The 122885-nt window shown below is 37.8% G+C and overlaps 8 protein-coding genes, 4 long non-coding RNA genes and 1 pseudogene across 12 annotated transcripts; 7 read left to right on the top strand and 6 right to left on the bottom strand.

Annotated features, from left to right (window-relative positions):
- Positions 1–12197: 12197 nt before the first annotated feature.
- Positions 12198–13578, top strand: LOC104239495 (uncharacterized). The gene is made up of 3 exons (XM_070148215.1): positions 12198–12206; positions 12315–12386; positions 13138–13578. Exons 1-3 carry the CDS (start codon positions 12198–12200, stop codon positions 13576–13578), a joined length of 522 nt encoding a protein of 173 aa, XP_070004316.1.
- Positions 13579–20369: 6791 nt separating this feature from the next.
- LOC138870286 (G-type lectin S-receptor-like serine/threonine-protein kinase SD2-5) lies at positions 20370–27263 on the bottom strand (annotated as a pseudogene).
- A 171-nt stretch (positions 27264–27434) lies between these two features.
- On the top strand, positions 27435–28266 carry LOC104239466 (F-box protein At3g07870-like). Its single transcript, XM_070148214.1, has 2 exons — positions 27435–28208; positions 28258–28266. Exons 1-2 carry the CDS (start codon positions 27435–27437, stop codon positions 28264–28266), a joined length of 783 nt encoding a protein of 260 aa, XP_070004315.1.
- A 54-nt stretch (positions 28267–28320) lies between these two features.
- On the bottom strand, positions 28321–31744 carry LOC138870290 (uncharacterized). Its single transcript, XR_011400428.1, has 3 exons — positions 30631–31744; positions 30249–30368; positions 28321–29984 (listed from the first exon to the last, which is right to left on the bottom strand). It is a non-coding gene; the product is annotated as an uncharacterized lncRNA (long non-coding RNA).
- A 158-nt stretch (positions 31745–31902) lies between these two features.
- Positions 31903–36886, top strand: LOC104239476 (uncharacterized). The gene is made up of 2 exons (XR_714145.2): positions 31903–32907; positions 36018–36886. It is a non-coding gene; the product is annotated as an uncharacterized lncRNA (long non-coding RNA).
- On the bottom strand, positions 34909–36040 carry LOC138870288 (uncharacterized). The gene is made up of 2 exons (XM_070148081.1): positions 35380–36040; positions 34909–35047 (listed from the first exon to the last, which is right to left on the bottom strand). The coding sequence occupies exons 1-2, from the start codon at positions 36038–36040 to the stop codon at positions 35013–35015; spliced, it is 696 nt and encodes a 231-aa protein (XP_070004182.1). The 3' UTR covers positions 34909–35012.
- A 2699-nt stretch (positions 36887–39585) lies between the features above and the next one.
- On the bottom strand, positions 39586–43795 carry LOC138870289 (uncharacterized). Its single transcript, XR_011400427.1, has 2 exons — positions 43570–43795; positions 39586–40258 (listed from the first exon to the last, which is right to left on the bottom strand). It is a non-coding gene; the product is annotated as an uncharacterized lncRNA (long non-coding RNA).
- Positions 43796–49475: 5680 nt separating this feature from the next.
- LOC138870410 (uncharacterized) lies at positions 49476–51242 on the top strand. Its single transcript, XM_070148213.1, has 6 exons — positions 49476–49565; positions 49648–49753; positions 49842–49922; positions 50193–50589; positions 50697–50823; positions 51138–51242. Exons 1-6 carry the CDS (start codon positions 49524–49526, stop codon positions 51240–51242), a joined length of 858 nt encoding a protein of 285 aa, XP_070004314.1. The 5' UTR covers positions 49476–49523.
- On the top strand, positions 50461–52362 carry LOC104249159 (uncharacterized). Its single transcript, XM_070148212.1, has 4 exons — positions 50461–50589; positions 50697–50827; positions 51492–52030; positions 52116–52362. Exons 3-4 carry the CDS (start codon positions 51507–51509, stop codon positions 52360–52362), a joined length of 771 nt encoding a protein of 256 aa, XP_070004313.1. The 5' UTR covers positions 50461–50589; positions 50697–50827; positions 51492–51506.
- A 685-nt stretch (positions 52363–53047) lies between these two features.
- On the bottom strand, positions 53048–54917 carry LOC138870409 (protein FAR1-RELATED SEQUENCE 5-like). The gene is made up of 3 exons (XM_070148211.1): positions 54482–54917; positions 53696–54306; positions 53048–53491 (listed from the first exon to the last, which is right to left on the bottom strand). Exons 1-3 carry the CDS (start codon positions 54915–54917, stop codon positions 53048–53050), a joined length of 1491 nt encoding a protein of 496 aa, XP_070004312.1.
- Positions 54918–75744: 20827 nt separating this feature from the next.
- On the top strand, positions 75745–76401 carry LOC104241317 (uncharacterized). The gene has a single exon (XM_009796260.1). The coding sequence runs from the start codon at positions 75745–75747 to the stop codon at positions 76399–76401; it is 657 nt and encodes a 218-aa protein (XP_009794562.1).
- Positions 76402–103382: 26981 nt separating this feature from the next.
- On the top strand, positions 103383–104033 carry LOC104230961 (histone H3.2-like). The gene has a single exon (XM_009783877.2). It carries the CDS (start codon positions 103444–103446, stop codon positions 103852–103854), a length of 411 nt encoding a protein of 136 aa, XP_009782179.1. The 5' UTR covers positions 103383–103443; the 3' UTR covers positions 103855–104033.
- A 13449-nt stretch (positions 104034–117482) lies between these two features.
- LOC138870012 (uncharacterized) lies at positions 117483–122184 on the bottom strand. The gene is made up of 3 exons (XR_011400176.1): positions 121747–122184; positions 118375–121351; positions 117483–118092 (listed from the first exon to the last, which is right to left on the bottom strand). It is a non-coding gene; the product is annotated as an uncharacterized lncRNA (long non-coding RNA).
- Between the last annotated feature and the right edge of the window lie 701 nt (positions 122185–122885).

Here is a 122885-nt window from a genome sequence, read left to right as displayed (position 1 = left end):
ACATCAACTTGGAGCAAAGATTGAAAGAGTTTTTCTAAACCTTCTCTTAGTATTTACGTATATTATGTTTAAAGATTTTTATTGTTGTTATTTGTATAATTATGAGTAGATAAAAACTCTAGTATTCTTGGGTCATGGATGTTAGATGATCTTGTTGTTTGAAGCTTAGATTGAAGATCTTGAATCTATCGTTATGGGTTATTTATTTGATTCTACTTTTAAATATTTTACTGCGTAGCTAACAGTGAAATATTATTTACGAATCTTGAGTTAAACTTGAAAAAGGAAATTCTTGATTGCATATAGAATCAAATAGAGCAAGATCCGGATCCTGGGCATCGGGTGAAAGATTTGCAATTAAGATAGACATATACTTAATTGTCTTGTTTGGTTGAAAAATAGGAGTTGTAAATGCATTCTTGCTAATATTAATACCATAGACATATAGGTATTAGTTTAACTTGAATAGATGCATAAGAACTCGAAAGATTCTTATGAATATTATTAACCCTATAATCAATAACCCGGATAATTCAATAAATCAATCTTAAGCTAAAATAGTAGCATGATCTCTAGCAAGTCCATGACCCTGGAATATCTTTACCAAAATTGTTATCAAAATATTGTGTAATTGGTGTAGTAATTTTGTGTTGAATTATTGTGTAATTATTAAGTAAGTTGCAAATTGGTTCTTTATATATTTTGTGATAATTTAGCTTGAATTGATAATTGTTTGAGTCTACATCAGTCGATAAGTTGATCACAATTTCTCGTGGGAACGATACTCTACTTACTACTATTACTTGTCGATCGCGTGCACTTGCGTGAGTGTTTTGGTCGCAACAAAGTAAAAGAAAGATCTCTTCTAGTACAATGATGATTTATGCAATACATTTAATTCGCTGTTAATTAATAGCAGCTATCTAGGAATATGGTGTTATAACACATACAACTAAAAATAGTTAATTAAACGTACCTCCTGTTTATTTGCAGGGATAGTCTGACAAGGGGTTGGTTTCGATCTATTAAGGTGACCAAAGAGATTGTGCCCATGCATAAGCATGGATACCTGAGCCTTCCATAGTGAGAAGTTATGGCTACCAGTAAGTTTGATGGGAAGTTGAGCAACTTGATTGAACTGGACAAAAGTCTTTGAACCGGAGGTGTTATCGCCTTATCGGCATTGACAAAAGTTAGAGAACTTGAAATCATTTGTGTGTGCGGTGGGTGGGTTAGGAAAAAAGAAATTAGAATCAAGGTCGTTGAAGCAGTAGAGCTCTTGATATCATAAAGAGTGTTAAACGTAGAAGAAAAACTTGTATTGTATTGATTATATGGTTGGCTTTATATAGCCAAGTGTAGTATATAAAAGTTGAGAAATATATAATAAATCAGAGAAAATTCATGATACGGAGAAACCTATGTGAATAACCATCCTAAACAAAAGGAATTAAATGATCACCAAAAGAGACATTATAAAACTGAATAACAAAGAGTCATATACAGAAGGAGATAACTTGCTACTGTCATTATTAGAATGTACGATGACCTTACCCCTAGGGGTTTCAATGGATATTTAAAAACTAATTAAATCAACCGAATCGTATCGTACCGAACCAATTTTTTAGGTTTCTTTTAATAAAACTATAAGTTTTTATATAAATCTATAACTGTACCGATAATTATGGTAGGTTTTTTATTTTATGAAAATAAATCGAAAAAATACCGAACCGTACCGAATAACTATACATGTGAAAAAAATATTTATATAATTTAAAAATAATAAAGCATTAATTTTTTCCGTGGGTCTTAGAATTATGAATATAGTTACAAGTCAACAAGTAAATAAACTCAAAATCCTAATTCCCAACCTATTATGCTACTCATATTAAAACTAAATTATTTCCAGTATATTCACTAGCAAGACACAAGGTATTCTAGCGATTATGAGTAGCAAACTACAATGTATTGATTGATTTAGATTTATCTTTTTGAATATTTAATCTTCTATAGACTTTATTCTTGCGTCTCAGCTTGGTCAATATCTTTTCACTCGTGTGAATTATATTTTCTTTGTCTTTGCTTAGTTTGTTTTACGCTGTTGTAGAATAGTTAATGGATCTACACTCTAACCATATTTCTTGTTCTTAATTCATCGCTCTTTAAATAGTAAAAATATATGGAGAGTTTTGCCAAGTCTTATAAAAGTACATATTTTATTGCATTCTACTTCTACTAGTGACTTTTACATGACATTTTAAAAAATACCAAAAAATTAACCGAACCGTATACCGATACCGAAGATAAACTGACATGATTGAGACGGTTTTGAAAAGTCTAACTTTGGTTATACATAATAGAATATAGAGATACAATTTAAGCAATTATTAAACACAATCATAACGGAATACTCTCCACATATTGAACATAAGGACCTAAGAACCCTCGAGCATATTTCCCACAAATAAGTCCGAGCACATACTCATCACCTCCCATGCACGGACTACAATTAGCATAGAAGACTCAATTCCTAAGGGGAAGTCCTCCACACAAGGTTAGGCAAGATACTTATCCCAAAGAGAAAAACCGATACTCTAAAATGCACTTCTCGGGTGAAAAGACCTTCGGACGGCTCAAATCTAACAAAATTAACTTCAAAGCACAAATAAAACACATAAGAAACTATTCCGGATCATAAAGTCTCAATCTTTAACAAAATCCAAAAATTGGTCCAAAGGTTGACCCTCGGGCCCGCGCCTCAGAACCCGACAAATTTTACAAAATCCGCAAACGCATTCCAATATGAGTTCAACCATACAAAATTTATTAAATTCTGATACCATTTGGCCCCTCAAATTACGATTTTTCATTTTATGAATTTTCTTCAAAAACCAACATTTTACTGAACCCAAATCACAAATAAAATGATAAAAATAAAGACAATTTCATGGAATATAATCAATTCTAGGTGAAGAACACTTACCGAGCTCTAGAACTCCAAAAATGGTGAAAATAAAAAACCCTCGGAATAGAGTACTATTTATTCTTCCCAGGTCTTAAAGCATCGCGAACGCGGAGGAAGTATCGCGGTCACGAAGAAGAAAAATGAAGGCTGCCCAGTTGTGCTTCGCGAACGCGACAGCACGCATGCGAACGCGAAGAAGGAAAATATTATGGCCCAGAGACAGCTCTTCGCGAACGCGAAGAGTGGAACAACATAACTACACGAACGCGTGAGGGGGACGGGAAACCGATGAGGGATAATGTAGAGCTTCGCGAACGCGAGGCTCTAAACGTGAACGCGAAGAAGGATTTCTAGGTGGTCGGCAACAAAGCTTCGCGAACGCGAAAGGCTGTTCGCGATCGCGAAAAAGGATACCAGAAGCAGAAAACAACAGTTCAAAAACAAGGGAAAATGACCCGTAGCCCACCCGGAACACACCCGAGGTCCCCGGGACCCCGTCCAAACACACAAACAAGTCATATAAACTTGCAGGGACTCGCTCGAGGTCTCAAATCATATCAAACAACGCTGAAACATCGAATCACACCAAGAATCTAACTTAGGAACTTTCAAACCTTCTAACTTTCAAAACTCGTGCCAAAACCTATCAATTCAACCCGGAATGACGCCAAATTTTGCAAACAAGTCCAAAATGACATAACGGAGTTGTTCCAACTTTTGGAATCGCATTCCGACCCCGATATCACAAAAGTCAACTATGGGTCAAACTTCTCCATTTTCCAAACTTCAACTTTTCCAACTTTCGTCGAAACGCCTCAAATTACCCTACGGACCTCCAAATCCGAATCCGGACGCGCGCCTAAGTCCAAAATCACCATACAAAGCTGTTGGGATCACCCACGACCTATTTCGGGGCCGTTTACTCAAAATTCCAATTTCGGTTAAATTTTCATTGTTTAAACTTCCAAAACTAGGTTCCTTCTTCCAGTTCAACTCTCATTCATCCGAAAACTGAATCCAACGATGCACACAAGTCGATATACATAATGTGAAGCTGCTCGAGGCCTCAAACTACCGAATCGGGCACAATTGCTCAAAACGACCAGTCAGGTCGTTACATCCTCCTCCACTTAAACATACATTTGTCCTCGAACGTGCCCGGAGTCGTTCCAAAGCCATCGAACCACTGCATGAGCTCACCATACATACACCCGGGGGTGATTCCCCATCACCCAACCTAAGCAGAACTAGCAATGCAACTTAACTGAAGATCTCATCTCCTTCTTAACCCATAACCTTATAATAGAACCCAAACCTCAACATCTGAAATTCATCATCGGATCTGAATTCCACGTCATCACACTGCATGAGCCTTAACAAACTGAATCAAGCCAAATTCCAATCCAGAGTACAATCGCACGCTGCTCCACACAACTTAAATGCCCGAAGCAATAACATCTTACCACCATAGTTGCTCAAATAACATCCTGGATGCCGGCAATATACTTCACATTGAATACAACCTTGTTCCAGATCTCCACATCACTGCTCATGATAAAGAAATATGCGGGAACTCATAGCCGCCCATGAAGACAACAAGTCAAGAAGCTCTCTCGCCCACCAAGGGCCATCACCCAAATCTTAGCAGAAACACCCTCATACTTCCAAACATTCCTCACCCCCAATACCATAGTATTAATCTCAGGTCTAAGAACCCCATATCAGCCAATACAAGCAGCACAACTGACAGCTCATCACAGGACCACACGGATTCTCACATTATAAGAAAATCAGGTTATAAGAATTATCTAACGAGCACAACATGTGTGACAACAAAAGTGTAGTTCTTCATCAAATCATCTCATAGAGTGAAAACACAACACCAAATGAATACAAGGAAAGGGTATCTCACATAACATCCGTTGCGGCGTGCAGCCCGCTCCCAAATACTCATCAAGCCAAAATGCTTGAGCTCACAGAACATAAGAATACTGATATCAAGTACAACAGAGTGCACAAATAAAACTGTGGGAAAATAAATGAAAGTGCTAAAACATGAAAGAAGCAAGCACGACTAATGTGCAATAAGCAAATCAACATCACGAGGGCTATCTTGCCCGCATCGCCATAAGGCCTAAACAGAATTACTACATACGGGGGAAATAATCATACAACCTCACCGCCTAACACAGCATACAAGAGTAGCACATATCATAGGCTAGGGGCACATATAATATCCCCCCTACTTGATCACATAACCAAAGTGATAATCTCACAGAGGCAGACAAATTTGCTCTAACACGACATACATATTCTCGTTGATCCCCCAAATAGCCCACAACCAAATCTTGATTACCTCTAAATAGGTAAATATCCTTTCCAAAAATCCACAGCGGCCTATCAATCATGCATGCTATTAACTATCTCATCCTCAACGTTCCTCCACAATCTGCAAACAGGAAATAATTCACATATGAGGGCATCTAGCCCCAAAACCTCAAGAATACCAAAATTTCCATACTCTAACTCCACTACACAATCAAATGGCCGATATATATATCACTTACACCCTATCATTCTGCTGAAGCACTCATATAGAGTTTTTGACTGCGTAAAAAAATATGAACCTCGAAAGCCTCAAAACCCAGTAATCACCCTGCTACCAGCCACGCACTGCAAACCAAAACTCAAGGTCCTTTCCAAAAATTTACACTTTTCACATATAATAGCCAACAATGACAACGCTCTATTAATTTCAGATACCAATTCAGGAGAAACCGCAATGTACCACATATTCCTTATGCCCATAGTAGACACCCAACTCAAGCCGTAGTCAAACCATCTAGAATCCTCCGAGATCTGCCCGCGCGCAACCAAACCCTCAGTATTGCACCTCTCCAAATCAACCGAGTCACACAAACTGCCCAATCCAAGACTGCTGCCACAAATGCCAGTAGAGAATTCCCATTCAAAAGGACCATTTACTTCCATGGCTATACTAACCCAACACTACTAAACTGACTCATTTCTTCGGATAGTCGATATACAATAACTCCCATCAAAGCCCCACATGCAGATCACTCTAGCATGAACCACGTAGCAAGAAATTCATAAACCACCGCATTACCTCTGAAGCACCCCGTTCTGCCGCAACCACGATACCCACGCTGAATAGACCTCCTATGAATTTGAAGTTATTCCTTCGACTCCCCTTGATGCTGATATGTAGATCCATTATTGACGCAGAAATACTATAAGCCCCAACATCATCCCGTGCGAGATCTCAGACCCTGGTCATACCCCAAATCCGGGAATCTACCAATACCACATATACACATACCTCAGGCTAAAATTGATACAAATCTGACTTTGCAATCTGAATGCCGCTATTGGACTCCTCCACTTGGTGCAAAGCCACAGAAAACAAAGCCTGATGATCTACAAAACTAACCTTCAAAGCTCGTACAACACAAATCACAAGGTACTCCAATACCACCAACTATTCACAATCAACACCCACTTCGTGGCCTTGCCACAATCGCGACGACTAGTCGACCAATTAAATCTTCCCAAGCTCGCACTCATCAATCAAGTGCAAAAAATCGTTGTGCCTCCATACAAACAACTAAATAGTCTCTCAATGTCTGAGCCTCCCTGACTCCATTGTAGCATGTTTGTAGCATCAAGAACCACTGGCGCATAGCGAACACTAAGAGCGTAATATTATACACGAGTGGATGTAGAGGGACATAAGTCATATACTTCGAGCCGAATCAATATCGCACGATAGGGAATGAAAGAAGTGGAATTTATTAACAGTTCTGTAGCCTCTCGAAGATAAGTACAAACATCTCCGTACCGATCCGCAAGACTCTACTAAACCTGCTTATGACTCGTAGCACCCATGAACCTAGAGCTCTCATACCAACTTGTCACGACCCAAAATACCTCCGAAGTAGTCGTTATGGCACCTAGTCTCTAAACTAAGTAAGCCTAACATTTACAAAAATAACATTAATATTTACTAACTTCAACCTAAATAACTCTCAATAAATCACAATTTCCAAAATCGATGGTACAAGTCATAAGCCTTTCTAAGAGTAATTATACAAAATAAATACAACACTGTTCTAGAACGAGAAGGAATCAATGGAATGTAAATACAAATGAAGGGGACTCTGAGGCCTGCGACCGCAGCAACAGGTTACTGTGAGTCTTCGTCGCGACGACCCACATAGCTACTATCGATTAATACTTAGATCTGTACACAAAAATGTATAGAAGTGTAGTATGAGCACACCACGGCGGTGCCTAGTAAGTATCAAGACTAACCTCGGTGGGGTAGTGACGAGGAACAATCAAGACACCTACTGGTCAAATGAAATGAACAGGATATGATAATAAAATATCACGATAAAGATAACGAGGTAATATCAACAGCAGAAAGAAATCAAAATACAACCAGTAAGAACAATAAAGGAGAACGCATGTAGTAAATCAGATAACCAAGTAAATCAGATAACCAAGTAAATCAACACTGACATAACAGGAACAGAGACAAGCAAGAATGTATTCAATTAAAGAAGGAAATGCCCACTCAATCAATCACATCATGTCTAATACACAATCCCGACCATCTCAATCATCAGTTTCTCATATCATAATCTTAACTTTCGAATCTTCCGCACATGTGGCACCTTGTGCCCCTATCTTTTCCATTTCACTTTTAACAACAGAATCCACATGCTATACAATACATAATGTCCGTACAATGTACTCAATATGTCCAAGAGGTCTCACTTACCTAATATAAGTAAAAATATAATTTCTAAACTAATTGGGAAAGCCAACGAGAAAAGGTGAAATTATTTCTTTTGAAATTATTTGAGTAAAAAAAGTACCCCTTTTAATTTAAAAATACAACATTGAATGAATTATTACTTTTAACATGAGATTTAATAACTTAAAACTTAGAAGAAATTCCTTTTTAAGTAAAATACAACCCCAGACGGTTTAAGGGGGTATAATTGAGAAACTAATTAAATTACGGTTGTAACAATTATTGAAGTTTGAAGTATTAGAGTATGTATATATATATATATATACACACATATAAATACGGTAAGGTATTGAAAACATTGTACGTTCTAACACAAAGAATCACAGCAATAAAGGAATTTAAACAGTTTAAACACTTGAATTGATAACAAGAAATAAACACAGCAGCAGAGAGTGCACGACACCATCCTTCGTTCTTTTACTCTCGTTCTCACCATAAGAGTCAATATTCACTTTTATTCTTTCTTGTTGTGGCATGCAACCCGATCCCAATCATATAGTACTGTTGCGGCGTGCAACCTGATCCAAATCATATAATATTGTTACGGCATGCAACTTGATCCAAATCATATAATGATGTTGCGGCGTGCAACCCGATCCATCTAATATTGTTGCGGCGTGCAACCCGATACATCTAATATTGTTGCGGCGTGCAACCCGATCCATATAATATTGTTGCGGCATGCAACCCGATCCCAATATACAAATCAACACTAATCACAATAGAATCCTGGCAAGGGAACAATAAGGAAACAACCATATCCTAGCAAGGGAGTCAACAACAAGAATAAACACATCTCGACAAGGGAACCAACAGTAAGGATTAAATATGTCCCGACAAGCAAATCAGCTATAACCAAACTTGTGCCGATAATTAACTTCACAATGAAACCTCAACTAAACAACAAGACATAACAAGCATGTGATAACTACACCGGTAACCACAACAATTGGACATGTAACCTATTTGTACAAAGTCATAGAGGAACTCACAATCAAGAAGTATCAAAACAATAAGGAAGGAGATCACTTCAATTAAGGCAATTAAGAGTCAATGCAACACGTAGGAATTCGAGGAAAGCTAGCAACATCATATGGAGCATATAGAGACAATTTAAGCAATTATTAAACCCAATCATAACGGAATACTCTCCACATATTGAACATAAGGACCTAAGAACCCTCGAGCATATTTCCCACAAATAAGTCCGAGCACACACTCGTCACCTCGCATGCACGGACTACAATTAGCATAGAAGATTCAATTCCTAAGGAGAAGTCCCCACACAAGGTTAGGCAAGATACTTACCTCAAAGACGACAAATCGATACTCTAAAATGCACTTCTCGGGTGGAAAGACCTCTGGACGGCTCAAATCTAACCAAATTAACTTCAAAGCACAAATAAAACACATAAAAAACTATTCTGCATCATAAAGTCTCAATCTTTAACAAAATCCAAAAATTGGTCCAAAAGTTGACCCCTAGGCCCGCGCCTCGGAACCCGACAAATTTTACAAAATCCGAATACTCATTCCAATATGATTTCAACCATACAAAATTTATTAAATTCCGATACCATTTGGCCCCTCAAATCACGATTTTTCATTTAAGGAATTTCTTCAAAAACCAACATTTTACTCAACCCAAATCACAAATTAAATGATAAAAACAAAGACAATTTCATAGAATATAGTCAATTCTAGGTGAAGAATACTTACCCAATCGTGTTGCTTGAAAACCCCACAAAGAATCGTCCAAAATCGAGCTCTAGAACTCCAAAAATGGTGAAAATGGCAAACCCTCGGAATAGAGTACTATTTATTCTGCCCAGGTCTTAAAGCATCGCGAACGCAGAGGAAGTATCGTTTTCGCGAAGAAAAAAAATGAAGGCTGCCCAGTTGTGCTTCGCGAACGCAACAGCACACATGCGAATGCGAAGAAGGAAAATATTATGACCCAGAGATTGCTCTTTGCGAACGCGTGACCTAGTACGCGAACGCGAAGAGTGGAACAACATAACTACGCGAACGCATGAGGGGACGCGAACGCATGAGGGGACGCGAACGTGATGAGGGATAAAGCAGAGCTTCGCGAATGCGAGGCTCTAAATGCGAAGAAGGATTTCCCGTTGGTTAGCAACAAATCATCGCGAACGCGAAAGGCTGTTCGCAATCGCGAAAGAGGATACCAGAAGCAGAAAACAACAGTTCAAAAACAAGGGAAAATGACCCGTAGCCCACCCGAACACACACCCGAGGCCCCCGGGACCCCGTCCAAACACACAAACAAGTAATATAACCTAGCACGGACTCGCTCGAGGTCTCAAATCATATCAAACAACGTCGAAACATTGAATCACACCAAGAATCGAACTTAGGAACTTTCAAACATTCTAACTTCCAAAACTCGTGCCAAAACCTATCAATTCAACCCGGAATGACGCCAAATTTTGCAGATAAGTCCAAAATGACCTAATGGAGTTGTTCCAACTCTTGGAATCGCATTCCGACCCCGATATCACCAAAGTCAACTATGGGTCAAACTTCTCCATTTTCTAAATTTCAACTTTTTCAATTTTCCCCGAAACACCTCAAATTATCCTACGGACCTCCAAATCTGAATCCAGACACACGCCTAAGTCCAAAATCACCATACAAAGCTGTTGGGATCACCCACGACCCATTCCGGGGCCGTTTACTCAAAAGTCCAATTCCGGTCCAATTTTCACTGTTTAAACTTCCAAAACTAGGTTCCTTCTTCCAGTTCAACTCTGATTCATCCGGAAACTGATTCCAATCATGCACACAAGTTGATATACATAATGTGAAGCTGCTCGAGGACTCAAACTACCGAATCGGGCGCAATTGCTCAAAACGACCAGTCGGGTCGTTACAAGCCCAAAGGACCTAGGTGCATTGGACCATAAGAAGATGACATTTTGGGAGCAGGAAATTACACTTAATAACCTTAATAATTGATGGTCTTAATTTTTTTGATCCCCACTAGACCCATGGGCAAACCTTTATAGCCAAAAGTTAAAAAATGGTAAAAATAGCACTGTCTTGCCAGTTTTTGGACTGGTCATTCAAAAATAGTCAGCGTTTTCCAAGTCATTGAAAAATAGACACTTTTTTGCTGCAACAGAGACCGGTCCAGCATAATATACTGGAGTTCGGTGCACCTGTGTATGAACTTCCAGCATATTTTGCTGGACCGGTATACTTTGCTGGCTCCAGTATAATATACTGGAGAGTAGAGCACCGATGCTCCAAACTCCGATATATTATGCTGGACCGGTATATTATGCTGGAACTCCATATATTGGAACTCTAGTATATTATGCTGGAGTATTTTTCCGAATTTTGAACAGTGTTTTCGTTCAAATTTATCTTTACATGAAAAGTGGCTAAATTTTCATTACCTTTGAAAATATGACTATTTTTGAATGATCACTTGTAGATCTAGCTATTTTTTAATTTTTCCCCAAAAAGTGTTGCCCATCGGATAAGCGAGGGGCAACACTTGTTAACTTAGAAGTTTTACTCATGAGACAAGTGAGGTCAAAAAATCAGCACATAAATGTGCTATTTGTGCAGATCACCCTTTTGGGACCGTTTAAGTTGTGACCCGTTAAGATAAGATTTGCAAGCAGGTTGCAGCCAGCATTAAGTAAAGATTTCAAATTGATGAGCAAAACTTCCCTTGTCACAAAAATCGTCAGAACCTGGCCAAATTCTAACAATGCAATTTTGCCACGGATTCAAATTGATTGACAAAACTTCCCTTGTCACAAGTCATCATAATTTTTTTTTCTAAAGATATATCTTTCCAAATTGTTAATAGAGAATGGGACAGCTCTCTGCAAAAAGGGGTCCTACTGCATATTCGATTGTGCAATTCTGCAATTGAATTTTATATATTCAAAATTTACTGGTACTGTCACTAATGAACTGGTTGAATGAGCATTTTTTATTACCCATGATCTTCAGGAAGCACGAGTTATGTTTTCAAATTGTAACGTCCGGGTTTTGTGGTTATTTATTCATTTCTTGTAATTCTTCTCGTGAAAGTTCATATTAATTTCCAAATCTTCCCTTATTGTTCTAATGGTGGAGTGTTAATTAAATGAGACGTTTAAAGAGAGATAAATGATAGCACCATAAAGCACCATCGTTTAGGTCTAATTAGTCATTTATAGATATCTTTTGTTATATTACGTGTTATAGATACCTTTTATGTTTTTATACAATGTATTTTATGTATTTAAGTTGTTGTATTCATTAATACAATAGAAAATATAGGCATTAAAAAGGGAATTTCAGCTAAGTTTGATATGTATTTAACTGTATTCAAGCGGCATTAATGTGAATACAGTAACGTATTTGCGCAAAATGTGGAAGGTTAAACTAGTTAAAAACGGAAGGAAATCAAATCACATGATATTCTCCTAATTTAACTCAACGAACAAAATCTGCCATATTTTTACAGTAGAGCTTGGTACTGCACAGGTTTCTACAGTTGAGCTTGGTACTGCACGGGTCAACAAGGAGAGTTCTGACATCAAGGAACTAAAAGAACAGGTTTCAAAATTGCCATATTTTTTGTTTATCAGTGAACTTATAGGCATGAACTGCTTTTCCCTTCTACAATGTAGATAACAAAAAGACAATTCTTTTCTTCAAAAGATGTAGTCCAGAAGAATTGCATTTGGATTTTAAGTTCTAGTACAAATTGCCGGTCTTAAGGCAGCCTTAGCAAGGAAGGAAGAAGAGCAAGGGCGCCGCCCAACTTCCAGATCAAGTACTCCAGAAAGAGTCAGAATAGGATCGTGCGGATCTTCTCTTTCTTCTAGTTGCCAGAGTATGGTAGACCTTTCAAGCCATCATAGCCAGAGCATGAATACAACTGAATACAATCATTTTTTAAATACAATTACCATTAATACATAGGAATACAACTAAATTCAAACACATACAAGACATATTTTTCCGAAGATCTGATATGAATGCAACTGAATATAACTAAAAACATGCTGCAAAAACTATTCGTATACATCAGAATACAACTAACAAAGTTGTATTATATGTAATTTTAATATGTATTGTCATGACGTATCCTTCTAATGTTTTTGTTAGCCTCCTGTAGCATAAAGTACAGCAGACTTTTGATAAGTTCTGCACTAATTACAGTTGATATTCTGCTGGTCTAAATATATGATGTATTCATCTATATGCTAATAGTTCAGTTGTATGTAAGTTAGTAATTCAGCATTATACATTTGGTAATTCAGTTATATGTGCTCAAAACTTATATTTCTATTTTTAAATATAGGTAGTACCATCAACTGAATACTTACATACGGTCAACAATGGTGGGAGGAATTACACAGTCTGCCTGTTAGAGAAAAAATGTGTTTGTGGGAGGTTCCAAGTTGATGAATTGTCATGCCTACATGCTTGGACTGTATTGAAGAGCAAGTTTCTAATGCCAGAAGAATATTTCTCTAACTATTACAAACCAAATACAATTGTAATGACATACGATGTGTCAATGTACCCGCTACCGAACAGAAATGACTGGAATATACCAGAACATGTTGCAGAAGAGGTTGTACTACCATCCAAATGGAAAATACCTCCTGGAAGGCCAAAGAAGAAGCGCGATAAAACTTTAACTGAATTGTTGCAGCAGAAAAATCAACATTCATGTAGCATACGTGGGCAGGGAGGATATAACAAGCGAACGTGTAGAAATGCTCCACATAATAAATAGTTAACACTCTGACATGTATTGGTGCTTCAACGATTTGTCAATACTTATGATGACATTGTCAAGTAATAAATTCTCATTGTCAAGAAATATATTCTGAAATGACTTTCGTGAATAGATTATGAATACATATAGTTGCCTTAATGTGTTGGATACAATCGAATATAACCTTGTCCACATATACTTTGACAGTTTATTATAGACAGTGCCGGAGTTATATACATAACTAGTCAGAATTCATCGGAATATATCTATATACTCAGCTGTAATATAACAATTTTATTAAGTCTGGATTTATATTCTCTAACTAGAGAATAACCTGTTTAATACATCTGAATTTATATTCTTTTTCAAGTATTAACTGAATTTGAAAGATACATATTAAATTCAGTATAGGTGAATACATAGAAATGACAACTGAATACCTATACAGTTGAGTAGAACTGAGTATAGATGAATACTAAAAAATACAACTGAATATAGCTGAAGTATTTTTATGAATAATACAGTTGAGTAGACTGAATGTAGATGAATATAACAAAATACAAATGAATACAGATGAATAATACACTTGAATACAACTAACTACTGCTGAATAAAACAGTTGAATACAACTGACTACAGTTGAATACAACTGAATACGTATAACATGTTTAATACATCTGAATTTGTATTTTTTAATATGTATTAACTGAACTTGAAAGATACATATAAATGAATGCTGCTGAATACAACTGAATGCAGCTGAATAATACAGTTAAATACAACTGAATACACCTGAATTCAGAAAAATACATCTGAATTCTTTAATATAACCTACCATTAGAATACATAAAGTTTCTGACTTTGATATTTACATGTTCAATACCTAAAACCTGTTCAAGCAAAGTTACTTGGTATTGATACATACTTGAATCCTATAAGATAAATATGAATACAAACTGAAGAATAAGCATGAATACTGTTACGCAACGCCTTCCTGATGATCTTTGGAAGGGCAACGTAAGGCTAAGCAACCGATGTCAGTGCGGTTGCTGTCCGCCAATGAGGTCCTCGCCGCACGCTAGACTAGATTGTCAGTGCCGTGCGGGAAAACCAATGTCGTGGGCAATTGCGGAAGCTTGAGAGAGAATTGGGTTTTGAATGCTGATGATGATTTTATTGATGACTGAAAATGATGATTACAATGATGTGGTGTCGAGGGGGAGAGACACCAGAAAATGCTGATTGAAATGTTTGATTGTTTGGTCCCCCTTAATAATGCTTAAAAAAAATAAACCAACATTACAAGACTAGTCCTAATAAAGCTGTAGAAGCACACTGAAATGAAAATGATGAAAACTAGTCTATGATTACAATGAAAAGGACTTAGATTATTACAAGGAAAAACTAAGTCCGATGGCAGCATCCTTGTCTTGCGGGTCAGGGTCTGCGCGCGCGTTGCTGTGGGCGCGCGCGACACTTGATGTGCTGGCCTGAGGCTGGGCACTGGTGCTTGGCATCAGGGTCTGTGCGCGAGGCGCTGTTGGAATGGGCCTGCAGCTGGGCGCTGGCGAGGCATCAGGATCTGCGCGCGCGGCATTGTCAGGGCGCGCGGCGCTGTTGTCATTGGCCAGCCCTTGGGCGCTGGCGAGAGGCATCGGTGGGGCGACAGAGGCACATGCGCGCTTGTCGCTTGGCGCAGCCAAGACCACGGGGCCGACCATGGCGCTAGGCATTGTGAGGCTTGCTAGGCCGCCATGGGGCGCGGCCAAGGGGTCATGGGGCATGTCTGGAAAGCAGCCCATGACATTCTCCCCCACCTGAGTTGGCGCCGTCCTCGGAGCCTTATGATGATGATGATGATGATGATGATTCTGATGGTTGTTGGATGGGAGGTCTGCGCCCCTCTGTTCTTTGAGCTTGCTGTTGTAGCGAAGCAATGATTGCATGCGGCTGACATGGAAGACTGGATGGATCTTCCACCAGGATGGAGTTTTGACCTGGTATGTGGACTTCCCAATGCGTTTTGCAATGGGCAGGGGCCCAATGTATTTTTGTTGCAGGCGAGGGTCATGGGTCCTTTCTGCAAACAAGTACCGCTTTGGGATGCATAGCATTACTTTGTCCCCTGGTTGATGTTGGGCAAAGCAAAGATTTTGTTCGGTGAACCTTTTTGCCCGCTCTTGGGCCCTGATGAGATAGCTCCGCACTATCTCCATGTTGCGCTCCCATTCGCTCGAGAAGTTGGCAGCTCGAGGAGATTTCGGCATGGTTGAGGCATTCACCGTTTGCGGGAGAAGCGGTTGCTGTCCGGTAACAATTTCAAAAGGGCTCTTGTTTGTATGATGGCTCTTTTGAGAATTGAAACACAGTTGAGCAGCATCCAGGAGCTTCACCCAATGCTTCTGTGATCCGGTTGCGAAGTTGCGGAGATATTCCTCCAGCATGTCATCGAACCGGTCTGTCTGGCCATCCGATGGTGGATGGATGGATGTGTTGTGACTCAATGTTGACCCAAAGCACCTGAAGAGGTGGGTCCAAAAGTTGCTAGTGAAGCGTGAGTCGCGCCTACTAACAATGTTCTTGGGCAGGCCCCAATGTTTGACAATGTGCGAGAAGAAGAGTCGAGCTGTATCTTCTGCTGAGATGTTTTGCGGGGCTGCTATGAAAGTTGCATAGTCTGAGAATTGATCTATGACAACCATGATGGATGCAAGATTGCCGACTTGGGGCAATCCCGTGATGAATCTGAGGGAAACACTTTCCCATGGTCTCTGAGGGACATGTAATGGCTGCGAGGGTCCCGGCTGTGATGAGTGATCCGACTTGTCCTTGTGGCATGGCTGACAAGTCTTCACACGATGATGAGCGTCACCAGTCTTTTGAGGCCGATGACATGATGGCTGATTGTTGCTGCGAAGGGTAGCCTGAACCTGAGGTTCATGTCTGTTGACTACCTTCTCCAACTGCATGGCCGAGATGTTTTCAGCGGCCATCATTATAGGAAAGCATGGTATGGTGCAGGGCTTGGCCCCGTTTTCTCCCATCATCAGGAGCATGTTGGCAAATGGTACTGGAATGGTGTTGGTTTGCCTCATGAACTCCAAACCCACTATGATGTCGAAGTCATCTATGATTGCGATGCGCAGGTCGATGCTTCCTTTGTATGGGCCAAGTTTCACTGGGACATTTGTAGCTGTTCCACCCAATGTCTGAGGTGGTGAGTTGATAGCCTTGACGCGGCCTTTGCTCTTTTGTACCACAAGACCTAGGCGCTCTACTTGCGTTGATGACAAGTAGTTATGGGTGGCACCCGTGTCTATCAATGCGTGAAGGGGCTTGCCGTTCACTTTCAATTCGACGAACATTAGGGTCCTCGCTTGCTTAGGAGGTCCTTCGTCCATCTTTTCTTTCCCTTTCCTGGTGATCGGGACTGATGTTTTCTTAGGAGGACATGCACTGGTCCCCGCTAAGGCATGAGGGATAGAGCCAACAATTGCATTGAAGGCGCCTACCTGGTTGTCTTCAGATGTGTCTGATGCATCTGTCTCATCCTCGACAGTCTGATGAGCATTGACCTTGATGTTTGGGCATTCATTGTTCCAATGTGCCCCGCCGCAATGACGGCATTCTGAGGGAGGCTTTCTCCCCTGATTGTTGTTGATGGATGCAGCACTGTTGCTGTTGGAGGGAGGAGTCTTAGTTTTGGATGCACTCCGATCTCCCCCACTTTTGCTTGGGCCACCATTGCTGGGATGGTGCCCGTTGAATCCCCCTCGGACAGACGGCTGGGGCCTGTCGTTCTGAGTTCCCAAATGATAGTCGCCAAGGCATTCTGCAGCTTGAATGGCCTTGGGCAGGGTGTCTACCCGTTGTCGCTGTAGTTCCATACGGGCATGAGGTTTCAAACCTTCTATGAATGCGAAGAGTTTGTCTTTGTCCCCCATGTCGCGTATGTTTAGCATGAGTGCGGAGAATTCGCGCACGTACTCCCTCACTGATCTGGTGTGGCGGAGGTCCCGTAGCTTTCTCCTTGCATTGTATTCCACGTTTTCGGGAAAGAATTGCAGGCGTATGGCTACCTTCAATTCGTCCCATGTCTGGAGAGTATCTTCACCGGCCTTGATGGCTTCGTATTTGACCCGCCACCAAAGTTTGGCATCGCCCTGAAGATACATGGCAGCAGTCGCTACCTTTTTGGATTCCTCCAAATGGCCCACGGCATCGAAGTATTGTTCGATGTCGAAGATGAAGTTTTCCACTTCTTTAGCATCCCGGGATCCGTCGTATGGCTTTGGCTCCGGTATCTTAAGCTTTTGTGGAATGGGGGTGAGGTTTGCTGCACCCCTGATGTGATGGTCGCCTTCTCGAAGTAGGCTCTGTAAGGCAGCATTGACAACGTTGAGCTTGTCTGTCAAGTCGTTTATGGTTTGCTGCATGGCAGTTAGTCTGTCTGCCTCATGTTGCTGATGGGCTAAATCGTCGGCACGCTCCTGTTGGAGGTCCTCAAATTTGCCATGAATATTGGCAGTTTCGATGGCTGCCGTTTGTCGGTCCTCGTCGGAGTCACGACTGATGTTTGCAATGTCATTTTCGGCCTGCCGCATTCGGCGGTCCAGGTCGTCCAACCTTTGCACTAGGTTGTTGCTTTGATCAGGCACCGTTTCTACGATGGGTCGTAATCGGTCAACCGTCTCTTCTAGGGATGCTAGACGCTCCCCATGATTCACCATGGTCAGAAATGGTGATGATGGCAAATGTTTTCCCTCGTCCGATGTCGAGCCTAGGCTCTGATACCAACTGTTACGCAACGCCTTCCTGATGATCTTTGGAAGGGCAACGTAAGGCTAAGCAACCGATGTCAGTGCGGTTGCTGTCCGCCAATGAGGTCCTCGCCGCACGCTAGACTAGATTGTCAGTGCCGTGCGGGAAAACCAATGTCGTGGGCAATTGCGGAAGCTTGAGAGAGAATTGGGTTTTGAATGCTGATGATGATTTTATTGATGACTGAAAATGATGATTACAATGATGTGGTGTCGAGGGGGAGAGACACCAGAAAATGCTGATTGAAATGTTTGATTGTTTGGTCCCCCTTAATAATGCTTAAAAAAAATAAACCAACATTACAAGACTAGTCCTAATAAAGCTGTAGAAGCACACTGAAATGAAAATGATGAAAACTAGTCTATGATTACAATGAAAAGGACTTAGATTATTACAAGGAAAAACTAAGTCCGATGGCAGCATCCTTGTCTTGCGGGTCAGGGTCTGCGCGCGCGTTGCTGTGGGCGCGCGCGACACTTGATGTGCTGGCCTGAGGCTGGGCACTGGTGCTTGGCATCAGGGTCTGTGCGCGAGGCGCTGTTGGAATGGGCCTGCAGCTGGGCGCTGGCGAGGCATCAGGATCTGCGCGCGCGGCATTGTCAGGGCGCGCGGCGCTGTTGTCATTGGCCAGCCCTTGGGCGCTGGCGAGAGGCATCGGTGGGGCGACAGAGGCACATGCGCGCTTGTCGCTTGGCGCAGCCAAGACCACGGGGCCGACCATGGCGCTAGGCATTGTGAGGCTTGCTAGGCCGCCATGGGGCGCGGCCAAGGGGTCATGGGGCATGTCTGGAAAGCAGCCCATGACAATACTTATGAACACCAGTGAAACAACGATTGAAAAGTTGCAATCGTCATACACGAACACTGTTGATAAAGTGATAAGTTTTTCAAATTAACTACCATCTTCACCAAAATTCATACTCAAAACAGTATTCTTCTTCAAACTACATTCCAAAACTACATTAACCTAAAGCTACTCTAACACTATCTGCATCTTTGAATCTGACTCCGTGATTTGGCTAGCAATCTTTGAAGTTGCTTCATTCTCGCTTATGGCATCAGCGTCTATCTTCCGCATAGCATAGTCCCAGAGGAGAGCACCATATCTTTGACGGAGTAGATTGAAATCAAATGCTGTTTGTGGAATCTCACCAAGAGTGCTCAGAAACTCTGCGTATGCTGAAACATGCACCCCACAATCCCTAAAAAATAATTGATTGAAACAATTAAATCTAATTCATACAATTAGATTTGTATATAACATACAAGAATGATGATTGAATACTTACATGCTCCCAGCTTTCTGTTGAGGCAGATATGATATGAAAAAAACTTCAAAGGGATCATACAGAGAAATACATATGAATAATACAGTTGAATACAACTGTCTATAGGTGAATAAAACAGCCGACTACAACTGACTACAGAATAAAATAGTTGAATACAAGTGACTACATCTGATTAAAACAGTTGAATACAACTGAATAAAGCTGAATACAGCTGAATAATATTGAATAATACAACTGACTACAGGTGATTAAAATAGTTGAATATGACTGTCTACAGCTGAATAAAGCTCAATAAAGCTGTTGAATACAGTTGACTATAGCTGTATTCACCACAGTTGAATTCAACTGACTATAGCTAAATACAGAGAAATACATATGAATAATACAGTTGAGAACAACTGAATACAGCTAAAAGCAAGAAAAATACAGCAGAATACAGCTGAATAGTACAACAGAATACAGCTGAATAATACAACAGTGATGGGAACCTTGAAAATCCTTAAAAATACAACTATAAAAATACATCAAAATACATATACATACGTATAAATACAACTGAATACATTAATACCAAAATAGTACAAAAATGTGAATTTGAATACATCTAAATAGATTTAAATACAACATATAATATTCAAGTAAGCACAACTCAGTTATTGACAAATGGGAATGTGTAAATGAGTTCTGGATTGTTTTAATACTTATGAATACAACCAGATACATACGAATACAATATCATACATATAAAATAACTTGAATAATTATGAATACATATAAGTTTCTTTGAATGCATATTGATACAATATCAATTATCTTTTTGTGTCGTGTATCTGATGTTTTTTTTGCATCAACTTCCTTAAGATTGACACATGAAGAATCATTCATAGGTTTTTTCCTCTTTGAAGCAACTGGATTTTTTGTTCCTTTTGAAGATTTCTCAACTTGGACTTCTTTCGATTTGTCATTGTGTAGTTTAGTTCTTCTCTCTGAAACTATAGTTGCTGATAAACCTGCAAAATTCGACTCCGCTTGAGTTATTTGCAACGAGAAAGAGGGCCCATCAAAATTGAGAATTTTGGTGGGTATACCTCTGGTTATCATCTTGTGTGGCGTTGAATCCGACATTGGAGAGAAAAACCAAAGCTTCCTGGTGAGTAAACAATACCAATAGTTATTGTTTCAGAAACAAAGTAAAATCTGTATCAAAATTAGAGAAACAAAATAATGATATCAAAATCTAAGAATTAAACCTACCAGGAGCACTTGTATCGGCTCTAAAACAATGATTTTAGAGAGATGCGAAATGGGGAGTGATAATGGCGGAGGCCTAGAGAATTTGGGTGGGAGAAGAGTTATGAATCGTGGGTTTGTGGGAGAAGAGAGTAAAGTGTATGCAAAAAGAGAGAGAGAGAACGTGGTTAGAGCAGATATACGGTGATTATGTGAGAAAAAAGACTAAAAAGGAGAGAGAAAAATATTATTTAGAATATATGGTGCCTTAAATGTAGGATGTAACTATAATTAGATATTTTGCTATAAAGGATAAAAGGTATCTATAGGATGTAATATTTTAAAATGATATTTATTTAAAATAAATAGGGTACTAAGCTTTTCTACAGGGTGTAAAATTTCCTTTAAAGTTACAAATACATTTATGATTAAACTATTTAATGTCCTTGCATTGGAGCTCATAAAGCTTAGGTTTTATATATACATCAATATATAAAAAAGGCAATCCGGTGCACGAAGCATCCCACATTTACGCAGGGTTCCGGGAAGGGCCGCACCCCAAGGGGGTGTGATGTAGGAAGCCTACCCTGATGCAAGCATCACTGACTGATTCCACGGTTCGAACCCATGACTTATAGGTCACACTGGAAACAAATTTACCTGTGACATATATATACACGTCAATATATGTGTTAATATAAAGCTTAGATCTTTCTTCCTCACCACTTTCATGACACTTGATGCATATTGAATAAATTTACATGACTTATGCAAAGAAAACAAACTAGTACAACTTTGTGATAACAGTGAAGAAATTTAAACAGCAGCCAGCATGCTGCATTTTATAGTACAGCTAGAAATTAGCTATGTTTAAGAAGAAATTTCCACTCACCTAGGGCCTGATAGGATTGAGGGAAATAATGGAGCAGAATCTACTATATTGATATCTGATACGTTTTGTGGCATAAGAAAGTTATAGTCCGGACTCTTTTCAACATCCACCGCGCCCTCGATGACCATGACAACTATTGACATTGATGGTCTCTTGGTATAAACGCGTTGTAGACACCACGCTGCAACTTGCATTGTATCTACTACTACTTCCTTATAAAGCTGCATATCTTCACTGCGCTTATCGATCAGATCCACTAGTCGCCCTTCCTCTGCCTTTCTCTTGAGAAGACTAAACAATAGCCTTTGCTCCTCGGGCTCAGACGGCTCGAAATTTTTTCTTCCACGCAAGATCTCCAAGAGTACAACGCCAAAGCTATAGACATCTACCTTTTCTGTTATAACTGCACTAAGCCATTCAGGAGCTAGATAGCCAGGAGTACCTCTCATGGTAGTCACAACTTTGCTCTGAGTCCGATCAATTAGCTTGGAAAGTCCGAAATCAGAGAGCTTAGCATCATACTTCTCATCTAATAGAATGTTTTGAGGCTTAATATCCAAATGTAGAATTTTTTGCCTGCATTCGTCGTGGAGGTAGGCTAATCCTTTGGCTATGTCATGAATAATCTTCTTCCTGCATTTCCAATCTAGAACGATTTCTTGATTGCCAGAGTAGATCCATTTGTCTAGCGATCCATTGCTCATAAACTCATATACTAGAAGTCTGTGAGATTTCTCAGCACAGAAGCCAATTAATTGGACCAAGCTGAGATGATGTATGCTGCCAATGGTTTCAACCTCAGCTAGGAATGATTTCTTGGCTTTGCCTATTCCATCAAGGCATTTCACTGCTATCTTTGTGTCGTCTTTTAAGGTCCCTCCGAACACTGATCCAAATCCTCCTTCACCAAGCTTTTTGCTAAAGTTCTCAGCTGCAGACTTTAGATCGTCGTAAGAAAATCTAACAGGCATTCCTGGCATGTTATCTAGATAATGCTCTTCCACTTCATCTTCCTTTCTCTTCCTCGAGAATATGAAAATTATGCATCCGATTACGATACCAAGAGCAGAAATTCCTGTAACAGATCCCACTATAGCACCATTCATGCGCCTCTTCCTTCTTGCAACAGCTGGTTGAGTTTCGTTCTGTACTTTCACATTCTGTACTTTCACAAATGCAGAGGAATTATACCTTGTCTTGTCCTTCTCATTATTCATCAACGAAAAGATCTCGGACGGAAGGTAGCACTCCCCACTAGAAGAATTTGAACCGTAATGAAAAATAGCAGCTTTACAAGAACAATTCCTCAAACATGCATTTTTACAGGTATTCATGTCTGTGTCAATAATATCTGCACCAAACGCGAAACAATTCACATCATTGAGCTCCAAATATCTGTGGTTATTTGAGTCATTACAAGTCATTTTTGTGATCTCAGAACAACCAAGATTAGGCTGCCTATCATTTATCTGTCTAAAATAGTTTGTTGAATCAGAACTTGATTTGGGACAACTACACTGTCCATTTGAGCAAATGCCATATCTTCCACATACCATTGGATAACCACACTCACCATAAAAGCCTGTAAAAAGGTCATTGACCTCTTTCCACTGGTCTTGTCACTCATACACTTTCAAGTGCCCATCAAATTCCAGTTTCATAAATTGAGCTGAAGATACAGGAGCAACAGAAACCAGTATAGTTGGATTCTTGGAGTCATTGGAATTTGTGATTAAAGCTAAGCTTCCATTCAAATACATGACATAGTTGGATGCTTTACTATCCGTTAGTCCATCTATAGAACTCTCAAAATATGTTTGTGGTGGACTCGACTCAATGAAAGCAATCAAACCATTATTTGTGGCAGAGAAAGAAAACAAACCTCCCTCAGTCCAGTTTGTTGCTGAGACACTTGCTGTTAGCTTCTTTCCCGATACTAACTTCTGTCCTGGTACCAGAGAATCAGTTGGATGATCAAATGATTGCCAAACAGTAACATTGTTGACATCAAAGAGAACAAGATTTCCCAAATGAGTCAACTTTAAGCCAGCAACAGATTTCTCAGTAGTATTTGTTGACCAAACCAAAGTACCATCAGCATCTCTAAGTACCAAGTTTCCTCCTAATGTGAGCTGCAAAGTTGCATTGATCCTAACTGGATTATTCCCATTAGCAGACCAAACAACTTGTGGGAATCCTACATTAACAGCTGTAATAGAGGAAATACTATTTGTGTACACAATGAAAATGGCAAAGATGTAAGTTTCACAATTGCCATTACAGTAGAATCCACAAGCATATCTTGGACCAAAGCTTCCTTTAACAAGTATAGCCCTTACTATAGAGCCATCAGTGAAGTTCACTGAATGCGGTGCTGAATAATTGTTGATCCAAGTAGTTGAAAGATTTGCAGTTGGATAATCAAAAGGTTGGCTGGTTAATGAATGAAAATAACAAAAAAGAGTGAACAAGAAAGGGAAAATCCAGCTTACAGCCATAAAGAAGAAATTTGTATGATATCTGTAAGATGGTGAAGTGGCCTAAGTAAACCTCATTTTAATTTAAAATAGATGCATGGACTTGGACACTTAGAAAGAATCAACCCCAGAGCATTGACCTATCATTTACTTCTTGACTTACTTTGTTGGTCAACCACTACTATTTTATTTTCAACTTACATTATGGTTTGGAGGGAAAAAAGGGACCTGCTTAAATTAGTGGAAACTTGGAAAAACTAATTAAGTGGACTGCAAAAGGAGTCAAATAGAAAACATTGACCTTCCTATTTCATCCAACTTCCCCGCTTTTTCCTAAAAGGCAGCCTAGTGCAACAAGTTTCGCTGTGCGCGGGATGCGGAGAAGGGTTGGATCACATTAGTTTTATGTATGCAGCCTTACTTTGCATTTGCAAGAGGTTATTTCTTCAAGTTGAACCTGTAACCTCTTGATTACAGGATGGTAACTTTTACCTTTGTGCCAAGACTTTCCTTCAGCTTCTTCCTCAAATTCTTTTTTATTTATTTTTTGTTTGGATGTACTGAAATTGAATGACTACTTCTAAAAGTTTAAACTTTTAGAGAGATGCAACTTTTTATTTTTTTTTTATTTATCTTGCGTTTTCACACATCTTCATATAGAGAGTTGATTCTTTCTCTTGGATCATACGCATACATATTTACTTACTTTTCCTTTAATTTGCAGCTTTTTTCCCAGTAAAATGAACAAAAGAATGAAAAAATGTGAAAAGGAAGTACGAGAAAAAATGACGTGTCTAATTGACAACAGATTAAAGGCAAAAGAAGAAGGCAATGGCAAGGCCCTCAATAATGACCTATTGGGTATATTATTAGAGTCAAATTCTAGAGAAGTTGAAGAGCATGGTAGCAAGAAGTTTGGAATGAGTAAACTGAAGTAATTGAAGAGGGCAAATTATTCTATTTTGCTGGGCAAGAGACTACATCAGTGTTGCTAGTGTGGACATGCGTGTCCCTCAATCACATTAATATGTTATGCACGCTAGATAAAAATATTCCACGAGATTTTTTAGAAAACGTTTTTTAGAATATTCTTTTAGCCCATTATCTTTCCTCTCACAAACACCTTCACCATCTCACGCCTTTCTTCTCCTCAAAAATAGTCATCCGCCATTTTCTTATCATCTGCAACGCAACACCAAAAGAAATTCTCCATCACAAGTTCTGGACATTGTCATGACAAACCACCAATTCTTCCTCATTTCCATCTTACAGAACACACCAGCAACCATCTTGCAAACACCCAACAACCATCTCCTCTCCATGAAAAAGAGCTTTGAAGTCACTACTCACAACTTCGAAATTTCACAAGTGTGGTCAAAGTTGCTTGAAATTTTGGGGGCCGTGAATTGGCAGTAGAACCGTGAAGTCAAACCCAAATGGGGTTTTTGCAAAGTAAAAACAGCAGTTGTGGCAACACCAAAGTCAGAGGAACGCTACAATAATGAGACGGGACAGCTAACCATGGACAAACAGAGCGACAACGGAAAAAATGCATTATAGAGGCTTGCCAATGAGTATTTCCAGCCAGTCAAATCCAAAGTGATGTGGTGATTTTTGTGGTCTGGAGAGTGGTTTTGTGGAAGAGGAAAGAAAGAACAATGGAAAAGGGTGGTCGGAGATGAGAAAGAGGACACCGGTGAGAGCTCCTAATGAAACTTACATCAAATCATTATTGCAGGCCGCAACTGGGACACATGGGCCAAGCTTATTTTGTCAAATCACATATCCTACTATCAAGAGCTAAATAAATTTATATGTATTTCATCCTTAAAAGTCCAAATTTGCTATGTAATAGCTTATTGACGCATAGGTGTGGGCGTTCGGATAGTTCGGATTGGATATGAAAATTTCAGTTTTAGAATTTTGGTTTTCGGATTGAAAAAATGACAATCCAAATCCAATCCAAATAAGCTCGGATTGAATCGGATTTTTTAAGTTCGGCTTCGGATTAATCGGTTTGGATATTTTTGATTTTCGGTTTTGAGCTTATAAGTTGAGATGTTTCTTCTTTTTATAAAAGTAAATATCCAAACGAAATACTCATGTTAAATTTCTTGAAAAGTTCCTCACTCTCACTGCAATTATCCAAATAAAGTATCAAGTAATGAAATTATTACCAATGAATGCAACAGACATTAATATGGTCAATAAGAAGTAGCAATAGTAAAACCATGTCCAAATAGAAAGTATTCTGAGAGTATTATTATTTCCATATGAATAATGGACTAAATATAAAGTATAAAAATTTCGGATTTTCGGACATCCAAAAATCTGAAGTACCAAATCCAATATCCAATCCGAAATCCAAAAAATTTAAAAAATCAAATCCAAAACCCAATCCGTAATCCCAAAATCCAAAAGATTCGAACTTCGGTTTGGATTTCGAATTTGCCCAAACTATGCCCACCCTTATTGACGCAAGCATGCATCACTATATCAGCCTACTTACCAACTTATAACAAACCTACTTACCATAAGTGAGTCAACTAACAGAAAAATGATAATCGGAAGGTAAATAACTGGATTCTTTCTTTTTTCTTTTAAGAAACTCAATAAAAGTGTGAAACATCAATTATTACCCTACTTCAATTCACAAAACCAAGCTCAAACTAATGATCCCGTTTCTTAGTTCCCTACCTTCCAAATGTGAGAGGAGATCTTAAGCAAGTAATTAAACAATCTTTCTGGATTAGCATGCATTAATTGTTTCTGGTACAAACTCTTGTCTTTGCTCTATTTACCCTGTATAAAATGGTGCTTTCTTTTGCCATCTTGCCATCAACTTGCTTTTGGAGCTCTCTTCACTATTAAACAACTTCAGAAAGCGAGCAGTCTCTCTTTCAAGAACTCCCCCTCCCCCACCCAACATTTCTTCTTAAACAATAGAAAAGAGTAAGAAAGCAAAATCTTCAATTTCATATCCCAAGAAAAATGTCAGACTATTACCCTGAAGAACTGATGGTCCAAATCTTCTCAAGGCTTCCTCCCAAATCTCTCCTCCGATTTAGGTGCATATCAAAATCATGGAACTCACAAATTTCAAGCCCTGAATTCATATCGCTGCACACCCTGCGAATTCTCCTAAAACCCTCTACAGGTACAATCATGAGGTACTTCTCAACAATTGAAAGGAAGGAAAGATATTTAATTGTACGTAGGGATGCATCAGCATATGTTGACCCTGTAATAACATTAGGATCCCCTTTTAGTGGCAGAGTACGATATTACTGTAGGATCGTGGGTGTATGCAATGGTGTGGTCTGTTTGTCAAATGATTTATTTGGATATGATAATCTTTTGGTACTTTGGAACCCTAGAATAAGCAGATGCCTCACCCTCTCTACGCCTGCTCATTGTTGTGACAATGTGTGGACTTATAAGTTTGTCTTTGGGTTTGGCTTTGCAATTAAAATGAGAGATTACAAGGTTGTGAAGATGGCCTATACTCATGGGGATTATCAGGATTTGGCGCCACCTAAGGTTGAGGTATATGCACTTAGTTCGGGAATTTGGAAGGAATTTGATGGTTTTATTCCAGACACTGGTGTTATAGAGTACTTTTGGACACAAGCTGTTGTTTGTGGGAAAGTCCACTGGACTGCATACAAGAGAACTGGGGAGGGAAGAAGGGTGGAGAACTTGATAATGGTGTTTGATCTGAATGATGAGATTTTTCAGGAATTATCATTACCAGAAGTTTTGGTGAACGAAATACCTATGAATCTGAATGCTGCAGAGTGTAGGGAATTACTTGTTGTGTATCAGTATGATATACGTATTTGGAGCAGCAGTTGTTCCATTTGGGTAATGAAACAATATGGAGACACTGAGTCATGGAGCAAGGAATATAACGTTGCACTTGGCCACGAGCATTTAATGGTACTCGGCATTAGTGATAATAGTGAAATATTGTTGACCGAATCAATAGGGATGCTAGCTTTATATAATCCTGAGACGCAAAAAAAGGAGAGCTTTTGTATTCCTCGCACTGAGTACTCTTTTTATTTTGATACTTACCAGGAAAGCCTTGTTTTGCTAGATAAAGGGGTTGTACTGCCTCCACTTGATTTACCATCGGAGAAGACGACGGATGATGATGAAGATGAAGAAAATGATGCTGAGAATGCTCCTCAAAGCTGGATGCATTATCTTATGCATCAGTATCTCACAGCTTTTCTTGGAGCCGGAAATATCTAAGAGCTCGCCTGTATCTTAAATAATGAACAAAGGTTATAAAGTTCAGGCCGACCTTCCGCGGCAGATTATATATCTGCTTTCTGTCAGGCCATCCCAATTTCATTTATCACAGCTATGTACCATGTGCTCGGTGTTATGCTTGTTATTACAACTTTAATCAATTTTGACTGCTACACCATTTGTAGTTATATGTTTGGTTACATTGACCAAATCAAGATGAATATTCAAATCAAATGTGTCAGTCAATGCATTTTACTTTTAGGTGAGGAAAGCCGTAAACTTGAACCTTTTAGCTTTGAGATATTTCAGTAACACATAACTATTTTGAAATTGGTACAGCTGACAAATGAATAAGAATACATAAATCACACCACTAACAAATGGCACAGTTCAGTAATCAAAATTCTATGGTAAACATTATGGGATATCTATTTGTTGATTGGTAATAAATGTCTCAATCAAAGATGAGATAGACCCACTACCAAATTAATGTGTTTTCAACTTTAATCTTCTTAAACATCATTTTAGTTACAAATATCTGCAGCAACAGAACAAGGCAGCAGATTATTAGCTTCATTTGTGTATCTCTTTGATACTGAAGTACACCCAAGTGTTATAGGTGTCACCATAAACCAACAGAAAAAATCAAAGCAATTTCCATAAACCAAAACCAAAAATATTAATTTTATGCTATGACCAAATGATAAAACCAACAACAAAAATATTCATGCAAGTCCATCAGCGGTCAGCTTGTTTAGCTGTGGGCATATAGATAATCAAAGTGATTCAAGATCACAGTAGCTCAGATAAGCTGACTCAAGACTAGGGGTGTCAAATGGGAGGGTTGGGCCGATTTTGGGCGGGACAAAATGGATTAAGTCAATAAATGGACGGGTCAATGACCCGCCCAAAGGTTACTTTGGCTGAGATGAGTTTGGGTCAAGATGGACTAAAATTTGGGTTATAGCCCAACCCGTCCAACTCTTACTAAGCTTTTAATATGTGTTGTTTTCATATGAATTGTATAATTACAAAATAAGATTTTTTTTTTCTTTTGTTATGGTCATATATAACATATCAAACAAAAAAATAATTATTTCTAAGATATTTTGGCAAGGTTACTCATGGATCAATTGGGCTAAAAATCAGCCCAACTTTAGATGAGTTGGGTCAAGATGGATTGAGTTCAATAAATGGATGGGTCATTGGGCTTGGGCCAAATTTCCCTGCTCAAGACTTACCTATAGATGTTTGCGGACAGTTTTCTCCAGCCAATCATCTGGTTCTTCTGTGACAGCAAAAGAAACATGTGTCCTTATGAATTGTGCCTTGGCTTTTGCTCTTGAAACTCCAAGTACCCAAGAATTCCTGAACCTCAACCGCACACATTACCCCAGATTCTTAAAAGGTATCAGTTAAAGCTGCATCTTGTAATGCCTCATCAGTTTCCTAACCATCCTGTAATTTCGTTGCAAAAACAAAAAGAATGTCAATCAAAGGGTTATTAATATGCTTAGAACCCTAGGAAATCAAAATATTGTAAGTGACAATAGATGTTTGTCTGAGGGGATATATAGCCCCAACATCACTTTGGCCTGTAATATGTTAAACTCCGTTTAGTAAGTAATGTATGTAAATCCTTTTACTACTCAAAGAAAAAACAATATTATCCATACTCCAGATAGGGAACCAAAAAGAACAGACAATTGGATGGAACTGTACCTTAGGGAAAATCCATCTTGGACTCTTCTGTGAGCTGATCCATAAAATTTCAAAATCATCAATTTTGGTCCCTGGACTGTAGATGATTGGTTGAGTTTTCTGTATCTTTATGGAATGCATCTACACCATCGGTAAAATTGACAGAGAAGTCAGATCAACCTCTTAATGAACAACAAGTTGATCAAAGAATATCAACCCAACCCCAACACAAAGAATTATGAAGAAAAAAGATTTTACAATCTCCTTTTGAGCCAACCTTTCATCTCAAACAATAGAAAAGTAAGGAAGAAAATAACAAGATCTTCAATTTCATATCCCAAAAAATATTGTCAGACTATATCCCTAAAGAATTGAAAAAATAATAAGATCTTCAATTTCATACCCCAAGAAAAATGTCAGACTATATCCCTGAAGAATTGATGGTTCAAATCTTCTCAAGGTTCCCACCTGAATCTCTACTCCGATTTAGGTGCATATCAAGATCATGCAACTCACTAATCTCAAGCTCGGAATTCATATGGATTCCCACCAAACAAACCATTCTCCAAAAAGCACCAACACATGAAATCATTAGGTACTTCTCAGAAACTCAAAGGAAGGAAATATACTCCATTCAACTAACTAATGCATATGCCGGTAATGAAACTGAATTCAGAATAAAAGCCCTTAAAATGGCATAGTGCGATAGTATTATAGGATAGCGGGCATATGTAATGGCGTATGTTAGTCAGATGATTTATTTGGATATGAAAAATCTTTTGGTACTTCGGAACCCTAGAATAAGCAGATGCCTCACCCTCCCTATGTGTCCTCTTTGCTCCGACGCCATAGGAACTTGTATGTTTGTCTTTGGGTTTGGCTTTGCAATAAAAACAAGAGATTGCAAGGTTGTGACGATGGCTTATGCTCATGGTGATGGTAGGTACTTGGTGCCACCTAAGGTTGAGGTATATGCACTTAGTTCGGGAATTTGGAAGGAATTCGATGGTTTTATTGCAGATGTTGGTGTTATAAAGTACTTTTAGACACAAGCTTGTTTGTGGGGAAGTCCACTGGACCGCATACAAGAGAACTCGGGAGGGGAGAAACTTGATAATGGTGTTTTATCCGATTGATGATATTTTTCAGGAATTATCATTACCAGAAGTTTTGGTTAATGAACCACCTACGAATCTGGATGCTGCAGAGTGTAGGAAATCACTTGCTGTATATCAGAACGATCAACGTATTTGGAGCAGCAGTTTTTCCATTTGGGTAATGAAACAGTATGGAGACACTGAGTCATGGAGCAAGGAATATAATTTTGCACTTGGATGGGCATTCGGGCATGGTACTCGGCATTAGTAATAACAGTGAAATATTGTTGACAGAAATAATAGGGAAACTAACTTCATATAATCCTGAGACTGTAGAAATTAGGAGAGTCTAATTGGAAAATTTTCTGCTTTCTTCATTGATTTTCATTGTACAAGAACGTCTATATATACAGATATTCCTTGCTGAGAGAAAAAGAATGACCAATGAAATACTGTACACTTGTAAGAACTTTACTAGACTAATCATAACAAATAACTAACTATTATTCCCTATACATGTGAATATTTCTATCCGTGTGAGAAGCTTCCAGAATTGTGAAGCTCTTCACTATTCTCAAATGAACGGCCAGGATTTAATCCATCATGAATGTCTTTGTTGCTTGAGATGGTGACACGTGTCTCATTCTTTGACTTTCTTTTGAGATCAGATTGAAGACCATTTGTTTTCTCCGCCAAATATTCTGAACATTTCTTTTCTTCTTCATCTGCTTTCCTCTTCTTCTCTTCTTCTTCATGAGACAAAACAGATTTAGAACTAGAATCAAGAGATCGATTCCCAATATCCCCCCTCAAGTTGGAGGGGAAAGAAGAGAGACCCAACTTGCCAAGGATGGATCGATGTGAAGGCCCAGAAAGGGGTTTGGTAAACAAATCAGCAAGTTGTGATTTTGAAGGCAAAAATGAAAGGGAGATGAGGCCAGATAGAAATTGTTGTCTCACAAAGTGACAGTCAAGTTCCACATGTTTCGTCCGTTCGTGGAAAACGGTGTTCGGTGCAATATGTATGGCTGCCTGACTATCGGAGAAAATAGGAACCGGAATTGGTGGTGGTACGGATAGATCTGTAAGGAGGCGAGTTAGCCAAGTAAGCTCAGCCACTAAACACCGCATGGAACGATACTCATCCTCGGCGGAAGAAAGGGAAATAGAAGCTTGCTTTTTGGATTTCCAAGAGATCTAAGAGCCCCCTAAGCTGATGAAGAACCCACTGATAGACCGGCGAGTATCGCGGCAGGAGGCCCAGTCGGCGTCGCAAAAAACCAAAAGAGAAAGAGATGGTCTTGAATTCAAAAACAACCCATGTCCTGGATTAGTACGAAGGTAATGAAGAACTCGAAGAGCTGCTGTGAAGTGATCAAGACAAGGCTTCTGCATGTATTGACTTAGAGTCAAAACAGCAAAAGAAAGGTCGGGGCGTGTATGTGTCAAGTAATTTAATTTGCCGACAAGACGCCGATAAACTGAAGGATCAGCAAGGAGGGGACTGGAGTCAGCTGTGAGTGCGAAAGAAGGATCAATAGGAGAAGACACCATGGAAAGATGGGAGTAATCAAACTCAGATAGTAAGTCCTCTGTAAATTTAAATTTTTGCTGAGGAATAATAAAACCAGCTTGTTCTCATAAGATTTCCATGCCTAGAAAGTAGTGTATCAATCCAAGATCCTTAATTTTGAATTCTGAATGAAGAAATGCTTTGAGGTCTGTCAATTCAGTAGGATGATTGCCAGTAATTAAGATATCATCAACGTAAACTGCAACAATAGAAATGAAATCCCCTGTCTTTTTAAAAAGTAGAGAATAATCATTAAGAGAAGAAGAGAATCCTTTGAAACTGAGAGCCCTTGCAAGCCTGGCATACCACTGCCTTAAGGCTTGTTTGAGGCCATAAAGCGATTTTTGTAACTTGCAAACATGATGGGGAGTAGGAGGGGTCAGACCTGCAGGGAATTTCATGTATACTTCCTCCTGTAGGTCACCAAGTAAAAACTCATTGTTCACATCAAATTGTGAAACATCCCACCCTTTCTTGACTGCAATAGACAATAGGCATCTGATGGTGATCATTTTGACCACCGGAGAGAAAGTTTCAGTGTAGTCGATGCCCTCTCTTTGAATGTCTACTCTGATAACTAGACGAGCCTTTAGCCTTTCAATACTACCATCAGCATGTTGTTTGACCTTGCAAACCCATTTACAGGGCAAAGCTTTCTTCCCAGGTGGAAGAGGTAGAACCTCACATGTTTGATTTGCTTCTAAGGCAGCCATTTCTGTGTCCATAGCTTGCTACCAACCTGAATGAGAACAAGCTTGGGAGTAGCTTGTAGGTTCAGTAATAGGAGAAATAGAGTGAAAGAGATGTTGGTTATGTGGAGATAGGGCAGTGAAAGAAAGAGTGTGAGGAGAGGATGGTGTGGCAAGACAAGACCTTGTTAAATCAGTGACAAAAACATTGTTACAAATGAAATCCTTTAGATAACTAGGCTGAGTGCCTAGGTTGATTCTGGTAGATCTCCTCAAAGGTATGATAGAAGTAGAAGAAGGAGGAGCAGGGGAAGGCATGGGGTTAGAAGAGGAGGGAGTGACAGAAGGCATAGGAGAATGAGAGAAAGGAGAAGTAGGAGAGACAGGAGATGTATTTGAAGGAAAAAGTATGGTGGGAGGAGAATCAGTAGGTATGTTGGTCATAGAAGGTTCAGAAATGGGAGAGGAAATGGGAAATAGAGAAGGTGAGGTACTGGAATTGACAGAAAAGGGATAAATGCTTTCATGAAATTGGACATCCCTAGATACAAAGACCTTTTTAGTGTCTAAATTCAGGAGCTTATAACCTTTTTGTCCACTGGGTTATCCCAGAAATACACATGCCCTTGTCCTAGGTTCAAATTTATCCATGTGATGAGATAATGTGGAGGCATAACACACACCCAAAACACCTTAGGAACTGATAAGAAGGTTTCTGATTAAAGAGCATTTCAAAAGGAGTCTTTCCTTGTAGAACTCTAGAGGGAAACTTGTTGATAGGTGTCTATGCTTCCTTTCGACAATACCATTCTGTTGAGGAGTACCCACACATGAGGTTTGATGTAAAATACCCTGTGATTTGAGGAAAATGGAAGCTGCTGTCCCTGTGCCCAATTCTAAGGCATTGTAAAACCTTATAATTTTGACTTTAGTACCAAACTGTCTTTCTACCATGCTCAAGAACCATTTCAAAACTGAAAAAGCATTGCTCTTAGTACTGAGTAAATAAGTCCAAGTTGCCCTACTGAAATCATCAACAATTGTTAGAAAGTACTTATATCCATTGTAAGTGGAGGTCTTGTATGGACCCCAGGTATCAATGTGAATCAAGTCAAATATGCCTTTAGTTTTGATGCGACTGAGAGGGAAGGGCAATCTAGACTGTCTAGCCAAAGGACATACATCACAAGAACAATAAAAAGTAGATGGAAATGAAATGGAGCTAATATATTTCATTGCATTGAAAGGCAAATGCCCAAGTCTAACATGCCATAACCATACATCATAATCTGTTTTTGCTAAAATAGATAAAGGTACTGAAACTAAACTAGAAAGACAACTCTTAAAAGATGAAAAAGAAGGCTTGACAGAATGATCCTTAGAGACTGTCCTATGAGGCTCCAAAAGGTAGAGACCTTCCTTAGCTTCACCAAAGACTTGAGGGCTCTTCAGGAGAGGGCCCTGCAAAATGCATCCAAAAGAAGTCAAAATTAAGAAACACTTGAATGCCTGGCAAAGTCTATTTACTGACAAAAGATTATATTTGAAACTAGGAATGTGAAGAACACCTCTGAGTGTAAGACCTGGAAAAATAGAAACACTACCAGTGTGTGTAACTTTTACCCTAGTTGAATTAGGCAGCTTGACCATTATAGGAATGGGAAGGGGTAAAAGAAACAAGAAAGATTGTACATTATAGCACATATGCTGAGAGGCCCCTGAATCTATGATTCAAGAACTAGAGTTAGAGTTAGCAACTGAATAACATGAGGGACAATTTGTAAGGAATATACCAACTGCTGAATTTGCAGTAACTGAATTTGCACTAACTTCTGAAGAACCTGATTGTCCCACTTGAATTTGATTCAGAAGTTGAACTAGCTGAGAAAATTGGTCTGGTGATAGTTTCTGGGCAAATTGAGGTCCCTCAACTGAGTTGCTTTGAATTCCCTCCAGTTGTTCCATTGTTGTGGCAGAATTCCCTTTTGCAGTTCCTTGAAATTTTTTTGGCTTAGTGAATTTAAAATCAGAGAGAAAACCTATAAGCCTATAGCAATTTTCAATGGTGTGATTGGTCATCTTGCAGTAGGAACACATCTGACCATTTTTCTTGCCTTTGGGATTGTTGTTTCCTTTCACTGAGTTGTGTCCAATTTTCTGCTGATAGTTAATGTGATTTCCCTTGTTGATTTGAGTGTTCTGTTGTCCTGCCATGAAAGAAGTTCCATCTCCCAGAAACTGTGAACTCACATGCACTTCTCTTTGATTTTCATCCTGCATCAGTAGTGAGTAAGCATGGTTTACACTAGGCAAAGGGTTGATCATGAGAATATTACTTCTTGCTTGAGCATAAGTCTCATTCAACCTCATTAGGAATTGAATGAGCCTTTCATCATTTTTGAATTGCATCATTTTATGTTTTCCTCCACAGTCACAGATGCAAGAACGCTGCATATTGGTGCTGAGAGTGTCAAGTTCATCCCATAAACACTTTGAGTTTAGTGAAATAGCCTGCAATGTCGGTTGAACCCTGAACTAAGTCAGCTAATTCCTTTTGTAGCTGGTACAATTTTGCACCATTGGGTTGTCCAAACCTGTGCTCCAGATCTGTCCAGAGGTCTTTTGCTGTTTTAGAATACAAAACACTATCAGCGATCCTTTTGGTGAGAGAATTTAGTAACCAAGATGTTACCATATCGTTACACCCATTCCAGATTTTCAGATCTGAGTTGAGTTATGGCTGGGGTAGGACAAGATCCATCAATGAATCCCAGTTTGTTTTTGGCTGAAAGGGATATGAGAATGGACCTACTCCATCCTCGATACCCACGACCATTAAAGGGAGTATTTATCAAAACCATCCCAGGCGTATCAGAAGCATGAAAAAAATAAGGATGGGTTGAATCAACAAGAGTTGAAGATGAGTTGAAGATCCGGTCCCAGGTGAGGTTTGAGTCACACCAGGTGAGGTCTGAGTCAGATCAGTCAAATCTGCAGACATGACGTTATGAAGGAATGAAGAACAGTGAATCAGAAAGAAGAAAGAAGAAATGAAAAGGACGGATCAGTAGAAGAATTTCAACTGCTCTGATACCATGTAGAAATTAGGAGAGTCTAATTGGAAAATTTTCTGCTTTCTTCATTGATTTTCATTGTACAAGAACGTCTATATATACAAATATTCCTTGCTGAGAGAAAAAGAATGACCAATGATATATTGTACACTTGTAAGAATTTTACTAGACTAATCATAACAAATAACTAACTATTATTCCCTATACATGTGAATATTTCTATCCGTGTGAGAAGCTTCCAGAATTGTGAAGCTCTTCACTATTCTCAAATGAAGAGCCAGGATTTAATCCATCATGAATGTCTTTGTTGCTTGAGATGGTGACACGTGTCTCATTCTTTGACTTTCTTTTGAGATCAGATTGAAGATCATTTGTTTTCTCCGCCAAATATTCTGAACATTTCTTTTCTTCTTCATCTGCTTTCCTCTTCTTCTCTTCTTCTTCATGAGACAAAACAGATTTAGAACTAGAATCAAGAGATCGATTCCCAACAGAGACGCAAGAAAGATGGCACCTTGATATTCTTGGCACCAAGTACTCTTTTTGTTTTGGCATTTACAAGGAAAGCCTTGTTTTGCTAGATAAAGGGGAATTACTGTCTCCACTTTATTTATCATCTGATGAGACAGATGATGACAAAGACGAACAAAATGATGCTGAGAAAAAGAAACCTCGAAGGCAGGAACTCTTGTGTCATTATGATATGCATCAGCATCTCACAACTGCTCTTGGAGCCAGAAATATATAAGAGTTTGCCCGTATATTAAATAGTAAACTAGTGTTATAGAGTTCAGGCCAACTTTCTGGGGCAGATTAAATGTCTGCTTTCTGTCAGTCCATTGAAGGGGAGCCCTAGAGCAACGATAAAGTTGTCTTTATGTGACCTATAGGCAACGGGTTCGAGCCGTGGAATCCCCCTTGGGAAGCGTCTCTTCCCCGGACTCTGCATGAATATGGATGCTTCGTGCACCGAGCTACCTTTTTTTTTCTTTTTTCTGTCAGTTCATTCCAATCTCATTTGTCATAGCTATGTATTGTTTGGTCCATCTCAGGTGTTATGCTTGTTATTACAACTTTAATCAATTTGACTGCTCCATTTGTCTGGTTCTATGTTTGGCTCATTGACCAAATCAAGATGGACGTTCAGAATCGAATGTGTTAGTCAATGCGTTTTACTTAGGGTGGGGAAACCCGTAAAACCCATGAACCTTTTAGTTTTGAGATATCACAGTAACACAAAACTATTTTGAAATTGTAACAGTTGACAGATGAATACGAATACATATATCGCACCACTAACAAAAATGGTGCACTTAAAAGAATCAAAAATCTTTGTTAAACGTTACTGGGAAATCTATTTGTTGATCAGTCATAAACTTCCCAATCAAAGATGAGACAGACCCACTATCTAATTCCTGCGCTTTCAACAGCTTCATTCTTAATTCCAAAAATCTGCTGGATTATTAGCTTCTTTCGTGTTTCTCTTTGTACTGAAGTACACAAGTGGTACATGTGTCTCCATAAACTAAAACAAAAATATCAACTTCTTTTTGATAAGTAAAATATCAACTTTATAATATGACCCGATGATAAAACCAGCAACAGAAAAATTTCATGCAAGTCCATCAGCAGCCAGCTCGTTTTAGCTTTGGCATATAGATAATATGAAGTCAAAATTGACTTGCTTTAGCAAAATTCACTAAGTTAATGCCAATAAGGACACTATTTCTCTAAATTTAATAAATACAATGATTCATAATTTAAAAAGTCAAAGATTACAGACTAATATACCTATATCAGCCACAACAATCGAAATAGCGAACAACAGAAAGTTGCAATGATTACTTACAGACTCAGTAAATAACTGCAGCAGCATAAGGGATTTTTATTTGGGAAAGAAAGACTAGACCAAGGGCACTTACTTTGTAGCTTCAGCAACTGCAAGATAAGACATTCTTAAAATCAATTATAGTCATTGGGAAATGGAGTATATGATTACGCACTATAAGAAACCTGAAGTTCAATTTGCCTTCTTCGTGAATTTGAGTTATCGAACTTTGAGAAAAGAAATAGTTTTGCTTTGCCACACAAAAAGTTCTGAAGCATCACCCCCTTCCCAATTAAATGAGCTCTACTACTATTGTTTCCAAGTAGACAAGTCTTCCTTTAGTTTGGGTATGACTATCGCTAAATTGTCATCATAAATTAAAGATCTATCATTCCACTAAAAACTGATCGGTGGATAGTGAGGTTGATTGTTTGGAATAAGGATTGTTGAGTCCCACATCGGTGGGATTTGGGTTTCTTAGTCTCCTTATATGGGCTTGGGCAATCCTCACCTCATGAGCTAGCTTCAGGGTTAAGTTAGGCTCAAGGTCCATTTATTGTGGTATCAGAGCCAGGCCTATCCCAATATATTGTTACCGATATTGGGCCTCCATTTACGTTATACACGCTCCAGTTTGCAGGCCTAGGCGTGAGAGGGGTTGTTGAGTCCAACATCTGTGGGATTTGGGCTTTTTGGTCTCCTTATATGGTCTTAGGCAATCCTCACCTCATGAGCTAGCTTTTGGGGTTGAGGTAGGCCCAAGGTCCATTTATCAAGGATCTTATTTGTAATATAATTGATGACTGTTTGGAATAAGGTTATCTTATTTGAAAAATTTTACGAATCCCAGATATCCATAAGAGTTAGCAATGAAATACAAGACTGATTAGCTCGCCTAAGGGTTGTAGCGGAAGAATCCCTCCTCTGCGAGCTACTACAGATCTATTTTCAGGAAGGAATCAAATGATTTACTTTCCTTTTATAATAATATCTTAATCTACAAATAAGAAATAGGAGCAAACTTGAATGACTTAAGTGAAGACTTCTTTGATGGGGTAAATTGCAGTTTTAGTCCTTGAAATATAACCTCGTTGCGACTTTGAATCTCCATGTTCTTATAATCAACACATAACCTTTAATATTTTGAGACATGGGCCAATTTTGATATTTACTAATGTAATTAACAACATTGAACAAAAGTAATGACTCTAGTGGCTTCCACCACCTTCTGCCTCCTCTTCTGCTAAATCAGCATCAATCCCCCATTACACTACTATTACTATGGATCGCAGGTATCCATAAGAGTAGGGAAGGAAATACAAGACTGATTAGCTCACCTAAGCCTAGTAGCAGAAGAGTAGTTTTAGTCCATGAAATATAACCTTGTGACGACGTTGAATCTACATGCTATTATGATATCCATGTAACCTTTACGATTTTGACATTTAGTAATGCAGTAAACAAAATTGAAAAAAATTAATGGCATTAGGCTTCCACAACCTTCTGCCTCCTCTTCTGCTAAACCAGCATCAATCCCCCATACTGCGACCACTGTTCTTGCTGCTACTTACCCCAAAAAATAGAGAAACAACTTCTAATAAAATGTAGAGATAGATGTTTACTGGTGAAGTATCTCTGCTCATATAAATTAGAAAGACTAAGAAAAAAGAGGAAAAAGGTAAGCTCGCTTGGTGGAAAGTGGCAGCATGCACCGAAAAAAGCAGAACCAAACAGAATACTGTTAGCAGTTAGCACCAGCTGCCTCAATACCTACAGGTGACAAATCACTTAGTTTGCAAGGTCTACAATGGGAAGCTGTTGTGCCAAAGCAAGAGGAAAGAACAGAAGGGAGTATACTAAAGAGGAAAAGGAAAAAGAAACCAGGAAGAAACAAACACACATACAGAGAGAAGGAATCAGAACCAGAAACCATAAAATTTATGTGTATCCCCCACCACTTATCGAAGATTACCATGTTTTTATTGGGCTTGTAGATTGTTTTTTTTTTTAAATTAAGTAAACAAGTAAACATGCTTGGTTTTGGCTTTAACCATAACCTAGATATGCTTTATAGATGATTATATGCTTTGCATACAAGTGCTCATGATTTTTTGAAGCCTATATATTATTTTCGTTCAAGCAAATGAATCCAGTACAACACTACCTATGATAAATTAGATGAACCATGCATAGTCTCCCAGTGTAATTCATATGACCAACGTGGAACAAACAGCATAATGATTCAGCTAATGATGAGCAAGGTTAGTAGAAATAGCAGTGCCTGCGTTATAAGGACATACTGTATATTTAGGGTTTAAATGATAAGATTATTATTTAAGATAAAAATTACCACTTAAGATGTTGTGTTTGTACAATCAAGAACTAGATAGTACTTATTAAGAAGTTCTTCCAAAAGATCATAAATTTAAGTTCTAAATACCAAAAATAGACTTCTTTCATTTGTTTTCAAGGCAAATGGACATTCTCAATATAAAAATACTTTCATATAATTTATACCCCTATAACCAACTTTAAACTACAGACATGCTTGCATTTATTTACAGAAGTATTGTGTTTGAAATCCAACATTAATATTTAATTCTCTGTCTAAAAATTTTCATGTGTCACTTGCTGTTCAAGATCTTATAAATGTGATATCTGCTCATAAGATATTGCAACTTGTTACTACTCCTGGTTAGACTACTTTATCAAATAAAGACATGTTATTTGTAGTACTACTTCGCTTCTTGGAATATTTGATACATAATATTGTCATGGCCATGGTATTCCTTGCTTATTGACATGATATTGTTCAGCCCACTTTCCCAAGGGCACTGACACGTAAAATATGAAAGGGTTTGTCAAACTATCAACCATTGTCTACTTGTCTCTGGTGTGTGGTAGCTGAAGAGCTAGCTACTTTCACTTGAATCAATTTACATGGACTCGTTTACGAGCAGATATTACTCCCATTGTTCTAATTTTTTTTAAATTCTCTTTCCTTTTTAGCCCGTTTCAAAAAGATAGGCACATCTCTATTCGGAAGCTATATACTTCTAACTTTCGTATTTTACGTTTAATGATATACTCTTAATAGAAATGACAAGGCATCTACATACATTTAGCTTAAGTCACCAAAGTCTTACTATCTTTCTAAACTCTGTGTCTAGTCGAATGCAGTGTTATCAAAGGCGAAAAGCGCAAAAACCTATAAGGTCCGTTGGGGCTTTAAGCGCAAAGCGCAAATAAAGTGTGGGATTTAATGAAAAAAGGCACAACGGGAGAAAAAGTAACAATATGCATAGTAGTCCAAGACTAATCATTACACTCATTGGCAAGGAAAAGTATGTGTTGGAGCTTTGATGCGACACTAAAGCGCCCACAAAGCGAGGCGAGCGCACAACGTGTTTTGAGCCTCGCTTTAGGGCTTAATCGTGCTTTAATTGCGCCTTTGACAACACTGGTCGATTGGAGGGTGTTAGTATCCCATATGGGTCCGTGAAGTATTTTTCTAATTAGGTTATTGTATTTATCACCAAGAAACCCACACCTGTGTCATACTCATACCCTTTAGACAGGGGCACGTCAAGGAAGGATCGATGCAACATAGCTTGGATTGTAGGTTTACCATACTCCTGAGGTGTTTTTTCCATATAAATAAAAAAGGCTGTATTAGAAGAAAAATACCCCTAAATGGTCTCACCTGCTTACAACAAAATGTGCAAAAACTTATTGTAGTTGACATTGCATTCTAACTTACAAAGATCACCCTAATCACTTGGTTCACTCTCTTCTTGCACTATCAATTCTCTTGCCTTATCCTCATAAGACTCAGAGAGAAGGCTTAATGCTTACCAAATTCCAGTATGGATCCGATATCAGCTAGTAGCCCTAACTTAACTCTAGGATATTACTCTTGTTTGGAGGATAAAGGCACATTAAGTTTGTTATGGTGCATAAGGAGAAAGTGTGCTTGCTGCTCTCTTATGATAGAGAAGTTGCATTGGTTGTAATCAATATACTTCATTTGAATGTTAATACTTCCTTATTTGTCTATTACGACTCGTATTACTTGCTATAACGATGGAACTCGTAAGATTTTAGAGTACTTATCAAAGGAAGCATGAAAACTTCTAAAATTGCATGTACATACCTACCAGACTAACCTCGATACCTCATATTACTTTCTTATATAATATACAAATCACATACACATGCAATGATAAAAGTTTCTGCCTTTGGTATAAGAAAGAAACAAGTAGTCACTGGCAACATAGGCCAAATGCTGTGGTTGTAATCAGTATCAGTTACTTGACTGTTATCACTATCTCAAATTTTTCTTGCGAGCTGATAGAGAAGAGCACATGACATGTGTAAGACTTTTGTTATTATTTAGGAGTTTTGGTTGATGTTCCCTCTCAAGGAACTCTATTCTAGGGTATTTTCCTCCTCTGATGAAGTTAAGTTTTATGGATATGATGGAAAAGAAACCCCCATACAATCAGTATACCAAAATTAAAGAATCTTAAAACTTGTCAATTCATGATGAATCCTAGATACTAATGATACAAATGGGACATGCCCACCTAGGCACGTGTTACGATGGTGTGAGTTGAGCTTAAATGAAGAAGTGAGTATTCATATAGCCGAACCCATCAGTTGCTTTTGTTTTTAAAGATGCACCCAACAAAAAAGGTACTAAAATCAAAATTAGCACAAGCAAACATATTAAAACCTTAAAAGAAAAGGAAAAACTTTCTTTTTTCTGTTTTATTAACCTTTAAAAATTGACATAAACAGAAATAGACAACTTGATAGATTTTCTAAGTTCATAACATGTGCAACCTTTTACTTTTTGAAATGCGTATTTAATTGCACCTGCTTAGTGCCAGTTTATCTAAACGATTACCTTACTTTGTCAGAATAAAGCCTTTAAACATTCAAATAACTGGACAAATATGAATACAGAAACTTATTTGCAACTAAAGCAGATTCACTTTCCAATTTTGCGATCAAACATGTAATGATGCTTGTAGAACAAAGGCTACGAGAATGGAGAGATTTAAAAGCAAAGGGCGTACCAATCGACGATTCGGCGATAAAAATTGGAGAAGTCGGGAAAAGGAGAATTTCTGAGAAGATCGACAATGATTTCTGAGAAGACATTTTTAGTTGGAGTGGTGAAACTATCTCTTGAGAACAGGAAATTCTGCAGCTGTTCATTGCTTTCCTTGCTTTTGTTTGGACAAAATGACAAAAATAGTCCTTACGTTTGGGATAGGTTTAAAATAGTCCCTTAGGTATGTTTCTGAGCCGTTTTGATTTTTTAAGTTTGTAACAATGAATATTTTTTATCCCTATCAAATATTTAACGGATTCTAAGAGTTAGATTTAAAAAAAAATGTAAAAATAAAAGACTTAATGGGAACTCGCATTTGAGAGTGTAATTTTTATTTTTTCTATTTATTTCTAGTGTTTGGTTTTTTTTTACTATTTTTTGTATTTTTATTGTTTGGTATAATTGGTGTTTGCGCAAAGTTACTGTCATGTGACCAGGAAGTCACGGGTTCGAGCCGTGGAAACAACCTCTTGTAGAAATACAGGTTAAGGCTGCGTACAAAAGACCCTTATGGTCCAGCCCTTTCCCGAACTCCCTGCATAGTGGGAGCTTAGTGCACCGGGCTGCCCTTTTATAGTTGATGTTTGTAATTTTTAGAATTAAACAAATTTTTCCTAGAATTTCTGGCTAAATCTATTTTTCACATCTAATTAAATTTAATAGTCAAGATTTATTAAGTATTTAAAAGGTTTTCACTTTTAGCAAATTTAAAGGATCAAAATTTTGCAAAAGCATAGTAAGGGATTATTTAAAATTTATCTCAAACATAAGGGACCGTTTTTATTGTTTCCTTTTGTTTGACATAGGCTCAAATAGAAAGAAAGAAAGAAACCCCGACTATTGGACGATGAAAATCTATATATAATAAAAGAAGAGGCAAAAATATCATTTTAAGCCAAGTGACAACATAATAAAGAGTCACTTTGCAATTTTAGCACAAAGTTAGTTAGATTAGGTAATTAATTTTTTAATATAAATTTTAGAAAACTTAAATTATGCATTATGTATGTTAATAATTAGTTACTTTTTTGAATTTAAATTTAAACATAGAAAAAAAGTCTAATTTGAATTTGAAATAATTACAACAACATAGTAAAATATACTATTTGTAAAGGAAGAATACATAAAAAAAAAAAATCAATCGACGGCTTAAAAATGTATATACTAATTAAATTTCTCATGTAGGAAGTTATATTAAAAGATAAATAGTATAAAAATATTAAGCCAATTGACAAGTTAATAAAAAGTCATATTATTAAATGTATAGTACTAGATTACTTGTTAATTTAACAAAGAATAAATAAGAAACAAACAATTTATTTGATTACTATATGATGTGTATCCTTCGATTTTGTATAGATTTTTATATTTCTGTACACTATATTAAATAGTAAAATAACAACTAAGATTTATTTTAAAAAATTAATATATTAGATCATAATTTTATAAGATTAATATTCTATCAAATTATGCGCGCACAAGGCGGGTTCTTACACTAGTAAAGAGAATGGGAATGTCTCAGTATTTTACTATTCCTCCGTCCCATTTGAATTGTCCTTCTAGCTCAAAAAAGTTATCCAAAAATAATTACTACTGTAAGATTTTCAAGACTAAATTTATTAATTATTTTTAATTATACCCCTAATATTAAAAAAGTTTTTTTTAATATTTGTTCAATTCTCAAACGGCATTTAATAAGGATAACTTAATAAACTATACCTTATATTTATGATTTTTGTTAAGAAACTAGCAGTTATGTCCATTTATAAGTAACTTATTACAAAAATATGTTAATTCATAAAATAATACTTGTATTAGCCAAATATTACCAATATTAGCCAATTAGCTATTTGTAGTCAAAAAAGTTAATTTTTTATTTTCTTTTGAGTGGGTGTTATTAAAATAGATTCGTACATCTTAAGGAGCTTGGATCTCAGTTTTGGAATGATTTTATGGAGTTTTGAGGTGGTTTAAATTTAAAATTCAAAGTAGAAGATGAACATGAAAAAGAATGTTATATGTATCACACTCTGTATCATTTATGTATCACATATATACAATATTTGTATCAAATGTGTATCACATGAATATCCATGTATACCTGTGTGTGAGATGCATGATACATGTGTCACAAGAGAATTTTTTTTACTTGATTTTAACTATGAATTTTGATATCAAATCAGTGCAAATCACTTCTAATCTTCCTCAGATTTTGTATATTGGTTCATCTATATATGTTCAATGAACTTCAACCATACCCATTGAAAAATATCTTTTGCTAAGATTTTTGGAATCTTGTATATATATATATATATATATATATATATATATATATATATATATATGCGTGTGTGTGTATTCCATCACCATATTTGCTAGCTCATCCATGAGATTTCATTTCCGTCTTGCATCTAATGTTGTTGATCATTCTTAAAAGTATAGAAGGAGCTCTTTGCGAGTGATTCTTGGAGAGAAAAAATCTTATTTATTTGGGTTCCAATTTTTATATGTGATTGACTAATTTTGGTAAGTCCATAATTAATGACTAGTAATTTAAAAATTAAAACTTATTTAAGACAAATGAGACATTTAAGATTCCCTATTGTTAATGGACGTAAAAAAAAAAAAAGGAACCGGCAGTTAAAATGAGACGGAAGTAGTATTAAACAAGGCTGTGACTGCGACGTTAAAAGAAAAGTTTCTAACATCATATGCCGACAATTATTTTTGACATATGCCACCTGTGACTGCGACATTTTTTTTATTTCTTAAGACTGTGACTTAATCAATTATTATCTCACAACACTTATCTTCATATCCTGATATTAGATCATTTGTGTAAAACATGCCATGTGAATCATGTGTCCAATGTATGTGGCCCTTTCATCATCTCTATAATCAAGGATTTTTACCTATATATATCATATATCAAACCTTATTACCTTCATTGTTTAAGGATTGTGTTAATTACATTTAAGCATACCAAATTACCTTTTATATATCATAATTTAAATTAAGGGTATAATTATTCCTTCATTTATTGTAGGCGTGATTTTAGGACTGTATTTTCACGTTATTTGGTTTACCCGCCTCTCTCTCCTCCCACCCCCCCTACGATACCCCCTACGATTTACCTTCAGTTAATTCCCCTCACCCACACGATTTACCTTCAGTTTTTCCTCCATTCTCGTACAATCTCTTCTCACCCACAATTACCATCACTTTCTTCTCCACTTAATTACCTTCAGTTGTATCCTCCACGATTTGAATTCACTTCCATCTTTGTCTTCAACTCCTAAATCATGAAAAAAACCAACACTCCCAAAAAAAAATCATCAAAAGCTATATTAGCTGATATTCCAACCTTTGATTTTGGTGTTTTAACACCAAAATCACCACCCAAAAACCCACAATCGACGCATGCAAGTGAACAAACTACTGGTATTTCATCTCCTAGATAAATTCGTGCAGAAATGAGAAGCAAGCATTTGCACGATGTTGATGTTGGTGGAGTTGATAAACTAGTCGAGAATCAACTCAAACGCAAGGGGAAAGAGTTGAGTTTAGATGACGATTTTGTAGATGATTCTCCCAAAGTTCCATTTGTGAAACACAAGGTCGCTCCTTCTTCATCAAAACCAAAGAAGAAGAAACCCTAAAAAAAAGTACCAAAATTGGTTAAGGAAAAAATTTCAATAAAGGTAAACACTATTTATGTTTCCTCACTGTTTTGTAGTTTGATTTTGGTTGTAAAAATCTGTTGTTCAAGTGTTAATTTAGTGTTCAAGTATTTTTTGGCCAAATGTGGTATTGTCCTAATTTTGTAGATTATTTGTCGCAATTTTGTAGGTTTAATGGAACTGTGATTATTAGACAGTGTATAACTGTAGTTAGTTTGTAGTTGATTTGTAGTCTGATCGTTAAATTGTAGAGATGGTATTTTTCATTGCAACCTGTATTGCTGCTACATTTAACTTCATTCTAAATACAATTAATCTACATTTTGTGAGTTACTTGAAGTAACTGTTACATTCTGTAGATAATGTTTACACGTGCATTGTTCTTCTTTGATTGTTCAAGTGTATTTTGGTAAAATGTGGTGTTGTCCTAATTTTGTAGATTCTTTGTCTCAATTTTGTAGTTTAATTGGAACTGTGACTCTTAGACAGTGTATAAATGTAGTTAGTTTGTAGTTGATGTGTAGTCTGATGGTTAAATTGTAGATATGTTATTTTTTATTGTAGCCTGTATAGCTCATATATTTAAACTTCATTCTAACTACAGTTAATCTACATTTATGTGAGATACTTGAAGTAACTGTTACATCCTGTAGATAATGTTTACACGTGCATTGTTCTTCTGTTATTGTTTTGTAGTTATAGGTGTGGGTAGGCTATTCTTCTTCTAGTTATATTTTGTATTTGTCATGTAGTTATATGTAGATTACTGCTTCCTTTTTATGCAAACTACTAATGTTCATTAATTTTATATTTTCTACAGAATGGACCTTACTTTGCACAACAAAATGTTGATTATGGTGTGCTTAGATTCCACAGTTTGTGTGATCCTAGCATACCTAGCCAGATACAAGCTTTACTCTCTCTGAATGCTTTAAGGGTTTTCAGAAAAACTTGTTTTGGTTACTTATTAGGTCTCCCCACAATCTGTATGCAAAACCAATCACTTCATCTTCTGATGAAGTATGAATTGACAAAGTCTACTGACTCATATTTTTCAGTACTATTTAAGGGTGAAAAATTGAATTTTTCCTTGAGAGAATTTGGGTTGATAACTGGTCTTAATTGTGTGAATAAGTTTTCAGACTATGGTTACACTTCCACCTATGTTAGCCCTTTAATGAATACATATTTTCCGAACAAAGAAAGGGTTGAGAAATGGCATTTGAAAAATGTAGTGACTAATAAAGCATGGGCAAACGATGTGGATGCGGTGAAGTTGTGCATTCTTTATATGTTGGAATTTTTTGTTTGTCCTTCTGATAAAGACCATGTGACTTTCATAGACAAGTTTATGTTCTTTCTAACAGAGTCTGGTAATTTTGAGTCATACCCATGGGGTATCAAATCCTTCAAGCAGGTTATTGAATCTGTCTGACATCGTCTTAATCCCCATGTACATTCTTATCTGATACGGGGATGCTCATTAGCCTTGCAAGTGTGGCTATATGAGTGTTGCTCGTCCGTCAACACCGAGCTTGCTACGAGATGTTCTGAATCTATACCTCGCATTTTAAGATGGTCAGCTATAAAGGGGCAGATTTGGTTAACTGCAATTGAAGAGAAGATGATCAAGCCTGAGTGGATCAAGGTATTTTTTTCCACTTTTGTATGATGCTACAATTACATTCATAATAACTACATTGAATCTACATTTTTTTTGTCACTTGAATTAACTGTTATTTTCATCATTCAGTTCACAAACATGATTGAATCTGGAGAAGAGCTTGGAGTGCTTAATCTGCCAGACAAGATTCAATATGAAGATGAACATGGTGCTCAACCATCACATGTTCCAACTGCTGCTTCTCCATCATTTGAACCCAAATATACAGATTGTCAAGAGGACATTGAATCTGTCAGTAGCAAGCTCATGAAGTTGGAAAAGGGGATTGTGCAGGTATTATGAATAACTACAATATATTGACATAATTTGCTACATTTTGACTTCATTACATAACAATTATAGTATGTTATACATTGTAGTTAATTTGTGGTATAAATCTATAACAATTATAGTTTGTTGAATTGTAGTGTAACTGTAGCAGTTAGAATAAGATTACCAACTAATTATATATTTAATTTTTAGGTTGATGGAAAGTTAGATGCCTATAGGAAGGCTGTTTTTGAGGAACTCTCAAGCCTTCGAGAGTTCATAGATCAATCTTTGAAGGGTGTTATGAATGTGATAAACAAGAGGTTTGATTTGGACGAGTCAAAGGTAAGAATTTACATATAATTTTGTACTAAGACTAATTAAGACATATGAATAAAGTAGTCTCAAATATTCCCCAAAATTGTAGTTTGCTGGTAGTTCAACAAAAAATAATTACCAACATCAAGGAGAGAACAACCAGCAATTCCAGTTCAATGCTGGTGATCAACTGCATGGAAGCACAAGCAATACAGGTATCTACAAAACTCCTACATACATATCTACAAATTTCAAGACAGCATTATTTAATTATACTAATCATTTTTTTACTATGTGTTGCAGCTACAATTTCTCCAGAACATTTTCAACCACATGTTGACTTATATCCTGACTTCCAAGAAGCAGCTGAGGCATATAAAGCAGGTACAGAACCATTCCTTCATTACAATAAGGTTTTTATGCAAAATTTTAATAATTTACACCTTAACTACATATTCCTACATATATCTACAATTCTCATTCCCAATTATTCATTCAAGCTGAAGTTTCAGCAGAACATCTACAAGGAAATATTGAGGAAGAACCAGTAATTGATGAAGTAGATGAGGCACAACAAGCAGGTAATATATTCTCTATATTCTCTATAACTCCATAATATTGTTCATATCTACATAGATCTACACTTATCTACAGAAGGTGAAGTTCCACAGTCGCCAATTCACGGTGTGACTGTGACTGAAGTTGTTCCTGAAGGCATTGATAAAAAAGTTGTTCCTGAAGGCATTGAAAACAAAGGTTTGACATTGGATGACTTTGAGCTGCCAGAAAACTTATCACAGTTGGTCATGTATGGCGAGCCCATACCAGATGAATCAACCCCTGTTCATCCCGGTAGAACCAGGCAACCGGGAAAACATGCACGATCACCTTTCATATCTTTGTATAGTTCTGGAGGCAGCACATCTGTTGGACCTAAATTTTTTTACCTCAAGCACCCCTTCACAAGTGTCATAGGTGAAAATGTAGATCCTGAATTGACAGAAAGGTTCACCAACTGGTTATACATTCGTAGTGATAAAGTATCTAGGAGGTATGAATGCTTCATTTTACACTGTCTGTTCACCATTTTTATACTTTAAAATTGTAATTCATTTTGTAAATTTTTTGTATTTGATCATCTTTTTTTTGTTATTACAGGAGGAAATATTACTTTTCCAAGAAGGATAACCAAATCAAGCCTTGGTTGGATTTTGGTTGTGAAAAGATTGATAAGAAGGACTGGTTTTATGACCTTGCTCACCCCGGACAAGTCATCAATAACACAGTAAGTATAAAGAACATAATCATTCACAATATCTGTTTTGTCTTCAGCTGTGTAGTGTAATTGTAGTTTATTTTTCAGCTATGATGTGTAATTGTAGTAATATTGTAGACAACATATATATGTTACTATATTTATGTCTCAGCTGTGAAATTTTGCTTTTTATGGACCTTATGTATCATATGTGATGATGATTGTATGTACAAACTGGAATTTTGGTACTTTTGACTGACTTGGAATCTCTGTGTACCACAACTGTAGTTACCTTGTAGTAATATTGTAGAGCTTGTGATTGTGCCTATTAATATTAACTGTAGGTTGAACTTGCTGATTATTGGGACCTTAAGTTAGGTGGTATGTTTCATTTGTTCCTCTGTATAGTGAATAAATGTAGACAGTGCATAAATATAGTTAATGTGTAGTTGTTTTGTAGTCTGATGGGTCAATTGTACATATAGTACTTGTTCACTATGGTTCATACAAACTACAATTAAATTACATTTTGTGAGGTACTTGGACTAACTGTTATATTTCTGTAGTTATAGTGTAGCTAATTTGCAGCAATCTGTTAGAGTTTTTAATAAATTCAAATTGTAGTTAATCTGTAGCTGTCTTGTAGACAAGTGTGGTTACACCGTACCTTATTGTATATGTTTATTCTATTTTGGCAGCACATTGATGTTATTATGTATTATCTGCGAAAAAGAGGCAAATATGGCCCCAACAATAATACTAGGTTCACAACCACGGATTGCTTGTTCAAGACAAAGATTGAAAGAATCTATGACAAGTTCATAAGTTCTCCACCGGAACAAAGGTATTCGGTTGTTAAACCCGAGGATGATGTTGGAGAATATATTCTTGGGTACAGAATTCTTGCTAATGTTGCCTGGGATCTTGTTGACTATGTGCTCATACCTGTGAACCTTGTAGAGAACTTCCATTGGTTGTTGCTAGTTTTTGACATAAAGGACAGACAACTTTATGTTTATGATTCCATGGTGAGAGCAAACCGTCATAAAACAGTTGAGACATTGGTTGACAAGTTTTCAATCATTATCCCTCTGTATTTGTCATGCACTGGTTTCTATGGTAAACGTAAAGACATTAACTTCAAGAGCACAAAGGCATACATCGAGAAACCAGTTACGGACCCTCTCGACATACAATGGATGGTTGCTGAGATTCCACAACAAAAGGAAGGCTCAGTGTAAAAAAATTATCTCCCTTTCTATATGTTTAATTTTTTTATTTTAATCATTTGTTATATAATGAAAAATTCTCATCCTATGCAGCGATTGTGGTGTATTTGTGGCTGCATTTGCGGAGTATGTTAGCCTTGGAGATTTGGCAATCCCAAAGGAAGATCTTTCTGATATTGACCAACACCGTAGACGCTATGGAGCTCTACTGTGGGACTATGCAACAAAGAAGCAAGAAGATGGGTCAATCAGTGAGAGTGAGGTTACTGGCAGGCTAGCAAGGAGGAAGGGTGCTCCGGCAAAAAACGAGAGGACTAGAGTGCAACGAAAGAAGAAATAGACTATTGTGTTCCTAGTTTGGTCTGTGAAATTTGGTAGTTGAATTGGAAAACAATGTAGGAAATATGTCGTTTTGGTTTTCTACAACACTTTTTGTTGATTACATTATACTCGAGTACTCTGATTACATTTTTACAGCAACAGCTTTGTCTTACAATTTGACTTTAATCTTCAAGTTATTTTTATAAATACCTTCAAGTGCCAAGTAATATCTGTGTATAACTGTCATTTGTTACACAGCAGAAAGATAAAATAAATACAGGAATCATATAAATAATTTAGCCATCTTTTATCAACAAGGTTTATCAAAAAAATTCAATTTATCTACATTTAAACTACGTCAAACTACATTATAACTACAACTCCTCTACATATGAATAACAAGACTACAGTTCTAACACAGTTAAACTACATATTCACTACAATCTGGATACAATTTACGTTAAATGCATTATTTATTAATATCAGTTTTTTGTATACAGTAAATATTAAAGTTTAACTATTCGATAAAAAAAAGACAACTTTAGATGCTTGACAGAATACATAAAAACATAAATAGTGCAGATACACAAATTGATGCTTATACCTCTTATTCATCTTCAAAAACTTAAACAATTACACAAGAAAATCCGATAATTTGAGCTCACTAACATTTATTTTGAATAACTATTCTAACTACATGATATTCATTTCTTTTTCGGCGCATTCTTGCAAGTTCTTTTGTTATGCCCTTCACCTCCACAATTGCCACATGACACCTTGTATTTCTTTGACTTTATTTCATCAAATGTTTTATATCTTTCCTTGTGAGGTCTCCCTGGCTGCCTTTTATCTCCCGCCGGTGGCTTTACTACCTCATCCAAAATATGTTGTGGCACATCCCATTTGCCTTCATCAGGAAGAGGATTTACTGGCATTTCATAGGTAAGCAGAAGGCTCTTCCTTGTGTAATACGGAGAGCAATAGTTTTCGTATGTTTCATTCCTATGCCTTAATGCTGCCAAAGCATGCGCACATGGAAGTTCATCAAGTTGGAATTGTCCACAGCTACATTTCTTGTTTTCTAGACACACAATGTACCGCTTCACACCATCTAACACAGTATGTATATGATCTGTTGAAGCCCTCACCTACAATTGAAGACCAAACAGAAATAATAATACATCAATCATTAAAATGGATTATCAACAATTTACCTACAAATCAGCAACAAATATATTACAGCTCATCTACAAACTATTATTACCGACAATTTGACTACAGTTTAACTACAATCTGGAAAAACTGCAGCTAGTACTTTTTTGATTCTACTGCACCAAAAAAAAATATCTTACCCTTAGTTTCTGAGATAATGTACTGTTGTCTTCCAATTCTTTGTTGTATTTGTGACCAAGGTATGTGAAAGTACCCTTTGCCTTCGATAACTTTTCTTTTGTCCAACGTTCAAGAAGAGTCCTCATATACTCAAATAGATCAAATATTGGAAGCTCTCTTGCATCTTTTGTTACAGCATTCAACGACTCGGCAATGTTTGACGTCATAGTAAAAGTTCTATTCACCGTTGCATGTACTCTTGACCATCTATGATAGCCAATATCATATAGGTAAGACTTTACACGCAGGTCTACCTCTTCAATCTTCAACATCCTTTCATTAAATTCATCCATAGTGTATGACCGTGCTGTAGCAAAGTACAATTCATGTAATTGTAGATGTCCCTTCTTGAATTTTGACCTTATATTTGTCCATATATGCCACATGCAAGAGTAGTGTGCCAATCCCGGATAGACAACTGATGTTGCCTTCAGTATACTCTCATGCCTATCTGAAACAACACACATTGAAGGTCTTTCACCATATGCCTCCTTGAATTGCTCAAAGAACCACTTCCAAGACGCGTCGTTTTCAGAATCAACCACAGCATATGCCAAGGGAAAAATAGTACCTACATTTTTAAGACATAAAATATGATTAAATAACAACTACAATATATATTGAGAAATATAGACATGTTAACTACATTCTTTTATATAACTACAAAATAACTACAACATAACTACAATTTAACTGCATTTTAAAGACTGTCTACAAAATAAGTACAAAATTATTTCATTATTTACCTGCTGCATCCATGGTGCTTGTTGTCAGCATAATCTCCCTGTAGGCTGACTTTAAGAATGTCCCATCAATCACTGCTACCGGCCTACAATGTTGCCAACCATTTATTGATGTACAAAGAGCAACAAATGCGTATAAGAAGCAATCATCTGCTGCCTTCTTCAATTTAACAACAGAACAAGGATAATTCTTCTCAAGAATATAAAAATATTTGGGTAATTTGTTGTAGGAGTCACACGGATTCCCTCTCAAAAACTGTAAAGCTTTTTCCTTTGCTCTCCATGCTTGCATGTAGCTTAGGTTCAGTCCATGTTCGGATAACATGTCAGTTTGTATGTCATTTGGCGTGTAAATAGTCTTAGGATCACAATACTTTGGAACGACCATGCTACCAAGTACTGCTGCAGTACGTTTGCGCTGTATGAATGTTTCATCCATTAGGCAGCATGTGTGTTGACGGCTGAAACTTCTTATCTTGAACAATGCCGAATCATTAATTGACGTTGCCTTGAAATGTCATTTACAGCTTTCAGCAACACATATAAGCCAGTAGCTACAAAAGAAATACAATATTTACACAAATTTATGAAATAACTACAATTAACTACAAACTGACTACAATTTAACTACAATTTATAAAACCCACCTATCTTCAATCATACACTGATTTTGCTGATATATTATCCACAAATAACTACATACCTTCTATGACTAGATCTTTTTACTCTGAACTGGAACTTGTGCATCACTGAATAATTCTTCATTGCAGCAGCTACTGTTTGTTTGTCCTGATAAACTTGTCCTTCTTCAATATATGTTTGCGTAGATTCAGTTATTATTTCACTTTGATATTCCTCTATAGCTGGTGAGGATGGAAATTCAAGTAAGTTTAGGGATCCAGACGAACCTGCAAACAATAAATTCATAAATGTAGTTTCTATGTAGATAATTTTGAAAGCAACATTGCTTTATCCTTTTCAGTACTATGTGAGCTTTGTAGTTTAATTGTAGGTAATTGTAGTAATATTGTAGATAACATAGTAACACCATAACTCTCTGCAATGTCGAATCAAACATACCTGCACTGGTGCTTTCATTGTTGATTGCCAATTCCATATTGAAATCTCTTACGCTTATACATAAAGGATACGAACCTAAGTTTTTATTCTCCTTTTTGGTTTCCATGTACACACGAACCCCCATATCATTCCTAATCTCCATTGGAGGACAATTCTCGTTCACAATGTATTTGATTTCTATAATTTTATCCGATGTATCAATCGATAATTGTTCTGCAATTGTAGAACTGAGAATTCCGTAGCTTGCATTATCATCTACCACAATGGCATCAACTTCAAAATCTCTAAATCTACCATAGTTATCCCAATTACCATTCGATTTCAGCATTATTGGGATTTTTGACATGATTTCGTGTAGTTGATAGGAAAAAAGACGAAGAACAGATATAGTTTCTACAATTTGAGTACTGATATCGACGAAGAGCAATTTTGTACAATTTGAGACGAAGAACATATATAGTCTCTCTTCAGTAATTGTACAATTTGATTGCGTTTTTTGTTGTAGCTGATATCAACAGAGATCTCTTTCTGTTGAGGAAGGAGAGAATTACGCAACTGGTGCCTTCATCAGGAAGAGAGATCTCCTTCAGTTTCAAAATTCGAATAAAATCCTTGACAGAATCACATCAGATCTGGTGCCTTCATTTTAGGGCTTTTTTAATGGCAAAATCTACCTATTTTTGGATTGGTATATAATTTGTAGTAAAAGTGTGGACTATATGGGTAAATAACAAATTATGAACATTTTTGGTAATAAGATTTGATATATGGTATAGATAGGTAAAAATCCCTATAATCAAACTAGTAAAGAATGGTCCATGCTGAGCATGGGCCCAATCACTATATTGCAGATTTGATTTTTTTTTTTTTGTTATTCATTCAAATTTTTGGTGATCTAAGTTGTATGATATCTTATTGTAACTTTAAAAATACAATATTTATTCCTACTCATTCTAGTTGTAAAGTGTTTTGGACTCTTGCATTTCTTTTAGAGTGGTTTTATCTTTTATTGGTGGCATAATAACAAATTATGGGGTTGTATTTTCGTAATTGAAGAACGTTTTTAGCTTCCATTTTGTCACAAAATTGTCCAACTTGGGTATTCACTTTACTCAATTTATAAAATTAAAAAAATGATTAAATCCTATGTTTCTATTCCGCGTTCCTGCATTATTAATAATAGAATGGGCCATGGTGTCTATTTGAATTCATTTATCGCATAATTTTATAAGTTTGAACAGGTTAATTTGTAAGAAAGCAAGTTTGATATGAAATGAATGGATAGCAAAGAGATCACATTGTTAATTTTTAGTTTGTAAAATAGTTTTGAATTAGGTATCATTATAAATTTTAAAAATATATTAAGATTTTTGAACAGTATTATTTGAAAAAGTACTTTATAGAGTAGAAGTTTGTGTTAGGCTTTAATTAAAAAATATTTTCTTAATATTATAGTAACAATATATGGTTGGCCAAGATTTCAGAAAATTTTATCCCTATTCATTAGAAATAAACAAAGTCCTTTACAATCTAAATTATGTTGTACATTTAAAATATGATTATAATTAAACCAAAAAGAGAAAGAATGGCTGCTTAGCAACTACAATAAGCTAAAAAGGAAAAACGGTCAGACAAAATAATCCAAAACATAATTGAAAGTAACTCATTGGTTATTCTAAAAAAAAAATAGCGATTTGGAAATGAAATTACAATCTCTCTCACAAAACAATTAATTTTTTTGTATAACCTGATATGGTAGCGCCTACCAAGTAAGATCGGCGTCATTCTATACCCATTCGTCGAACCCAAATTAAAAATATATAATAGTAAAATAATGTTTTTCTATCCCAAAAATATACCATCTAGGCAATGCCATAATTGATAAGTCAGGCGTAAATTAATTTATTTTTTCCAAAAATTATATATTTAGATATTATTTAAAAATGTAAAATAATTTCAAAAAATTTCAATTCGGCATAGTTAAGATCTATATAAAATTTATCTCTTAAGCATCTGATGTCATTATTGTTTTTTACCAGAAGCAGTACCATTTTTTGGATAAACTATCTACAATTTTTTAGTGGGAGAAAATAACAAACAATACAAAGTCATAGGAATTGTGAAAGAAGATTTGTGCAGTTACAATGGATCAATTTAATTTTAGCTAACCAATTTACTGCTCCAATTATAAGTGCTACTATTACTGTTAAAACATATTTTGAATGAATTTTTTATTTTCAGGTATATCAATGTCAATTTACTAATACTCAACAACAATAACAACCACCCATTGTAATTTCACAAGTGGAGTCTGGGGATTGTAAGATATACGCAGCTTTACCCCTATTCTGAACGGGCAAAAATACTGTTTCTGATAGACCCTCGGCAAAGATACTTTTACTAATGCTTTAGAGATCTATAAAATTAATGAAAAGCTCTATAAAATAAAATAAATCAGTAAAATAATGTGTAAAGGTCTAGTAAGGATCCAATACAATTAATTCAGAGAGGAAAGATGGGTTACAATGTTTTCATAATTAGAACATAAAAAGGCTGGCACTGAATAATTAAATTAAATAAAAATTAACATGCTTAATAATCGTAGAATACATATTTAATATTTAAATTAGATAAATTTTAGCTTAAGGAAAGTCTGTTGTTACTTCTATTTTACCGGGAAATAGAATTTCACTTTTGGAAGAATTACTGTATAACTTTACACTGTCAAAGGGTCAAACAACCTTGGACAAGCAAAATTGACCGAAGAAAAGTGCAAGTAAAACATTCATGTTTTTTAGCCCAAAAAAAAGAACACAAAAAGAAGGAACGGAAAATGTTGTTGTACGTGTACTTCAACATGAATCAGAACCATGCGCTTTTTGAACAGTCAAATTGTTCTCAAAGTTTGTTATATTTACTCAAATACCAGTGGCAACTGAAGCAATAAAGAGATTATTCAGGGGCATAAGAATTCTTCAAAAAACGGCGCTGCCAAAGTAACTGTGAAATTCCAGAAATATCCTTATGTCAGGCAGACATGTTGACCATGAGCTGCCTGGTTATTCCCACTTATAGTATAGGATTACACAATCAATTAAGTACATATAGAGAAAAATACAAGAACAAAAAAAATCCAAATTTTAATAGTTCTTTAACTTCTTTATCGTTAATCAAGAAAAATTAAAGCGCAAATCTCAACCATTAAAGATGCACGCGAACACGTGACACAAATCTAAAAATTAAAATAACATGGAAAAGTAATCTATTACTCCCTCCGGTCCACAATAAGTAACCAATTTTTTTTTTTATTTTGATCCAAAATAAGTGTCCGTTTATATAAACAAGAAACAATTCAATTTGTTTTTTCAAAGTTACTCTCATGTACGTATTCTTAAAAAGTCTTTTACTCCTCACATTAATTATGCTGAATCATTTAATTAATGATACTTTAGTCATACTAACTACTTTTATTTAGAATTTAGTATTTTCTTAATGGGTGTGCCCAAAGTAAATTGGTCACTTATTGTGGACCAGAGGGAGTAATATCTAAATGAGATAAATCGTAAAAATTGCACGGGGCGCCCTATTTGGTCACCCACATTTAACCTATACCCATTTTTTAAAAAACTTTTAACTTGTACCCACTTTTAAAACAATTTCAGCTCTCTTTCTCCTCTTCCTTCTCCTCCTTCATTTTCTTCTTTCTTCTTCTACAACGATGACTTCAACATTGCTCTTTTTGATTAATGAAGTTAAAGCAAATATACTGAGGACTTCCATTTGGATTATTATAACATTAAAAATCACCTAAACTGACTACTGAAATGGTTCAATTTTCCTGCAAAATACAAGGGAATCAAAAAGGCAAAGAACTGACTTCCTAAAGAGGCTATTAAACAAAATACATTCCATTCTAGACATGATGTCGGAGGTCATGCCGTTGAACTAATAACTGGAGTTCTAAAGCATCAGCAAGAGAAAGTCAAAGGTCAGATAAAATTAACTATCTAAAAAAGTACAAATCAAGGCCCGTTGAAAACATGAGAGCATAAACATGCTGACGTTAATCAAATATAGAACAAAAACTTTAGCTCTAGAGCTGAAGTTCCCCAGTTACAAAGATAAAAACTTCAGCTCTAGAGCTGAAATTCCCGAGTTACAAAAGAAAAACTTCAGCTCTAAAGCTGAAGTTCGTCATTTACAAAAACAAAAATCTCATCTCTAGAGCTGAAGTTCGCCAGTTACAAAACAAAAACTTCAGCTCTAGAGCTGAACTTCAAGCCCGGCTACTAGAATGCTGAAGTTTTGCGTGATTACCTTTGTTACTTCAGCTCCGTATGCTGAAGTTATGCGAAAAAGCGGGTACACTTGTAATTTTTTTTGCAAAGCGAATACAAGTTAAAACGTGATACAAAAAACAGGTATAGATGCAAATGCCCGAGATAAATCTCACACATTGTTATAGGAACTTTGGAAAATGGAAAGAATAGAAAATGAAAAGGAGCCAAATTCCTATATTTTGTCCGCTAACAAAGAAATTTGTCGAATTAAGACTGCTTTGATATGCGTTTAGTTATGGAGTAATTTGAAACATGCACAAAAGTGAGCTTTCAGTTTTTGTTGGTTTTGTATTGGAAAAAATTGTATTTACATATAAAGATGACGTGTCAAGATATGTAGACTGGTCAAAGAGTGACAACTGTCAAAAAGGTACGAGTTGCAACAAATACGAGCAAAGGCAAAAGAAGAGGCATGGGCAGTTATTCAAATAACTTAGTGCCCGTACCTATTTAAGTCATTTATATTCAAGAATCAAAGGAAATGAATTTGACAATATAAAAGAGTGCAGATACGGTATTTAATGGGCATTAAAAGCTGAATACGTTAGAGAATCTGTATTGAATATAATGATTATGTAACGTAACATTCAATATCTTTAATTACTCATAATAGCCTCATTATGATTTAGGCAAAACGCATATCTCCAAGATATCTATAAAAGGGAGATATCTGATCAATTGTAAGGATACGAAATACTATTGGAATATACTTTGGTTTACTTGTTTTTCTCCTAATTTTATTCTTGCTACCCAAATTACTCTCTTTTACATATTCTTTCGATTATCAGTAACCCGTGTTCTTCTACATTCTAGCTTTGACTAAAATTCCATTTTTTGGTTAAACAAATTGGTTCTGTTACCGGGAATCTGATAATCTATTTTCTTTTTGCTTAACTTTCCTTGTTGCATCAACTATGTCGAACAACAATGACAACATTCAAGGAAACCAAGAAAACCAAACAAACCAACAACTTCAGAGAGACCCTCAGGATAATAACCCACTGATTATTTCTCCACCAGGCTCTTCTCGGCGATCTCGTGAAGGAACTCCTGATGGATCTCATACAGATGGACATGCTCAATTCGAAAATGTTGAAGCTATGGATGAGGCTTTGCAAAAACTTATTACCGCACAGGTCAATAAAGCCGTTGAGGCCTTGGTTAGCCAGTTATTTGCTGCACTACCCACACCTACTCCAAATAACAACACTCTGGAGAACCCTCGTTTCGGGCTTGTTAATTCAGGTAGCGGTGGAACCCCCAATGAATCGCAAGAGGGAGAACCAGGTAATTTAGTTAATTCAGATTTGCAAAATTTAGTACTAACATTGCAGAAACAGCTCAAGGAGCAAAGTGACCGCATAGAGCAAATACCCGGGGTGCCGCCCGTAATCAAAGTGATATATATGGATAAATATTCTTAACAACCTTGGAAGCCAAATGCTACTCCCCTTCCAATTCCAAATAAATTCAAAATGCCTGATATTCCAAAATACGATGGAACAACAGACCCATGAGATCACGTGACTGTATTCACAACAGGCGTAAAAGGCAACGATTTGACTAAGCAGGAGATTGAATCTATATTAATCAAAAAATTCGGTGAAACACTCATCAAGGGTGCATAACATGGTATTCTCTTTTACCCGAAAATTCTATAAACTCTTTTGCTGAGCTTGTAGATTCTTTCAATAAAGCACATTCGGGAGCTCAAAAATTCGAAAAAAGAATGGAAGATATTTTCAAGATCAATCAAGGGGACTCAGAATTGCTTAGAGAATTCGTGGACAGGTTCCAACGTGAAAGAATGACCTTACCTCATGTACCTGATAATTAGGCAGCTATAGCTTTCACAAGCAACTTGAATGAGAAAAGCTCAGAAGCTACGAGGAGACTCAAGGAAAGCCTTCGTGAATTCCCAGCTACAACATAGAATGATGTTTATAACAGGTATAGCACGAAGCTGAGGATTGAAGAAGATATTGTTCCGCGATTTCAAAAAGAAGAAAAGGTAAGTTCGAGACGTGGGGAGACCGAAAAAAGATCTGGTAAAAATAGGTACGAGCCGTATATGGGACCTGCGGGAAAAGACTCACGGTCAAAGCAGGACAATCAAAGGAATGATCACAGATCAAGGAATAGAGAATCAAGTTCTTCATCAAGATTTAGGAACGATCGAAACAACTATGGGTCACGAGATGATGATAAAAACTTAAAAGCAAGATTCGGTGGTTACAATTTTAACGTCAGCACCTCGAAGCTCATAGCTGTTTTGAGAAGCATGGGTGATAAGGTTCGATGGCCAAAATAAATGAGATCGAATCCAAACAGGTGCAACCCTGATCATTGGTGCGAGTTTCATAATGATCACGACATAAAACAACAAATTGCAGATTTTTACAAAGTGAAGTTGATTATTTATTAAAACAAGGATATCTTACTGAGTTGTTCAGTGAGAAAGGTTAGCAAGCTTACATGAAGAACAGGCAGGAACCTCCAAAACCACCTTCCCCCAAAAGAATTGTCAATGTTATAAGTGGGGGTGAAGACATCAATGGTATATCATATACTACAGCTAACAAAATTTCCAAAGTTACAATTACCCAAAAGAAATAGGTGTGGCATATCTTAGAGGAAGACAACATTACATTCAATGATGCAGACACAGATGGCGTATTAACCCCTCATAACAATGCATTGGTAATATCTCTAATTATATATGATACTAATGTAAAACGAGTCTTGATTGATCCAGGTAGTTCCGTGAATATTATTTTGTTAATAGTATTATGTGAGATGAAAGCTGAAGATAAAGTAATACCAAAGACGCATACTCTATCTAGATTTGATAATTCTAGTGTTGTGATGAAAGGAGAAGTAACACTCACCACATTCGCTGAAGGAGTCGACAAAGATACAAAGTTCCAGGTAGTAGATATAGAGATGGCTTACAACATGATCCTTAGGAGACCATGGATCGACGAGATGGATGCAGTTCCTTCAACCTTACATCAAGTTATCAAATTTCCGTCGCCATGGGGAATTTGTCAAATTCGTGGAGATCAACATACATCCAGGACTATCAACTCCATTGCAGATACAAGCACGAGAAATGAAGAAAAATAGCAATCACAGAAGGCAGTTGAGAACACCACAACACAAACCTCAACTGAACAGGGGCAAACAAATGTAGATTCAAGGCCTGATACCATTCAAGAACCAGAAGAGAATGAAAATATCAAAACAATAATAAAGGAACTAGCACCTATTGTGTTATTTGCTCAATGGCCTGATAAGAAAGTCTACGTTGGGGCCAATCTTAACCAAGGCATGAGAAGTAAGTTAATTGAATTTTTGAAAACTAACGTGGACTGCTTTGCTTGGTCCCACTCTGACATGACAGGGATACCACCGGAAGTGATGACTCACAAATTAAATGAATACTCATCATACCCTCTTGTCAAGCAAAAGAAAATAAAGCAAGGAACTTTCAAGAATCAGGTGATTCAAGAAGAAGTCCAAAAATTGTTAAAAATTGGTTACATTCTTGAGGTGAAGTATCCTAACTGGTTCGCTAATACTGTTGTAGTTCCAAAGAAGAACGGTAAGTGGCGGGTTTGTGTAGATTACACAGATCTTAATAAAGCCTGCCCTAAAGATTCTTTTCCACTACCACACATAGATCAATTGATTGATGCAACTGCAGGTCATGAGCTATTAAGTTTTTTAGATGTATATTCAGGTTATAATCAGATTAAAATGGATCCGAGAGATGAAGAAAAAACTTTATTCATAACAGACAGGGGAACTTACTGTTATAAAGTAATGCCCTTTGGTCTAAAGAATGCAGGTGCAACGTATCAAAGGTTAGTTACCAAAATGTTTCAAGAGCATCTAGGAAAAACTATGGAAGTGTATATAGATGATATGCTTGTTAAAATTCAGTATTCAAAAGATCACATATTACACTTGTTTGACACATTTTCAATTTTGCGCAAATTTAATATGAAGTTAAATCCCGAGAAATGTGCATTTGGTGTTGCATCAGGTAAGTTTTTGGGTTTTCTTGTTTCTAACTGTGGTATTGAAGTAAATCCTGCACAGATTAAGGCCATTGAAGAAATCCCTGATATACTTTCAAACAAGAAAGAAGTTCAAATATTAACATGGAGAACTGCAACCTTGGAAAGATTCATCTCTAAATCATCAGAGAAGTGCTTTAAATTCTTCTCAGCCCTTAAAAAGCAGGATCATTTTGAATGGAATGAGGAATGTCAACAGGCCAGGAATTTGAAAACATACTTATCAAATCCACCTTTGCTGGCAAAACCAAAGGTTGGGGAAAGACTATTCATTTACCTTGATGTTTCGGAAGTAGCGGTAAGTGTTGTTTTGGTCCGGGAAGAACAAGGTAAACAATCCCCCATCTATTATGTTAGTAAATCTTTGTTAGATGCGTAGACGTGGTATCCTCAATTATAAAAAATTGCACTCGCATTAATCATGGCATCTAGAAAGTTAAGACCTTGCTTTCAGTGTCATCCTATTGATGTAGTAACTGCCTACCCTTTACGTAATATATTACATAAGCATGAGTTATCAGGTAGGTTGGCTAAGTGGGATATAGAGTTAACTGAATACGAAATCACGTACCATTCTAGAACTGCTATAAAATTACAAGTGTTAGCTGATTTTAGATAGGGGATGCAATTAGAAGCAGAGAAAGAATTACAAGTGTTCAATGGAGCTAACCCAGGAACTTGGACTTTATTCACTGATGGTTCATCTAACATAAAAGGTGCAGGTTTAGGGATTGTTTTAGTACCATCTATAGGTGAAACCATTCGACAAGCTATTAAATGTCATTCTATAACTAACAATGAGGCGGAGTATGAGGCTGTAATTGCAGGTCTAGAATTGGCACGAGAACTTGGCATAAATCAGATTATAATCAAAAGTGATTCGCAACTCGTGGTTAATCAAATGTTGGGGACTTATACAACCAGGGAAGCGAGGATGCAACAGTATTTAGAAAAGGTACGGGAATTGATAAAGCAATTTCAAACCTGGAAAGTTATACAAATACCAAGGGATGAAAATGTTGAAGCGGACGCCCTAGCTAATCTTGCATCTGCGGCTAATATGGCAAGTGATACAAATACCTCAGTTATACATTTATTTCATTTAGTTCTCGACCCTGATAAGAATGAGGTAAATTTTAATAATTTAACTTGGGATTGGAGGAACGAGATTGTTGCTTCTTTGTAGTATGGTACCGTCCTTGATGATAAGAAAAAAGCTCATACGCTTCAAAAAAAGGTTGTTCGGTACTGCTTAAAGCAAGGCAATCTATATCGTAAAATGTTCGGTGGTCCCTTAGCAAGATGCCTCGGTCCTTCACAAACGGAGTATGTAATAAGAGAAATACACGAAGGACATTGAGGGAATCACGCAGGTGGAAGATCACTGGTAAGAACCTTAATTAGGTCAGGTTATTACTGGCCTAAAATGGAAGAAGAAGCAGAAAGTTTCGTGGCCAAATGTGATAAATGTCAAAGTTACGGTAACAATATGCATAGACCTGCGAAGTTATTACATTCGGTCATCGCACCGTGGCCATTTATGATATGGGGAATGGATATCATAGGTCAATTACCACAAGAAAAAGGACAGGTAAAATTTGTGCTCGTACTCACTGATTATGGGTAGAGGCAGGAGCATTCAAACAGGTGCGAGAAAAGGAAGTCAAAGATTTTATTTGGCGAAATATCATATGCCGATTCGGTGTACCAAAGGAGATCGTATGTGATAATGGCCCTCAGTTTATAGGAGCTCAAATCACGAAATTCCTTCAAAGTTGGCAAATTAAAAGGATTACGTCTACGCCTTATCATCCGGTGGGTAATAAGCAAGCAGAATCAGCAAATAAAGTCATTATCAACAATTTAAAGAAACGATTAGAATAGTCAAAAGGGAATTGGCCAGAAATGCTACCTGGTGTTTTATGGGCATATCGTACAACGGCGAAAACGAGTACGGGAGAAACATCATTTTCGTTGGTTTATGGAGCAGAAGCTTTAATTCCCGTTGAGATAGGGGAGCCAAGTACAAGGTTCACACAGGCAACAGAAGAGTCCAATGACAATGAGATGCGTTTAAATCTTGATTTACTCGAAGGAAGGAGAGAAGCTGCACTAATAAGAATGGCAGCACATAAGCAGGTCATAGAACGATACTACAATAGGAAAGCACGCCTCAGGTTCTTCAAAATTGGGGACTTCGTGCTTAAAAAGGTTTTTCAATCTACAAAGGCAGCTAACGCAGGTAAATTAAGTCCAACATGGGAAGAACCCTATAGAGTTCGTGATATTGCAGGAAAATAAGCATATGAACTGGAGACAATTGATGGAAAGATACTACCTTCACATTGGTATGTTGTTCACTTGAAGAGATACCATTTCTAAGGAATACCCACGGTCAAGTATCAACATTTTGAATTTAATTTTTGAATTGTTAAAATTTTACTAACGATTTTAGATGATAGGCAAAACGCTAACCCGTACTAAATGATGAATCACGACCTGTAAGGCACACGGAATAAACTAAAATTCCTGGCCTAGGGTTACAATTATCCTGATAGAAATACGAATGGGTTAAGCAGTCTTCATCTATAATCGTACCTCCGAGTCCCGTATGTTTTCCTTTTCAGGAAAAGGACCAAATGAGAGAAACAATCAAGTGCTCGAGGCTTCATACTTCAACACTCAAACACTTGGGGGACTACATAATATATGCGGGCATGTGTATAAAGAAGGCAAAGAAGATGGAGGAAAAATCAAGCCTGAAAGAGTCAAGTGCAGAGTAAAAGTCACGAAGTCACGAGCCAAGGCCAAAGAAAACCTTACTATAGTTAGGGTAAAGGCTATGTACTAAAACGAGTTATAAATAATAAATAAAAACCTCGTGTTTATTATTTTTTTCTTCTAAATCTGTTACAAGAAAAACAGTTACGAGAAAGTTATAGATGTACTTTAAATACATGTAAAGTATTACTCAAAACTAGACAAAATTCAAATAAAAACATGTCAAAGTTATTTCAAAGAAACATGTGTGTTCCTATTTCTTTTATCGTATGTTAACACCATTATGAGGTTGGGACGTCTTCTTCATTAATTGTCGAAATATAAAAGGGCCCTCTTTTATAAAACTCATGCTCAAATTAATTAGTCATGATGATAACAGAAGCATTTTCGAAGAACAAAAATGCAAATTATTCTGTAAGTCCTTAAAAATAAAGGCAAGAATAAAATAAACAGAAGTTCAAGATAATAACATGAAAAACTTCTTAATATTTAAAAACTTAAGACTAAGTACGAATTTAGTCACAAAACTATGAATTGTTTATACAAACTGCCCCATAAAAGGTCTAGGGACTTTAATTCTCAAAGTAAACCCTTAAATGGAAACAAGGGTTTCACCACAATTTTTCAAATGAAACAAAAACAAAGTTATTCAAATAACTAAGGCTGATCACTGAGAAATTGGAGGAACTGAAGTAGAAGCATCAATAGCAACGAGCTCAATCTGGGCGGAAGCACCAATAGTTACGGGTTCAATTTTACTTACAACAACATGCTTGATTGGATTTGGAAGAGTTGGGATACCCGTATCAACTTCAACATTCACGGGAGCTTCGACCATGGGAGAAGGGAAATCCTGAGTTTGCTGAGCTTTTTCAATGATTTCATTGATCTTAGCTAACTCCACCTCCAAGTTCAAGTTTTCTTGGCCAGCTTCAATTAGGGTATCGCAGCGTGAATTCAAAAACGCCCAACTTACTTCCATAACAGACTTATCCTCAAGAATCTCGTAATCCCTTTCCCGGTCAGCAATCTCATTCTCGGCCAAAACAGCTATGTATAAGGCTTGAAGAGAGGCATGGGAGCTTTCCAAAGTGCAAACTTTATCAGAAGAAATTCGAAGGTCTTCTTGTGCTTGAGACAGATTCTGAACGAGCTCTCCAACGTAAACCTCTTTCTCATCCAATATAACCTTCAATCCCCTCATTTCTTCACTGACCTTGGACAACTACTCTAAGAAAGAAGTCTCGAGACGAATTTTTCTTTATACGCTTGACTCGAGGAAGCCTTTTCAGTCGCCAACTCCGAAGTCAAAGTCTATACCCGTTGCTCCAAGGTATTTTTACTCTCCTCTAAGTATTCCTTATCAATCTGCAAGCTTCCAAACTATTCCTTCTAATTAATTGCCTCTATATGAGAATCACGTGCTAACTGCTCCAAGAGGGGGATTCTGTTCATTATTTTTGTGCCAATAAGATTGGCCTAAAAAAGCGAAGTAAGAATCCCAAAGATAGGAAAAATTACAAAGTAAAGGAGTAAAGGAAAAGAGAAAGTGAATACCTTCAAAGTGGCGTGCACAATATCATTCATCAGAGTCAAAGAGATATGGCTCTCTAGCTTGGCTTTTTCAATTGGGCCAATTACAGGTTCTAGCCATACATCTGCCTAACCTAATTTCCTCAAAAGACTGCCCTCAACAGGAACTTCAATAATTACCCTCCTTATAACGACACTTCTACTTGAAGAGCTCGCCTTAGTATGATGAACGATAGAAGGGGGAATTGTCAAAGGAGGAGCAGTAGAAGAGGTGAAAACAATAGAGGAAGGAACAGAAACAGCTGGGGTTGGTGAGGAAGGAATCACAGGCACAAGAGTTGAAAAAAAGGCTTAGGGTGTTTCATCTAAAATGGGCCCTAAACCTTCATGGCCAAATCCGCTGATAAAAAGTTGTTCAATGAACTCACGAGTATCAGGGGGAGTGACTTCATCGTCAGGAATTATTACTGAGGCTTCAACAGGCTCGGTGAGGGAAACAGAAAGACAGGGGGATGCTTCAGTTTTGTCATCAGAGATTATGCATCTTCTAGCTCGTGGCCTCGTCACCAAAGAGCCTCCATCTTCCTCCTCTTTATAGTCTTCTTCTTCAACAGCTTTTCTTTTCGCAGAAGAAGAACCCAAGACTATTTCTCGAGCTCTTTCTAAAGAGATACGGGTTCCCGAAGAGACACGAGAGGCTGCAACTGCTTCGGCAGTAACTCCTCGAATAGCAAATCCTGATAAAAAGAAGGATGGAAGTTAGAGCAATAAGAGAATATATATGTATGAAAGATGAAACAAAATAAAAACTCTTACCATGGGTCTTTACTTTCCAACCAAAACGGTTAGAAAGTGTCTTCCAAGATCTACCATCCATTGGTGCGGTCTTCAACAGCTTGTCTACCCAATCACGGAAATTGGAAACTTCATCCACAAATCCCATGGTTGCTAAAATAAAATAGCAAAGTTAAAAAAAATTGACAAAACTTTAAGAATAAGGCACGTGAAAGAAAAGAGTCTTACGTGCAAAATTTCACTTCTCAGGGAAGTGAACATTATCTTCGCTCACTAAACCGACAGTGGGGGCAGCAACAGATGGGGCATACTAGCCACGGTCCTTGTCATCCTCAGGGCTCACCAAAACCCTCTTACTCCTGGCTACTAGTGTAAAAACACCATTGCGGAAAAGCCTAGGGGAGTAAAGGTGAATTAGGTGAGGGAAAGTAATGGGAACACCAACTGTATTGGTTAAATGCCTCGAACAAGCAACAACCCTCCATATGATTGGGCCAATTTGACCCAAATAAACATTGAAGAAACGACAAAATTCGAGAATGACTGGGTCAATAGCTAGTCTAAACCCTAAGGTGAAAGAGTATGTATAGACAAAAGAGAACCCAGTTAAGTAAGAGGTGATTCTTTGATTTGGATTAGGGATAATTATAGGAAAATCACTACTCCAATGGCAATATCTACGAACTACGGAAGTCAAAACTTCTGTAATCTGAGTAGGGTAGATGTCAACACGATCTAAACCAGAGACTTGATTCCTAAGAGATTCTCTATCATGATAAAAAGATAGTTCCATAGGAGCTATCTTTTCTACTGTGGGTTCACGAAGAGGTTCAAAGGGCTCTTTACCTCTCGAAGAAGATTTCTGTGAAAACGAACCCCTAGTTCTGGTAGGAGAAGGCATAGAAGAACCACCACGGGCAGACCCTAATCTACGAAGCCTACCTCTCATTCTACTCCTAATAGGGGCATTGGGGAAGGTATCAACAATGGGACTCTCCTAGGGTTAGGGTTTGATGAAGACATAGCGAAGAAGAATGATGTGAGGAAGAAGTAAACAGAGATTTGAGGAATTAAGTGTTCAGTAAGCTTTATGTGGTAAAAGACAAGGAAAGAAGTTATATTTATATTGATAAGCAATTGCCAAAGGAAAAAGTGCAGTGATGGAAATACCATAATAATGATAACTGACACTTCGTGAGCAGTGGAAAAGCCTTGAAAAGGGCTGTAAAACTGCAAAGCTAATGGAAAAATGACACGTGTATGGAGCATTAAATTGAAGCGACTATGTTAGCGTCAATTTTGTCATAGCATTAATGATGACAAAAATTCTCTTTTAATGAAATCCACTTCCCAAATAATCAACTGATGAATAAATGGAAAGTGGGGGGTGGGGGGGACTATCTCTATTGGGAAAAATTGTGTTTACATATAAAGATGACGTGTCAAGATATGTAGACTGGTCAAAGAGTGACAACTGGCAAAGAGGTACGAGTTGCAACAGATACAAGCAAAGACAAAGGAAGAGGCACGGACAGTTATTCAAATAACTCAGCGCCCGTACCTATTTAAGTTATTTATATTCAAGAATCAAAGGAAATGAATTTGACAATATAAAAGAGTGCAGATACGGTATTTAATGGGCATTAAAAGCTGAATACGTTAGAGAATCTGTATTGAATATAATGATTATGTGATGTAGCATTCAATATCTTTAATTACTCATAATAGCCTCATTATGATTTAGGCAAAACGCATATCTCCAAGATATTTATAAAAGGGAGATATCTGATCAATTGTAAGGACACGAAACACTATTGGAATATACTTTGGTTTACTTGTTTTTCTCCTAATTATATTCTTGCTACCCAAATTACTCTCTTTTACATATTCTTTCGATTATCAGTAGCCCGTGTTCTTCTAAATTCTAGCTTTGACTAAAATTCCATTTTTTGATTAAACAGGTTTTATTAGAGTATATATGGGCTAAAGCCCTAAACCATATTGGAAAAGATCTTCTTCTTCGTTTTTTTTTTCTTTTTTAGAGATTTGAGAAGACTGATTCACATAAAAGAGGCGAAGCTATTTTGGGTTCTGCATATTTTTTGAATAAATTGTTTATATATTTTAAGTGGATTTTAAAATATACAAATACAATATTTGCGTCAAAACAGCCGTCTGTAAGAAAAATTATAGCTCCGTCAATACATATGTATAATTCTTCCACAAAGATAGTTGTGGGACATAGACAATAGAATGTAATATGTTGGCAAAGTACATGAATTTGCTGAGAAAATACACGTTAACTTCCTAACCTCATCCAAATCAGTTCTGATGATACTATGACATAAATATCCAAAATCTTTCCCAACTTACATGTCAAATCCATTGTACGTACACCTCATTGTTTAAAATTGATTATTTCTTGTCACCACCAACCAATAACTAACAAAAATTTGTACTTATCAATTCCTAAACATTTTGTTTGTAACTTTTGACAACTTAACAACTAGAGCAATATTTCACAACCAGTCAAATTCTTAATTTTTTTTTTTTTTTGGTTTCCCACCATGGCGGATTTACGTTTTGAGGTTTGGATGCTTCAGCACCCATGGACTTCTGGCAAATTGTACTATATATTCGTAGATAATACTTAAAATTTTTAAAGAATTGATCACGAGCACCCACTATGATCATGTTTGACCACTGTAACTTTACACTAAAATTAATGAAGCACCCACGACCTATAAATCCTGAATCCGTCTCTGCTTATTCGATATTTGCATTGAGATCCGATTAAATCCGAATTTTTGCCGAAAAATCTTAAATGGAGGGTTAAAGTGCTCCATTTTACAAAAGTTGACGTGCAAATCCTATATTAAGCACCGAGATATTAATCATTCCCATAAACTAGATTATGAAAATAAGAATGAGCCTAATCAGACTGCATGATCTATCATTTAACCTATTGCGGAATATCGTAGGTTAATTAGCACACAATTTCACACAAAGTAAATAGAGAAGAAAAATCAACACAAGGATTTAATGAGGTTCGGCTAAGCCTAATCCTCGGGGCAAAAGAAGAGAGAGTTTTCCACTATGAATGAGAAGAAAAGCACAATACCATCTATAGAATCTCCAACTACAACCCCTATATATAGATCCCAAAAGGTCCCAAACATATATGAGAAAGGTTTCCCAATTTGACATGGACTATAGGTTTTCCTTTCCCAAATCTATTAGGACGATGGGTTTTCCTAAACCTATAGGGACTATGAGTTTCCTAAAAATACAAGGAAATAATTCAAGCCACAAATAACAAATCTTCCCCTTGGCTTGAATTCTCTTCAGGAACAACGTCTCTCTACCTTGCCCTCAGCCCTCGCAAGGACTCTATCCATTTTCGCATGCATCAACCAAGTCTAGGAAACACCTAAACTTGTTAAGAGACTCAATCTCTTTACTCATAACACTAATCCGTCGATTTGGTTCTATACTCGGAATAGCTTCTAGATAGCTATAACACTCAAACGCATCAACGGTCTCTTCAACTGCCAAAGCAAATCCCACTGGATTCGTATATCCAAGAAGATTCTCATCAACTACGTTTGCAAACCTCTGCGGTCGGTTGATCACTCTCTTCTTTCTGCCTGTTGCAATGCTATATGGTTGTTGTTGCACAGGTGCATCAACATTATCGTCTTGATCAATATTTTGCACCTCCTCCACTTCCTCTACTTTAGAACTACTAGGCTGAGCTAATGGAGATTCAACTTCTAGCTCTATGCTGTCACTGACACCACGATCTGTTTCTGCTATTGCCTTCTCCCTCTGACTGTCCAGTGAGGCAGATTCATTGAATATTACATCCCTACTGATAATTAGCCCTGGAGTCTTTTGATCTGTGCACTACAACTTATAACATTTCACTCCAGTTGCATACCCTAGAAATATGCACTTATTTACCCTCGGCTCAAGTTTTCCATCCCTCACATGAGCATAAGCAGGACAACCAAATATCTTTAAATTTGAATAATCAGCAGGTGAACCGGACCATACCTCAAAAGAAGTTTTGAACTCTATAGTTGTGGATGAAGATCTATTGACCAAATAACAAGATGTATTGATTGCTTCAGCCCAAAAATCTTTGCTAACACATGAGTGTGAAAACATGTTTCGTGCCCTATCACAAAACATTCTATTCATACGTTCTGCAACACTATTTTGTTGTGGTGTTCCGACACAAGTGCGGTGTTTCACTATGCCCTCCATGTTGCGGAAATTATCGAACTTAGAATTGCAAAATTCTTACCCATTGTCAGTTCAAAGACGCTTAACTTTTCTTTCCGTCTACCTCCCAACCATCGTCTTCCATTTAACAAATGTCAAAAATGCCTCATCTTTTATTTTCAGAAAATATACCCACACCATCCTTGAGTAATCATCAATCAAAGTCATAAAATACCTGGCACCACTCTTGAAAGGAACTCTGTTTGGACCCCACAAGTTAGAGTGTATATAATCTAACTTGTCTCTGGTCTTGTGCTCGGCCTTCTTGATGAACTTTACCATTGTCTGTTTACCAAACACACAATGCTCACAAAAATTCAAAACTTAATTTCTGTACCTATTCAGCAAATTCTGCTTACTCAACAAAGACAATCCATTATCACTCATATGGCCAAGTCGCAAGTGCCACAACTGAGACTGATTCAGATCATTTTTCCCACAAGCTACAGCAGCTTCCCCTTCAACTACACTGGCCTGAAGATGATACAATTTAGAATGTAGTTTACCCTTCATGAGTACCATGGAGCCTTTACACACTTTAAGTATTTTATTCTCGGAGTGAAATTTATACCCTTGATCATCCAAAGTCGAAAGAGAAATCAAATTTCTCTTTATCCGAGGAACATGCCAACACTCAATGTTTTTGATAATTCCGTCGAACATTCTCAATTTGATGTTACCAACCCCCTCTACTGGTAATGGATTATCATCTCCCATATAGACAGTCCACTCATTTGTTTGTAAGTTGCAAACCAATTCTTGTGTGGACACATGTGGAAAGTAGCACCAGAATCAAGAACCCAAGAATTTTGCCCGTGACTAGAACTCACAGCACAAACTTCCCCTGCATAATCACTATCATCAGAATTATTGCCAGTGTCAATAATATTTGCCGAATTATCTATTTTATGCTTCCCTCTTTTCTCCTTCAGCTTAGGACAATCTCTTTTGTAGTGACCTTGCTCCCCGCACTCATAATAGTTTTGCTTCCTTGCTCTAGACGTTGATCTTGCGGTTTTCCTTTTCCTGTTAAAGTCCTTTTGTTGTATTCTTCCTCTAATCACAAGACCCTCGCCCTCAATTCTGTTGTCTGGAAAGCTCTTTTTTAACTCTTTAGATTTTAGTGCATTACTAACATCTTCTTGTGAAATGCTATCTTTCCCATATAGCAGTTTATTGGCAAAAGTATCATAAGACTGTGGTAAAGAACATAACACAATCAAGACCTGATCCTCACTCTCAATTTTGATATCCACATTTTTCAGGTCCATTATAATTGAATTAAACTCATCAAGGTGAGTTTTAACATGTGTACATTCGTTTATACGGAGATTGTATAACCTCTTTTTCAGGTAGAGGCGATTTGTCAGCGATTTCTTAGAATACAGATCTTCCAGCTTCTTCCATGTCGTTGCTGCAGAAGTTTCTTCAGCAATTTCCCGAAGAACGCTATCTGTAACACTCATGAAGATCGCACTCAAAGCCCTCTCCTTCAGGTCTTCCTTCTTTGTCTCTTTCATATCTTCAGGAAAATCATCATCAATTGCTTTCCATAATCCTTGTAACACCGGGGACGATTTCATCCTAATCTTCCATAGACTGAAACTAGAACCTCCGTCAAATTTCTCTACTTCGTATGTTGAAGATGATGAAGACATCTTAACCCTAAATTATGTGTAGAAACACGAACCTTGCTCTGATACCAATTGTTGCGGAATATCGTGGGTTAACTAGCACACAATCTCACACAAAGCAAATAGAGAAGAAAAATCAACACAAGGATTTAACGAGATTCGACTAAGCCTAATCCTCGGGGCAAAAGAAGAGAGAATTTTCCACTATGATTGAGAAAAAAAGCACAATACCATCTATAGAATCCCCAACTACAACCCCTATATATAGATCCCAAAAGGTCCCAAACATATATGAGAAAGGTTTCCCAATTTGACAAGGATTATAGGTTTTCTTTTCCCAAATCTATTAGGACAATGAGTTTTCCTAAACCAATAGGGACTATGAGTTTCCTAAAAATATAAGGAAATAATTCAAGCCACAAATAACATAACCCTATATATTTTTCAGCACACATAAATGTTAGGTCATGATTGAGAGTTGACTTGATTTTCCAACTAACACAACAATAATTGGAAGAACTAATGGTGCTTAGGACATAAAAAAAATTATTTCGACTCTTCTAGAGGAGAAACGTGGGCCTATTTTTATAATAAACCACTTATAAGATTCGAATAATCACTCATCAGATTCCAATAACATGCTCAATAATTTACTTGTATATATACCATACCATAACTCCCAAGATTTGCTTGGAAAAAAGATAAGTCTGTTTTCTAGTGCACATTATAATTATATGGCGGCTGAAGAAGAAATCCTCAAGCTCTTTGATACTTGTTGGTTTGAACAAGAAATATTCAAATCTCTTGAAATTCAAATTTCAGCTAATGTAACAACCAAGGAAGTTCAAGAAAATACTCATGAAATTCAAGAATCAGCAAATATCTTGATGGGAAGATCACAAAGTGATTACTGTTTAAGCTTGGATAATACAAGTTTTAGTCCACTTGGGAATTCTCCAACTTCTGTGATTATCACACATAATAGAGTTCAAGAACCAATAAAAGTTAGTGACAAGAAGAGGAGAAGGATTAAAAGGGAAGTTAAGGAAATTATTCGAATTCGGAGAAGTTCATCAGACCTTGAACTTGAAGAATTAAAAGGGTTTATGGATTTGGGATTTGAGTTTAGTGAAGAAGATAAAAATTCAAGATTGGTTACAATTGTTCCCGGATTGGAGAAATGGGGAAAAAGGGCAGAGGAAATTATAGAAAATAGTAAAAAGAGGGATGTAAATTCAAGGCCTTATCTTTCTGAAGTATGGGAGATTCTTGAAAAAAGAAAGATGACTAAGAAATTGTTGAAGTGGAGAGTTCCTGCTATGAACAATGAGATTAATATGAAAGATAATCTCAGAGTTTGGGCTCAAACTGTTGCATCAACTTTCAGATAAAACACAATCTTTGTACTTTCTCTCCTGTGTTTGTTCCTTTTCTACTTCTTTCTTCCTTTTCATTTGTACTTCTAAGAAGTCCCGATGCAATAGTAAAAGTCATTATCGTGTAGTCACGAGATTATGGGTTCTAGTCATAAAAACAATTACCCGCAAAAATGTAAAGATAGAGTTGACCCAATATGGTCCGACTCTTCATTGCACCCACTTAGAGTAGAAATTTAGTGCCCTTTCTTTTTGTTTCTAATTTTCTTCACATTTTGCGGCTTAATTAGGCTTGTTGCAACTGTAAATATATGGAGATGATGAAAATCATGTACTATCTTGAGAGACAGACTTATGCTATATCGAGAGGGGCCACCAATACCCGTTAAGTTTGACAAATTTTTTATGTATATATGTATATATCGTTAGAAAATAGTGATATATTTAGTAGTATGTACCCTGTTTTATATACTTTGGTTAAATTCAAAAGTATACTTGCGGCCTTCAAATTTTGGGTCCGCCTAACAACCTCTAGTGGCGTATGCAGGATTTTTTGTAAGTGGTGTCATATTTTAAAAGTGAACAAATAAACAAAACACTACTAACAAACAACCTCTAGTGGCGTATGCAGGATTTTTTGTAAGTGGTGTCATATTTTAAAAGTGAACAAATAAACAAAACACTACTAACAATATCATATCATACCAAAAAAAACGAACACAACTCAAGTATATTACAACAACTCTTCTCGATGAATTTTATTAAAAAAATAACCTCATTCGAAATAATACTAAATACTATTTTTCTAATATAAAGTTCCTAATAATCACTAAAAGTTCAACATCTAATCAAATGGCTTTACAACAATTGTCACAAGAGTTTACAAAAATTGACCACTAAAATAATAAATGAAGCTTTCTAGCTTTGAACCCACGACCTATACCAGAAAAATAAGGCGCCTGGCCAATTTAGCCACCCAGTTACTTGTTTCAAGCAATGTCACTTAATATAAATTAACGTATTTTCGTTTCTGCTTTTTAATATATAAAAAAATAAAAGCCTTAGGTAAATCCGCCCCTGAGTACCTCACTCTTTCTTCTAGTGTTCCATACAAAGATTCTACAAACTACTGATATCTTGTATCTTGATGATTAGTTTTAATACTATTAGCGTACAAAACTTGAACTCCTTGCGAATCGTTTGAAGATATCAAAATATTCAAGGAAAAGAATCCAATCCTACCCTCATCTCCAGCCAAATCAGCTATTGAAACTTTTATAGATAATTAGTCAACAAGCACTTTCCAAACAAAAAAAAAATGCAATACCAAACCAACCCTAAAGCTTAAAAATGTACCAAAGTGACAAACGATCCACTTACAAGGAATACCACTTAAAAAGAGATCTGGTGACGATATAAGCAATAAATTACTAGTATTATAAAAACATTAACTAGGGGTATAAAAAAGTGAATTATTGGCTGCATCAACAACCAGGGCAAGCTTATTCACAATAGTAAATTAATTTCTTATTAGTTGATAATCATATTCCAACCAGTCCAAGTACTCTCGGACAAATTTGATAATTAAAGTACTCTATAAAATCCTCAATAGCCTGCCTTGCAAATCTCTAAGAAAGGGAAGTAGGTAATGAATATACTTTAATTAAAAGAAAGGCCCCATAAAATACATTTTTGAGGTAAATGCAGTAAAGTAATGAAGCATAAAAACTACTGGAGTATGTTTACCAGTTTAATTAGCTAGATTTGAGAAAATTGAGTCGATAATAAAGAAAAGGGAAACTAACATTTCTAGAGATGCTTCTAGTGAATATTTTTTTCTGATTGATTGCAATTTGCATGTTTTAACAATCACCATGAAAATTTCATTTCCATCTAGTGATGAACTGAAGGAAAAGTTTAATTGCTGAGAAAACTCACTAGATTTGGAAAAACAATTGTATATGTATGTTGACAATAAATTGAGTCGAGAAAATAAAATCAAGACAAAAAAATATTGCAACAATCGTAGTATTTGATTTCAAATAATATGAGTGTACAATCTTTGTGAATCCTCTGATTCTTCTTTCCAATAGTAAATAAATTCAAGGAGCTTGACCTTGAATCTATATTTTGTTGCCACGAATGATGATCGTGGATTCAACTAGCACGAACTTTGATTTGAACTCGTACTCCTTGAATCTTGATCTATTCTTCGTTCTTGAGCTTGAACTTGATTTCTCGGACTTGAACTTAATTGTTTGAAGGCTAAAACTTGTAGAGAAATTTGCAGCGTTTGATCCATGGGTTCTCTCTTGCTTCTTGTTATAACTTCCAGTCTCTTTTCTGAGTTATAAAAACCCATATTTATAGTTGTGGAAGGAAAAGGTTGTGATTGTCACACCTCCTTTTTGCGCGCCCGCCCCGAAGGATAGAATGCGCGAGGGGAGTTTTTCCAATTTAAGTGACAATATTCGAAATGAGGTTATTTATTTAATTCAGAGTCGCCACTTGGGAAAGGTTTGGCTTTTGGTGTCCCAAGTCACCGGTTTATCTTGAATCCCAAATCGAGGAAATTTTCGACTTTTCCAAATGAAGTCTGCGAACCAGAAATTCTAAGTAAGGAATTCTGTTGACCCGAGGGAAGGTGTTAGGCATCCTCGAATCCCGTGGTTCTAGCACGGTCGCTTAAATTGTTATAATGGCTAAATATCTGATTTAAATACATGTTGTGACTTATGTGCTTTTATTAAGTTTAAACCGCTTTTATTATTATCATTTATTTTTATAGAATTGCAACGTCGTGAAAATGCATCTCGAACCACGTCACAATCAATGCACCCGTAGTTGTTAACACATTTCGACTCCGTTGAGATTTGAATTTGGGTCACATCAATGTGCACCCGTGTTTAAGAAGGTTAAATCATTAAAGGCGCGCCTAAAGCAACTAGCGTATTGTTATTTTGGGAAGGCCGTAAAATTCGCTAAACGGCCTGTCCCGAATTCTAAGTATTTTAATATATACATTTAGAGGGCCCCGCAGCTTGTGCATTTTGTTTGTCGAGGCTCGTCTCATTTTATTTAAAAGGATAAACCTGCAGTGACTACATCTTTACTATGTCCAGTCTAAAATAGAAGAAGGAAGATACATGTCAATTCAAGTATATGCTTTGGGCCTAATTCTTATCAATTTCTGATTAATTATTTATAAAGTAAAAAAAAACGTCATACTTTATGAGAAATGTTCTAATTTGACAAAGAAATTACATGACAAAATGCTATGCTTATATCCAAAACATCTCTTGAATTGAATTCAAACTAGACTCATTTAGGCTAGATTAAGGGAATTAACCCACTAGGCATTATTACCACTGGGGGTTCGAACGTGCTCCTATATACTGCCTAGCGGGTCCTGATGAAAGAAACTAAAATAAAACAGAACATCATTGTGTAAGGTGGAAGTATTCTATCCTATGCATATCATTATAGCTAAACAGGAATCCGGTCAGTCACTATGTCAAATATTTGTACATTCTACGTACTGTACCATTACTTAACTCATATCAACAAACAACTATAAACTAAGATACAAGAGGCTAAAACTCAGTTAAGTATTAACTAACTAGATTTTTTTGCTATTGAATTACACACTAATCAATTTATACAAAGAAATCAATAGACCATGAGCATTACAAACAGACATTTAAACTTCTTCAAACTCCTTTCATTTCATGCTTTCGAACTGTTACAGTTTACACCAACATGGGACTTGAAATATGTACCTGAATACTGAATACTAAAATGCAAAGAAGAAGTGGAAGCAAAGGGGTCAGCAGCAGCAGAAAGCAGAACAGCAACAACAACAACAAACGAGGCAAGTAGAATTAAGAAAACAACTAGACCAAGTTCCAGAGTAAACCAATAGACAACCAGCAGACTCAATTGGATTTAGAAGAAATCAGTGTTGAACAAACAGATCAAGGCTAGTGAAATCAAGACAACAGAGAAGAATGCAATTTCTAGTTTTGTCTGTCTGAGTTAATCAGACAAAGTTCTTTTCCAGTTTTCTGTTTTCAGAACTTCACTCTTCTAAAAGTGTTCCCTCTCAATTCACTCTGTTCTTATCAATGTCTGTCTTTGTGTGTGTCTCTATTTCTCAGAACTTCAGCCCTCAATGATTCAGTCTGAATCTCCTATGTCTGTCTCTCTAATCAGATGTCCTCCTTCCTATCTCTCTCTCTAAAACTGATGGAAGTCCTCCCCTTTTATAATCCTAAAGTCATCCCTTTAACAGCCTGTTTAGACCATCAGAATACCCTCCCATGTGCTGCCCCTTTTCAGTTTCCACTTAGCTAAATAAGTATAAACAAAACCCCATGATATTCCTTTGGCAGGCTTACCTTTAGTAATGTTTATTATTTCTGAAACTAAAGTAGGGTGTGGGCAGCAGGATGTAGTCAGTCTGACAGCATATGCTGTCAAACTATTTAATTCAAAAAGCCCTTAGGCAGGGCACATGCTGTTCACAAATGCACATGTTGTGCACAAGTGCACATGCCCTCCAATTTCAAAACTGTAACTGAACAAAACATTGATTTTACATTTCTGATTCAAATTAACAATTATAAGCACTAGACTCAGTTCTTAATTGATTCAGGCAATGTTTAACTGCAGCAGGTCAATTTGTTATTGTTCAGATAGTTAAAACTAATTGACGACATATGTCGACTCGACTATATTAATCATAACAGGTACAATCGTAGCCAAAATCAGACATTTAAAAGTATCAAGCACATGATTTGAATTATACTGACTAAGCAGAATTGTACTCGAGGAATCAGTTAATCAGTTCAAATTTGAAGCTCAATTATTCGCACAGCACATACACATATACACATTATCAGTAACAAGTAGAAGAAAGAAACAATCAAACACAAAGGCTCGGGCAAGGTGGACAGGACACAGTTAATAAAACTCAAAACAACAGATTTCACCAAACATGAACAGCTTTTAGAACAATCACATGGACTAAAACAAATAAAGAAAAGAAAGCAAACTCACCTTAAAACCCGAAAAATCAAAAAATCTTAACTTGGATTCGAACAGACCTTTCTTAAGGCTGAACGGACTTTAATCGAAGTGTTTCTCAGATGAGAAACACTTCGATTAAGGTCCATTAGGCCCTAACCTCTTGGCTTAACAGGTACGGACCAGGCTTGGGGTTTTTAGGTTTTGTGGAAGGTAGATTTAGAACTTGGGCTTCCAGGGTTAGATTCGGACCAAACCAAACATGGTTTGGTCACGAGGGGGGTCCGAGGGTTGTCTGGTATGAATCTAAGGCAGATCGGTGTAGATCGAGTTTTGCTCGAATCTTCAAATGAAGATTCGAGGACCTAGAGGATGATTCGAACTAAACGTACTACAGATCCATGTTCAGGGTGTCAAGGTGGTTTTAGGGTGTTAAGGTGAAGGTCATCGGCGTTCATGCCGCCGGCTTTCATGGTGAAGGGGTACAGAGGCGGCTCTAGGGTTTGGGGTTCTTGTGAAGACGATGAAGGCTGGGGTTCGGATAGGGGGCAGGGTAAGGTTACGAGCTTATATAGTTAGTGGGTAGGTGGATCCTGGCCGTTGGATGAGATGTGATGAAGGGCCAGGATCCTTCGACTAACAGGGAACGGCGTCGTTTCAAGGGTAAAGGGTTGGGGTCGGTCCGGGTGAGACGGGTCGGGTCTGTTAGTGGGTTCGGGGTGAGAGATCTTGGCCGTTGATCTTTCAGAGATCAACGGCTCAGATCAGCCTGGATTAAAACGACGTCGTTTGTATGTTCTCGGAGTAGGCTGGTCACGGACCGGGCAGGCCTGGGTTTTGGGCTTAGTTTGTTTGGGCCAATTTGTTCAAAATTGGCCCAAGTCCGGAAAAAAGATTTTTTTTTATTATTTTATTTTCTTCTTTATTTTAAAAACAAACCTAAGTAAATCAAATTAAAATTAAATAAACACTTAATACAATTATTTGCACACACATTAAAATATTTCAAAACAGGTAAAATCAAATAAAACAAAAATCACGGACCAAGATGCCTATTTATGATTTTCTATTTAACAACCGGATTATGGTTCAAATTACGCATGACACATACATTTTTTGTATTTTGTTTTAATAAAATAAAATGGGCAAAAATCGTAAATAATTAACAAAGTGCCATGTAAAAATCCAAAAATTGTACAGCAGGACCAATTGTTATTATTTTTTATTTCTTTTGGAGCGATTGTCGCGCGAAACAAAAATCACGTGCTCACAGTGATGAGAACAAAGTTTCTGACCAATCATATTAAAAAGTGACAAGGCCGCATTTGATTGGCAAAACATGTCAACTTGCACATGTGGCACAGTTTTATTGGCCATTTAATTTGACTTGGCATGCCTTGTCAGTTTGGCATGTGGCACGATCCTATTGGCTCTTCTGTTTGATTAGGCATGCCACGTCATTTGACACATGACGCCAAACTGGGCCTCTAGAAAGATGATATATTGGGCCTAATGAGGTGGGTTCATCGTTCGGCCAATTAAATGGGCTAGCCCAAATGAAGTTCAACTTTTATTTAAATCCATATCTTAGACTTAAATAATTTAATATAGACTTATGCCAATATTTTACGAATTTAAGAATCAAGCCCAAATTTTGTATGGACTAAATTCAATAAAATTCACGTGTATACAAATGCCTCCTACTTCAAGTCTTGTCGAGTTGTAAATTTTATCAACTATAGAGGCTAGGCTTGAAGTACCCGTAAATACATTAATTTTGGACCATTAGATGAGGAGCTTCCACACTTCAATAGTAGCATCTTCGCAAAAAAGCCCGTTACTGAAGCCCAAAATTAACACAATTATGTCATTTTTTAATAGGGCTATTCAATGCATGTCTTGGATGCATATTTCGATGCTAGAAGTTTCACTACGGCGATCCTTGTAGTTGAGGCTTTATCTCCTCCAGTGGTTGATGAAGTCAATAACTGGCTTATTCATTCGTTGACGAGCGTTTGTAAGTTCAACGATAATTACGATGTGTCTTGTGCTATATAAACGATTGAGAAACTCATGCTCTAACATCGATGGAACCAGAATCGAGATTTGTGTACCAATCGAATGCATTACCTTTAAGAGATCGAATAAACTGTTTGACAAGATAAACACCGTACGTTCCAGCATTGTTGCAAGTTTCAACAAAGTGCGTTACATGCTATTTCGTACTTCCCTGCCCGTCGAATTGTTGCAACTTAGGAGGTTGATAACCAACATGCATCTTCAAGTTATCAATTCTTTGCGTATACAACTTTGCATATGTGAGAGATGTTTTAGATGTAGACTCAGGATTATCTTTGATAGCCTCCATGATATAGTCCTTCAATTTCTCAATGGGAATCAGACCTTCAATGGAGATTTGGATCTCCTTAGTTGTTGTTGCTTGCTTTTCGGATGAGTCTCCTTTCTCTTGTGACCTTTGAAGATTTAAAGGTTCTTGTGTGGATTCTCCTTCTATTATAGTATCCAACTTATTTGTTAACTTGAAAAGTTTAACATCTTGATCATGCACACACTTTGACGAAACTTCAACGGCTTTAGTCAAATTTTCAAGTTGTTCATCGATGGTAGAAGCTTCAATAACCATTGCTTGCACGATCGCCGTAGAAGATGAATAATGATATGGATCATTATTGGGATGGAGCTTAGATATCGCATTAATGTAGACTAGAGTAGATCTAGTGCTGAAGTCATCATCATCGGCTTGCATAAAAGTTTCTTGGACTTAGATGAACTAAGTTGGGCAAGAACCTTTTCAATTCCTTTGGCGACGTTGTTCCCCTTTTTTGGGTTGTGCTTGTAAAGGATCTTACTCCTTTTGAGGATGAAGATCCAAAAATAAGGGTTGATGTGGACGGCACTTGGAGTGCTTGTTGTCCTAAAAAGATTGTTTTGCTCCTTGTAATCGGCCCAAAGCTCCCAAAGATAACATCGAAGATGTTTTCCACATCAGCATAGAACTTAGAATTAGCAGCCTTAGTGGAAGTGATCTGGAGTTGATTTTTTGTGAAGCCATTTCGATATTCTTGAACTTTGGTGATTGAAAAGTAGAGATGAGAGGTAGAGATTGTCCCACTGGGTGTGCCAGAATTTGTAGATATTAAATTGCGTCGAGAAAATAAAATCAAGACCGAAAAATATTGCAACAATGGTAGTATTTGATTTCAAATAGTATGAGTGTAAAATCTCTATGAATCCTCCGATTCTTCTTTCCAATAGTAAATAAATTTAAGGGCCTTCGAGCTTGACCTTGAATCTATATTTTGTCGCCACGAACGAAGATCTTGGATTCAACTAGCACGAACTTTGATTTGAACTCGTACTCCTTGAATCTTAATTTGTTCTCCGTTCTTGAGCTTAAACTTGATTTCTTGGACTTGAACTTGATTGCTTGAAGGTTGAAACTTGTAGAGAATTTTGCGGCGTTTGATCCACGAGTTCTCTCTTGCTTCTTGTTATAACTTCTGGTCTCTTTTCTGAGTTATGAAGACCCCTATTTATAGTTGTGGAAGGGAAAAATTGTGATGAGAACAAACTCTTTCAAACCAATCAGATTGAAGAGTGACAAGGCTGCATTTGATTGGCCAGAACATGTTACTTGCACATGTGGCGCAGTATTATTGGCCATTTAATTTGACTTGGCATGCCTTGTCATTTTGATACGTGGCATGATCCTATTGACTCTTCTGTTTGATTTGGCGTGCCATGTCATTTGACACGTGGCACCAAACTGGACCTTTAGGAAGACGATATATTGGACTTAATGAGGTGGGTTCATCATTCGCCAATTAAATGGGCTAACCCAAATGAAGTTCAACTTTTATTTAAATCCATATCTTAGACTTAAATAATTTAATACAGACGTATGCCAATATTTTACAAATTTAAGAATCAAGTCCAAATGTTAAATTCAATAAAATTCACGTGTCTACAATGTAAATCTTCAACATTATACCATCCAAAGGAAAGTATCCATTGCTCTCTTTAGCTCAAAGCCAAAGTTAAATGCGTTATTTTAATTTTGAGATTTTACCATATGTATTTGAGTAGATAGGTAGAAGGTACTCCTGCGTATGTAGTTTGCAATTCTCGTTCATTCAGACCAGCATTACAGTTACAATTTATTTGATCATTTAACCTGCAAAATTTTACGAATTATGTTTATCAAAAGCCTTTCCACTCCAATCCATCGATCAAGTTGTTGATTAGAGGCCTTGTAAGCTACGAAGAAGACAAATGGACAAAGCACCGAAAGATCTTAAATCCTATTTTCTCTGAAAATGGGATAACGTAGCTCCGAGAAAGTCAGCTCCGGCAACCGGAGGAGTGAAGAAGCCTCACCGTTTCCGTCCTGGAACTGTAGCTTTAAGGGAAATCAGGAAGTAACAGAAATCAACGGAGTTGTTGATAAGGAAGTTGCCATTTCAGAGGCTGGTGAGGGAAATAGCACAGGATTTCAAGACAGATCTGAGGTTCCAAAGCAGTGTTGTTGCTGCCCTACAAGAAGCTGCTGAGGCTTACCTTGTTGGACTCTTTGAAGATACAAACCTCTGTGCCATTCACTCCAAGAGGGTCACTATCATGCCCAAGGACATTCAGCTTGCTAGGAGGATTTGTAGCGAAAGGGCTTAGAATGAAGCTTGTTATTCACCAATCTTTGTCTTATTTCCCATTTGTAAAGGAGTTATTGATTGAGACCGTCCATTTTTCTTGTTAATCCTTTTCTAATTAACAAAATTTAAGAAAATGACATCACAATATTTTTCCAAAAGTAGAAGAAAAAATCTAGTAGGAGTAATTGATAGTGTTAGAAATATTCAAACCTATAGCTAGGGGCTAACCCCTTTGGGGGAAAACAATAAGCAACTTATTATTGGACAGTACACTCCTGAAAATTGTGTATTGAAATGTCAAATTACTATCCAGTTAAAATGTTAATTCAATGTTGATCCTCATTTCTTTCACCGACTTCTAAACTCTATTTAAGCTTAAAAAAAAGTCGTATCTCGCTGTGTGCATGTCAGTATCACGAGCCATTTGCAACGATGGAAAGTAGACTCACGTGGAGAGAAGCAACATCCCTGTACAAAGAAGGAGCATGTGAAGTTCGTACATTAGTGGCAGGCAAGGATCAGCTACTCAGAGCATTCTCCTACGACATAAACGAGAAACCACTAGGTGCACGCCTTTTGAGGAATTGCGGCTTCGTCGAGTTTCTATTTTTTTTAGTGCCCCCTTTCTTAGCTTGTCACTTTGTAAAACAACCAGTTCATGCGTCCACTTATTGGGTCGAGGCTTCGGTGAACAAGCACTTAACGCATCCACCTTTTTTTGGGTAATTAATCACCGATAAAATTGTACAAAGCCATAGCATCACTTACACAGCTACCTATCTCATTATAACTCTATCTTCTATGCAATATAAACTCTATACACTCAAATAAAAATATAACTATGTACTAATCTCTGAATGCTGGTAGTAACTCTAATGTTGCATATGTATGCTACCTCACGTGCAATAGCATTCCAGTCTCGTGCCCTCTTCACAAAAGTCCTCAAAATTCTCTCAATCCAGATTGCATGTGATATTTCTGCATATACCTTTTGGAATATCTTTGCTCTATTGGTCTTGCCTTTAGCACGCTCCAAACTCCATTCAAGATGCAGCTCCTAGGACTATGTATTTCTATATTCATGCTGCATCCATTGCATGATCTTCTTCCATAGGTTCTTGTTATATTCACAGTTGACAAACAGATGTTCCCTATTTTCCTCATGGTTGTGGCATAGTACACATTGTGTATCCACTGTCATTCCCTATTTTTGTAGTCTATTTGTAGTGAGAAGTCTTCCGTGTAGTAACATCCACATGGTAAATTGTGCTTTAGGCCTCGCAATGTTCTGAAACATTAGGCATTTCCAGCTCATCGGAGGTCTTTGTCCCAATAGCTGCAGATACATATATGCCTAATCATACTAGTTTCATGGTTGTTGCTTTGCACCTGACTCCAATCTGCTCTAGCACTGAAAATTTGTTAGATCATCCAACAGGCTTGTTTAGGAGCACTGGCATTTGTAGAAATTACTGTCCTTTGATATAGTATGAATGAATCCATTTAATCCAAAGTCTATCTTGCTTAGCTTCCACATCCTAGCATACTTTGGTGATAACAACTCTGTTCCACGAGTGGATGTTCACTAAATTTAGGCCTCCACAAGACTTAGGAGAACAAATCTTGTCCCGGGATATCAGGGCCTTCTTAGTGATGGTATTAGTGGCAGACCATATATAGATCCTATAGTATGCATCAATAATCTTCAACACTTTAAAATATAATGGTAGTAGCTGAGCCTAGTATGCTTGAATGCCAAAGATTATACTTTGTACTAGCTGCACTCTTCCTGCATAGGACAGTTTCTTAGCTGTCCATGAAGATATTCTTGCCACTATCTTTTGTATAAGAGGTTGCCACTGGATCATTGAGATCTTTTTAGTTGATAATGGCATGACTAAGTATTTGAAAGGCATCTCCCCTTGTCCATATCCTAGATGTTGTAGAATTTTGGTTCTTTCAGCAATAGAAACCCCTCCAAAATACACAGAACTCTTTCCCATATTGGCTTGCAACCCTGGTGCTTGTGAAAATTGATTAAAGCATCTATGCATGGTAGCAACCGATGCTAGATCACCTCTTGCAAATAGCAGTAGATCATCAGCAAAGCTTAAATGTGTGATGCCCATCCTAACACACTTTGGATGATATTTAAAGTCTTTATCTTCCTTCAATCCATTGAGGCTTCTGCTTAGATACTCCATTACAATAGCAAATAGAAAAGGGAATATAAGATCCCCTTGTCTAAGTACCTTTTTTGCATCAAAAGGAACAATAGTCTATCCATTGATCAATATGGTATAGTTGACTGTTTTGAAACATTCCAGAATCCAGCCAATGAATTATGTAGGGAATCCCAAATGATCCATTACCTATTCCAAAAAGATCCACTCCACTGAGTCATAAGCTTTTTGTAGGTCAATCTTAATCATACACCTATCAGAGGTGTGCTTCCTTGTATAAAACTTTACCAATTCATGGGCCAGGATAATGTTATATACAATTCTTCTTCCAGGTATGAAACCTACATGATTTTCACTGATGATGGATACAATATTCTTTTGCAATGTTGTTGCTAGCACCCTAGAGATGAGCCTATATAGTAAAGTGCAGCAAGCAATAGGAAATCCTTCATAGTGACAGGTTTATCAACTTTTGGTATTAGTGTAATAGTAGTACTCCCTCTGTTCCAGTTTATGTGAACCTATTTTCTTTTGATTTATTCCAAAAAGAATGACCCTTTTCAAAATTTAGTAACAATTTAGCTTAAACTTATAACTCTACCCTTAATGAGAAGCTTTTATAACCACACAAATACTCTGGGTCCTTTTTGACTTGTTTAGGACCACAAATTCCAAACGTCTTCAGTTTTTCTTAAACTCCGTGCACAGTCATACAGGTTCACATAAATTGGAACGAAAGAATACAATTTATTGCCTTGTACATTCTGCCAGAGGTAAAAAAATTCCTTAACAGCTTCACACACCTCCTTCTTGATCATTTTCCAGGCTTCGTTGAAAAAATAGGCATTGTAACCATCCACCCATGGTTCCTTGTCATCTCCAATGCTCTATAATCCTTCAAATATCTCTTGCTTAGTGACTTCTGTACATAACTGAATTCTTTGTTGTTATGAGAGTGTAGGCCCGTGTTTCATGACCTCCCTATTGATGGCAGGCAGAGTTTGAGCAGTAGATCCCATTAGAGATTTGTAAAACTCCATGATTTCATATTTGATCCTCTCAGCATCACTTAAAGTCTGTCCATCTAGAGATATGAATTCTTTAATTTGCCTTTTTCTGATTCCTTTCCTTCAGTATAGTAGAAAAATACTTGGTATTTGAATCCCCAAGTTTAATCCACTTAGCTCTTGACTTTTGCTTTAGGACACTTTCCTCTATAAAGGGCCATTTCTCCAATTGATGAAGAATAACTTTCTCCTGATCTAGTAGGTATTCATTATACTGTGTTACAGTCTTCTCCTGAATATCTAGAAGTTCCACCTGAGCCTTGTCAATCTTAGCAGTAATAGTTCTGAATTCCTCATTGTTTAAAGCCTTGAATCTAGGCTTTAAAGCTTTCCGTTTCAGCCAAATACTCTTCATTCTCCAATGTGTTACATTTTGAGCCCATTCTTTCTGCACTAATTGTAGAAAACTATCATGATCTGCCCAGACACTTAGAAATCTGAAAGGAATTTTGCCAGGCCTTGTAATTGTAGAGATTGATAGTAGCATAGATGAATGATCAGACATTTGGGGTAGATCATATTTAGTCTGCACATGTCCCCATTGCATCATCCATTCAAAATTTCCAAAGGCTCTATCAATTCTGCTACTGATTCTATCTAATTCATACTGCTTGTTTGACCATGTGTAATAGTCTCCCTTCCATATCAATTCCTTCAGTTGTAGAACTTGAATGCAGTTAGAGAAATCTGAGTTTCTGCATATGTTATAAGACTGGCCATCACTCTGTCTTGAGGATATAACACTACATTAAAGTCTCCACAAATTATCCAAGGTATGGCTATGTTTGCAGCCAAACTATGCATTTCTGTCTAGTGTGACCTCCTTTTCTCAACTGTATTATATCCATAAACCACAGTCATTAAACAGTCTATTTTCCCTAAATTATCCTTCAGTTGGCAATGTAAGAATTGTGCACCAACTTTTATTAAACTGACAGTATACCACATTAGATCCCATATTACCCATAACCTACCATTCTGAGCATACTAGTAGTTGGTAAACACTTCCCATTCAGGTACAATAGCTTTGATCACTTTCTTGAATTTATGCACTTTCACTCTAGTTTCCATCAAGCCAGCTAACTTAATATTTTTGTTTCTGATGTAGTTATGCAACTCTTTCTGCTTATACCTCTTATTGATTCCCCTCACATTTCAGAATAGCCAGTTAATCAGCATGTTAAATGCCATCTTCCCCTGTCAAAGGGTAATTGCTGCGAATCTCCAGTTCCACATGGTAGTTCCTCAAAAGGATTCCTCACTCTAATTACAGACGGCATAGGGAGATTTGTTAAGTTAAACTCAGGGCTGCTTTCCACTTGTTTTCTTCGATGGCTTTCTTTGGGCATATCATTAATTGGACTATTGTTGTTTTGCCTTTGGCTAATTGCTGGTCTGCTACTTGGAGAATCAGAATGTGACATCTGTTGCTCAACTGGTGCTTGTTGTTGATCTTGTTGCTCAACTGGTGTATGTTGTACATGCATGGTATCAGGCTTCTGAACCTGCCCTTTGGTTCTCCATTCTGTGGTCACTTTCTTAGGTTCCGTTATTTTTTCATTCTGTTTGACATGTTGCTTAGGTTCCTACTTATTTATGCCTTTATGAGGAGCACACATGTGGCCAACCTTTTGACATTTATCACAAAACTCAGATTTTCACTCTCAATAGACTCCCTGCTGAAATTGTCTACCCTTTGGATCCATAATACATATCTCATCTGGTAGTGGTTTAGTCACATTAACCTCGACAACATTCTAGCAAAGGACAATGTGATTTTCTTAGTTGTACATTCATCAACAAATATAGAAGTCCCAATAGCACTAGCTATTCTACTCAGAGAATCAATGCCCCAATATTTCATAGGTAATTTTGGAAATTTAACCCCAAAGGGGAATTTCAGTGGGAAATTCCTCAGTAAAATCAAACTCTGAGGTCCAAGGTTTTAAGATCATATGCCTATTATTAATATTATTAATGGAATAAGGTCCAGAATAGTAGATCTCTTTCATGTCAACCTCCGTGTGAAATCTGATAATATAGTATCATTTCTCATGCAGAATCCGGTTCTATAACATTTGCCCAATTAAAACTAATATATCATTTCATAGTGTTATTTTTCGGAGTCTCACCCAAAATGTATACAATTAGAGCACATTTTCATTTCTCAATCTCAGCTTCAACTTCGTATTTGTCCAATTGTACAACAATTTGTCCATTGACGATTTGGGGAAGAATATAAGACAGAGACATGGCATTTGTTGCAGATGTGTTCTTCTGAAATATATTAGACCATGGTTTAGGATCTACATCTTTTGTAGTCGGTGTAAGATTCCTTGAATCTATATCTTCCTAAGCAGCTATTACTGTTTCATTAGTTACTGTTGCATGCACTGATTGTTCCTTTGTTACATTTTCCTGTGGACGGATTGTAGCCGATGGAGGTGTTGTTAGGTCTAGCTTTTCCGAGACTCCTGAGCTAGATGCACCTCCTGTGTTCCTCCATTGAGCCCTAGTATCAGACTCTAGATCTAGATCTGGTGTTTGTATAGCTTTTTCTTTACTATCTCCTTTATTTTGACTTTACGAGCTGACAAAGCTTCCTATATTAGTGATTACAACTTTTTTGGGCATTCCACGTCCTCTTACCCTCCCTCTCGCCATGGATGATTGAGTTCAACACATGTTAACTAACGTGATCTGAGAGCATGTAGAGAGAGCATTAGTACTGTCATGGGCTGCTTTCCAGACATGCCCCATGACCCCTTGGCCGCGCCCCATGGCGGCCTAGCAAGACTCACAATGCCTAGCGCCATGGTCGGCCCCGTGGTCTTGGCTGCTCCAAGTGACAAGCGCGCATGTGCCTCTATCTCCCCACTGATGCCTCTCGCCAGCGCCCAAGGGCTGGCCATTGACAACAGCGCCGCGCGCCCTGACAATGCCGCGCGCGCAGATCCTGATGCCTCGACAGCGCCCGGCTGCAGGCCCATTCTAACAGCGCCTCGCGCACAGACCCTGATTCCAAGCACCAGTGCCCAGCCTCAGGCCAGCCCATCAAGTGTCGCGCGCGCCCACAGCAACGCGCGCGCAGACCCTGCCCCGCAAGACAAAGATGCTGCCATCGGACTTAGTTTTTCCTTATAATAATCTAAGTCCTTTTCATTGTAATCATAGGCTATTTTACATCATTTTCATTTCAGTGTGCTTCTACAGCTTTATTAGGACTAGTCTTGTAATGCTGGTTTATTTTTTTAAGCATTATTAAGGGGGACCAAACAATCAAACATTTCAATCAGCATTTTCTGGTGTCTCTCCCCCTCGACACCACATCATTGTAATCATCATTTTCAGTCATCAATAAAATCATCATCAGCATTCAAAACCCAATTCTCTCTCAGCTTCCGCAATTGCTCACGACATTGGTTTTCCCGCACGGCACTGACAATCTAGTCTAGCGTGCGGCGAGGACCTCATTGGCGGACAGCAACCGCACTGACATCGGTTGCTTAGCCTTACGTTGCCCTTCCAAAGATCATCAGGAAGGCGTTGCGTAACAGTTGGTATCAGAGCCTAGGCTCGACATCGGACGAGGGAACATTTGCCATCATCACCATTTCTGACCATGGTGAATCATGGGGAGCGTCTAGCATCCCTAGAAGAGACGGTTGACCGATTACGACCCATCGTGGATACGGTGCCTGATCAAAACAACAACCTAGTGCAAAGGTTGGACGACCTGGACCGCCGAATGCGGCAGGCGGAAAATGACATTGCAAACATCAGTCGTGACTCCGACGAGGACCGACAAACGGCAGCCATCGAAACTGCCAATATTCATGGCAAATTTGAGGACCTCCAACAGGAGCGTGCCGACGATTTAGCCCATCAGCAACATGAGGCAGACAGACTAACTGCCATGCAGCAAACCATAAACGACTTGACAGACAAGCTCAACGTTGTCAATGCTGCCTTACAGAGCCTACTTCGAGAAGGCGACCATCACATCAGGGGTGCAGCAAACCTCACCCCCATTCCACAAAAGCTTAAGATACCGGAGCCAAAGCCATACGACGGATCCCGGGATGCTAAAGAAGTGGAAAACTTCATCTTCGACATCGAACAATACTTCGATGCCGTGGGCCATTTGGAGGAATCCAAAAAGGTAGCGACTGCTGCCATGTATCTTCAGGGCGATGCCAAACTTTGGTGGCGGGTCAAATACGAAGCCATCAAGGCCGGTGAAGATACTCTTCAGACATGGGACGAATTGAAGGTAGCCATACGCCTGCAGTTCTTTCCCGAAAATGTGGAATACAATGCAAGGAGAAAGCTACGGGACCTCCGCCACACCAGATCAGTGAGGGAGTACGTGCGCGAATTCTCCGCACTCATGCTAAACATACGCGACATGGGGGACAAAGACAAACTCTTCGCATTCATAGAAGGTTTGAAACCTCATGCCCGTATGGAACTACAGCGACAACGGGTAGACACCCTGCCCAAGGCCATTCAAGCTGCAGAATGCCTTGGCGATTATCATTTGGGAACTCAGAACGACAGGCCCCAGCCGTCTGTCCGAGGGGGATTCAACGGGCACCATCCCAGCAATGGTGGCCCAAGCAAAAGTGGGGGAGATCGGAGTGCATCCAAAACTAAGACTCCTCCCTCCAACAGCAACAGTGCTGCATCCATCAACAACAATCAGGGGAGAAAGCCTCCTTCAGAATGCCGTCATTGCGGCGGGGCACATTGGAACAATGAATGCCCAAACATCAAGGTCAATGCTCATCAGACTGTCGAGGATGAGACAGATGCATCAGACACATCAGAAGACAACCAGGTAGGCGCCTTCAATGCAATTGTTGGCTCTATCCCTCATGCCTTAGCGGGGACCAGTGCATGTCCTCCTAAGAAAACATCAGTCCCGATCACCAGGAAAGGGAAAGAAAAGATGGACGAAGGACCTCCTAAGCAAGCGAGGACCCTAATGTTCGTCGAATTGAAAGTGAACGGCAAGCCCCTTCACGCATTGATAGACACGGGTGCCACCCATAACTACTTGTCATCAACGCAAGTAGAGCGCCTAGGTCTTGTGGTACAAAAGAGCAAAGGCCGCGTCAAGGCTATCAACTCACCACCTCAGACATTGGGTGGAACAGCTACAAATGTCCCAGTGAAACTTGGCCCATACAAAGGAAGCATCGACCTGCGCATCGCAATCATAGATGACTTCGACATCATAGTGGGTCTGGAGTTCATGAGGCAGACCAACACCATTCCGGTACCATTCGCCAACATGCTCCTGATGATGGGAGAAAACGGGGCAAAGCCCTGCACCATACCATGCTTTCCCATAAAGATGGCCGCTGAAAACATCTCGGCCATGCAATTGGAGAAGGTAGTCAACAGACATGAACCTCAGGGTCAGGCTACCCTTCGCAGCAACAATCAGCCATCATGTCATCGGCCTCAAAAGACTGGTGACGCTCATCATCGTGTGAAGACTTGTCAGCCATGCCACAAGGACAAGTCGGATCACTCATCACAGCCGGGACCCTCGCAGCCATTACATGTCCCTCAGAGACCATGGGAAAGTGTTTCCCTCAGATTCATCACGGGATTGCCCCAAGTCGGCAATCTTGCATCCATCATGGTTGTCATAGATCAGTTCTCAGACTATGCAACTTTCATAGCAGCCCCGCAAAACATCTCAGCAGAAGATACAGCTCGACTCTTCTTCTCGCACATTGTCAAACATTGGGGCCTGCCCAAAAACATTGTTAGTAGGCGCGACTCACGCTTCACTAGCAACTTTTGGACCCATCTCTTCAGGTGCTTTGGGTCAACATTGAGTCACAACACAGACATCCATCCACCATCGGATGGCCAGACAGACCGGTTCGATGACATGCTGGAGGAATATCTCCGCAACTTCGCAACCGGATCACAGAAGCATTGGGTGAAGCTCCTGGATGCTGCTCAACTGTGTTTCAATTCTCAAAAGAGCCATCATACAAACAAGAGCCCTTTTGAAATTGTTACCGGACAGCAACCGCTTCTCCCGCAAACGGTGAATGCCTCAACCATGCCGAAATCTCCTCGAGCTGCCAACTTCTCGAGCGAATGGGAGCGCAACATGGAGATAGTGCGGAGCTATCTCATCAGGGCCCAAGAGCGGGCAAAAAGGTTCACCGAACAAAAGCTTTGCTTTGCCCAACATCAACCAGGGGACAAAGTAATGCTATGCATCCCAAAGCGGTACTTGTTTGCAGAAAGGACCCATGACCCTCGGCTGCAACAAAAATACATCGGGCCCCTGCCCATTGAAAAACGCATTGGGAAGTCCACATACCAGGTCAAAACTCCATCCTGGTGGAAGATCCATCCAGTCTTCCATGTCAGCCGCATGCAATCATTGCTTCGCTACAATAGCAAGCTCAAAGAACAGAGGGGCGCAGACCTCCCATCCAACAACCATCAGAAACATCATCATCATCATCATCATCATAAGGCTCCGAGGACGGCGCCAACTCAGGTGGGGGAGAATGTCATGGGCTGCTTTCCAGACATGCCCCATGACCCCTTGGCCGCGCCCCATGGCGGCCTAGCAAGCCTCACAATGCCTAGCGCCATGGTCGGCCCCGTGGTCTTGGCTGCGCCAAGTGACAAGCGCGCATGTGCCTCTGTCGCCCCACCGATGCCTCTCGCCAGCGCCCAAGGGCTGGCCATTGACAACAGCGTCGCGCGCCCTGACAATGTCGCGCGCGCAGATCCTGATGCCTCGCCAGCGCCCAGCTGCAGGCCCATTCCAACAGCGCCTCGCGCACAGACCCTGATGCCAAGCACCAGTGCCCAGCCTCAGGCCAGCACATCAAGTGTCGCGCGCGCCCACAGCAACGCGCGCGCAGACCCTGACCCGCAAGACAAAGATGCTGCCATCGGACTTAGTTTTTCCTTGTAATAATCTAAGTCCTTTTCATTGTAATCATAGGCTAGTTTACATCATTTTCATTTCAGTGTGCTTCTACAGCTTTATTAGGACTAGTCTTGTAATGTTGGTTTATTTTTTTTAAGCATTATTAAGGGGGACCAAACAATCAAACATTTCAATCAGCATTTTCTGGTGTCTCTCCCCCTCGACACCACATCATTGTAATCATCATTTTCAGTCATCAATAAAATCATCATCAGCATTCAAAACCCAATTCTCTCTCAGCTTCCGCAATTGCTCACGACATTGGTTTTCCCGCACGGCACTGACAATCTAGTCTAGCGTGCGGCGAGGACCTCATTGGCGGACAGCAACCGCACTGACATCGGTTGCTTAGCCTTACGTTGCCCTTCCAAAGATCATCAGGAAGGCGTTGCGTAACATTACACATGCATGGCTTAATCTTTGAGACAAGCATATGACTACTGGCAACTAGTGGAGTTCTCACCCTTGTGCGTTGCTTGGAGAAAGAAGCGCATGGAGCATTATATCCTTGTAGGTTGGTGAAGACGTACACGATGAGTTCTCCATTCCAGCTTTGGCAAAGAAGTAGATGAAGTATCCTATCCTTGTGCGTTGGCGAAACAAGTACATGAAGCATGCCCTCCTTGCAGCTTGACAAACACTTAAAGACTCCTTACGCAACCTTGGTGAACAAGAATAAGGAGCATCTCTTTGGAATGAATAAGGAGCATCTCTTTTACCAAGATTTGGCGTGAAACAACCCCTTATTGTAGCTTGACCCGGAAGTTCATGGAGCATCATATCGTTCAAAAGTTGGCTTGAAACAACCCTCACTTATGACTTGGCAAAGAAGTTCACGGAGTGTCTTAACCTTTGAATTTAGTTTATGTCGATGTTTTGCGTATTTTTTGCCAAAAAATTGATGTCCTAAACTAGAGGCATTCAAACTTCAAGATGCTTATTCATACAGAATTACAACTCCAATCTTTAGAACATATAAAAATTCCAGAGCGAAATTTCTTCGAGATTGGGCGAAATTAATTCTTTAAATCTGATAGAAAAGTTTGTTGTGTTGACCTCACAACATTGCGCGCTCTCATTAAAAAATTTACATCTTCAGTTAGGAGTGTCTAGATTGCAAGCCGTCTATGCCACTCAAAAGTAGACTTGAATATCTGCAACATATGCAAATTTCAAGATGGAAATCCTTATAGATTTGCCGCAGTAAGTTTTGAAGTTTGTCGAGATATCTATCACGCTTAATTTTCAGCTTTGCACAATCTAGGTGAAAAAATTATATCTTGAGCTCGGAGCCTATACATTACACATAGTTTATATTGTCGAAAACTACATATCCATAGCTTAAATGTATTCAAATTTCATAGCAGAATTCCTTCTAGATAGACTGGTGCAATTTTTCAAAGTTGGTCCAGACGTCTGCCTAGCTAGCTTTCTAGCTTTGCGCACCTTCGTTGCGAAATTCATTTCTCGAGATAGGAGCGTCCAAATAAGGAGTTGTTTGTGCTGTTGGAAAGAAGCCTCTGAGATGCAAAGCATACATAAAAATTAGAGCTCGACCATTTTCGATCCAGTCACAGATTTGCTTTTTAATCAAATGCTGAAATCGGGAGAATTTTTCGGCAACGTATTTTATGTTTTTTTTTGCAGCTTTGGCGGAGACGTTCATGGTGAGTTCTCTATCACAAATCAGTTGAATAAGAATATGATCACCACCCACTTCTTGGAGGTGAAAAGGTACACGAAATATCCCATCAATCGAGACTTGTCTTGGATGACCTTTTCTTGCAATTTGTTGAAAAAGTTCATGGAGCATCCCAACCTTCAAGCTCTGGCGAGCTACAACCCCTTCTTACAACTTGGTAAAGAATTGCATGGAACGTCCTTCTCACGACTTGGTGAAAGGATACGTATAGTGCTCCATTTTTTTGAGCTTTGGAGGAAAGCATCACTAACTTCTCTTTGCCATCATGATAAAGAGACTTTCCTTTACGTGACTGAACTAAAAATGAAATTCTAAGTTGCCTACATACCCGGCGAGGAGGATTAAGTCATTACGTAGTTCAGGAAAAATGTATTTTTATGTAGTTTATACTCGTGTATCAAGAAGCTTTGCAAGAAGACTTTGCTCGAATTTAAGAAGCTTTACAACTTGAAGACTTGCTCGGATTTGAAGAGCTTTGTAACTTGAATTTAGCTCGAATTTGAAGAGCTTTGAAACTTGAAGATTTAGCTCAAATTTGATGAGCTTTGTGACTTGAAGATATGGGTCAAATTTGATGAGCTTTATGACATGAATATTTGGCTCGAATTTGATGAGTTTTATCACTTGAAGATTTGGCTCGACTTTGATGAGCTTTGCAACTTGAAGAATTAGCTCGAATTTGAAGAGCTATAAAACTTGAAGATTTAGCTCGAATTTGAAGAGCTTCAGAACTTGAAGATTTGGCTCACTTTGTGACTTGAAGATTTGGCTCGAATTTTGTGATATTGTGACTTGAAGATTTGGGTCAAATTTGATAAGCTTTATGGCATGAATATTTGGTTTGAATTTGACGAGCTTTATAATGTGTAGTTTAGGATCGAATTTTGAGAGCTTGCGACTTGCAGTTTACGCTCGTGCATTGAGGAGGATAGTGACATGAATAGACTCTTCAGTTTTATTCTCGTATGATAACTTGCCCCCATCCTCTCCTTCTTATTCTTCTTCTTCTTCTTCTTCATCTTAAGGCCCAAAGCCAGATAGCTCTTGGTCTCCACTTGGGGCCATACTTAGTTCCATATCATGAGCACGAGTTTCTAGTTCTTCAAATATTTTAGGCTTTATGCCTTGTAAGATATAGCGAAGAACCCAATGCATGCTTTGAATGCATATTTCGATGCCAGAAGATTCACTAAGGCGATCCTTGCAGTTGAGGCTTTAGCTCTTCCAGCGGTTGATGAAGTCATTAACTGGCTCATCCTTTTATTGACGAATGTTTGTAAGTTCGATCATACTTACGATGCGTCTTGTGCTATAAAAATGATTGAGAAACTCATGCTCTAACTGCTCTCAACTATCGATGGAACCAGATTCGAGATCTGTGTACCAATCGAATACATTACCTTTAAGAGATCGAACAAATTGTTTGACAAGATAATCACTGTACGTTCCAGCATTGTTGCAAGTTTCAACAAAGTGCACTACATGTTATTTTGGATTTTTCTGGCCGTCGAATTGTTGCAACTTAGGAGGTTCATAACCAACATGCATCTTCAAGTTATCAATTCTTTGCGTATACAACTTTGCATATGTGAGAGATATTTTGGATGTTGACTCAGGATTATCCTTGATAGCCTCCATGATATAGTCCTTCAATTTCTCAACGGGAATTAGACCTTCAGCAGAAACTTGGATCTCCTTAGTTGTTGTTGCTTGCTTTTTGGATGAGTCTCCTTTCTCTTATGACCTTTGAAGATTTAAAGTTTCTTGTGTGGATTCTCCTTCTATTATAGTATCCAACTTATTTGTTAACTTGAAAAGTTTAGCTTTCTTGATCTTGCACACGCTTTGACAAAGCTTCAACGGCTTTAGTCAAATTTTCAAGTTGTTCATCTATGGTGGAAGCTTCAATAACCATTGCTTGCATAATTGCCGTAGAGGATGAATAATGATATGGACCATTATTGGGATCGAGCTCAAATGTCGCATTAATGTTGACTAGAGTAGATCCAGCGCTCAAGTCATCCTCATCGGCTTGCATGAAAGGTTTCTTGGACTTAGATGAACTAAGTAGGGCAAGCACCTTTTTGATCCCTTTGGCGACGTCGTTCCCTTTTTGGGTCGTGCTTGTAAAGGATCTTACTCCATTTAAGGGTGAAGATCCAAAAATAGGGATTGAAATGGACGACACTTGAAGTGCTTGTTGTCCTAAACGGCTTGCTTTGCTCCTTGTAATCGAGCTAAAACTTCCAAAGGTAACATCGATGATGCTTTCTACATCAGCATAGAACTTGGAATTAGCAACAAGTTGATCTGGAGTTGATTTTCTGTGAAGCCATTTCGATATTCTTGAACTTTGGTGATTGAAAAGTTGAGATGAGAGGTAGAGATTGTCCCACTGGGCGTGCCAAAATTTGTAGATATTAAATTGCGTCGAGAAAATAAAATCAAGACCGAAAAATATTACAACAATGGTAGTATTTGATTTCAAATAATATGAGCGTAAAATCTCTATGAATCCTCCGATTCTTCTTTCCAATAGTAAATAAATTTAAGGTCCTTTGAGCTTGACCTTGAATCTATAATTTGTCGCCACGAACGATGATCTTGGATTCAACTATCACAAACTTCGATTTGAACTCGTACTCCTTGAATCTTGATTGTTCTTTGTTCTTGAGCTTGAACTTGATCTTGGACTTGAACTTGATTGCTTGAAAGTTGAAACTTGTATAGAAATTTGCGGCGTTTAATCCACGAGTTCTCTCTTGCTTCTTGTTATAACTTCTGGTCTCTTTTCTGAGTTATGAAGACCCCTATTTATAGTTGTGGAAGGGAAAAATTGTGATGAGAACAAACTCTTTCAAACCAATCAGATTGAAGAGTGACAAGGCCGCATTTGATTGGCCAGAACATGTTACTTGCACATGTGGCGCAGTATTATTGGCCATTTAATTTGACTTGGCATGCCTTGTCATTTTGACACGTGGCATGATCCTATTGACTCTTCTGTTTGATTTGACGTGCCATGTCATTTGACACGTGACACCAAACTGGGCCTTTAGGAAGACGATATATTGGACCTAATGAGGTAGGTTCATCATTCGCCAATTAAATGGGCTAACCCAAATGAAGTTCAACTTTTATTTAAATCCATATCTTAGACTTAAATAATTTAATACAGACTTATGCCAATATTTTACAAATTTAAGAGTCAAGTCCAAATTTTAAATTCAATAAAATTCACGTGTCTACAATGTAAATCTTCAACTTTATACCATCCAAAGGAAAGTATCCATTGCTCTCTTTAGCTCAAAGCCAAAGTTAAATGCGTCATTTTAATTTTCAGATTTTACCATATGTATTTGAGTAGATAGGTAGAAGGTACTCCTGCGTATGTAGTTTGCGATTCTCGTTCATTCAGACCAGCATTACAGTTACAATTTATTTGATCATTTAACCTGCAAAATTTTACGAATTATGTTTATCAAAAGCCTTTCCACTCCAATCCATCGATCAAGTTGTTGATTAGAGGCCTTGTAAGACAAATTATCTGAAAATGGGATAACGCATCTCATCTGATTTGATTCTATAGGTGTTAAACGGGTCGGGTTGACCCGGTTCCGAAGGGGTCCAAACCAATTAAACCCGGAACCGGCCCGGATCGGTTAAAGGGGCTGGGCTGGGCTGGGTAGGAAGGGTAGAGGAGGTTGGTCCGTTTAGAATTTTAAAACGGGTAACCGGACCGGTTGAACCCGGTCCAATGAACAGTTACCCTTACCGGGTTAACCGGCTCGGCCCGGTACAATGGCTAGAATTTTTTTTTTGTTTTTTTTTAAATTTTCGAAATAGGTAGGCCCCACTGACCGTTGGCAACGGTCAAACCTTGAATTGGTCCGTTGGCCAACGGAAAAATTGCACAAATAGCTTTTTTTTTTTTTTTTAACCCTTTTTCAATTTACAAAACTAACCTTCTCTAAAACTATAAATACCACCCCCCCTCTTCTTCATTTCTTCACTCAATACTCATTTCTCAATCTCAATTTCTCTCATTCTCTCATTCTCCAATTTGCAAGACTTCAAGTCTTCAATTCATCTTCTAATTTTATTTGGCTCTCTTTTCTTGAATTTAATTTATCGTGTTTTATCATTTGGAATTTGAAGTTTGAACAATTGAAGTTCAAAATTGAAATACTTGCTTGACGCTTGTTCGTAGTAACATCGGAATTGATGAACTTCAATTCTACTTGCAGAAGCAAAAAGAGCCTCGCACAAAGGAATTTTCACCGTTGGGATGGTGGCATGAGAATGGAAAGCAATTTCCTGTTCTTTTCGCTAGGGCTCAGGACGTGCTGTATGTGCCAATTTCTACTGTTGCATCGGAGAGTGCATTTAGCCAAGCAAGACAACAACTTGGAGACACCCGTCACTCATTGGGAGACAATGCTTTGGAAGTTTAGTATGTTTCAGAGATTGGATTTGATCCGAACGAAGAAATCAAGGACGTGAAGATGTTGATAGCCCAGAAGACGAGGAACTTGGAGATATATTAACACATGGTAACTCATCCGAATTTAACACTCCAGAAGAAGGTCAATCAGTTCATATTGATTATGAAGAACTTACTAAGGCAATGCAAAACCTTTGAATTTACTTGTTGTTAAAAATGTAAATCTTTCAATTTGTAAGTTTGAATTATGAAATAAATGTAGACTTGCAACAAGTGCATTTTTTCCCCATCTTCCTTGTATTCTTTATGTTAATACTTTGTACTAATATAACCTACAACAGTTATACAAAATTCCAAAAAAAAATATTAAAAATACACTAAACCCGGCCCGTCCCCCTCAACCCGTAACCCTTACGGTTCAATTTTTACTCGGATGAACCCGAACCCGTTAAGAACCAATCCGGAACCGGCCCGGACCGTAACCCGTACGGGTCCAAAAAATAGCGGCCCGACCTGGCTCACCCGTTTAACACCTTTATTTGATTCATAAGCAGTTTAATTTCAATTAAATAGAAAGGATTTTAGATGGGTTTAATTCAATTTTTTAGATGAGTTTAAATTGCGTCACAAATAGAAAAGATACGTAAAGTACAATCAGAAAGAAAACATGTTTAAAAAAAAATCGGAAAGAAAACAAATGAGGGAGTAACTGGCTTAACCACGTGGCGACTACCGATTTGTTACTTTGGCAGCACATAGATTAGTATCCGAGAGCTATCATCTCTCCTCAAATCTAGACCGTTAAAACAAAATCTCAGCCAATCAACGGACTTCATTCACTCTCAAAAAATTTCAAACTCTTTTCACAATTTCCCTAAATTCCCGCCCCATTTCCCTCCTATAAAATTTCCCTATTACACATCTCACGAATTCACCATTATCTTACAGTCATAGCAAGCAACCCATTCTACAAATCCTTTCATATTCAAAATGGCTCGTACTAAGCAAACAGCACGCAAATCAACAGGTGGAAAAGCTCCAAGGAAGCAGCTAGCTACAAAGGCTGCGAGAAAGTCAGCTCCGGCGACCGGAGGAGTGAAGAAGCCTCACCGTTTCCGTCCCGGAACTGTAGCTTTAAGGGAAATCAGGAAGTACCAGAAATCAACAGAGTTGTTGATTAGGAAGCTACCATTTCAGAGGCTGGTGAGGGAAATAGCACAGGATTTCAAGACAGATCTGAGGTTCCAAAGCAGTGCTGTTGCTGCCCTACAAGAGGCTGCTGAGGCTTACCTTGTTGGACTCTTTGAAGATACAAATCTCTGTGCCATTCACGGTAAGAGGGTTACTATCATGCCAAAGGACATTCAGCTTGCAAGGAGGATTCGCGGCGAAAGAGCTTAGGGTGAAGCTTGTTATGCTTATGGTTATGGTTAATTCGTGTTCTCTGATCTAGGGCATTGTTTTTGTGTCTTTTCCTGAATGTTAGGGTTAGTGATGTAAATCAAGTGACTTGTTTCAATCAAAGGTTTATTAGTACTTTGAATTCTTATTAATGAAATTTGTCGTTCATTTTGCTGTTACATCTTATTAGCGTTTGTACTATATGTTTGACGTTTGATTATTTGTTTAGAAAGCACCCAATAGAAACATCACATTATTTTATCATTTGTGTATTAAGAACTTTAATTTACATTCTCCTATTTCACTACTTACTGGTGCTTGGAACTTTCTACTTTGCTTATGGAACATTAACACCCCCCCCCAACAAACAAAAAAAAAACACCCACCCTACCAAAGAAAAAGATTATGTAGCAGTTCCTAAGTTTTGGCACTATTAGTTAAACATGGACTAAAATCCTTTTGGTGGTGTAGGGATTGTTCAAACTTTGCATTTCCTTTATCATTTTATGAAACGGAGATTGATTTGGGTTTGTTATCAAATGCTTATTTACTATTGTTGCAGGAGGGTACCTATTTCTTTTTTCACCGTCATCAAAGGTTGAACTTGGCTGCACTTGGCATGGATTAGCTATTTGATGAATTTTCTGTTTGTATTTAGGTTTTGCAAAATGAGTTGTGAGATGATTCGTCTTTTGTGAGGCATCCCATGTTCCATAGGTTTTAGGTAAGTTTTCGCCCTTGTCTTACCTAAGGTTGCTGGTCTGTGTTGCCAAAGAGAGCTGCTTTTTAGTTTCAGTCTGACTTTGAAGTACTAAATTTATGCATGCAAATGGTTTCATCAGCTGTTACCTTTTCTCATTATTAGTACTTTCAACAATTGAAGTAGGTACGTTTTATTTTCGCTTCTAGCAAAGCGACTGCTGCAGCATCTGAATGTGGATATCGGTGGCTGTAATCTATTGAGATAAGCAGTGTTACAGTCATAGTTGCTCAAATTAAGTAGCTTTTGATATATTCAACCTGACCTGAAAGCTCCATTTGTGGATATCAATATCTCCTGAATAGATTGTATCCCTTAAAAAGAGTTGTTATTTCAGTAGCTTTCTGTATATTCAACCTGACCTGAAAGCTCCATTTATGGATATCAATATATCCTGAATAGATGGTATCCCATAAAAAGGAGTTGTAATTTCAGTAGCTTTCTGTATTCTGATATCTTATTAATGAAATCTGTTATTCGTTTTGTTTCAGACAAAGGTACTGCTCATACATATGGTGTGAAATTCGCAAACACTTGAAAATTGGAAAACTATTTTATTTTGGCGATTGAGTATTGTAGTTTTTTGTACTCATAAATGAAGACTTGAAGCTTGGGTAGACATACATAAAATACTGTAACCTATTTGTTATTTGGGAACTAGGAAATATTTCTTAATGATTTCGAGTGTAATTTTCGGTTCCTTATATGGCTTTGGCCTTCTGTTATTGCTGAGTGCAGGGCTTTCATGAATGTTAAATTCTCTGAAAACATCTTAATTGCTACTTCTTTCCTTGTGTGCTATTATTTAGGGGCGGAATAAAAGCATTTAGGAATATGGAACCCGGTTACTCTGCAGTGACTAATAGTATAGGTACTCTTAATTCAAAATTGACTTAAAAATCCTCATTTCTTGGCATCAGCATTGTACAAACTCTGTGGATCCTTTATGTGTTTTCTGCAATTGGTAGCAATTTTGTAGAAGTTTCTTTATTTAACTTGAACTTCTGATAATAGGTGCTGCAGTTGCTTTTGAGTTACTAAGGTTGTCTGTTTTGAGACTTCATCTCCAGTGAAAATAGGGGTCTCAAATTTAGAAGACAAAAGTTGAACTAGCTCGACTCTTCTAAACTTTGGAGGGACTAGTAATATTCTCGTTTGTAAGTCAATTTGGACACAATCCAAATTATACCATCCAAGAGATTTGGTTTTGTTTGGGCGCAGGATTTTAAGGTCAGTGTAGTTAAATCTCTTGATGTTAAACAGTGAACTGTTCCATTTTGTTTTGATTTTAAATTTCCATGAATGTCTCAGTGTGTGGTATTCTATAACAGTTGAAGTTTGAGCCTTCTTCGAAAAAAGAAGTTTTAGGTTTTCTTTTGTGTATAATGGGAAAGCTGCTTTCTGTGTTTTCTATAAAGGGTTTAGTAATTGTACATTAAAAGGTCTCACTTATGTCCTTTACTCACTTCTTACTGCTGCCATGTATACTGGTATTAAGAGAGCAACTGAAGCTTTTCATTTTTTTTTTGCAGATCTGGAAACAAGAAAACCATAATACATGAAAATGAGGCTCCATTATTTTGCTGTTCCTTTGACAGGCGGAAGTTCTCGCTATGTTGAATCAGAAGTGTCCAGCCTCTACATTTACTTTATCAATTGTGAGAAGGTTAGTTTAGCAAGATCTTTTTTATTTCTTCTATCATTCTAACCTAAAAGGAAAACTCTATTTTCAGGCACCCTGACTCCAAGTCTTTATAATATTTGGAATTAGAGCTGATTGAGTTTATGAATTATGACTGCGAAATAGGAGTACAGCAGATATAGAATTCGAGACTCTTCACTTTCATTTTTTGTTGCTTATGTTGCGGAAGCCAAATGTATATAGTGTGAATGAGTTACAACTACTGTACCAAAAATTATGACAGCCACCAAATAATAAATAAGACAATAAAGTAACAATAAAAGGAACACCAGAATTTACGAGGTTTGGCCAATTTTGCCTACTTCCTCGGACACAACCAATATTTTATTCCACTCTAAAAATACAAGTGAAATAATACTAAAGAGAGAAGATACAAATACCTTAAGAAGATAAGAAGGCAAATTAGAGGTGTATTTAAATCCTAAACATTATGCCTTCTTTTATAGGGTGAAATACCAACCCAATTTTACTTCCCAACCGATGTGGGATATTGGCATATTCAACAAATCTCCGCTTTGGCAAAATTCCACATCTTCAATTTTCTCTCAATAACAAATTTTGGTTGTATCTTCATCTTCAATCTTCAGTGTTCAACAATGTTGATCAAATCCAAACAATGTTGAAATTTGACCGCAGTCACCACTTTTGCCAGCATATCAGCATGATTCTCCGTAGTATGAATTTTCTTCACCGTGACTCCACCTTCTTCTATGATTTCTCGTACGAAATGATACCGAACATCAATGTGCTTCGTCCTTGCATGATAAACTTGGTTCTTCGCTAATTGAATAGCACTTTGACTATCACAAAAAATTGTGATACCTTTTTGTTCAACACCAAGCTCCTTTAGCAATCCTTGAAGCCAAATTGCCTCTTTCACAGCCTCTGTAATAGCCATGTACTCTGCCTCTGTTGTAGACAAAGCAACTGTTGACTGCAAAGTAGACTTCCAACTAACTGGTGCCTTTGCAAAAGTAAACACATAACCAGTAGTTGATCTTCGTTTGTCCAGATCACCCGCAAAATCTGAGTCACAATATCCAACTACAGACTGATTGTCTTCCTGCTCAAAAACTAACCCGACATCTACAGTATTATGAATATACCGTAGAATCCACTTCACAGCTTGCCAATGCTCCTTCCCTGGATTGTGCATATATCTGCTAATAACTCCAACAGCTTGTGAAATGTCAGGCCTTGTGCAAACCATTGCATACATCAAGCTACCAACAACATTTGCGTATGGTACCTTTGACATATACTCTCGTTCAGCTTCATCCATTGGCGACATAGTAGTACTTAGCTTAAAATGGGAAGCAAGTGGAGTACTAACTGGCTTAGTCTTGTCATCTATGCCAAAACGTTGAAGTACTCTCTTCAAATATTCCTTTTGAGATAAACAGAGTTTCTTTGAACGTCTATCTCTAATTATCTCCATGCCAAGAATTTTCTTTGCCTCACCCAAATCCTTCATCTCGAACTCCTTCTTCAGTTGAATCTTCAACTTATCAATTTCTTCCGAATTCTTGGAAGCTATCAACATATCATCAACATATAGGAGAAGATATACAAAGGAACCATCTTTAAGCTTGTGCAAATACACACAATGATCGTATTTGCTTCTCTTGTACCCTTGCCGCAACATAAACTCGTCAAATCGCTTGTACCATTGTCTAGAAGATTGTTTCAATCCGTACAACGATTTTTCAAGTTTGCACACCATATTTTCTTTTCCAGCAACTTTGAATCCTTCTGGCTGAGTCATGTAGATTTCCTCCTCCAAGTTTCCATGTAAAAACGCAGTTTTTACATCCATCTGAACTAGTTCCAAATCCAATTGTGCTACCAAAGCCAACATAATTCTAATGGAGGAATGTTTTACAACTGGAGAAAACACTTCATTGTAATCAATTCCCTCCTTTTGAGCATATCCTTTGGCCACCAATCTTGCTTTGTAGCGAACATCTACTTGGTTAGGAAATCCTTCCTTCTTTGCAAATACCCATTTGCACCCAATTGCTTTCTTTCCCTTCGGGAGATTGGCCAATCTCCATGTATGATTCTGATGAAGGGACTGTATTTCATCATTCATGGCAATCCTCCACTTATCTTCTTCTGAACTTTGGACAGCGTCTTTATAAGTAGTAGGAACATCATCAGCTACAATTGAGGTTGCACAAGCAACCGTCTCTATGAGACGAACAGGTTTCGTTATTGTTCTTTTTGGCCTGCTGGTTGCTATTGATTCAAGTTGTTGTTGAGATTCCTGAGTTGGAATCTCCTCTACTGGCTCTCCTTCCAGAGGGTAATCTTCATTTGTTTCCTCCTCTGCTTCTTGTGTAGGAAAAATAAATTTTCCCTCAAACTCCACCTGCTTAGAAGCACCTTCATTTTGTTTGGTATCTTCTATTACCTTATTTACCATAGCAGATTCATCAAAGGTAACATCCCTGCTGAATATTACTTTCTTTGTCATAGGACACCATAAGCGGTATCCTTTGACTCCAGAAGTAATCCCCATAAAAATAGCCTTCTTTGCCGTTGGATCCAATTTTGACTCTCGCACATGATAATATGCAGTTGAGCCAAACACGCGCAAAGAGTCATAATCTACAGCAGGCTTTCCATACCATTTTTCAAATGGTGTCTTGCCATCAATAACAGCAGATGGTAGACGATTAATGAGGTGACATGCATATGTAATTGCCTCATCCCAAAATTCTTTGCCCAAGCCAGCATTGGACAACATACACCGTACCTTCTCCAGCAAGGTCCGATTGATACGTTCTGCCGCTCCATTTTGTTGTGGTGTATGTCTGACAGTGAAGTGTCGGACGATGCCGTCATTTTCACAGATCTTATTGAAATGATCGTTTTTGTATTCACCTCCATTGTCTGTGCGAATACACTTGATCCTCCTGCCTGTTTGATTCTCCACCATCGTCTTCCATTTGAGAAAAATTCTCAACACTTCATCTTTGCTCTTCATTGTATACACCCACACTCTTCGGGAAAAATCATCAACAAAGGTTATAAAATAGTGCTTCCCACCCAATAAAGGTGTTTTGGAAGGACCCCAAACATCAGAGGGTACATAATCCAAAATGCCTTTAGTATTATGGATCGCTGTACCAAATTTAACCCTTGTCTGTTTCCCTTTGACACAATGCTCGCAAAACTCCAAGTTGCAAGCCTTTACTCCTTTTAACAATCCTTGATCTGATAGAGTTTTTAAGGATTTTTCTCCAGCATGTCCCAAGTGCATGTACCATAGCCTGGTTGCTTCTGCCTCTTTGTCGTCACTGGATGTCACTGTCGCTGTCCCAATAACTGTACTGCCACGATAGCGGTGCATATTATTGTTCTTTCGATTAGCCTTCACTACCACTAGTGTACCGGAACATACTCTCATCACTCCATTTTCTGCAATGATTTTGAACCCTTTTGATTCTAGGGCTCCCATAAAGATGAGATTCTTCTTCAAATCCGGTACATATCGAACATCTGTTAATGTTCTAATCATTCCATCATGGTTCCTTAATCGTATTGAACCAATGCCATATGAGGTAAGAGGGCTGTTATCCGCTGTGTGGATGACTCCATATTCTCCTTCTTGAAAATCCATGAACCAATCCCTGTTGGGACACATATGATAGCTGCAAGCCGAGTCCATCAATCATATGTCTGATGATGTTGATGGTTCTGTTGTAACTACTGAGAAGTCTGAATCATCACAATCAGCTACATTTGAATCCATAATGGCCTTTCCATTGTTATGTTTGGCCTTATTCTTCAACTTCGGATAGTCTTTCTTCCAGTGTCCCTTTTCTCGACAAAAGGCGCATTCATCTTTGCTGGGTCTAGATCTTGACTTGGATCTTCCCTTCTTTGTCCTCATTTGATTTTGAGGACGACCCCTCACAACCAGTGCTTTTCCTTCTCCGCCCTTTTGTTTTTCTCCTTTTCTTTGTTCATAGCTGTACAAAGCCGAACAAACTTCTCTGAGAGAAATTTCGTCATTTCCATGGAGTAGAGTAGTTTCAAGGTGCTCGTACTCATCAGGAAGTGACGCCAACAACATTAAGGCCAAGTCACCATCATCATAAGTTGTATCCATATTTTGCAAATCTGTGACCAACTTATTGAAACTGGTGATATGTTCATTCATCGTGGTACCAGGAACATAGGTGAAGTGAAACAGTCTCTTCTTCATGTACAATTTATTTTGACTATTTTTCTTCAAAAATTTATCCTCCAGTGCTTTCCATAATTTACTTGCAGAAGTTTCCTTTGTGTATGGATATTTCTGCTCTCTAGCAAGGTAGGATCGAATGGTACCGCAAGCAACACGGTTGATAATTCTCCAATCTTCTTCTCCAATAACATCTGGTTTCTTTTCTTCAATGGCCAGATCTAGCCCTTGTTGAAAAAGGACATCTAGAACCTCGCCTTGCCACATCCCAAAATGTCCGGACCCGTCAAAAATTTCTACCGCAAATTTCGCATTTGACACAATTCTTGTCATAAGCGAAGATGCCAATGATGACGTATTGTTGACACTTGATGTAGATTCTTCTTGTTTATTGTCTCCCATCTTTGACACAAATATTATTTAATAGCTGACGACACAAATCAAGATTATTTCCTTTCTGGTGTGGAAGATCAGACTAAGCTGCAACCACAGAGCATACTCAGACAGAACCTTGACTCAGTTACCAAGATAAATCTTTTCTGATGTGGAAGATCAGACTATGCTGCAACCACAGAGCATACTTAGACAGTACCTTGGCTCTGATACCAATTGTTGCGGAAGCCAAATGTATATAGTGTGAATAAGTCACAACTACTATACCAAAAATTATGACAGCCACCAAATAATAAATAAGACAATAAAGCAACAATAAAAGGAACACCAGAATTTACGAGGTTCGGCTAATTTTGCCTACTTCCTCGGACACAACCAATATTTTATTCCACTCCAAAAATACAAGTGAAATAATACTAAAAAGAGAAGATACAAATGTCTTAAGAAGATAAGAAGGCAAATGAAATGTGTATTTAAATCCTAAACATTATGCCTTCTTTTATAGGGTGAAGTACCAACCCAATTTTACTTCCCAACCAATGTGGGATATTGGCATATTCAACAGCTTAAATAGGCTGGTTTACTTGGATTTTTTATACAGGAAAGTGGAGTTAGTTTGTTGGCTCTCCTAATGTTTTAGTCGTCGTGTGGCTCGACCAGCCAAGAAAAATGATAAAAAATGCAGCCTACAGATCAATTTGAACATCGTTGAATGATATTTAACTTATGCCAAAATATAAAGCTTGTACTAAATGGTAGCAATAGAACTGTAGTAGCAAATTCTCAATGGAGAACTTTTGCCAGGGCCATTCTTGCAGTATTCTTTAGATTACTAACATCACACAACATTTTGCTCTACTTGCTTGCGATAAATAACTGCAGTGGACTGGAGGCCATAACTTTAACTCTGTCATGGATTGTTTCATGTTAAGTAGTTAAGTTCATTTTGGGTGGTGTCACTGTTGATGTTTGGCAAAATGCCAAAGTCCCACATTGGTTGGGAGTTAAGTTTGGGGGGATTTTTCCCCTATAAAAGAAGGCCTAATGTTTAGGATTGAAACACACCTCTCATTTGCCTTCTCATCTGTTTAAGGCATTTGTATCTTCTCTCTTTAGTATTATTTCACTTGTATTTTGGAGTGGAATAAAATATTTGGTTGTGTCCGAGGAGTAGGCAGAATTAGCCGAACCTCGTAAATTCTGGTGTTCCCTTTATTATTGCTTTATTGTCTTATTTATTATTTGGTGGCTGTCATAATTTTTGGTATAGTAGTTGTGACTTATTCACACTCTATACATTTGGCTTCCGCAACAATTGGTATCAGAGCCAAGGTACTGTCTAAGTATGCTCTGTGGTTGCAGCATAGTCTGATCTTCCACATCAGAAAAGATTTATCTTGGTAACTGAGTCAAGGTTCTGTCTGAGTATGCTCTGTGGTTGCAGCTTAGTCTGATCTTCCACACCAGAAAGGAAATAATCTTGATTTGTGTCGTCAGCTATTAAATAATATTTGTGTCAAAGATGGGAGACAATAAACAAGAAGAATCTACATCAAGTGTCAACAATACGTCATCATTGGCATCTTCGCTTATGACAAGAATTGTGTCAAATGCGAAATTTGCGGTCGAAATATTTGACGGGTCCGGACATTTTGGGATGTGGCAAGGCGAGGTTCTAGATGTCCTTTTTCAACAAGGGCTAGATCTGGCCATTGAAGAAAAGAAACCAGATGTTATTGGAGAAGAAGATTGGAGAATTATCAACCGTGTTGCTTGCGGTACCATTCGATCCTACCTTGCTAGAGAGCAGAAATATCCATACACAAAGGAAACTTCTGCAAGTAAATTATGGAAAGCACTGGAGGATAAATTTTTGAAGAAAAATAGTCAAAATAAATTGTACATGAAGAAGAGACTGTTTCACTTCACCTATGTTCCTGGTACCACGATGAATGAACATATCACCAGTTTCAATAAGTTGGTCACAGATTTGCAAAATATGGATACAACTTATGATGATGGTGACTTGGCCTTAATGTTGTTGGCGTCACTTCCTGATGAGTACGAGCACCTTGAAACTACTCTACTCCATGGAAATGACGAAATTTCTCTCAGAGAAGTTTGTTCAGCTTTGTACAGCTATGAACAAAGAAAGCGAGAAAAACAGAAGGGCGGAGAAGGAGAAGCACTGTTTGTGAGGGGTCGTCCTCAAAATCAAACGAGGACAAAGAAGGGAAGATCCAAGTCAAGATCCAGACCCAGCAAAGATGAATGTGCCTTTTGTCGAGAAAAAGGGCACTGGAAGAAAGACTGTCCGAAGTTGAAGAATAAGGCCAAACATAACAATGGAAAGGCTATTATGGATTCAAATGTAGCTGATTGTGATGATTCAGACTTCTCATTAGTTACAACAGAGTCATCAACATCATCAGACATATGGTTGATGGACTCGGCTTGTAGCTATCATATGTGTCCCAACAGGGACTGGTTCGTGGAATTTCAAGAAGGAGAATATGGAGTCATCCACACAGCGGATAACAGCCCTCTTACCTCATATGGCATTGGTTCAATACGATTAAGGAACCATGATGGAATGATCAGAACATTGATAGATGTTCGATATGTACCGGATTTGAAGAAGAATCTCATCTCTGTGGGAGCCCTAGAATCAAAAGGGTTCAAAATCATTGCAGAAAATGGAGTGATGAGAGTATGCTCCGGTGCACTAGTGGTAATGAAGGCTAATCGGAAGAATAATAATATGTACCGCTATCGTGGCAGTACAGTTATTGGGACAGCGACAGTAACATCCAGTGACGACAAAGAGGCAGAAGCAACCAAGCTATGGCACATGCGCTTGGGACATGCTGGAGGAAAATCCTTGAAAACTCTATCAGATCAAGGATTGTTAAAAGGAGTAAAGGCTTGCAACTTGGAGTTTTGTGAGCATTGTGTCAAAGGGAAACAGACAAGGGTTAAATTTGGTACAGCGATCCATAATACTAAAGGCATTTTGGATTATGTACACTCTGATGTTTGGGGTCCTTCCAAAACACCTTCATTGGGTGGGAAGCACTATTTTGTAACCTTTGTTGATGATTTTTCTCGAAGAGTGTGGGTGTATACAATGAAAAACAAAGATGAAGTGCTGGGAATTTTTCTCAAATGGAAGACGATGGTGGAGAATCAAACAGGCAGGAGGATCAAGTGTATTCGCACAGACAATGGAGGTGAATACAAAAATGATCATTTCAATAAGGTCTGTGAAAATGATGGCATCGTCCGACACTTCACTGTTAGACATACACCACAACAGAATGGAGTGGCAGAACGTATGAACCGGACCTTGCTGGAGAAGGTACGGTGTATGTTGTCCAATGCTGGCTTGGGCAAAGAATTTTGGGCTGAGGCAATTACATATGCATGCCACCTCATTAATCGTCTACCATCTGCTGCTATTGATGGCAAAACACCATTTGAAAAATGGTACGGAAAACCTGCTGTAGATTATAACTCTTTGCACGTGTTTGGCTCAACTGCATATTATCATGTGACGGAGTCAAAATTGGATCCAAGGGCAAAGAAGGCTATTTTTATGGGAATTACTTCTGGAGTCAAAGGATATCGCTTATGGTGCCCTATGACAAAGAAAGTAATATTCAGCAGAGATGTTACCTTTGATGAATTTGCTATGGTAAATAAGGTAACAGAAGATACCAAACAAAATGAAGGTGCTTCTAAGCAGGTGGAGTTTGAGGGAAAATTTATTTTTCCTACACAAGAAGCAGAGGAGGAAACAAATGAAGATTACCCTCTGGAAGGAGAGCCAGTAGAGGAGATTCCAACTCAGGAATCTCAACAACAACTTGAATCAATAGCAACCAGCAGGCCAAAAAGAACAATAACGAAACCTGTTCGTCTCATAGAGACGGTTGCTTGTGCAACCTCAATTGTAGCTGATGATGTTCCTACTACTTATAAAGACGCTGTTCAAAGTTCAGAAGAAGATAAGTGGAGGATTGCCATGAATGATGAGATACAGTCCCTTCATCAGAATCATACATGGAGATTGGCCAATCTCCCGAAGGGAAAGAAAGCAATTGGGTGCAAATGGGTATTTGCAAAGAAGGAAGGATTTTCCTAACCAAGTAGATGTTCGCTACAAAGCAAGATTGGTGGCCAAAGGATATGCTCAAAAGGAGGGAATTGATTACAATGAAGTGTTTTCTCCAGTTGTAAAACATTCCTCCATTAGAATTATGTTGGCTTTGGTAGCACAATTGGATTTGGAACTAGTTCAGATGGATGTAAAAACTGCGTTTTTACATGGAAACTTGGAGGAGGAAATCTACATGACTCAGCCAGAAGGATTCAAAGTTGCTGGAAAAGAAAATATGGTGTGCAAACTTGAAAAATCGTTGTACGGATTGAAACAATCTTCTAGACAATGGTACAAGCGATTTGACGAGTTTATGTTGCGGCAAGGGTACAAGAGAAGCAAATACGATCATTGTGTGTATTTGCACAAGCTTAAAGATGGTTCCTTTGTATATCTTCTCCTATATGTTGATGATATGTTGATAGCTTCCAAGAATTCGGAAGAAATTGATAAGTTGAAGATTCAACTGAAGAAGGAGTTCGAGATGAAGGATTTGGGTGAGGCAAAGAAAATTCTTGGCATGGAGATAATTAGAGATAGACGTTCAAAGAAACTCTGTTTATCTCAAAAGGAATATTTGAAGAGAGTACTTCAACGTTTTGGCATAGATGACAAGACTAAGCCAGTTAGTACTCCACTTGCTTCCCATTTTAAGCTAAGTACTACTATGTCGCCAATGGATGAAGCTGAACGAGAGTATATGTCAAAGGTACCATACGCAAATGTTGTTGGTAGCTTGATGTATGCAATGGTTTGCACAAGGCCTGACATTTCACAAGCTGTTGGAGTTATTAGCAGATATATGCACAATCCAGGGAAGGAGCATTGGCAAGCTGTGAAGTGGATTCTACGGTATATTCATAATACTGTAGATGTCGGGTTAGTTTTTGAGCAGGAAGACAATCAGTTTGTAGTTGGATATTGTGACTCAGATTTTGCGGGTGATATGGACAAACGAAGATCAACTACTGGTTATGTGTTTACTTTTGCAAAGGCACCAGTTAGTTGGAAGTCTACTTTGCAGTCAACAGTTGCTTTGTCTACAACAGAGGCAGAGTACATGGCTATTACAGATGCTGTGAAAGAGGCAATTTGGCTTCAAGGATTGCTAAAGGAGCTTGGTGTTGAACAAAAAGGTATCACAATTTTTTGTGATAGTCAAAGTGCTATTCAATTAGCGAAGAACCAAGTTTATCATGCAAGGACGAAGCACATTGATGTTCGGTATCATTTCGTACGAGAAATCATAGAAGAAGGTGGAGTCACGGTGAAGAAAATTCATACTACAGAGAATCCTGCTGATATGCTGACAAAGGTGGTGACTGCGGTCAAGTTTCAACATTGTTTGGATTTGATCAACATTGTTGAACACTGAAGATTGAAGATGAAGACACAACCAAAATTTGTTATTGAGAGAGAATTGAAAATGTGGAATTTTGCCAAGGTGGAGATTTGTTGAAGTTTGGCAAAATGCCAAAGTCCCACATTGGTTGGGAGTTAAGTTTGGGGGGATTTTTCCCCTATAAAAGAAGGCCTAATGTTTAGGATTGAAACACACCTCTCATTTGCCTTCTCATCTGTTTAAGGCATTTGTATCTTCTCTCTTTAGTATTATTTCACTTGTATTTTGGAGTGGAATAAAATATTTGGTTGTGTCCGAGGAGTAGGCAGAATTAGCCGAACCTCGTAAATTCTGGTGTTCCCTTTATTATTGCTTTATTGTCTTATTTATTATTTGGTGGCTGTCATAATTTTTGGTATAGTAGTTGTGACTTATTCACACTCTATACATTTGGCTTCCGCAACAGTCACTTCACTATTAGTAAAAGAATTATCAAAATATTTTCAACATGGAAACTTTATATATTTCACTTTATGCATAGCTAGATGATTATCTCTGGAGAGGTTTACTGCATTTCATGTGTCAGTACTGGAAAGCAATCTGCTCCCGGAGGTATGAAATGTACTTTTAGTTATTTAAGTACTTAATACTAATAAAACAATTAACAAAGGCATGCAGATGCTAAATCTTGAAGGTTTTCAACTATCAACCTCACCTGTAATTGCAACTACATGAACTTACAAATAGCAACAACAAACAGATTGATTATTCTCAAATCTTAATTAGGTAAGAAAGATAGTTAGACCAAAGACCATATCTTCCTTTCTAATTTTAGCATATATGCACCTTTGCAACGGAAAACAGGAATACAAAAGATCAATTAAGAGTATTAAGACAGTATAGAAAAAAAGAAGACGACAGTATAGCAACTCTGAGTTTTAAACAAAGAATGATACTTGAAAGGCATAGTAAAGCACTGATACAAATGACAGAGTGCAGAAAAATAGGTATGAAAAGACCCCTTTGGAGCCAAAATACACATGAGGAACCACATCAAAGCCGCATAATCTACATATATATCTAAGAAGGGAATGAATACACAATGCTCAATAAAAAAATGAAGTGAATGATGAAACTCTCCACAATTACAACACAAAAAGGAAAGTAAAGATTCTTGTGGCAAAATTTACAACAAATCGAATCAGAATCTCGCTCAAAACCTCCTCCTTCTATCCCAGCAGCGTTTGGGAGCACACGAATCTTTAGCAGGTTTAGGCATATCATGAAAGTCTACCATTATGATCCTTCTCTTCTCTTCGCTTTGTTTTGCTCCGCAACCCTTTCTTCAAATTTTCTTTTACTTGATTCAAACTTCATTCCCGAACTCTTCATATCTATGATGCTTTGTGTTGTTTTTTGCATTGGTGTTGCAACTGTAGAGCATTGTGTAGCTTTTTCCAATGGTCTTGCAACAGTAGAACATTGTATAGCTTTTTCCATTGGTCTTGCAACTGTAGAACTGTGTTACTTTTCGCATTGGCCTTGTAATTACACTGCAGTTGCTCTGTTTCTTTAGTTGCTCTACTCCCGCAAGCTTCTTAATCTGTGGGGAATGTTGTTTTTTGTCACGATCCCGGTTTGCCCTCCGTGAACCATCGTGACGGCACCTAGTCTCTACGACTAGAAAAACCTAACAAATGCGGAACATAAACGAAACTTGCGAAGGAAATAATCAAAAACCAAAATAACCGAATGAAAACAATAGTTAAAATGCCGCTCGGCATATACAACACAACATTCTCAGAATCAAGTACACTATCCCAAAATCCGGAAACTCATGGAACCACAAGCCTTTGGATATCTACAATGTCTAACTCCAGAATATCTAACAAGGGAAAGAAATACAGAAGGACAAATGTTTAAAAGCTAGAATAGAAAGGGACTCCTCGGTCTGCGGACGCGATAGATATACCTCGAAGTCGCTGGAGCAGTCGCCTCGCCTCAAGGGTGATAGGACTGAGTCGCAATACCTGGATCTGCACATAAAAAAATATGCGTAGAAGGGCAGTGGTACTCAGTAAGTGCCACGCCTAACCTCGGTCGGGTAGTGGCGAGGAAGGTCAGGGCTCTACTGAGGTTAAATAAAATATAAAGTTTGACAGTGTAGAATAGAACAATATAAATAAATACAACGGTAAAAGTAACACAAGATATAAAAAGGCAACAACAACTATTATAGGAACAAGGCAAAACACGGAAAGAAATGCGATTTAGCACCAAAATAGCAACCGGGGATCTCCCAGGATACCGTCCTGTAGTCCCATATGTACATATCCAATGGATCTCCCGGGATCCCGTCCCGTAGTCCAACTCATAGTGCGCGGGGATATACCGGAATCCCGTTCTGTAGTCCCAAATGTAAATACCCAGTACTGGGGGAATCTACCGGGTGTATTTCCATAATTCCATATAACTGTGCAGGGGGATCTACCGGAATCCTACATCCGTAGTCCCAAAATAAACAGACAAGGGGGAGCTACTGGAATCCCACATCCGTAGTCCCAAAGTAAACAAACAAGGGGGGAGCTACCGGAATCCCACACCCGTGGTCCCAAAATAAATACACAGCAGCAACAGGAAAATATAAAGAAATGACAAAATTTCATATTAAGGCAACAAGTGATTCTAGCCTAGCATGCTGCACAGAATTCAGGTAAGGCAGGTTGAACAAATAAAGCAATTAAGTCACTTAGACATGCTTTTCTAAGCTAACAACAAGCTTAATAGTACAAGTAATAAAAACAGGAAAGGAAACATACTAGCAATTACTTAAAAAAAACCGGATTTCCAACAATTAGCACAAGTGCGCACTCATCACCTCACGTACAAGGCATTTCAATTACCAAATATACCAATCCTAAGGGGAAGGTCCCCACACAAGGTTAGACAAGCCACTTACCTCGAACCGGCTCAAAAATCAACCCAAAACCACGCTCTTACCACGAGTACTCAACTCCAAATGACCCAAATCTATTCAATTCAATTGCATAATGTAAATAACACTTCAAGTAACTGATTCTACAAAGAAATTCTAAGCTAATACGCGAAATTAGGTAATATGACCAAAACGCCCCTCGGGCCCACGTCTCGGGATCAGGTAAAATTTATATTTTCAGAATCCTCACACTCTCCCGGGTTCATGCATACCAAAATTATCCAAATCTAAGGTCAGATTCCCAATCAAAAGTCGAATTCTAGGTCTAAGAACTTTCTTCCAACTTTTCCCCAATTTTCATCTTCAATCCGAAATAAATGATGAATTCATGTTTGGATTAATGAGTTACAAGCAAAAAGGAGTTAAGAATCGTTACCCAATTGATATTTCTGAAAATCCCTCAAAATCTCGCTCAAATCCGAGCTCCCAAGCTTAAGTTTTCTAAAAAATGGCTAAACTCTCAATTTGAAATTTTATATTTTGCCCAGCTTTTCCCTTAATCGCGATCGCGGAAGTCCAGACGCGATCGCGAAGAGCAAAGACCATGCGCCTCAAATTTACTCTATGCGAACGCGGAACCCCGTCCGTGAACGCGATGCTTAGCTCCCTTAGACCTACGCGATCGCGGTTGACTCCACACAACCACGTAGAGAAACACTTAACAAACCACTGTCGCCTTATTCCTTCTACGTGAACGCGGCCTAGCCCATGCGTTCGCGATTCAACATTTCCCATAGCTACGCGTTTGCATTCCTCTTCACGCGAACGAGAAGGGAAAAATTCCCTCTGCCTCATCTAAGCCTCCCCGATCGCGATCCTCACCATGCGATCGCGATGAAGAAAAGTCTGCAACACATACCAGCAGAAATCTGATGCTTCTCCAAGTCCAAAAATGGTCCGTTGAGCATCCGAAACACACTCGAGGCCCCCAAGACCTCAACCAAACATGCCAACCAATCCTAGAATATCATTCAAACTTGTTCCAACCTTCGGAACGGTCAAAACAACATCGAAACACCTATTTTTCATCAGATTCAACCCTAAGAATTCCAAAAACTCTAAAAATACGCTTCCGATCAAAAAGTCTATCAAACCTCGTCCGAATGACCTGAAATTTTGCATACACGTCACATTCAACACTACAGAGCTACTCCATCTTCTGGAATCCATTCTGACCCTCGGATCAAAATCTCACTATCGAACCGGAAACTTCAAAAATTCAACTTTCGGCATTTCAAGCCTAAATTAGCTACGGACCTCTAAAACACAATCCGAACACGCTTCTAAACCCGAAATCACCCAACGGAGCTAATGGAACCATCAGAATTCCATTCCGAGGCTGTCTTCACACTGTTCCGACTACGGTCAAATTTCCAAACTAAAGCTCTCATTTAGGGACTACGTGTCCCAAAACTCTCCGAAACTTAAAACCGAACATCCTGGCGAATCAAAATAGCAGAAATAAACTTGGGGAAAGCAGTTAATAAGGGATCGGGGCGTTAATTCTTAAGACGACCGGCCGGGTCGTCACATTTTTCTTCTACGCGGCTGATATCTTCGTTTATATTCCTAAAACCTCCAGGAGATTTCTTGGTTGTCGATCCCATAACACAATTCATGCTCTTGCTTTTAGTATTATCTGACCGACACTTTCCTGCTTCTGTCTTCTTTTCTTTATCACTATCAACATGCTTGTGTTGAGCCTTGTCGTTAATGTCCCGAGTCTTCTTCAAACTTAGTTTTACCTTCAGTACAGTAGATTCGGTCTTACTGATGTTGTAGTTTCCTTTTCGCTTAAGAATATGACATGTTCCTTGATCAACTTCTTGAGACCTAGGAGAACTCTTCTCCTTCTGGTGAAGATCATCAATAGAGAACTTATCACCGCCACTACTGTCGACATCTTCATCTTCTATATCACTAGCACTGGGTGCGGCTCAATGAAATCGGAGGCCTAAAGCCAAAAATTAAGAAGGTGTGAGGAAATACCAATAGTAATGTTACAACGATTGGACAAATAGATACGATTAATTTAGCTAATCAAGAAAAAAATTGTATGGTCTTAACAAATTTTCTTTCAGGTTTTACGTTCTCTTTTAAGTATTCCGCAGTATAATATTGTCCAATATTTTAAAATTACGAGTTAAATTATTTAAATATTTATATCTACTAATAAAATATTTGATAACTAGAACCAATGTAGTGTATTGGAATAAAATGTTAATGTTTTATTAACTTAAAAAAACTTTACTAATATAAATAAGTACAACTAATAGAAAAAGTTTGGGGGGGGGGGGGGCGGCGGCTTTTACTCTTGGAGGCGTAAAGCAGAATTTTTAGTGGCCTTACCCTAAAACCACTCATGACTAGCACTGTCGATTTCTTCATCACCAACACTGTATTTTTTCGGATTCAGTAACATCATTAGTATTTCATCTTTGTGCTAGCTAAATTATATATGGCTTCTTCTTTATACTCTAGAACCACCCATGACTAGCACTGTCGATTTCTTCATCACCAACACTGTATGTTTCCGGATCCAGTAGCATCATTAGTATTTCATCTTTGTGCTTCTTGAACTTTGTAGGATGTTTCAATGCACCAACTTGAATAGATGCTTTAATCAACTGAATTATATCTGGCTTCTTCTTTATGAAAAAAACGTTCAAACGTCCATGGCCAACTCTCTCAACAGCAAGAAGTGCTAACCCTAATAACAACACTGTGATGAACTATTATGTAAAAGTTGAAAGAGAAAGGAGTAATTTGTTTGGCAGTTGAAAGAGATAGAAGGCACATTTATACACGAAATTTGGAAACTATTTTTCCTACATGGTTTAGGATTAACTTGCGTGGAAATTAAGTTCTTACTTCTCTTTCGACAATAACTGCAAGAGTCGACAAGGACAGCAAGAGGAGTAGTTCATAATTAGAGAATAATTTCTTTTTAAATGTATGCAAAATATAACAATTGAAATAATTTTTTCATTAATTTGTAATAAGTTCTTAAAGTAATTAGTACATCAAAGATCTAATTAATTATATATATACAAAGAAAAATAGCTTAGGATGAAAAATGGCAAAGGCTTTTCAAACCAAATCCAAGAAAAATTTACCATGGTCGTTAGCGGGTACTAGTAGCAGCTAACGGTAATTGCATAGGTTTGATGCCAAAATTAAATACCATTTCTCTTAATAGTAAAGAAGAAACAATATTTTCAACAAATACATTACTGTCAATTGGTTAAATACTAAGTTGCTCGGACTTGGGTGTGGGAATCCGATACGGGCACAGATTCGAGTGTCAGATTCAGCAAAATCTAAATTTTAAGATTCGGGGATACAGATCCAAGTACGGATACGATTGGGGGGATTTGGCTAAAAAAATTCAAAATTATAAAAATAAAAATAGAGCTATAAGTCCGAACTCAGAACACGATCCCTTGAATTCTTGATTTTTCTGAAACACAAAGTAGCAAATATGAGAC

This window comes from Nicotiana sylvestris, chromosome 6, assembly GCF_000393655.2.
Source record: "Nicotiana sylvestris chromosome 6, ASM39365v2, whole genome shotgun sequence".
In the NCBI taxonomy this organism is placed as follows: domain Eukaryota; kingdom Viridiplantae; phylum Streptophyta; class Magnoliopsida; order Solanales; family Solanaceae; genus Nicotiana; species Nicotiana sylvestris.
Note: the sequence above shows the minus strand (reverse complement) of the source record. Positions and strands in the feature narration are given on the sequence as shown.

Coding starts and splice junctions, on each gene's coding strand:
- LOC104239495 (XM_070148215.1), top strand. Junction 12,387..13,137: donor TCAAGGAACTAAAAGAACAG/GTTTCAAAATTG, acceptor TTTTAAATATAG/GTAGTACCATCAACTGAATA.
- LOC104239466 (XM_070148214.1), top strand. CDS start 27,435: ATGAGGTACTTCTCAACAATTGAAAGGAAGGAAAGATATTTAATTGTA.
- LOC138870288 (XM_070148081.1), bottom strand. CDS start 36,040: ATGCAGCGTTCTTGCATCTGTGACTGTGGAGGAAAACATAAAATGATG. Junction 35,048..35,379: donor TACTGCAAATTCAGCAGTTG/GTATATTCCTTA, acceptor TGCATTTTGCAG/GGCCCTCTCCTGAAGAGCCC.
- LOC138870410 (XM_070148213.1), top strand. CDS start 49,524: ATGAATGTGATAAACAAGAGGTTTGATTTGGACGAGTCAAAG. Junction 49,754..49,841: donor TGGAAGCACAAGCAATACAG/GTATCTACAAAA, acceptor TATGTGTTGCAG/CTACAATTTCTCCAGAACAT. Junction 50,590..50,696: donor AGTGATAAAGTATCTAGGAG/GTATGAATGCTT, acceptor TTGTTATTACAG/GAGGAAATATTACTTTTCCA.
- LOC104249159 (XM_070148212.1), top strand. CDS start 51,507: ATGTATTATCTGCGAAAAAGAGGCAAATATGGCCCCAACAATAATACT. Junction 52,031..52,115: donor CAACAAAAGGAAGGCTCAGT/GTAAAAAAATTA, acceptor CATCCTATGCAG/CGATTGTGGTGTATTTGTGG.
- LOC138870409 (XM_070148211.1), bottom strand. CDS start 54,917: ATGGATGAAACATTCATACAGCGCAAACGTACTGCAGCAGTACTTGGT. Junction 54,307..54,481: donor AAGCACCATGGATGCAGCAG/GTAAATAATGAA, acceptor TTAAAAATGTAG/GTACTATTTTTCCCTTGGCA. Junction 53,492..53,695: donor CATTATCTCAGAAACTAAGG/GTAAGATATTTT, acceptor CTTCAATTGTAG/GTGAGGGCTTCAACAGATCA.
- LOC104241317 (XM_009796260.1), top strand. CDS start 75,745: ATGGCGGCTGAAGAAGAAATCCTCAAGCTCTTTGATACTTGTTGGTTT.
- LOC104230961 (XM_009783877.2), top strand. CDS start 103,444: ATGGCTCGTACTAAGCAAACAGCACGCAAATCAACAGGTGGAAAAGCT.